The sequence below is a fragment of the Nicotiana tomentosiformis genome, unplaced genomic scaffold, assembly GCF_000390325.3.
Source record: "Nicotiana tomentosiformis unplaced genomic scaffold, ASM39032v3 Un00003, whole genome shotgun sequence".
Taxonomy (NCBI): domain Eukaryota; kingdom Viridiplantae; phylum Streptophyta; class Magnoliopsida; order Solanales; family Solanaceae; genus Nicotiana; species Nicotiana tomentosiformis.
In genome coordinates, this window is record NW_027174562.1 from 132,200 (window position 1) to 276,378 (window position 144,179).

At 39.6% G+C, this 144,179-nt stretch overlaps 6 protein-coding genes across 7 annotated transcripts; 3 read left to right on the forward strand and 3 right to left on the reverse strand.

Annotated features, from left to right (window-relative positions):
• Nucleotides 1-14,876: 14,876 nt before the first annotated feature.
• LOC104099747 (uncharacterized) lies at nucleotides 14,877-49,253 on the forward strand. Of its 2 annotated transcripts, XM_009606835.4 has the most exons (16): nucleotides 14,877-15,102; nucleotides 15,187-15,236; nucleotides 15,334-15,394; nucleotides 18,455-18,550; nucleotides 18,652-18,801; nucleotides 22,810-22,941; nucleotides 28,817-28,944; nucleotides 44,429-44,471; nucleotides 44,858-44,941; nucleotides 45,612-45,653; nucleotides 46,111-46,181; nucleotides 47,418-47,471; nucleotides 47,573-47,678; nucleotides 47,781-47,849; nucleotides 48,532-48,675; nucleotides 48,826-49,253. In XM_009606835.4, exons 1-16 carry the CDS (start codon nucleotides 14,956-14,958, stop codon nucleotides 48,955-48,957), a joined length of 1,509 nt encoding a protein of 502 aa, XP_009605130.1. In that variant the 5' UTR covers nucleotides 14,877-14,955; the 3' UTR covers nucleotides 48,958-49,253. The 2 variants fall into 2 exon arrangements, with proteins under 2 accessions (XP_009605130.1, XP_009605131.1); XM_009606836.4 differs by lacking the exons at nucleotides 14,877-15,102; nucleotides 15,187-15,236; nucleotides 15,334-15,394 and adding an exon at nucleotides 16,589-17,635.
• A 1,780-nt stretch (nucleotides 49,254-51,033) lies between these two features.
• On the forward strand, nucleotides 51,034-55,172 carry LOC104099748 (probable protein arginine N-methyltransferase 1). Its single transcript, XM_009606837.4, has 9 exons — nucleotides 51,034-51,364; nucleotides 51,630-51,640; nucleotides 51,744-51,899; nucleotides 52,140-52,203; nucleotides 52,298-52,440; nucleotides 53,635-53,722; nucleotides 53,872-53,987; nucleotides 54,092-54,242; nucleotides 54,658-55,172. The coding sequence occupies exons 1-9, from the start codon at nucleotides 51,181-51,183 to the stop codon at nucleotides 54,861-54,863; spliced, it is 1,119 nt and encodes a 372-aa protein (XP_009605132.1). The 5' UTR covers nucleotides 51,034-51,180; the 3' UTR covers nucleotides 54,864-55,172.
• A 956-nt stretch (nucleotides 55,173-56,128) lies between these two features.
• LOC104099749 (uncharacterized) lies at nucleotides 56,129-59,871 on the reverse strand. The gene is made up of 7 exons (XM_009606838.4): nucleotides 59,551-59,871; nucleotides 59,233-59,343; nucleotides 58,972-59,040; nucleotides 58,319-58,450; nucleotides 56,945-57,022; nucleotides 56,727-56,846; nucleotides 56,129-56,647 (listed from the first exon to the last, which is right to left on the reverse strand). Exons 1-7 carry the CDS (start codon nucleotides 59,749-59,751, stop codon nucleotides 56,459-56,461), a joined length of 900 nt encoding a protein of 299 aa, XP_009605133.1. The 5' UTR covers nucleotides 59,752-59,871; the 3' UTR covers nucleotides 56,129-56,458.
• Nucleotides 59,872-64,150: 4,279 nt separating this feature from the next.
• Nucleotides 64,151-65,993, forward strand: LOC117277610 (uncharacterized). Its single transcript, XM_070192360.1, has 4 exons — nucleotides 64,151-64,495; nucleotides 64,745-65,254; nucleotides 65,365-65,431; nucleotides 65,986-65,993. The coding sequence occupies exons 1-4, from the start codon at nucleotides 64,151-64,153 to the stop codon at nucleotides 65,991-65,993; spliced, it is 930 nt and encodes a 309-aa protein (XP_070048461.1).
• A 2,949-nt stretch (nucleotides 65,994-68,942) lies between these two features.
• LOC138903794 (uncharacterized mitochondrial protein AtMg00810-like) lies at nucleotides 68,943-69,812 on the reverse strand. The gene is made up of 3 exons (XM_070192361.1): nucleotides 69,718-69,812; nucleotides 69,396-69,639; nucleotides 68,943-69,233 (listed from the first exon to the last, which is right to left on the reverse strand). Exons 1-3 carry the CDS (start codon nucleotides 69,810-69,812, stop codon nucleotides 68,943-68,945), a joined length of 630 nt encoding a protein of 209 aa, XP_070048462.1.
• Nucleotides 69,813-74,354: 4,542 nt separating this feature from the next.
• LOC138903795 (uncharacterized) lies at nucleotides 74,355-74,804 on the reverse strand. The gene has a single exon (XM_070192362.1). It carries the CDS (start codon nucleotides 74,802-74,804, stop codon nucleotides 74,355-74,357), a length of 450 nt encoding a protein of 149 aa, XP_070048463.1.
• Between the last annotated feature and the right edge of the window lie 69,375 nt (nucleotides 74,805-144,179).

The window sequence follows — 144,179 nt, forward strand, 5'->3', positions numbered from 1 at the left end:
TAATTCCATAATTTCTATCAAATTTCCATGTTAAAATCCATATATAGCCCATGTATTTAACACAAAATAAGTAGGAATAACTTACCTTATGATATATGGCGAAAATGATCTTCAAGAATCACCCAAAATCGCCCCACATGAGCTCCAAGAACTTAAAAGTGATGAAATGAGCTCAAAATCCCGAAATTAGATATTTAATACACCTTCCAGGCCTTCTTCTTCCTGATCGCGGCTATTATCTATGTGATCATGATTAACAAAAGTTATAACATTGTTTTCCTTCATCGCGATCGCGGCCAAAACCTCACGATCGTGATGTCCAAATTTTATTTCCTCGTCAGAGACACCCTTTGGTATAATGGGCATAACATTTCATATAGAATTTCAAATAACAAATGGTTTGATTTTATAAAAACTAGATTCAAAGAGATACAACTTTCATTTTTGGATCATCCCTAAATTCCTTATAGATTACAAGATATAAGCTCTCGAAGTCAAACCACTAACAGTAGAAAGTACTTCTATGCGATCGCGAATTTCCTTCCGCGATCGCGATTCAAAAGGCATGGAACAACACTTTTCTCTTCGCAATCGCAGCCCTTTATTCACGATCGCGAAGAAGAATGCACCAGATCTCAACAATAGCAGCTAAAACATGGCAAAATGACCCGTATCCCATCCAAATTACACCCGAGGCCTCTGGGACCCCATCCAATCATACCAACTATTCCCAAAACATGATGCAAACTTGATCGAGGCCTCAAATTACATCAAAAAATATCCAAACCACGAATCGACGATCAAAAATCCTCTTTCAACTTTCAAACTTTTAAACTTCACCTAACGCGTCCGAAATACACTTAAACATTCCGGAATGACGCCAAATTTTACGTGCAAGTCACAAAAATCACGATACGAACCTATTCTAAGGCTCGGAATCCCAAACAGACATCAATAAAATCAAAGTTCACTTCAAATCAATCTTAGAAAATTCTAACCTTCAAAATGCCAACTTTCCACAATAAGTGCCGAAATACTTCCGGACCACCTGATACTTAACCCGAACAAACGCCCAAGTCCGAAATTATAATACGAACCTATTGGAACCTTCAAATACCGATTCCGAGATCGTATACTTAAAAGTCAAACCTTGGTCAACTCTTCCAAACTTAAAGCTTCCTAATTGAGAATTTTTCATCCGAATCAACTCTGAACTTCCCGAAACTCGATTCCGACTATGCGTACAAGTCATAAAATATGAAGTAAAGTTATTCAAGGCCTCAAACTGCAGAACGACATGCTAGAGCTTAAAACAACAAATCGGGTCGTTACATAAAAGATAAAAGTTTTATCCCTTATGTAGTAGAAAGAGGGTGTCCTATTATTACTCAGGTGAGTTATGCAGATGACACTATATTGTTCTCTTCTGGTGATCTATTATCTCTCGTGTCAATGGTGGAAAAACTCTCAGAGTACGAGAAATGCTCAGGTCAGTTGGTAAACAAAAGAAAATCATGCATTTTACTCGCATCTAACACTCCTCATGAAGTCATTGCTGACATTATTCACCTCACAGGATTTACTCATTCTAAATTTCCATTCTCTTATCTGAGTGTCCTATTTATTCAGGTACAAATAAAGTGTCGTACTTTGGGAGAATGGTGGCCAAAATCTCAGCAAGAATGCAAGGGTGGTAAGGAAATATGCTTTATGTTGGGGGTAGAGCAGTCTTGATCAGAAATGTTCTTCAGTCAATACCATTACATACCTTATTAGTTGTGCAATTGCCTAAGACCACGATCTCCCAAATAGAAAAATTATTTGCTAACTTTTTCTGGAGTGAGCTAGAAGGCAAAAAGAAATTTCATTGGATTTCCTGAAAAGAACTGTGCTACCCTACAGATGAAAGAGGGATGGGTATAAGGTCTATCCAGGATTTTAGCAATGCTCTTCGTACTAAGTTATGGTGGAGCTTTAAAGTAAAGAGAACTCTATGAAAAATATTCATGGAAGCCAAATATTGTCCAAGAGCACATCCTGTTAAAGAAAAATGGGTTGGTGGACAATCACACACTTGGAAAAGATTACTTGATGCTAGGAAAGATTGTGAAAAGTTTATTATTTGGAAAGTAGCCACTAGAAATCTCTCTTTCTGGTGGGACAATTGGGTTGGCATTGGACCTTTAGCAAAGTTTTTTCGGCACAACTACAAATCAAAAAAGGTTCTTGAAATCAGATTTTCTGGATATTAAATTTTATGGATGATGGTTCTTGGAATCAAGTCAAACTTCTAGAAGTCCTTCCAATGGCATTGGTATCTCAAGTCCTTGATGTTGAAATCTTTGATGAGGTTAATGATTTTCCTGTTTGGACATCAGATCAGCATGGCCTTTTACTTGCAAGTCAGCTTGAAAATCCTTAAGGAAGACCAAGAATGTCACATCGACTACTTCTAAAGTATGGCATCCTAAAATTCCATTTAAAGTCTTTTTTTTATGATAAGGCTTCTTGCAAAGAAGCTCTCTACAGATGAAGTATTACAGAGATTTAATATCTATGGACCTTCCAAATGTTATTGTTGTACATAAGGAGCAATGGAGAGCATTGATCATTTATTTAGAGAAAGTGAACTAGCCTCAACGGTCTCGGATGTTTTTCTCTGGAACATGTGGAGTGGAAGTCAAGCAAGGAGGAATTAGATACACTCTGATGCATTGGTGTCTAACCAAACACAACAATAAAGTGCATTATTTCATTCTACCGTGCTTGCCATCCATTATTTGCTAGGAAGTATGAAAAGCAAGATGCAACTACAAGTATGAAAGAGTAAAGAACACACTTGGTAGGATAATAAATCATGTTTCTCTGATGAGAATGTTGATTTCCTATTAATTTTCTTCGCCCATTTTAGATAATCAATGGCATGTGGCTTATCAGCAAATTGAAAAGCTCAAACCTAAAGTTAATATTCAATGCATCAGATGGAAGAATCAACACCCTATGACTGTTAAACTAAATACAGACGGATGTAATAAAGGAAATCCAGGTAGCGCGGGTGAAGGAGGTATTCTTAGAAGTGAAAGTGATCAATTGATTATGGCATATGTAGATTTTTTTGGAACATGTTCTAATAATATTATCGAGGCAAAGGCTATTCTGGTCGGAATGCAATGGTGTACTTGCAATGGATGTTTCAATGTCTTGGTGGAAAATGATTCTATTATTATTATTGGTATGATCAACAGATCATATAAATCATCTTGGAAAATTAAGTATATTATTAAGAAGATAATAGAGTTGAAGGCTCAGGAAAACTTTTTGTTTCAGCACTGCTATAGAGAGGCTAATTGTAGAGCTGACTTTCTTGCTAACATTGGCGAGCACTCAAAGCAGAATCTTTTCTTCACATACGATTTAGCTCTTCCTTAGATAGTAAAAAACTTTTTGAAGAATGACATTGATGATCTTCCCAACTTTCGAATTAGAGCACAAACAAGGAATTTCACTTTTGATTATGGATAGTTATAACATAGTAGTTGTACAATGCTTAGTTTACTTTTGTCAAATTGTAAAGAAGGAGGAGTCCTCAACAAATTTTCTTTTGGTACAACTATCCTCTAGAAAGTTTTTTGTCTACCATCATCTTGTATTGGAAGCTAAGGTTTATGTCCTCTTTTACATACTCTTCTTATGTGATATATACAGGTTGGGGTCAGGCCTAACCCCGCACCGATAAGGTGATTCTGAATAAAAAAATCCAAAACACTAATTAAATAATAAAAACAACGATGGGCTCATGTATAATAGCCAAATCCGAGTTAGAATCACTTACCCCGATCAATTCCTTGAAAATCTCTCTCAAACCACAAAACGAGCTCTCTAAGTCAAAAGATGGAGAATGAAATAAAATCCTCATTTTGGAAATTAAAAACTGCTGCCCACTTATCCTTTTACGCGATCGCGGACAAACACTCGCGATCGCGGAGAACAAATCTTCCTCAACTCATAAAACCTCCTTCGCGACCACGTGAGCTCAGTCCCAAATGCGATAACCAGCTTCCTCAGCTTACGCAATTGCGTTCCAAGCCACGCGAATGCCAAGAACATCGCGTGCCCCCCTACGGCCTCACCATCCTTATATGCGAACGTCATCCACCATACGCGTTCGCGATGCCCAAGTTCATCAACCTTCACGATCGCACCCCTGACTTCGCGAACGCGAAGAGTAAAATCGCGACAGTCCCTAAGGACTCTACGTGATCGCAGGAGAATATTTGTGATCGCATAGAAGGAAACCAGAACAGGAAAAACCAGCAGTCCTATTTCAAGAACAAAAGGTCCGAACTCAATCCGAAATATGCCCGGAGCCCCCGGGACCCCGTCTGAACATACCAACAAGTCCTAAAATATGATACGGACTTACTCGAAGTCTCAAATCACATCAAACAACACTAAAACCATGAATCAAATATCGATTCAAGCCTAACAAACTTATAAACTTCTAACTTCTAAACTAATGCCGAAACATACCAAACCAACTCCAATTGACCTGAAATTTTGAACACAAGTCATAATTGACACAACGGAGCTATTCCAACTTCCGAAACCAAAATCCGAACCCGATATCAATAAAGTCAACTCTCGGTCAAACTTCTCAACCTTCCAAACCTTCAAGCCGATTCAAGCCGAAATGACCTACGGACCTAACTTTCGCCGATTCAAGCCGATTTTCTAACTTTCGTCAATTCAAGCCGAAACGATTTACGGGCCTTCAAATCAATATTCGGGCACGCTTCTAAGTCCAAAATTACCATACTGAGCTATCAGAACCGTCAAAACTCCATTCCGAAGTCGTCTACATAAAAGTCAAACTTCGATCAACTCTTTCAACTTAAGCTTCCAATTTTAGGACTAAGTATCCCATTTCTCTCCGAAACTCATCTGAACCAAAATCAAACACTCTGTCAAGCCACATACCCACAATATAACATAGAAGATGAAATAAATAGGATAACAGGACTAAAATACTCAAAACGGTTGACTGGGTCGTTACAAATATACAAGCAACAGACTGGAGACCCGTTAATCTGACTCGAAAAAGTACGATGAAACTGATTTTACAAAACACCATTGATTCTAGAGACATAGGATGTTTTACAAAACACCTTTGATTCTAGAGATGTAGGATTGCCAATGAAGTACTTTTTATAAGGATAATCTACGCACTATGCCCATTGAAAATATCATTTAACATTATATACAATTAAAATATTTATTTTACTTTGTATACCTACTTTATAAATATATTTTACCATGTATACCTACTGTATTCTAAAATATAATATTGTATATTTCAAATTAGAATATTGTGATATATTTGATTAGGATATTATATTCCAAATTAGAATATTGTATCATGTTTAGTTTGAATATCATATTTCAAATTAAAAAATTATCGTATGTTTGGTTTGGATACTGTATTCCAAATTAGAATGTTGTAGTATATTTGGTTTGAATTCCAAATTAGAATATTGCAGTATGTTTTGTTATAATATTTTATTCCATATTAGAATGTTATGGTATGTTTGGTTTAAATACTATATTACAGATTAGAATAGTATTGTATGTTTCGTTTGGATACTGTATTCCAAATTAGATTATTGTGGATATTTAATTTGAATAATGTATTCTAAGTTAGAATATTATGGTATATTTTATTTAAATATTAAATTCTTTATTAGAATAATGTGGTATGTTTGGTTTGGATATTGTACTCTTTATTAGAATATTAATTGTGCTAAGCTAGGTTCGGATTTTCTAAATTAGAATATTGTGGTATATTTAGTTTGAATATTATAGTCCAAATTAGAATATGGCCTCTTTAGTTAGAATGTTGTACTCTAAATTAGAATATTGTAATAAGTTAGGTTTGAGTTTTATTCCAAAGTAGAATAGTGTGACATGTTTTAGAATATATGGAGGTATATTGTATACTATTTTTGGGATAATCGATGTTCAAAACTTAGGTATATCATGAAAGTGAGTTTTACAAATAGGTATAACATGTAACTTCCTTTTCCTTCCCAGTTCTCTGGTGTCTCCTACGCCCGCTTTCTTCTTTTTGGCTAGTCTATATTCTTTTCTTCCTTTTCTGTGGCATTGATCTTGGTGGCCTTAATTTGCTATTATATTTCATTCTTTAGAATGCGTGATCTTCATTATTTTCTTTTTCACATGTAATTTAGTGAAATAGTGATTCCACAACCAAATCCCGATGGTGAACCTACTCTAGGGGTTGAAAAGGTTAGTATGCACTCTTGGGCACTATTTTGCACCAATATTCTTAGGATGCATTCCAACATGTGAGATTTTGCTACATACCTTATTTTTCTCTTCAGCAACATATAATGATATTTTATCAGCGTAAACACTCACGTTGATAGTTTTAATTGGGTTATTGATTTGTGTATGTTCGTTGCTCACTTTTAGGTCTTTTTGGAGTATGCTGATGTGGAGAGTGCTTCAAGAGCTCAACCAGGGTTGAATGGCAGAAAATTTAGTGGAAATCAAGTTATCACTGTCTTTTATCCAGAGAACAAGTTTTTTTAGGAGGACTATGACAGCCAGTCGTGTGCTTTGGACTGACATTAGCGAACATGCAAACGATGTACTAAATGACAGATACATTTAGTTCTTGCTTGTGATCTAGTTTCAGCCATTATCCATGAGAGTAATTCTTGTAATATGGCCATTAATTTGGCTTCTTCTCAAATGGGGCCAAAATTTCATGACATTTGCCAATGACATAATATCCACTATAATAAATTTGTGGATCATGACATTTTTCATGATATAATATCCACCATTAGGCCAAGGATTTTTTGATATAAATAGAGGAGTTTCTCCTCATTTGTAAACATATCAATTCAAGAACTTTTCACTCTTGTCTTTCTTTCTCCTCCTTTATTTCATTATAGAGTATTTTGTAAGAGAGTGAGTGTTGGGAAACACTTGTGTGAACCCTTTCTTTGGAGTGATCTTGTGAGGTTATTCTCTTGGGGTATTTGGAACTAATTAGAATATTTACTCTAATTTTGTACTCTTGTTAGTATAGTGAAATTGATCCTCTTCGCTTGTGGACGTAGGTCACATTGACCGAACCACGTTAAATTTGTGTCTTCTTTATCTTCTTTAATTACTGTTATTATCAACTTGCATTATCTTTGTTATTGTCATTATAATATTGTTTGGCTAAATTTCGCACTACCCGGTTTACCGATCCTAATAAATTGGTATCAGAGCCAGATCTAACCGGGTTAGTTTAAATAGCCAAAATGACTCTAACAAAGTCTTATATTGAGAAATTTGACTGAAGTGCAAACTTCGGAATGTGGCAATTAAAGATGAAAGCTATCCTAATTCAGGATGGCTTAGATTTGGCACTGCAAAGAAAAGAGAAGATGTCAAATAAAATGACGGACGAGGAATTTGCCGTCATAGACAAAAAGGCAAAAGCAGGTATTATTTTAAATTTTTCAAATGAGGTTTTGCGTGAAGTTGCAGCAGAAAGCTCATTCAAAGGCATATGGGAAAAACTTAAAACCTTATATATGAAATGAGCAGTAGAAAATAGACTTTACCTAAAATAAAAACTCTACACTTTTCGTATGGCTGAAGGTACCTCTATACTTACACATCTTGATACTTTTGATTCTCTTCTTATGGATTTAAGTAACATAGATGTTGAAATCAAATATGAGGGTCAAGATGTGTTATTGCTTGTTTCTTTACCCAATCGTTTAAACATATAAGAGGTATTATGCTTTATGTAAAGGATAATATCTCTTATAAAGATATCAAATCTATTTTGAAATAAAAAGAACAAATAAATAGAGATATTACTGGGGAAACTAGTGGGAACCAAAGGGAAGTCTTATTAATAAGAGGTAGATCCAATAAGAAAGATTCAAGTAGTGAGAAACCTAAATCAAGGTCAAAATCCAGATACATAAATGTCATGTGCAAATATTGTCATAATAAATGTCACATTATTTCTGAATGCTTTAAATTAAAAAACAAAGAAAAGCATACAGAAAAGAAAAATGAGCACAAAAATACTGACACTGCCGAAGCAAGTGTAGTTGCTGATGAGACTGAGGGAACTATTTTTTTAGCAACTAATAATAGTTTCAAATCTAACAATAAGTGGATTTTAGATTCAGGTTGTTCTTATCATATATGTCCCAATCGGGATTTATTTACCACATATGAATCTATTGGAGGTAGAGTTGTCTTGATGGGCAACAATACTACCTACAAAGTTATTGAAAAAGGTACAGTCTGAATCAAAATGCACGATGGTGTGGTGAGAACTCTCACCGATGTTAGACATGTTCCTGACTTGAAGAAAAATCTCATCTCTTTGGGCACTCTAGAATCTCTTGGGTGCAAGTGCACAAGTGAAGGTGGAGTTCTGAAAATTTCTCATGGTGCTATTGTGATCATGAAAGCACACAGATCTGGTACGTTGTATACTCTTTTGGGATCTACTGTTACAGGTGTTGCTGCAGTTTTAATATAATATAAATCATATTCTGACATCACCAAATTGTGGCATATGCGATTGGGGCATATGAGTGAAAAAAGTCTTTCCATCCTCAGCAAAAGAGGTCTTTTATGTGGCCAAAGTACCGAAAATATGGAGTTCTGTGAACATTGTGTGTTCGGGAAGCAGAAAAGAGTCAGCTTTAAATCTCCAGCGATTCATAGAACAAAAGGTACTTTGGATTACATTCATTCAAATCTTTGGGGTCCTTCACGTACCCCATCAAAAGATGGTGCCAGGTATATGTTAACTTCCATTGATGATTATTTAAGGAAAGTTTGGGTTTATTTCCTGAAAAATAAAAGTGATGTTTTCTTAAATTTCAAACAATGAAAAGTTTTGGTAGAGAAGCAAACAAGAAAACAGGTTAAGTGGCTTAGAATAGATAAAGGCTTGGAATTTTGTAATGATGAATTCAACAAATTTTGCAAGAATGAAATCGTATTGTTGTGAGAATGACACCTCAGGAAAATGGTGTGGCAGAAAAGATGAATAGAACTCTTTTGGAAAGGGTTCGTTGCATGATTTCAAATGCTGGGTTGATAAACGCCTTTTGGGAAGAAGCTATCGCTACAGCTTGTTATATTGTCAACCGAGCTCCTTCTGCACCTTTGAACTTTAAGACTCCAGAGAAAATGTGGTCAGGTACTCCTGCTAATTATTCTGATTTAAAGATATTTGGTTGCCCTGCATACATGCATGTAAATGATGGAAAATTAGAGTCAAGGGCTAAAAAGTGCATTTTCCTTGGGTATGCATCTGGGGTGAAAGGATACCGACTATGGTATCCTGATCCCACGGCACCAAAATTTATAATTAACAGAGATGTAACCTTTAATGAATCCTCTATGTTACATTCTAGAAAAGAGACTTCTAGTTCTTATAATACAGATAAAGGAAAGAGTACACAAAACCGGGTGGAGATTGAGATTGGCATTGCTTCTGAGCCAAGCTCATCAACTTTGGAGCAAAATACATTGGAAACTCCTGAAGTTGAGCCAGAAGCTGAAATTCCTGAAGTTGAGACTCCTGAAGTCGAACCAGAAGAAGAGGAGTATTCTATAGCCAAACATAGACCAAAAAGAGAAGGTAAATAACTATTAAGGTTTGGAGATTATGTTGCATTTGCTTTGTCAGTTGCACAGGAAACTGAAGAAATTGGAGAACCATCAAAATATTCAGAAGCAGTTTCTGGTGCTGACTCAGCCAAGTACTGATTGCAATAAATGAAGAAATTTAGTCTCTCCACAAGAATGGTACTTGGTCTCTTGTGAAGCCGCCATCAGGAAAAAGAATTGTTGGTTGCAAATAGGTCTTCAAGAAAAAGGATGGCATTCCAAGGGTTGAAGATGCGAGGTATAAGGCATGATTAGTTGCAAAGGGCTATAGTCAGGTACAAGGAGTTGATTTTAATGAAATTTTCTCACCTGTTGTTAAACATAGCTCTATTCGTGTCTTGCTTGCCTTCGTTGCCATGCATGATTTAGAATTAGAACAACTTGATGTTAAGACAGCTTTCTTACATGGCGAACTTGAGGAACAAATATACATGCATCAACCCGAAGGATTTGAAATTGAAGGAAAAGAAGATCATGTTTGCTTGTTGAAGAAATCCTTGTACGGATTAAAGTAGTCTCCAAGACAATGGTATAAAAGGTTTGATTCCTTTATGTTGGGTCATGGTTATTCGAGGAGCATGTATGATAGTTGTGTTTACTTCCGGAAGTTAAATGGTAGTTCATTTGTGTACCTATTATTATATGTTGATGACATACTCATTGCTGGTAAGGATTTAATAGAAATTCACAATTTGAAAGGTCAGCTGAAAAGTGAATTTAAGATGAAAGATTTGGGAGCAGCTAAGAAAATCCTTGGCATGGAGATCAAAAGAGATCGAAAAGCCAACAGGCTATTTCTGACCCAGAAGAAGTACTTGTAGAGGTTTGGCATGAAAGATGCTAAACAGTTAGTACCCCTCTTGCTGCTCATTTTAAGTTATCAGTTGCTCAATCCCCGCAGTCATAGGAAGAAGAGAGGTACATGGCACATGTTCCTTATTCCAGTGCAGTCGACAGTATTATGTATGCAATGGTTTGTACACGTCCAAACATTTTACAAGCAGTGAGTGTGGTAAGCCAGTATACGGCCTACCCTGGTAAAGCATATTGGCAGGCTGTGAAATGGATTCTCAGATACTTGCGATGTACTTCAAACACACGTTTGGAGTTTGGGAGAAATACTAACACTTTGGTTGCTTTTGTACTCAGATTATGCAGGTGATCTTGACAAAAGAAGATCACTGACATGTTATGTATTTTGCATTTGTGGTTACGCTATTAGTTGGAAAGCTACATTACAATATGTAGTGGCTTTATCTACTGCCGAAGCAGAATATATGGTAGTGACCGAGGCAATCAAAGAAGCCTTATGGTTGAAGGGTCTATTTGCGGAACTCAGTTCATACCAAGGTGGTCTTACCATTTTCTGTGATAGTCAAAGTGCCATTAACTTGACTAAAGATCAAATGTATCATGAGAGGACGAAGCACATTGATATAAAGTATCATTTCATCCGAGAAACCATTGCTGAAGGAAAAGTTTCTGTTCAGAAGATCAACACCAGAGACAATCCTGCTGATATGTTCACAAAACCTCTTCCAGTGTCCAAGTTCAAGCTTTACCTGAACTTTATTGGCATTTATGAAGAATGATTTTGCCCATTGGGGTTTTTGCGGATAAGGTGGAGAAAATTTACTATATTTAAGATGAAATTAGGATGAGAATAATTCTTGTAATATGGCCATTAATTTGGCTTCTTCTCAAGTGGGGGCCAAATTTTCATGACATTTGCCATGACACAATATCCACTATAACAAATTTGTGGATCATGACATTTGCCATGACATAATATCCACAATTAGGCCAAGGATTTCTTGCTATAAATAGAGGAGCTTCTCCTTATTTGTAAACACATCAATTCGAGAGCTTTTCACTCTTGTCTTTCTTTCTCCTCCTTTATTTCATTATAGAGTATTTTGTAAGAGAGTGAGTGTTGAGAAACACTTGTGTGAACCCTTTCTTTGGAGTGATCTTGTGAGTTTATTCTCTTGGGGTATTTGGGACTAATTAGAGTATTTACTCTCATTTTGTACTCTCTTTTGTACTCTTGTTGGTATAGTGAAATTGATCCTCTCCGCTTGTGGACGTAGGTCATATTGACCGAACCACGTTAATTTGTGTCTTCTTTATCTTCTTTAATTGCCGTTATTATCAACTTGCATTGTCTTTGTTATTTTCATTATAACATTGTTTGGCTAAATTCCGCACTACCTAGTTTACCGATCCTAACAATTCTGAATATAAATTTTCTGTGAAGATTTAATGTGACTGATTATATTGGATGCCAACTATTCTAATAGAATAGACATGGAGTTAGCAAGTGTTACCATGCTTTTTCAAAATACTCTCGGATATTTTGGTTGTGCATATCTTGATGTTGGATTTTTGTTTTATAGTTAGCTCAGTAATTGTGTCAATACGACAGTTAATAGGATCTGTTGTCCTGCAAGTACACTTTGGAGCGGTTATGAACCATTTGAATAATCTTCATGAGTCAAGAAATTTACTCTCTCTTCCAAATAGGTTGTTGTGTTTAGCTTTCACAGATCAAATAATGAAATTTGACCATCAGATTATGATCTAAATCGGAAGCAATTTAATTCAATGGATCTCTCAAATTAGTCCATTTGATGTTTAAAGTCATCTTAGTACATCTAAAAAGGTACAAAATGACATCAAAGTTAGGTCTGCCCTCACAAATACATCTATAAGCATTTTTGGGGGAAACTATTATGTGACGCGAGAAATCTTTGCAAAATTAGGCCGTATTCATGTAAGATTCGACCTACTAATTGAGGAAAAATTCTTACGTTATGTGGAACTTATCCCAGAAAATATCATAATTGACGGGGCTGAGTACGGGGCCATGATGTACGGGGATGAGTGTTGGGTTGTTAAGAACTCACATATCCAGAAGATGAAAGTAGCAGAAATGAGGATGTTGAGGTGGATGTGCGGGCATACTAGGATGGATAAGATTAGGAATGGTGATATTCGGGAGAAGGTGCGTGTGGCTCCCATTGATGACAAGATGCGGGAAACGAGGCTCAGATGGTTCGGGCATGTATAGAGGAGGAGCCCAGATGTCCCGGTAAGGAGGTGTGAGCGGCTAGTTGTGGAGGGCACGAGAAGAGGTAGTGGGCGGCCAAAGAAGTATTGGGGAGAGGTGATGAGGCAGGACATGGCAAGACTTCAGATTTTCGAGGATATGGCATTTAACAGGAAGATGTGGAGGTCGAGTATTAGGGTTTTAGGTTAGGAGGTAGTTGAGTCTTGCCTTACTTCGTACCGTTGTGAGACTAGTCTGGTAGGGTTTTTGTCTAAGCTAGCTAGTGGCAATGTCGTGTCTTACTATTTTGCATTTCAGTGTCGGACCTATTTACTAGCTATCGTTTTTGTTTTGCATCTTTCTTCTGGATTTCATGTTGTTCATATTTTTCCTATGATTTCTGCGGTGATACTGATATTGTCTCCTTTTGTCTTTTTGTCCTCTTGAGTCGAGGGTCTTTCGGAAACAACCTCTCTACCTCTCTACACACTACCCTCCTCAGACCCATTAGTGAAATTTCACTGGATTGTTGTTGTTTGTTTGTTGAGTACCGATAAAGAAAAACTAGATAAGTTTCATAGTGAAGTGTAATGTATTGATAATAATATGAAGAAGATTCCAACTAATCGAATTTGTAAGACTCTTCTAAAACGTATCATTTTAGTCATTTTAACACGAGAAAGATTGCAACTTGTAAATTTTTCAGTTAGTTTTGAGATACCAAAATTTATTGGAAGTTAATTTATTTTAATTTAATTCGGAGTATGCATCATGTTCCGACCGAATCATTATCTGTATTAGGAGTAAAAATTAGAGAAAGTTTATTCCCATGTTTACACCAAACTATATATATAAGATAATTAATTTTTAATGACCCATTTATCACTTCATTAAGATTAACTGGTGAAGCATGTAATTTCAATTTATAGTAGCTGTTAAATTAAATTTTGATTTAGGTAGTGTATAGTATCACAAAAGCGATTTTTCCTGTAATAAGTAAACTTGTTGATTATTTTGTGTAAAACACTTGTTGTAAGTATTCTCGGGTTGGGAAAAACTTCGAGGCTCACGGCTAGGGGTGCTTATCGGGCCGATCAGGCAGATAATTACTCTTAGTGGTTCGCCTTATCGGTTATCGGATTATAAATATAGTAATCTGCTAGCTATCTAATATGTGGATTGGTATCAGATTAACGATTATCGGACGGTTATCGAGCGATTTATCGGCTAAACCAAATAGAATTGTTTTGAATAATCATTCAATCAATACCAAATGGTTTCAAATCAATACCAAAATTTTAATACAATCTAAGATCTAACATTTTTTTTTGAATTGAAGAGTCTTCTTCCAAGTTCCAATCTAGTTCATATTCAAGACTACTCATACACGTATGAATCAATCAAACTTTAGTAACATTCGTTCTTCACAAGAATACAACAACAACAATCCAGTAAAATTCCATTAATGGGCTATGGGGAGGGTAGTGTGTACGCAGACCTTACCCCTACCCCAAAGGAGTAGAGAAGCCGTTTCCGAAAGACGTTCGGCTCGAGAAAACAAAAAGACAAAAGGACAAAAGAAGACAATATTAGTATCACCACAACAATCATAGAAAAAATAAGAACACCATGAAATCCAGAAGAAAGATGCAAAGCGAAAGCGATAGCTAGTAAATAGGTCATGCACTAAAAAACGAATTAGTAAGACACAATTCTTCACAAGAATCCAGACGGTAAAACCAAAAATTTAATTTGGTAGATGCATGCATAAAAGGACATAGACAATCTAGCTATTAAGGATAAAACCAGCGGATATTTCAACAAGTACTTTCAATAATATTTTATATACATAGAGGTAAAAATATAAATATAAAAATTATTAACGGGTTAACGGTTTGCCCGATAAGTAAATTGAGTAATTCGCCCAAACTGTTAAGCCGTTAATCATAAAATTTCAATTCGTTCACTATCTATTATCTCGATAATTCGATACCAATAAGTTAATAACCATAAGTTCGATTATCCGATACCAATAAGCTAATAACTTAATAAAAGTTCGGTTGGATTAAACCTTTCCTTCAGTTTTGAACAGGCGTGAAGTCACGGCCATCTTATAAACAGCCGTGAAGTGTAATCTGCTGTTTTTCCCACTCCTCGATTAGGGCCGCGGCCTGATCGCTCTAATGGATTCTTCTTCTTCTTCATCATCTCTGTCTCCTCCGATGATTCCCATGGAACTCCACTTACTCAATCGTGAGAAGCTCCTCAACTCTCTACGCGAACACCTATCTTCTTCCTCTCGTCCTCTCCAAGGATTTGTTCTCCTTCAGGTTCTCATTACTTGCCTTTTGCCTTTACCTTCACTCACTTCAGCTCTCTCTTCTGACTTATCTCGATTTTAAAATTTGAATTAGGGTGGCGAGGAGCAAACTCGTCATTGCACCGATCACCTCGAATTGTTCAGGTATAAATAGCCATCTATCTAAGTGTTGTATTATAGCAATTATCTGCTCATTGAGGATGATGATTGGACTAGTTACTAACTTCTGGCTTGTTTATAGGCAGGAGAGCTATTTCGCTTACTTGTTTGGAGTACAAGAGCCTGGATTTTATGGAGCTATTGTAAGATATGATATCAATAAATGTTGAATTTTTCTTTCTTTCTTAAGATTCTTGGGTGCTTAAATGAGTAATTCCATGTCGAGAAGTAGCTTATGATGTGGTAACTGATGTCACAGAGCTATGAAAATGTCTTATCAACCTTTTCTTGACAGATTGGCGCTTTCCCTAAATTTAATTGTATGTTTGGTTGAAGTGATGGGGAGACCCATATTCTCCCCTTCCAGAGTGATCAATTGCGAAGTTTCCTCTTTGTTTTGTGGTGAAAGTGATTACTTTTTCTGTTGGACTCTTTAAGTCAATGAAGGAGCGGAGATAAGAAATATTCTTAAATTTGTCAACTTTGTGGTAGCTCCTTGGTACTTTTTATTTTAGGAAAGTACTTTAACTTATCCCCAAAAAAAGGGGGAAGAAGGGAGAGATGAACTTCCTAAAGATTCAATAGCTGGGCTTCTCTAGTATCAGATTTTCTTTTACAAAGAGGTTTAAGGCACATAGATAACCCCATTCTACTTATTGTTTAATTCTAGTTATCCTCAATTAACCTTTTTATGCAATCTTTCTTTTCTTTTTGAGGTTTCATCATGTATTACATATCTTTCTTTTAATTTTGTGTAACAAAAGCTACACTTAATCTACATGCAGATAGATTTGCCGTTATGCTTTCTCATATTTTTTATTAAAACTATTTTATGTTTACTGATTATAGACCATAAGATTGGTGATAGGAATTTTTACGATCATATCCAAAGCATTGGCAGAAAGGCTAAAAATGTTCATTAAATTGATTTCTAAGTCACAGATGATTTGTTACTGGCAGACAGATAACATATGCTGCTTTAGTGGCAAATGAGTGCTTAGATATGAGAATAAAACAAAAGAAATTAGGCTCCTCCACAAGCTAGACATGGACAAGGTGTATGACCATGTAAACTAGACATTTCTAGTTGCCGTTTGAGGAAGATGTAATTTGGAGAGAAATAGTTGTGAGTGAAGTACTCTTCCCTAGTAAATGGTGAACCAACAGATTTCTTAAGCTCCCAAAGAGGGTTTTTGTCAAGGTGATACCTTTCACCTTTCTATTCATTTTGGTAATGAAGGTATGCAGTAGAATGCTGGAACTTGGCAGGTGGCTGGATCAAGGAGTTCTGATTTGGAAGTAAGAACAACTTTAATATGTCACATATTTTATAGTAGATTATATTGTCTATGTTGATGATGTGTAGCTTTTTGTGGTGCGGAGGAAAGTAAGTTGATGCATCTTAAAGGGGTTTATTAGCTTTTGATGCCGTCTCAGGCTTGCAAAAGCTGCATATGGAGATAATAAGGTTGAGAACTTGCTACTGGTGTAACATTTTGGGTTGCAAAGTTGCTTCTTTCAACATATTTTTGTCTCCCTTTTGGTTCCAAGCATAAATCATTAGCACTATAGTAGGGAATAGTAGAGAAGCTTGAGAAAGACTTTCCACATGGAAACAACAATATTTGTCTTTTGGAGGTGCCTTGTACAATCTTCCCACCTATATTGTGTCCTTATCTCCGTTGCAGAGAAAGTTGGAGAGGCAACTTAATGGATTGAAAGAAACTTATTATGGGCAGGAAATAGTTAACAGAAGAAATTTCACCTAATTAGTGAGCATGATTTGGATCATGTAACAAACAACAACAACCCAGTTGAATCCCACAAGTGGGGTATGGGGAGGGTAGTGTATGTGCAAACCTTACCCCTACCTTCAAAATTGGGAAGCAATGGAACAGTACCCCAAGAAAAAAATGTCAAGACTTGGAAAGAAACAGCCTTTTTGAATATGTTAAAAAACTGAAAGAGAAGAAATGGCTGTCTGGAGGAAAAGATTCTCTATAATGGCTGCAAGAGGTAGAATTCTGTAAGGCCAGAGTACAAAACTTTATCTGCGAAAAACAATGAAGAACATCCTGGAAGCTGATTTAGAAAGTTAAGTATCTGCTACAGAGGCGTGTTTTGGATTTATCGCTGTTAACACTGCCTATTTAACACTAGCAAATTTGCTATTAAAGCGTTCTGTGCTGCAGAGTAGATGCTATTTACATGAAAAAGAAGAGGAAAGGGGCTGCCACTTATTCACTGTCCAGTCGTTTCAAAATAAGATGAGTTATCCTGGCAATATGTAGAAGCTTTATGCAGTTAGAGAAGACTGAGGTGCAGAGATGTAGCATGAAGCTGTGGAATTCAATCCCCTTATGCATCATTTGGGTCCTATGGAAGTAAGGAAATGAGATGCTTCGAATAGCGCAAAGTTGCTATTTCACATATTAAAGAAAAATGTTTATATTTATTATTTCTCGTCTACTTGGTGTAAATTTGCCTTTGTAAATAATAAAGAGAAGATGATAAGACTTTTTAGATCCCCAATATAGCTTATCATGGAAACTTTTGCACTTGTACATATTTTTTTAATCAGCAGTCTCTGAGTGCCAACTAAAAAAAAAGAAAAAAAGAATCTAATCTTACTATCCTCCAATCAACTGTTCAAATTATTATCACGCACATAAGCAGATAATATTTTTTTTTGAGAAGTAAAAGCAGATAAAAAAGTAAAAATGCTTATAAATCTAAAGAAGAATGAACAAATTAAAAAAGACGAGCTTAAAAGTGAGTAGAAATTTTTATTTATGTAGTTTTTCAGTCTTTTAATAAGGATATAATTTAAACATGTGGAATGTGATTCATCCATTAATTTTTAACAAAAGGTTCAAATATTATAAGTTAATTTTCTTACACAAATAGAAGGAAGAAAGTTAAAATCTCAGAACATACGGGGTCAAAACTTTTCCATGTAATAGGATATAGTTTTGTTACACAAATCATGAGTAAAAGGAGCTTCATGTAATATTTGAATCCACAATAGAGATGTGTTATAAGTCGAAACTTCAAGGGAGTATGCATTATTTTTCCTTTCTTAAGTGAGTTAATGTTTTAATGTAAGGAAATTTAATGGAGAGAGTGGCCGATGAACCTTATTATCTAAATTTTCTAGTGCTCACAAATTTGAAGCATCCTTGAATATTGCTTTCTTGATGAAGGATATAGCAAGTGGGAAATCTATGCTCTTTGCTCCTAGGTTACCGGCTGACTATGCTGTTTGGATGGGAGAAATAAAATCACTTACTCACTTCCAGGTAACTATTCATTTTCCGAACTTGTATTTCGTGGGTGATCCTGTTCATCAAGTGGAAGGCAATGCAAGGATTTGATTTACTCTTACATTGGTCTTTTTCAGGCAAAGTACAAGGTTACCCAGGTCTTCTATATTGATGAGATTAAGGAAGTTTTGTCTAATCAGTACCAAGCGATGGGAACACCGTTGCTATTTCTCTTGCATGGGCTTAATACAGATAGCAACAAGTACTCTAAACCAGCAGAATTTCAGGTTTATGTCTCATCCCACGAACACCATTACTATATCTCTTGCATGGGTTGGTACTGATAGCAACAAGGACTCTAAACTGGCAGTATTTCAAATCTATTGTTTGCGAGGGCTTGAAAGGAATGATATAAAATTTACCATGTTTTTCCCCATTAAATTCACAATAGGTCAGCCAGAGATGATAGTGCTGAGTAATTACCACACCTTTTAGGAATGAGGGCTACATTGACTTGCCAAGGGTTCTAAAAAATGTGAGATCGACATTTATAGTTTATCAAAAACAATTGCTTAAGGTCACTCCTTCCACCCCAAAGTCACAAAAATTTCCGTATTTTAGGGCATCCCATAGTGCGCGACAATCGTGTTGGCATTGCTATCTTCGGTATTAGGTAAGCTTTCAGTTGAACTAGCATCACTTGCTCTACTTTCATCTGCCATCTATGAAAGTTTAAAAGATATACAAACACAAATTGAGACTAGGGTACTAGAGTCGAATATAAAATTTTAGCAGTATGATAGATACATCATTTGCAGACTGATCCTATACGCAACAAAAAACTAATTGTGAAATGACAAAATGACAAATAGTTCAAAGAAATAAACCATCAACACATAAGCAAAAGCAGAGTCTGTTGAATTAATTTTCTCTTTAGGGATTAAAGATGATGTTTTTTCTAAGGCAATCGAGGATTGAGGTCCAGTTGTCTCTAGGCCAAAAAAAGAGGGAGAGAAGATAACTTATGGTCATGAGTTATTGACTGTCGACAATTTATAGGATGCTTTATCTCTGTCTCTCTCCACGAATCAAGTTAGAAAATACGGCAAAGGGCTAAATATGCCCCTCTACTTTCGAAAATGGTCTAAGAATACCCCTCGTTATACTATTGGGTTATCTATACCCCGGCAGTCATACTTTGGGTTCAAATATACCCCTCATTTAAACAGAGGGACACATGTCATCGTCCTGTCGGTCAATTCTAAATATCTCCTAATTAATTAAAAAGACCCATTACCCATACCCGATTTTTTTTTTTTTTTTTTGTAAAAACTGGAAAAAACTAAAAAATATTTTTTACTAAAAACTGAAAAAAATAAAATATTTCTTTTCCAGTTTTTACAAAAAAATTGCTTTAAAAAAAACTGAAAAATATTTTCTAAAACAATATTTTTGTAAAAACTGAAAAAAAAAGAAAATATTTGTTTTTTCAGTTTTTACAAAAACATTGCTTTAGAAAATTGCTTTTTAGTTTTTTTCAGTTTTTACAAAAATATTGTTTAGAAAATATTTTTCAGCTTTTTTTAAAGCAGTATTTTTGTAAAAACTGAAAAAAAAAATATTTTCGTTTTTTTCAGTTTTTAGTAAAAAAAAGAATCAGTTTTTTTCCAGTTTTTACAAAAAAAAATTGCTTTAGAAAATTGATTTTCAGCTTTTTTTTCCAGTTTTTACAAAAACATTGTTTTAGAAAATATTTTTCAGTTTTTTCTAAAGCAGTTTTTTTGTAAAAACTGAAAAAGAAATATTTTTGTTTTTTCAGTTTTTAGTAAAAATAATTTCAGTTTTTTTCTAGTTTTTACAAAAAAAAATTATTTTTCGGGTATGGGTAATGGGTCTTTCTAATTAATTAGGAGATATTTAGAATTGACCAACAGAACGATGACACGTGTCCCTCCGTTTAAATGAGGGGTATATTTGAACCCAAAGTATGATTGCAGGGGTATAGATAACCCAATAGTATAACGAGGGGTATTCTTAGACCATTTTCAAAAGTAGAGGGGTATATTTGGCCCTTTGCCGTAGAAAATAACCATTGCTTCAAGTCTAGACTAGTTAGAGGCAACTATATAAATCATTCATATACAGAAAGTTTCTATTAAATTCTTTACGTCATAGGGAAATTCCCTTGTCGTTGGTAAAATACATTCTCTTACTTTTTACCTAATGGTCGTGCTAGTAGCTGATGGGGCGATTAGTTATTAATAAATTACAGATATTAACGCCAACAATCGACGCCGCCATACCAATGCTGCCCACCAGAAAGAAATAGTAATATGGAGTTGAGCAATCATTAAGGGAAGGAAGTTAGGAATATCAACTGCCACAAATAATCGACTAACTATAACTGGAGAATTACAAACAAAAGTTTGAACAACATTGAAATAACAAGAAGTTAACAAAAATTAGAGGCTGATAACTTAAAAATTAAACATCAAAACAAAATAAAAAATGAAGGAAGCTCTATAAAGACTGAAGTTGAAGAATGAAGAAGTTGTGAACCTGTTGAAGACTTGAAGATTGAAGAATGAAGGTCAATGATGAGCACTGAGCAGTCGCCGAGGAGAGGAGTCCCCGTCGCCGTTGCCGAGGTCTCTGTCGCACAGTTGAGCGTCGGTAGTCATAGGCTCAAAGTCGCAGCAGGCAACATCTGTTCTTTGAGATTTGAGAGAAACTGATAAACCTAGGGTGAAGGGTATCCTATTGTTATAAACAAAGGAAATAATGAAGGTCAGTTGGGTTGGACTTGGCTTAGTTTACTGGCTAGGGCCTACGGGTTGGACTTGGGCTTAGTTTTACCACCTAGGCTTACTTAAAGTTTTTGGTATTTATACCGAAGTATCAAAAATTCAATACCGAGTACTGTACCGAACAACCGAACATTTCGTACCGAATTAATTTGTTCCGGTCCGGTTTTTCGGTTTTTTTGGATTTTATGGCCCCCCTCCTCACCCCCTCACCCCCCCCCCCCCCCAAGTCAAAAGTGGGTTCAGAACCATGAGGTTTCTAGCTCAAATCCCAGTTGTGGCAACTGGCAAAAAATACTAGGTGATTTCTTCCCATCTTTTCACGCCTTAACGGCGTAGATAGATTTAGTGAACTGATGAGGGTAGACTTCCCATTTATTCCTCCTAGGAATTACTGAAATTAGTAGAGGGTAAAGGTCAGAAACTCAGAAGGAAGATGGGGGACCATTGGGGATAAATACATCTACTAGACAGTTTGTTGGCATGCTTATTGAGAATTCAGTGTCTTGTGAGAAACTTTTATGGAAGGTAATTTCGTTGATAGAACCCAACAGCAAGAAGGTGTTAGGAGATTATACAGGCAAAAAGATGAGCTGAGTAAAACTATCATACCGTTAACATCTTTATTTACACCATTCAACAGACATGTTACAACAAAAGGCAAGCAAAAAAATACTTTTGTACTTGAGACTAGTAACTTTTTTTTTCCCCTCGAAGATTCTGCGGTTATATTCTTTCCAAATTATCCACCGCATGACTGTGGGTTTGGTGTTCCATACTGGGATCATTTTTGTTGTTGATGCCTTTCCTGCACCAGCAGTGAAGCAGTTCCAGTCGTGACCGAGGCAGACCATTTAATATCCAGAGTGTTAGAGGAACTTATCTCTACTTGGTGAAGTGACTTCGCAATGGAGAAATAAATGACTTACACCTTCATATTGCTCCTGAAACAACGAACACCTGCTGCAATTGTGAAAACCCCTTTTCTGAAGGTTGTGTTAAGTCAGACACCCCCCTTCTGAACCAGCCAAGAAAGCACCCACTTTATAAGGAGCCTTGTTCTTTCTTTAGAAAACTTCATTAGAGAGCACAATCTTTGCTTGGCAGAGATGACAATCGGGTCACAAACACAGTTTTACTTATCATGAACACTAGAATCTTGATAAATTCCTCATATTTAATATATCTTATTGGAGCTTTTGTCGGTTGATTATTTCAGTTGTCAATCATCGTATTCACCACTATAATGCGTACCATATTTTTATAGCATGTCCGTATGCTATCAGTTATTTAGTGAATCATGATGGTTTTTGGAAGCTATCCTTGTGTTTAGCTATCTTGTCATTTTCCCCGCCCTATTTTATCTTTTTATCTATTGCTTTCTCAAAATCAGAATGATGAAATTCAGCTGATATATATGCCTGAAGCAAGTAGTAGCTGGAGTTCCAATTCATACAATGGTTGTTGACTCATTATGCCTGTGGTCTGTAGGGTATTAAGAAGTTCCAGACAGATTTAAACACATTGCATCCGATCGTGACTGAATGCCGTGTTATAAAGTCCAACTTAGAACTTGCTCTCATTCAATTTGCCAATGACATAAGCACTGAAGCTCATGTTGAGGTAAGCATTGTTCTACCTTTTTCATGGGAAATTTCACTTACCGTACTTCAATTTATTCTAGTGTCCTGCATTTTTGCTAGTAGATCCTGTACTTTTCTTTTGATAAAGTAGATCCGGTACTTTTCTTATTGGCTACCTGCAACATAGTGTAGAATATTTTTGTCAAGACATACCCCAGGCTTTGGTTCAACAGAGCATAAACAACAACAACAATAACATAACCAGTATTATCCCACACCGTGGGGTCTGGAGAGGGTAGTGTGTACGTAAACCTTACCCCTACCTTGTGAGAATAGAGAAGCTGTTTTCAATAGATCCTCGACTCAGGAAAGCATAAGCACCACATTAATGAAAATATAGACAAGAAGGGACAGTACCAAAAAACCATATAAAAGCAGAATAAAAACAACAAGACAGTAAGGTGATCAACAATGAAAGAAAACAACAGTTAGACATAAAAACCTACTACCAACAGAAAGTGAGACTGCGTGCCAATACTACTGTTATGAACACTCTAGATTACCTACTCTACTACCCTAATCCTCGACTTCCATACCTTCCTATCAAGGGTCGTGTCCTTGGTCAGCTGAAGTTATGCCATGTCTTGCCTAATCACCTCTCCCCACCTCTTCTTTGGCCTACCTCTACCTCTCCGTAGGCCCTCCAATGTCAACCTCTCACACCTCCTCACCGAGGTGTCTGTGCCCCTCCTCCTCACATGACCAAACCACCTAAGCCGCACTTCCCGTATCTTGTCCTCAATAGGGGCCACACCCACCTTGTCGCGAATAACCTCATTTCTGATCCTATCTAATCTGGTGTGCCCGTACATCCATCTCAACATCCTCATCTCTGCTACCTTCATCTTCTGGACATGAGCGATCTTGATTGGCCAACATTCAACCCCATACAACATCGTTGGTCTGACCACCACTCTGTAGAACTTACTCTTAAGTTTAGGTGGCACCTTCTTGTCACACAAAACACCGGAAGCGAGTCTCCATTTCATCCATCCCAACCCGATGCGATGTGTGACATCTTCATCAGTCTCCCCACCCCCCTGAATAATAGACCCAAGATACTTAAAACTCCCTCTCCTAGGGATGACCTGTGAGTCCAGCCTCACCTCCCCTTTCCCTCCTTGATTCAACAAAGCGTAGCGCGTGCTATTTTGATTATGTGCATACCACGAGTTCGTATCTTCCTATGGACCAAAAGTCACCTGGTATTTAAGTGTAGTGGTTCGAATCTGCAGGCCCATTATCCACAGAGTTTCGAACCATGCGCTACCTAGCCCTCAGATACTTTGCCTAGACACAATGGAAGTTGAGACATGTTTCACAGAAAAGCTTACAAAGTTTTTGGCTAAGGCCTTTATGTTTTCTTATACATTTTTAAGCTTTTGAGAGTCAAATGTTGAGATATATTAACTTGCAAGGTTGCTGGCATTGGTTCTTTCTGGAGAGCAAAACATTCATCAAAATTATAATCTCTTGTCCCCCCTCCCCACCCCCCACCCCCCAAAAAAAGAAAGAAAGAAAAAGAACCCCTAAATTGCAAACATATTTATGTTGGTAATTAGGGGTAAATAAACAGAAGTGTAATTATGGCCAATATTTTGGCTAGTATAGGCCATCTCACATCAGCATAAGCTTGTTTGCAAAGTAGACTTTGTTGGCAATATTCTTTGGGATCCAAAAATATTGCATTGTGTGATGGATATCATTTGCACAAGTTGTATCTTTTCTTTTACAACTAAGAGAGTAAGAGGCCAAGGCCTTTTAGCCTATAAAAGCAAAAGGCCATTAGTTCATTTTAAACGCACCAACAAGACTTGAGTCTTCATTTCTTGTTTCTTCTTCCCCCTTTATTAAGAGTGTTTTGTATGAGAGTTAAGTGTTGAGAAACACTTGTGTGAACCCTTTCTTTGGAGTGATCTTGTGAGGTTATTCTCTTAGGGTATTTGAGATTAATTAGAATATTTACTCTAATTTTGTACTCTTATTGGTATAGTGAAATTACTCCTCTCCGCTTGTGGACGTAGGTTACACTGACCGAACCACGTTAAATTAGTGTCTTCTGTATATGCTTTAGAGTGTCGCTATTGTCATAAGAAAGGTCACATTATCTCTGAATGCTATAAACTGAAAAATAAAGAAAAGCATAAAGAAAGAAAAAATGAGCACAAAAATACTGACACCGCCGAGGCTAGTGTAGCAACTGATGAGATTGAGGGATCTATATTTTTAGTAATTGAAACTAGTTTCACAATGAGTGGATTTTAGATTCCGGTTGTTCATATCATATGTGTCCTAACAGGGACTTGTTTTCTACATATGATTCAGTTGAAGGTGAAGTTGTCCAACTGGTTAACAATGTTACTTGTAACGTTATTGGCAAAGGTACAATTCGGATCAGAATGCACGATGGTGTGGTGAGAACTCTCACCGATGTTAGATATGTTCATGAGTTCGAAGAAAAATCTCATCTCTTTGGGCACTTTAGAATCCCTTGGGTGCAAATTCACCGGTGAAGGTGGAGTTCTAAAAAATTTTCAAGTTGCTCTTGTGATCATGAAAGCACACAAATCTGGTTCGTTGTATACTTTATTGGGATCCACTGTTATAGGTCCTACTACAGTTTCAGTATCAGACAAGTTGTTTGATTTTGATGGCATTAAATTTTGACATATGCCCATTGGGGCTTTTGCGGAGAAGGTGAAGCAAATTTACTATATCAGCCAAAATTAGGCCAAAGTGGAGATTTGTAATTATGACCAATATTTTGGCTAGTGGAGTCCATCTCACATAAACATAAGCTTATTTGCAAAGTAGACTTTGTTGGCAATATTCTTTGGGACCCAAAAATATTGCATTGTGTGGTGGATATCATTTGCGCAAGTTGTATCTTTTCTTTTACAACTAAGAGCTCAATGCTTTTTTGCCTATAAAAGGAAAGGCCATTAGTTCATTTTAAACACACCAACAAAACTTGAGTCTTCATTTCTTGTTTTTTCTTCTCCTCCTTTATTAAGAGTGTTTTGTATGAGAGTTAAGTGTTAGGAAACACTTATGTGAACCCTCTCTTTGGAGTGATCTTGTGAGGTTATTCTCTTAGGGTATTTGGGATTAGTTAGAGTATTTACTCTAATTTTGTACTCTTATTGATATAGTGAAATTGCTCCTCTCCGCTTGTTGACGTAGGTCACACTGACCGAACCACGTTAAATTAGTGTCTTCTTTATATGCTTTAATTGTCGTTGTTATCAACTTGCATTGTCTTTGTTATTGTCACTATAACATTGTTTGGCTAAATTACGCACTACCCGAGTTACCGATCCTAACAAAATTGGTATCAGAGCCGGATCTAATCGGGTTAGTTTCAGTAGTCAATATGACTTTAACAAAGACTTATGTTGAGAAATTTGATCGAAGTGCAAACTTCGGAATATGGCAATTAAAGATGGAAGCTATCCTAATTCAGGATGGCTTAGATTAGGCGTTGCAAGGAAAGGAGAAGAAGCCGAATAAAATGATGTGCGCGGAGTTTGCCGTCATAGACAAAAAGGCAAAAGCATGTATCATTATAAATATCTCAAATGAGGTTTTACATGAAGTTTCTTTAGAAACCACAATTGCATGTGGGAAAAATTGAAAATCTTATATATGAAGAGGACGTTGAAAAATAGACTTTACCTGAAGCAGAAGTTTTATACAATTAGTATGGGTGAAGGTACCTCTATTCTCTCTCATCTTGACACCTTTGATTCGATTCGTATGAATTTGAGTAATATAGATTTTGAAATTAAAGATGAGGATCAAGCCGTGTTACTGCTTTGTTCTCTACCCCATTTTTTAAGCATATAAGAGATACTATGCTTTATGCAAAGGATAATCTCTTATAAGGATATTAAATCTATCTTAAAATTGAAAGAACAGATAGATAGTGATATTACTCGGGAAGCTAGTGGAACTCAAGCGGAAGTTGGCTTGTTTGTTAGAGGGCAAATCTGACTCCATATCCAGATACAATAATTTAGAGTGTCGCTATTGTCATAAGAAAGGTCACATTATCTCTGAATGCTATAAACTGAAAAATAAAGAAAAACATAAAGAAAGAAAAAATGAGCACAAAAATACTGACACCGCCGAGGCTAGTGTAGCAACTGATTAGATTGAGGGATCTATATTTTTAGTAACTGAAACTAGTTTCACAATGAGTGGATTTTAGATTCCGGTTGTTCATATCATATGTGTCCTAACAAGGACTTGTTTTCTACATATGATTCAGTTGAAGGTGGAGTTGTCCAACTGGGTAACAATGTTACTTGTAACGTTATTGGCAAAGGTACAATTCGGATCAGAATGCACGATGGTGTGGTGAGAACTCTCACCGATGTTAGATATGTTCATGAGTTCGAAGAAAAATCTCATCTCTTTGGGCACTTTAGAATCTCTTGGGTGCAAATTCACTGGTGAAGGTGGAGTTCGAAAAAATTTTCAAGGTGCTCTTGTGATCATGAAAGCACACAAATCTGGTTCGTTGTATACTTTATTGGGATCCACTGTTATAGGCCCTACTACAGTTTCAGTATCAGACAAGTTGTCTGATTTTGATGGCATTAAATTTTAACATATGCCCATTGGGGCTTTGCGGAGAAGGTGAAGCAAATTTACTATATCAGCCAAAATTAGGCAAGGTGGAGATTTGTAATTATGACCAATATTTTGGCTAGTGGAGTCCATCTCACATAAGCATAAGTTTATTTGCAAAGTAGACTTTGTTGGCAATATTCTTTTGGACCCAAAAATATTGCATTGTGTGGTGGATATCATTTGCACAAGTTGTATCTTTTCTTTTACAACTAAGAGGCCAATGCTTTTTTGCCTATAAAAGGAAAGGCCATTAGTTCATTTTAAACACACCAACAAAACTTGAGTCTTCATTTCTTGTTTTTTCTTCTCCTCCTTTATTAAGAGTGTTTTGTATAAGAGTTAAGTGTTAGGAAACACTTGTGTGAACCCTCTCTTTGGAGTGATCTTGTGAGGTTAATCTCTTAGGGTATTTGGGATTAGTTAGAGTATTTACTCTAATTTTGTACTCTTATTGGTATAGTGAAATTGCTCCTCTCCGCTTGTGGACGTAGGTTACACTGACCGAACCACGTTAATTTGGTGTCTTCTTTATATGCTTTAATTGTCATCGTTATCAACTTGCACTGTCTTTGTTATTGTCATTATAACATTGTTTGGCTAAATTACGCACTACCCGAATTACCGATCCTAACAAGAAGCATGCCCTAATCTTTTGAGGAATGAGCAAATCTTTGCTTTTTCACATTACTTATCTGGGGAAAAAACGTAAATGTTTTTGTATTCTATGGGTGTTTTTCTTTGATTCTTATTTTGAGTCGTCGAGTCAGTAGGCTCTTTAGTAACTAGTAAGAGAGTGATGCTTCAATTGGTTGAGATTAGGTTGACCTTGATTGGTGGCAGTCAAGCACTAATGTGTTGGAATAATGATCAAATAAGAAACAAATCTCCAAGTGTTAGAAGGCTCTCAGTTTTTCTCTTTCCCTATAATGGAAAGACTTAATAGTTAATACTATATAATAGTGGGAAAGCATTTGAATGATCTAGTATCCTTGCTTTAGTAGTGCTTTCCACACTCCAGTTATAGTTAATCTGGCTATTGTAGACATAGCTCATTCCTAGTGTATCACTTACTCTTTCCATCATTTTTTGTGGATCATCTTTAATGTAATTCTCTTTTAATGTCTTCCCTATTGTGTTTCTTAGCTATGGGGTGTCGTAGTATAATATCTGCTCTCCAACTCTTCTTAGCTTTTTATTACCAGTTGCATTCTTTTGTGTAGGTTATGAGGAAAACAAAAGTGGGGATGAAAGAATATCAGTTAGAAAGCATGTTTCTTCATCACACTTACATGTATGGCGGTTGTAGGCATTGTTCATACACATGCATATGTGCTACTGGCGACAATAGGTAAGTTTGCTTTTCCTTGCGTCTTCCATTTCAAGCGGTGATGCACTGTAAATATAAAAATTGTAAACCATCGAGTGGATTTTTCAGAATATTGACTGTTTAATGGGTGGTATACCTAGTAGCTGGCACACTAACCTCTATGTAACTGCGGCATGAGCTAGTCTTTGGTGTCTATGCTATATATATATATATATATATATATATATATATATATATATATATATATGTGTGTGTGTGTGTGCGTGTGTGTGTGTGTGTGTTCTACATTTACTCAAAAGACGTGCTCTAGGCTGCATTGTTGTGGAGGAGAGCTGGAAGTACATTATCTAGTATATGTAGGCTTTTAAGGAAGCTGAGTGGCTTCTTTCAGAACACCTCCTTCCACGCGACCAATGAGACTGACGCTATGGATCAAATTTTCAGCCGATTGTAATTCCGTAGATGAAGTACTTTCAACTTTTTTTATTTATAAAAAATGATGTAAGTACCTTCTTATAAGCATTTTGATAGACTTTCTAATGAGCTTAATACATTATGTGTGCTTTAGGCTGTTGCCATCATAGACCTAGGAGTTTGTAGAAGGAGAAAGTAGAAAGGAAAAATTGAAGTACGGATATTGGGATGAGACTAAAGGAATCAACCAATAATTGAAGATGCAACCTCACCCAAATAACAATTACATCCCAGTTCGAGACAAAGTTGGGGTCAGTGATGTGAATCCTCACTTCTTTCTTTAAGCTCAACTCATACCATCATCTTGCCAAAATAAAATAATAGTAGTGAAAATACCATCTCTGTGTGACCCATAAGTCACGTGTTCGAGCCGTGGAAGCAGCCACTAGTGCTTGCATTAGGGTAGACTGTCTACATCACACCCTTTGGGGTGCGACCCTTCTCCGGACCCTACTAGTGCTTGCATTAGGATATTTTTCTTCCATTGTGCCTATCTTTTGCTAAGTCTACATCGATTCCAAGGATTTGTATGTATTTCGAGACAACTTCTTTTCATGTGATTTTAGGTCTACCTCATCCCCATAGTTCCACACCTATGGAACGTGCCTCTGTTGGGCGACGCAAGACATGACCAAATCATCTCAAGCGACTTTCTCTTATTTTATCCACAATGCGTTCTACTTGCGCCTTCTAACAAATGTGGTCATTTTTAATCTTATCTAATCTTGTATGACCGCACATCCATCTTAGTATCCGCATCTCTACAACACTCATCTTGTGGATATGTTGGAGACAACTTCCTTCCATGTGATTTTAGGTCTATCTCATCCCCATAGTTTCACACCTATGGACCGTGCCTCTGTAGGGTGACGCAAGACATGACCAAATCATCTCAAGCGACTTTCTCTTATTTTATCCTCAATGCGTGCTACTTGCGCTTTCTAACAAATGTGGTCATTTTTAATCTTATCTAATCTTGTATGACCGCACATCCATCTTAGCATTCGCATCTCTGCAACACTCATCTTGTGGATATGTTGGACTTTAGTAACCTAACGTTCACTACCAATATAACATTGCCGGTCTTATAACTGTTCTATAAAACTTACCAAAAAAAGCAACCTCACCCACTTATCCAAAAAGATATAAATAACTACCTCATCCATCCTTTTAATCCAAAGTTCTGGGTAAGTTTTCACCATTGGTGGGAATGGACTCATTATATAATTAAAAGTAGAAAAGTTCCCATGTTTTTAGTTTTTACCATTTCTTCATTGTCTAATTTAAGGACTTTGCATTAGTAATAAAAAGTCTGTCACTCTCTTAAAGAGGTTGTAAGATACTTAATGTTTCTACAGAGATGTCGATATGCCTACTCCTTTCTAAAATATGGTTGGTGGAACAGTACAGAGATAGGGAGAAGGACCTGCACATGGTTTTTATTAGCCTAGAGAAAGCATATGACAAGGTTCATAGAGAAGTTCTCTGGAGATGCTTGGAGGCAAAAGGTGTGTCGGTTCCTTACATTATGGCGATTAAGGACATGTATGATGGGGCTAAGACCCGGGTAAGGATAGTAGGAGGCGACTCGGAGCATTTTCCTGTTGTTATGAGGCTACACCAAGGCTCTGCGCTCAGTCCGTTCCTATTCGCCCTGGTGTTGGACGCGTTAACACACCATATTCAAGGGGAGGTGTCATGGTGCATGCTATTCGCCGATGACATAGTTCTAACGAGAGGCTGGAGGTTTGGAGACAGGCTCTTGAGTCTAAGGGTTTCAAGCTGAGCAGGACGAAGACGAAATACCTGGAGTGTAAGTTCAGCGCTGAGCCGGGGGAAGTGGGCATGGATGTGAGGCTTGACTCACAGGTCATCCCAAGTAGAGGCAGCTTCAAGTACCTTGGGTCGGTTATCCAGGGGGGATGGGAGATCGACGAGGATGTCACACACCGTATTGGGGTAGGATGGATGAAGTGGAGGTTAGCATTTGAGTCCTGTGTGACAAGAGAGTGCCACCGATACTCAAAGGTAAGTTCTATAAAGCGGTGGTTAGACCGGCAATGATGTACGGGGCTGAGTGTTGGGCTGTTAAGAACTCACATATCCAGAAGATGAAAGTAGCAGAGATGACGATGTTGAGGTGGATGTGCGGACACACTAGGATGGATAAGATCAGGAATGATGATATTCGGGAAAAGGTGCGTGTGGCTCCCATTGATGACAAGATTCGGGAAGCAAGGCTCAGATTGTTCAGGCATGTACAGAGGAGGAGCCCAGATGCCCCAGTAAGGAGGTGTGAGCGGCTGGTTGTGGAGGGCACGAGAAGAGGTAGAGGGCGGCCGAAGAAGTATTGGGGAGAGGTGATCAGGCAGGACATGGCGAGACTTCAGATTTTCGAGGACATGACACTCGATAGGAAGACTTCGTACCGTTGTGAGACTAGTCTGGTAAGGTTTTTGTCTAAGCTAGCTAGTGGCAACGTCGTGTCTTACTATTTTGCGTTTCAGTGCCGGACATATTTACTGGCTATTGTTTTTGTTTTACATCTTTCTTCTTGATTTAATGTTGTTCTTGTTTTTCCTATAATTTCTGTGGTGATACTGATATTGTCTCCTTTTGTCTTTTTGTCCTCTTAAGCCAAGGGTCTTTCGTAAACAACCTCTCTACCTCTTCGGGGTAGGGGTAAGGTCTGCGTACACACTACCCTCCCCAGACCCCAATAGTGAGATTTCACTAGGTGGTTGTTGTTGTTGTTAGGGCCTCTTATCCTAATTATCTTCCTACACCATGACTAATGTTCGTGTAATTTAATGGTAAAAGCTGATGATTTCTATTCATGAATATGAAAGGAATTTATACAGTTACAAGAGATCTAAGGAAAGAAATCAAAACAAATGAAAGAGAATATTACAAGATCTGGTAAATGTATCTGAACTGATCTGGTAAATGTATCTGAACTGATCTGGTAAATGTATCTAGACTATATTTACGACTAATATTCTATAATACTCCCCCTCAAGCTGGAGCATAGATGTTGATCATGCCCAACTTTTTCCAAAGATTATTAACTCGAGTTCTATTCAGCGCCTTTGTGAACAAATTAGCTGGTTGCTCTCCCGTCTTCACATAACTAGTAGAAATCAAGTTCTCCTAAATCTTCTCACGAATAAAGTGATAATCAACCTCGATATGTTTAGTTCTTTCATGATATACTGGATTCGAGGCGATATGCAAAGCAACTTTATTATCACACCAGAATTTTGCTGGTATAGGGTGCTTCAACCCAATTTCTGTCAGAAGGTGATGTATCCACATAATCTCACTCGTGGTCTGTGCCATAGCTCAGTACTCAGATTCTGCACTTGACCGGGATACAACATTTTGTTTCTTGCTTCTCCGTGATATCAAATTACCACGAACAAAGACACAATAACCGGTAGTAGACCTTCTATCAGTTTTGGATCCAACCCAATCAGCATCTGCAAAACACTCGATCTGAGTATGTCCGTGGTTGCTATATAATATGCCAAGTCCAGGAGCTCCTTTTAAGTAGCATAAAATCTGTTCTAAAGCTGCCCAATGATTGACCGTAGGTGCAACCATGAATTGGCTAACAACACTTACTGTAAAGGCGATATCTGGACGAGTTACAATGAGATAGTTTAGTTTCCCAACTAACCTCCTGTATCTTTCTGGATCGTCAAAGGGATCACCATCATCTTTTGTAAGATGCACATTGGGAACCATTGGAGTACTACAAGGCTTGGCCGCCAACTTTCCAGTTTTCACAAGTCAAGGATATACTTTCTCTGAGACATGAAAATTCCTTTCTTGCTTCTAGTTACTTCTACTTCCGAGAAGTATTTCAGCTACCCCAAGTCTTTCGTGTGAAACCTAGTATGCAAGAATGATTTGAGAGAAGATATTCTTGCAAAATCACTTCTTGTGATGACAATGTCATCAACATATACAACAAGAAGGATAGTGCCAACCGCTGATTGTCTATAGAAGACCGAGTGATCACATTTGCTCTTTAAAAGCCCAAATTCTTGAACCACCTCGCTAAATTTTCCAAACTAGGCACGGGGACTCTACTGCAGACCATACAAGGATTTCTTCAAGTGACAGACTTTCCCATACTCCCCCGAGCAACAAAACCAGGTGGTTGCTCCATGTATACTTCCTCTTGGAGATCACCATGAAGGAATACATTCTTAATATCTAGCTGATGTAAAGGCCAATGCTCGGAGGCAGCTAAGGAAATAAATAATCTAACAAAAGTGAGTTTGGCCTGTCTGAATAATCCACTCCATAAGTTTGAGCATACCCTTTAGCCACTAGTCTAGCCTTAAGCCTAGCCACAGAACCATCTGGATTTACCTCGACTGCAAAGACCCATTTGCATCCCACTGCCTTCTTCCCCTTTGGTAAGTGTGTGATTTTCATCTAGCGCATGGATCTCCTCAAGTATTGCATTATACCACCCAGGGTGATTCAAAGCCTCTTTAACTGTCTTTGGCACAGAGATAGAGTCTAGAGAGGCAATCAAAGAGCTAGATGCAGGAGATAAATGGTCATAGGAGATAAAGTTAGCAATGGAATATGTTGATTGACACTGACGCTTACCTTTGCGAAGAGCAATTGGAATGTCAAGGCTTTCTAAAGAGGGATTGAGTGGAGGAGGATCTGATGACGAAGGAGTTGGTGCAGGACATGTATCATTGGTCTTTTGTCTCCTCGAGTAGACTTGAACAATCGGCGGCTTTGCTGGAGCAGAGGGAACATCAAAAGAAACACCATCATCTGATCACTGTACAGGAGAGGCACTAGTAGAAGGAACATCATGAGCCGCTGGTTGTTCTTTGCTTGGTGAAGTGATCTTATAAATCAGCCATTCTTCTTCCTCCCCCTGACTTGGACAAGTGCGGGAGGAGGAAAAGAATGGTGTGTTCTCAGAGAACACCACATCTGTCGAGACCATATATCGGTGAAGATCTGGAGAGTAGAACCGATACCCCTCCTGGAGGCGAGAATATCCCAAAAAGACACACCTTAACGCCTTTGGATCCAATTTAGTGACATTAGGCCTCACATCGCGAACATAGCATGTGCTACCAAACACCTTTGGCTCTAATGGAAATGATTGCTTATTAGGAAAAAGAACACTGTAGATGGCATGCGGTTAATCAAAACATTGGCTGTCGAAACCGCATCAGCCCAGAATGGCTCAGGAACTTTCACTTGGAATAGCAACGCACGGGCGGTCTCAAGCAGGTGTCTGTTTTTTCTCTTAGCCACTCCATTTTGAGAGTGTATCAACACAAGAGGATTGGTGGAGAATACCATGTTGATTCATATAGTTCTGAAATGATGCTGACATGTATTCTTTAGCATTATCACTCCTTAATGTACGTACAAAAACATTAAACTGTGTCTTAATCTCAACACAAAATGTAGAGATATGAGAACACACCTCAGAGCGATTCTTCATAAAATAGATCCACGTCATTCGGGAAAAATCATCCACAAAGATAACGAAATATCTGAAACCAACTTTAGACACAACTGGACACAGTCCCCAAATATTTGAATGGACTAATTCAAAAGCAAAATCAACTCGTTTATTAGTTCTAGGACATAACGAGCTTCGATGATGTTTTGCAAAGTGACAAGACACATTCTACCACAGCTACATCATGAAACTAGGGGCATAACTTCTTCAAGACAGGTAGAGAAGGATGTCCCAACCGACAATGTGCTTCAAATGGCGAGACAACACTTGAGCAAGCAACAGTCCGAGGCACCCATGTATCAAGAATGTAGATACCATCAGATACATGTCCTTTACCAATAATCTGTTTCGTCATAAGATCCTGAAAACAACAGTGATCAGGAAAGAATGAGATAAAGCAATTTAGGTCTTTGGTAAAGGCAAGACTTGGTAAACTTAGAACATAGGACGGGGTAATAGATGAAGTGGATTTAACAGTCCCAGATCCCTCAATGTTATAGGTTGAACCATCAGCTATAGTTACAGGAGGCACTGCCTTATGTGACTGAAAACTGGAGAAGAGTTTAGAATTACCTGTCATATGAGATGTGACACCAGAATCAATGACCCATTTGTTTGAAGAGGAAATAAGACATTTGTTACCTGACTCAAGAGATGTAACTGGAGTAGATCCTTTCACTAATTCCTGATATTGAGAAAGTTTGGCATACTCATCGGCTGAGATTGTAACAGTTTTCTTTGAGGATGAGTTAGAAGCAACAGCAACATTGGCCGTCTGGGTTCTTTGATTATGAATCTGTAATTTCTTACAGTTTCGTTTCATGTGTCCAGGTTCCTTACAGTAGTGACAAGTAATGTCGTTGTCTCTTCCTTTGTTACTGTTCCACCGCCCATCATCATTGTTATTGCTCCACTTTCCAGCATCATTGTTATTGTTCCACCTCTTAGCATCATTTCTTCCTTCCCCTTTCGCAACAAGTACATTGGTCTGCTGGGTGGATGGAGTACTCTCTGTGCGCAGCACCCGACTGAAAATATCTTTCAGAGAAGTGATGTCAGAATTGGAGAGAATATGTGATTTAGCAGTCTCAAACTCAGAGGGAAGTCCAGGTAAGAAACTCATTATTGCCATTTGTTCCCTGTGAGCTTTTTGAACCTTGATATCTGTACTGAATGGCAAAAGCGTTCAATTCCTCATAAGTTTTCTTGAACTCCATGAAATATGTGGTGAGTGACTTAGCTTCCTTCTCAGGACGATAGAAAGCCTTACAAACTTCATAAGTTCGAGATACATTACCTTTGCCGGAATATAGATACTCCAGATAATCCATTAACTCCTTAACGAACTCACAGTGATTAACCAAACCAACTACTTCATTATCAATAGAGTTTATTATTGCAGGAGTAATCTAGTGTCATCTCTCATCCAAGCCTTTTTAGTTCCATCAGTTGGAGGGTCCTGAACAATGTTCTTGAGAGCGAGAAGCGCAAAAAAGCGACAGGGGCTCGCCTTGCTTCAAAAGCGAAGCGCACACTTTATTAAAGTGAAGCGCAATTCTTAAAAAACATAATGTAAAGCTTGCAAAGACACAATATAAATAATCAAAATACATATATATAATAATTAATTTTATAAACTGAAATACACATTAAAAAAATCAAATAAACTAAAATATAACATATATATATATATATAATAATTAATTTTCTAAAATGAAATACATATAAAATTAATCAAATAAACTGAAAATATAACATATATATAATAATTAATTTTATATACTGAAATATACATTAAAAAAATCAAATAAACTGAAAAATATAACATATATATATAATAATTAATTCTATAACTAAAATACATATTAAAATTAATAAATAAGAAGAATGGAAGGGGGGGGGGGAAGAAAACCAGCGCCTGCCCTAGCTGTGCAGACGCTGGACGATAAAAAGTAAAAAAAAAAGAAGAGAAGAAGAAGGAAAAAGAAAGAAAAAAAGAGCAGAAGCTGGACGGGAACAAGAAGAAGAAAGAAAGAAGAAAGGAAAAAATGAGAAGAAGAAAGTAGAAGAAGAAAAATTACCTGGACTGGATGGAGGAAGTTGAAACCCTAGGTTTTGGCAGCAATGTTGATCGAAGAAGAGAGAAGAGAGAAATGGTCAATTTTGGTCTTAGGGGTCTGTTTTGTATAATAAAAAAACAAACCCAAACTTTTTTTTTTGAAAAAAAGGCCCCTCTTAACAGAAGCGAGCGCTTCTGCGCTTCTGTCGCTTCGTCGCTTCTTCAACTGAAGCGCGCGCTTCACCTGGTCAAGTCGCCTCAGGCTGGAAAAGCGACCAGCCATCGCCTCGCGCTTAAAGCGACGAAGTGATCGCTTTTTCAAACACTGGTCTTGAATACGATGGTCATCTTTTTCAACGCTACGTAAATAGACCCTGGTTTTCCTACTCCAATCTAAATAATTAGACCCATTTAATTTATACTCTGTAATTTTGGATAATGCTGGAACTATTTCGGTCACGGTCAGACATTTTAATTGATGTTCAGTCAAGAAACTGATGAATAGATGCAAAAGTAAACAATCTGACATCCAAAACTTGTTGACAAGAGCAAGATGTGTGTTAGTTTACATCATGTATATAGTGTAGTATTGTCCCACATTGGTAGAGGAGTAGTATGCTCTTGTATAGTATAGCTATAAATAAGGACCTCTTGTATTGTATTGTTCATCTAATATCAATAACATATTTTCTCCCGTGCTTTCTCACATGGTATCAGAGCAATTGTGAGAGACTTATCGCTGTGCATAAATTCCAGCGATTCCGGGAAAGAGAAATTTTTTAAGGATGTTTTCTATCTGCTTCATTTCTGTCAGTGTTGTGCAAAATTCAACACTACCACAAGAGTCGTCACTGTCCGGCGACCAAACCCCAGTGAAAAGCTCCGGCAAAAGCCTCCTCACGCGCCACCAGAAGCTCACGCGCCGGCGCGTACGACCACTTCCGGCCATTTTTTGAAAATCTTCCTTCAGAACAGTTGGGTCGCCTGGTAAATCCGATCCTACCCCTACTGTTTTCATTTCATTTCGACAACTTTGAGTTTTTTCCGGCAGTTATAGTACTATTCCGACAGCTACAGTAGATTCCGGCAGCTACAGTATTTCAGTATTCTGTTTCTGTGTTTCCGTACTCTGTTTTCAGTGGATTACAGTTGATTCTTTCTCTTATTTGGTAATAATTTGCAACAATGTCTTTGAGATTTGATGCTTTTGGGTCTAGAAACATGAGTTCTGGAAGCTCTAGTGCTATTATTACCTCGGAACCTTTAATGGGAGGTTCAAACTACTTAGCTTGGGCTTCATCTGTCGAGTTGTGGTGTAGAGGTCAAGGTGTTCAAGATCATCTAATCAAACAGTCTAGCGATGGAGATGAAAAGGCAATAGCATTTTGGGCAAAAATCGATGCTCAGTTATGTAGCATCATGTGGCGATCTATTGATTCCAAGTTGATGCCTTGTTTCGTCCATTCCAGACATGTTATTTGGATATGTAGCATATCGCGGATGACAAACTTAAAGAAACAGGAATTGGATATGTCTATTTACTTGGGTCAAGTACAGGCAGTCATGGAGGAATTTGAGAAGTTGATGCCAGTTTCTGCTAGTGTGGAAAAACAACAAGAGCAGCGACAAAGATGTTTCTCGTTCTTACCCTCGCTGGACTTCCTAATGATCTTGATTCAGTACGCGACCAGATTTTGGCTAGTCCCACTGTCCCGACAGTTCATGAATTATTCTCTCGATTACTCCGCCTTGCTGCAGCACCAAGTCCACCAGTGATCTCATCACAGATACTTGATTCCTCTGTTCTTGCATCCCAGACAATGGATGCTCGGGCATCTCAAACTATGGAGCATAGACGAGGGGGAGGTCGTTTTGGAAGATCTAGACCCAAGTGTTCTTATTGTCACAAATTTGGACACACTCGTGAAATGTGTTATTCCTTAGATGGTCGCCCACCCAAAAATGCTTACATTGCTCAGACCGAGACTCCAGGTAACCAGGGATTTTCTTTATCTAAAGAAGAATATAATGAGCTCCTTCAGTATCGAGCAAGTAAACAGACATCTCCACAAGTAGCCTCAGTTGCTCAGACTGATACTTCTGTTACTGGTAATTCTTTTGCTTGTGTTTCCCAGTCTAGCACTCTTGGCCCATGGGTCATGGACTCAGGCGCTTCTGATCACATCTCTAGTAATATATCACTTTTGTCAAATATTGTATATTCACAGTCTCTTCCCACTGTTACTTTAGCCAATAGATGTCAAACTAAGGCAAAAGGAGTTGGACAAGCTAATCCCTTGTCTTCTGTCACCCTAGATTCCGTTCTTTATGTCCCTGGCTGTCCTTTTAGTCTTGCATCTGTTAGTCGTTTGACTCGTGCCCTCCATTGTGGTATATATTTTATTGACGATTCTTTTATTATGCAGGACCGCAGTACGGGACAGACAATTGGTACAGGACGTGAATCAGAAGGCCTTTACTACCTTAACTCACTCAGTCCTTCCACAACATGTCTAGTTACAGATCCTCCAGATCTAATCCACAGACGTTTAGGACATCCGAGTTTATCCAAACTTCAGAAGATGGTGTCTAGTTTGTCTACATTAGATTGTGAGTCGTGTCAACTTGGGAAACATACCCGAGCCTCATTTTCGCGTAGTGTTGAGAGTCATGCAGAGTCTGTCTTCTCCTTAGTTTATTCTGATATATGGGGTCCTAGTAGAGTCAATTCATCCTTGGGATTTTGTTATTTTGTTAGTTTCATTGATGATTATTCAAGATGTACTTGGCTTTTCTTAATGAAAGATCGTTCTGAGTTATTTTCTATATTCCAGAGTTTTTGTGCTGAAATCAAAAACCAATTTGGTATTTTTGTTCACATTTTTCGCTGTGATAATGCCTTAGAATATTTATCTTCTCAATTTCAGCAGTTTATGAATTCTCAAGGAATTATTCATCAGACATCTTGACCTTATACCCCTCAGCAAAATGGGGTCGCTGAGAGAAAGAATAGGCACCTTATTGAGACTGTTCGCACACTTTTAATTGAATTTCGTGTTCCGTTGCGTTTTTGGGGCGATGCAATTCTCACAGCTTGTTATTTGATTAATCGGATGCCTTAATCTCCCATCAAGAATCAGATTCCGCATTCAGTATTGTTTCCCCAGTCACCCTTATACTCTCTTCCACCTCGTGTTTTTGGGAGCACGTGTTTTGTTCATAACTTAGCCCCTGGGAAAGATAAGTTAGCTACTCGTGCTCTCAAGTGTGTCTTCCTTGGTTATTCTCGTGTTCAGAAGGGATATCATTGTTATTCTCCAGATTTTCGTAGGTACCTTATGTCAGCTGACGTCACATTTTTGAGTCTAAACTTTTCTTTACTTCCGCTGACCACCATGATATATCTGAGGTCTTACCTATACCGACCTTTGAGGAGTTTACTATAGCTCCTCCTCCTCCACCTTCGACCACAGAGGTTTCATCCATACCAACCGTTGAGGAGTCTAGTGTTGTTCCCCCTAGTTCCCCAGCTACAGGAACACCACTCTTGACTTATCATCGTCGTTTGCGTCCTCCATCAGGCCCAACTGGTTCTCGTCCTGACCCTGCTCCTGCTGCGGACCCTGCTCCTAGTACACCGATTGCACTTCGGAAAGGTATACGGACCACACTTAACCCTAATCCTCATTATGTCGGTTTGAGCTATCATCGTCTGTCATCTACCCATTATGCTTTTATATCTTCTTTGTCCTCGGTTTCCATCCCTAAGTCTACATGTGAAGCGTTGTCTCATCCAGGATGGCGACAGGCTATGAGTGACGAGATGTTTGCTTTACATACAAGTGGTACTTGGGAGCTTGTTCCTCTTCCCTCAGGTAAATCTACTGTTGGTTGTTGTTGGGTTTATGCAGTCAAAGTTGGTCCCGATGGACAAATTGATCGACTTAAGGCCCGTCTTGTTGCCAAAGGATATACTCGGATATTTGGGCTCGATTACAATGATACCTTCTCTCCCGTGGCTAAAGTGGCTTCAGTCCGCCTTTTTCTATCCATGGCTGCGGTTCGTCATTGGCCCCTCTATCAGCTGGACATTAAAAATGCTTTTCTTCACGGTGATCTTGAGAATGAGGTTTATATGGAGCAACCGCCTGGTTTTGTTGCTTAGGGGGAGTCTCGTGGCCTTGTATGTCGCTTGCGTCGGTCACTTTATGGTCTAAAGCAGTCTCCTCGAGCCTGGTTTGGTAAGTTCAGCACGGTTATCTAGGAGTTTGGCATGATTCGTAGTGAAGCTGATCACTCTGTGTTTTATCGGCACTCTGCTTCAAGTCTCTGTATTTATCTAGTAGTTTATGTTGATGATATTGTTATTACTGGCAATGATCAGGATGATATTACCAATCTGAAGCAGCATCTCTTCCAGCACTTCCAAACTAAGGATCTAGGCAGATTGAAGTACTTTCTAGGTATTGAGGTTGCCAGTCTAGCTCAGGTATTGTTATTTCTCAAAGAAAATATGCTTTAGACATTCTTGAGGAGACAAGGATGATAGATTGCAGACCTGTTGACACTTCGATGAATCCGAATTCTAAACTTATGTCAGGACAGGGGGAGCCGCTTAGCGATCCTGCAAGCTATAGGCGGCTGGTTGGAAAATTAAATTATCTCACAGTGACTAGACCTGATATTTCTTATCCCGTGAGTGTTGTAAGTCAGTTTATGAATTCTCCCTGTGATAGTCATTGGGATGCAGTTGTCCGCATTATTCGATATGTAAAATCGGCTCTAGGCAAAGGGTTACTCTTTGAGGATCGAGGTCATGATCATTGGAAACTCAGATGCTGATTGGGCAGGATCACCTTTTGATAGACGTTCTACGTCTGGATATTGTGTTTTAGTAGGAGGAAATTTGATGTCCTGGAAGAGCAAGAAACAGAATGTAGTTGCTCGGTCTAGTGCAGAAGCAGAATATCGAGCAATGACTATGGCAACATGTGAGCTAGTCTGGACCAAACAGTTGCTCAAGGAGTTGAAATTTGGTGAAATCAGTCGGATGGAACTTGTATGCGATAATCAAGCTGCCCTTCATATTGCATCAAATCCGGTGTTCCATGAAAGAACTAAACACATTGAGATTGATTGTCACTTCGTCAGAGAAAAGATACTTTCAGGAGAGATTGCTACAAAGTTTGTGAGGTTGAATGATCAACTTGCAGATATTTTCACCAAGTCTCTCACTGGTCCTCGTATTGGTTATATATGTAACAAGCTCGGTACATATGATTTGTATGCACCGGCTTGAGGGGGAGTGTTAGTTTACAACATGTATATAGTGTAGTATTGTCCCACATTGGTAGATGAGTAGTATGCCCTTGTATAGTATAGCTATAAATAAGGACCTCTTGTATTGTATTGTTCATCTAATATCAATAACATATTTTCTCCCGTGCCTTCTCACAATGTGAATGATGCCAAATGAATCAGCAGTGACACCCACAAAACAACAGCAATCTGACACCCGAACAGAGTCCAGCAGTCGCAAAAGCACAAAACAAACTACCAAATTGACTATCTTAGAAGTATAAAGGTAAAAAAGGCCAACCTAGACGTGAAGTATAAACTCCAAACAGTGTTTTAACACCAGAAAGAAAAGAACACCCGGAATATGCCGGAATTGACAAGACAATGTCGGAACTTGAGAGATAGTCGCGAGGTGGAGGTGGCGCGTGTGACTCACTCGCTGCCCACCCTGACGCCGGAGAAAGTTCTGAGAATAAATTGAGCCCTAGCGGCTCTGATACCATGTAATTTAATGGTGGAAGCTGATGATTTCTATTCATGAATATGAAAAGACTTTATAAAGTTACAAGAAATCTATCTAAGGAAAGAAATCAAAACAAATGAAAGAGAATATTACAGGATCTGGTAAATATATCTGGACTGATCTGGTAAATGTATCTAGACTATATTTACAATTAATATTCTATAACAATTTGATTGGCATGACTTTGATGTGGTTAGATTTAAATCGAAGATGAAGGGTGATTAATTTAGGAATGAAGACCGGAACTCCGGTTCTGATTTTTTGCTCTTTGTTTGGTATACAATGATAGGGGAAATGTCGCAGACCTAAATACAATAAAAAATAGTCATCTCTTGATAGCTTACACGTTTAGATGAGATGGTTCGCATAATTCAACACAGTTATCAGAACAGACAGAGAGAAAGCGCTACTAGATTCGGGTTTCGAGTCTTATCTCCGCCCGTCATTCTACGAAGATATTTCCTTGTACAAGAAATAGAACACACTCGAGGGATGAATAACTCAGTAAAATTTTCCCGTCCTCTAAAATTTATGCTTTTAGGTGGGGTGGTTCTCGCATCTCACCTTATTTGAGAAGCGAAGTAACTTGTAAAGTAGGGTAGTGGGTCATTTGAAAAGAAAGAAAAGTAGAAGCATTTTTTAAGTCTCTTTATATTCTCTCTCCCGATTCTAGACAATGTCTCAAGATCAGTGGCGGACCCAAACTTTTATGCAAGCGGGTTCAGACATATACTGAAGTCTATAAAAATAATTGACAGTAAAAGTGACACTAAGTTAACAAGCAAACATGGTTCACCTAGTGCTTTTTATTTTGGTTCTTAATAAAACCTTAGAAAATTTACCCGCCGCTCTTTATTTTGTTTTCAAAAAAAAAAAAAAAACTCTCTCTCTCTCTCTCTATATATATATAAAACAAAACTATTTACCTTTACAATTTATTGAAGAAATTTTATGATAACAAACATCAGTTTGGTCCATTTAAAATACTAATTCAACTTGCACTAACACTAAACAAAAAACAACTGAAGAGAGCTAAGCTAAATTAATTTTATATAGAAAGTTCCAAAACAATGGAAAGATACTAAATTAAAGTAAACAAGAAGATAAAAAGAACTGCAGGCCGAATGAGTACCTGTCAGCATTTTGAAAATGAGAGAGAAATAAAAAGTGCTTAAGTTCGTATTCGAACGCACGACCAATTACAGAAATTGAACCCGCTTGAACCATCATACCAAGGCACATCTTTGTTTAAGGGTATTCAACCGCTTTAATTTTATACAGTTTGTTTCTTTCAGAAATAATTTCCATATAAAAACAGTAAAAAATATTTATGTAGCGGGTTCAACTCAACCCGCTTGAACCAATATGGGTCCGCCCCTGCTCAGGATCAGGGATGTCGCTTAGATTTAATCTTGTTGCTGTCCAAATATTACCAGTAGAAATACAAGTAACCATCGTTAAACTATGGGTACTAGGTTTTATCGACCAAATTAGAAATTAATTTATCTTATATGTGAATGGTTAAGAGTCAACACCAACTAGCTTTGTGGTTGAGGTACTGTTGTTTCTGTAAAGAGCTAAAACTAGATTTGAGATCAATTTTCAAATTATCAGCTAATGCTACCATATTCTATTGCAGTGCTGTACTCCATTATGGTCATGCAGCAGCTCCAAATGACAAGGTATGTTATTTGTGTTCGTCTGTTTAATTTGTTGTATCCCTCTTTTACTGCTGGTCTTCCGATCTGCATGGAAGTTGTAAAAAAACTTGTCTCTTTTCGGGGACAAACATAAATCAAGTGCTTCATTGTTATCTATATCAACTATGGTTGCATATTGGTGTTGTGTCCATCTTTGCCTTTTGGTGTGGTATAGATGATTACCTTGAATGTCTGTGGAAAGGTCGTCAACCTGGAACCCAGTTATCTGTCTGTTGCTGTATGCTGATAGTCAGACATTGCGTCAATATGGTCTCCTATAGCAGGCTTCCACTATTCTGAGTTATATAAGGATTCAACTAATTGGTATACACTATCCACACTAACATTACACTTTCGCTTTTCTGCAGACATTGCGAGAGGGAGATATGGCTCTTCTTGATATGGGAGCTGAATACCACTTTTATGGGTCCGACATAACTTGTTCCTTTCCAGTGAGTGCATGTGTCCTTAACTTTTTGTGGGCACATTGAAGTATACTGTCATGTTGCAACTTGCATGTTAAAGTTCTTATATCGAGTGCCACATAGAAATGTAATAACAATAAACATTCACATGAAAATTATATGCACTTCACTCTCCTGGAGGAAATGTGGATCACATATCCCCTGAACATAATAAGCACACTGTAATATTGTTAACCATTCAACATTAATTATCTTGTGATAATTTGCTTGTTCACTATTCTGCTTTGTATTTGTTTGGATGTCTTTCAGTCTGCTCGTGTTTCTTTTGCTTATTGCTTATCCAAAGTTTAGATAGTGAGGATCTTTCATGTTAAGCACTAAGCTTTTATTCCAATTTTAGCTGTTATTTGAGTAGCCATTGCACGACCGGCTCTTGCATTTTAGGTGGATGTGCCAGTAAGTACTTATTGGTAGCAGACAGTATTGGTTTAGACTTTAGAATTGGAAATTGATGCTTAAATGAAATATTGTGGTCTTTTATATTTAAAAGCTCTTACTCAGCATTGAATCTGTGTGCTTGGATACCCTCTCCGCATCACTGCCCCTCTTCTTGTGATCACTTAAAAATTGCTCAAATATCAATGTGCAGCTTATAATTGCAGCTTATTTTCCTTATGATCCAATTATGGATTTGCAGGTAAATGGGAAATTTACTCGTGACCAGTCACTTGTATATACTGTGAGTATCCTCTCCTGCGCAGAATAGGATAATGCTTTCATACCTCCTTGAGATGGGAATATAATGTGCATCTCATTTGTATTACCTCCAGTTGATGTTTTGCATTGTGCAGTTTCTGAGTAAATGTAATTAGTGCACAAGATATGCTTGTGAACTTTAGATTTTCCTTCTATTAAGAAAATGCATTATTTGGTTTAGGATCAAACTACAGATTTTAGTCTCTAGAGTTCCCCTAACTTGACTGAAACCCCGCCTTGGAACGTTCCTGAACTCCTGATGCAAACCATGTACCTCTATGAGCCTTCTACCTTCATTTGTTTCATTGGTAAGGCCTGTATTATGACAGAATATGAAGCTTATAGGACCTCTGAATGTGATTTTCCAATGTTCATGTGCTTTGAGTTCATCGTGAAATATAACAATTGTTTCATTATTATAAAATCACTATTATTTGCAGGCTGTCCTCGACGCTCACGATGCTGTCATTTCTGCCATGAGCCCTGGAGTGAGCTGGGTCGATATGCATAAGTATGACTTTGCAGTCAAATTTTGAGTTTGGCATTAAATTGTTGAGATCATCTTTTCGTTTTCCCCTTTCTGACGTCAAAATCAATACCTAGAATTACGAGAAAAGCTAATGGCAGAACTTGGATCACTTAGTAAACAGACATGAATCATGATATGCTCTCCCTAATCCCTTCACAAAATCAGTTGATTCTATATTTATTAGGTCACTAAACTAACAATTTAGAGTTTGTCCCATCAACTTCAAATTGAATGTTGTTTCTTTTTGAGGATGTCAAAACGATGCTCACTTTTATAAGGTGGAATATCTCATTACTTATTACACGCAAATCAGAAGATCGTTTGTCCCACCTTCGCAATAGCTCCATATGTGGAAAAAAACTTTTGTCAATGAAAAGAAATAGATAAATATCCAGATAAACAAAGAGTAACCTATGTACACACATTTGGCTTCGCTTATCATAAAGTGTTCCACGATTAACAAATTGTTGATGTAATGTTTTTATCTTTTAGAGTCATGTAAAATTTGCTAGACATCAAAATCATAATGGAGGGTGTAATAATACACATCCCTAACCATAAACCTCAGAAAATTAGTTTTCTTTCTTCCGATGTAAAGCAAACAAACTACATCACACATTTCCATGCACGTTTGTTTCACTTTAAAGAGTAAAAGGTGCCTGCTTGGCCTGAAGAATGAATATTTACAATTTGTAGCTCTGTAAACAAGTGTAAACTCTATATATTTCTCTTGCCCCACCCACCCCAAAGAAAAACAACCTTTTGGATCAATGTCTAATATTAAGGAAAAGCTAACTTTGAAAATTGCTGAAGTTTCTCCTAGTTGTTTTGTTTAAATATTTTGCAATATTCTTCACTATTTTGAATGTGACAGCTGCAACCTTACAGCTTTTCTTTTTCCATGAAATTTCTAGGTGTTGAACTTTTTCTTGAAAGATGAATTAATATGTGTCCTACTTTACCGTGAAACTGTCCCCTGAATGATCAATTTGAAGTTACCTTTTGTTGGAAACAATGAGATACTATGACAAGTTCAAACATGTCGTAGTTTAAGCTATAATTGGAAGTCACAGAGGAAAATCTCTGTAGAAACATGAAGGCGTATCTGCATCTATTGGTGTTTATTACTGCCACAAATTAGGTGACATGGGGTCTAACTGTAGGTTACCACATGTTACTTTAGCTTGTTTCTCACTTGTATTTCACCATGGATTGCAGATTAGCTGAAAAGATCATTTTGGAATCACTGAAGAAAGGGCACCTACTTGTTGGGTATCTTCTATTCCCTTGTTGACTTATTCTCTCTCACGAGCCTTTCCTGCAGAGTCTGGAATAACTAATATGGAAAAGGGCTTTCTTTACTTTGATTTAAGGGATGTTGATAAAATGATGACCGAGCGACTTGGTGCTGTTTTCATGCCTCATGGGTTGGGGCACCTTCTTGGAATTGATACTCATGATCCTGGGGGTTACTTGAAGGTTCATTTTTTCTTAGATAAATGTCTTCCATTGATAAGTAGCATGCAGTTCATATATTCTCTGGATATAATTGAGAAGTGAATAACTGGCTTACAATTTCAGGGAGCTGAAAGACCAAAAGAACCTGGATTGAGCTCTCTACGTACTAGCAGAAAGCTCTTAGAGGGAATGGTCAGTAGTCTATATTTGAGTGACATTACATATTAGATTTAAACTTCTAGGTAAAAATTACTATTTCGTAAATTCTCACTGAATAACCACTAATGTGGTTCTTGATAATTCACCCATCTTGGAAGCAATCAATGAATTATCTCTGAATAAAGGCAGCATGCTCATGCTTTTTCGAAGACTTGTTTTTTAGTAGATCTGAATCAAGGAGCAATGTTTTTTCAGTTAAAGTTGAATTGAACTATGCTTTAGTGTATCTTTTGTACTTCTTGAAGCGTACACTTGTCTTTTCAGGTGTGGTTTATCTAAGGAAATGACCTCTTCAACAGCATCCACATTAGTTGTTGGTCTTAAAATTTACTTGGCAAGTCTAAGCTTATTGCTGCAATTAAAAATGATAAATTTAAGTGATTATTGACCTAGTGGACTTTCTATGTTTTTTGTGAAATAACATGAAGAAATATTAAAAAACATGCTTGGGAACTGAAATAGTCAATATCAAAGTAATTCATGGAATCTAGACGTTGATGGGCCACTTTTAGTGTATCTTCAAGACCTCAACCTGCTAAAGTTTCTTATCCTCACTGACACTAGAAAATCTACTTACGCTCTTTAGATTGTTGCCTTACATTTTGTATGATTATATTGGTTAATTTATTATGCTAATCTTGTGGATTATTCTTAGGTGATCACTGTAGAGCCTGGTTGTTACTTCATTGATGCCTTACTACTTCCTGCATTGGAGAGTCCGTCGGTGTCTGAGTTTTTCAATCATGGAGAGATCAACAGATTTAGAGCTTTTGGTGGAGTCAGAATTGAAAGTGATGTGGTGTGTTTTCTGAACTTTATTTAATTTCTTTGGTGTTGTCGGAATAAATTCTACATAATGTGCATATTAACTTGGATTTGGTCCTTTTATTATTTCTTCACCTTTGTCAAGTTATACCTATTTGTTAAAAGTTTATTTTTGTCCTTGAAGTGTGTTACTGCCAATGGATGCATTAACATGACCAAATGTCCCCGGAAGATTGAAGAGATCGAGGCAGTGATGGCAGGAGTTCCTTGGCCAATCAAAAAGACGACCTTTCCTTCCGGAAATGGACAAGTGTAATTCTTTCAATTACCATCGGCCTTGTTTTCCTCCGTGTGTGGACCTCTGAAGAAAATTGCTTCCTTTTATGGACTAGTGTTCTCGATGAGCTAATTGGTGTTATGTTAGCTTCCTCTGTATCCATGAAATATTCTCTACAGATTGCTTTTTCTACATTAAGTTTTGCATTTCCCTACACTTGTATGCCACATCTGCATAATTGACTTGATCATTATGCACTGACAAGTAATCTAGCAAGTGTAATGACCATGGCGGATGGACAGTCGAGTGTCAAAAAAGCTGCAATTAGAACTGAAGTGCCCAAGTCCAAATCCTAGTTGGGCCTTTTCTACGCGCGCCCCTCCTGTGCACGGTTGGTTGGCACTAGAATTTTGTTCTCATCAAGTCCTTAGTGCCTTAAAGCATTTAGATTTACGTACGATTGCAGCGTTAAACACATCATTTAACTAGGGCAAATAGGGTGTGTTTGGTATGAAGCAAAATATTTTCTAATTTTTCATGTTTGGTTGGCTTAAATGCTTTGGATAATATTTTCCTCTTGAACTCATTTTCTTTCAATTTGAGGTAAATATTTTCCCTATCAAGTGAGGAAAATATTTTTCGAATTTGTTTTTACTCATCAATTAAACAAGGGAAAATAAATGCTAAAACTACTCATTTTCTAGAAAAATATTTTCATTCATACCAAACACACCCCTAGTCTTTGAAATAATAGTTGAGCTTGCTTAAAAATTTTTCCATAATTAACGAGGACTCGTATTACTAATTAAGGACGTTTATCCTTGGTAATGACTAATGTATGAGATATCTGCCTCACTGGAACTAATAGCACATCAGTCGACTACTATGTGAAGATCTTTAACTCTTGCAGAAGAAATAATTGAAGTTTATCACAACCATACAACTGCTAATTTTAACTGTAGAACACTATACCCTCTAGTTCTTTATTTTTTAATGTCCAAATAAAACCGTCCCAAAAATAAAAATGGCAGTATTCTTCTCCTACACACCTATGTTTTTGCTTAACTTACTACGACAATGGTAGTAGGTTACCGTTGTTCCATTTATTATTTTTCCTAAACGCTCGAACAGTGTATTATAACTTTAAAATGTGAGGCTTTTTAGTCTTTTCAGAAAAATTAAACTCAACATAATTTGGTACCGTCAAACCTCGTCCCTCTCTCGGCTTTTCAATCCTGCAATGTGACCACAGGGATTTCAGCATCTGTGCAAGTGAAGTAACACTTCACAATTTGCTAACTCAGAGCAAAAAGAGAATCCAAAACACAAACCATTGTGGAGTAGGGCGGTCATACATACGATATTTCAAATTGTAGTGAAAACCTCTTGAAGAAATTTTTCATTAAAGCGAGAAATTCTAGATTGTACAATCTTTGTCATGGAACACCGTGACTTTGCATTTTAGACAGTACCTTATCATTCTAATTTAAGTTTTTAACGGTCCCGCAAATGATGATAAGATAACGAGAGAAGGTTCTTAATAACCATGTCAAAAAGTCAGAAGCAAACAATTAAAATTAGGACTCGAGACTATTATCTTAAGCAGTCTATCATGTGTCGGTGAAGTTTGTAAACATAGATTTATTTAACTTTTGTATGAACATATGATGCTATTACACGTTTTCTTCTTTTAACAATTAAGCTATGTCACACTTATTTTTATTAAGACTGGTGGTACATTGTTTTTACATTTATTAATATATTGTGGTCATCATAATCATCGTTTTACATAATGTTATTTTTAATTGATTTAGCTAAGCGGAGGTAGAATTTTAATAAGAAAAAGATATTACTATATCACTAGTGGTACAAAATCTTTCGGGAGATCTCCTTTTATGGTTTATTACGGATGTTATTTTAGTCATAAAGTAACACAAAAACATTCGAGAGATTTTTGTTCCGTTTTTTAATTCAAATTCAAATTTTGAAGGCAGAAGAGTTCGGGAAAAGATAAAATTGGAAAAGCTGGCCCACATATATGATTTAAGATGAGCACGGCGCCGTATACCGGAACACGACGCCGTATAGTCACTCTCTGAATTCTGATTATGTCAGTGTAAACAGGGGAACAGTAGGCCAAGTTGCTCCCCCAGTGAAACTGCTTCGCTATAAAACCCCAAATAGAGCTGACCGCTCCCCTTCCATAAACCCTAAATAGGAGCCACCATTTGCTTCTTAAACCCCTACACTTGGAAGCGAAAAATGGATTGTCGAAGCAACAATGAGAATGAGAGCTCGGGAAGCAAGATGAAATGTGAGTATGAAGAGCAAGATGAAACTATAACGGAAAGCTCCAACGTTGAGGTGGAGGAAGACACCGCCATGTGTGAGGTTGGGGGCGACAAGACTAGCGCTGACTATTATTTTGACTCATATTCTCACTTCGGTACGTTATCTCTTTAAGCTTTTCAGTGTCCCCATTTCTGTTCCGTGATTCCTCAATTCTATGTGCGTGTCTTCGTTTATCTGTTCTATAATGTGAAGGGTAGCCTCTTGATACATTATCAATCATCGGGTTGCTTCGTTTATCTGTTCTATAATGTACTTGTGTGCATGTTTCATTTTCCTGGAATGTGAAGGGATGTAGCTTGATATCTTTTAGTTGGTAATCACTTATAGAAGCTAATTTTCCCTCCTTCCTTCTAATGCAGGTATTCATGAAGTAAGTACCCATATTTCATCATTAAGTGATGGTGCTCTGCCCTCAGGTTTTGCTTAAATAGTTTTTAATTCGTGGTTCTAATAGTAATTCTTACTCCCAACAGGAGATGTTAAAGGATGTGGTGAGAACTAAGACTTACCAAAATGTTATTTACAAAAACTCCTTCTTAATCAAGGATAAAGTGGTCCTTGATGTGGGTGCTGGCACAGGAATCCTGTCCCTCTTTTGTGCAAAAGTTGGTGCCAAACATGTTTATGCGGTATGAACTCCATCTCTTGTTCTTCGGCCATACTATCACTTCTATATTATGCTTATTCCTTGTTCTTTCTTGATCATAACATGGTGGCTGTCTTGGTCCACGTGCACTGTATAAATTTTTTTTGTCTTCTGTGTTCTACATTATATAGATGTTGCAGTATTAGTTCATAAATTGATGTCGAACAAAATTGTAAAGTTGAAGAAGCTAATGCTAACTTATCTTTGCCATTTTGGTTTTCAGATTGAGTGCTCCAGCATGGCTGATATGGCCAAAGAAATTGTAAAACTCAATGGGTTCTCAGACGGTGAGCTAAATTTTTCACCAAGTCATAAACTTTGTGACACGTTTTCTGCTGTTTTTACATATGATCTTATTATTGAGTCTGTTTGCTTTCTCAGTTATAACTGTTATCAAGGGAAAGGTAGAAGAGATTGACCTTCCAGTTCCACAAGTGGACATTATTATTTCTGAGTGGATGGGATATTTTCTACTCTATGAGAACATGTTAAATACTGTCTTGTATGCTCGCGACAAATGGCTGGTAAGTTGTGTTTAGTTGTGACTATCAAAACGTTGCTTTCACTCGTGATGGTTTACTGTTGTTGCTTTTGGTTAATACAACATTCAGTTCTTGAATTTCAGGTTCCCTGCTGATATCTTATTGCTTTTATCTAGTTATCTTTGTGTGCATACTTTTATTCATTTTTTGATTCATAACAAAGTTTCCCATGGAATTTGTTACTACCTATGCCTTTGCTACTTATTACAGTAAATGCCATGATTTCTACAGGTATTAATTCCCGTTTCTGAAGATGTCTATCTTCAAATTCATCTTCTGGGCTTTTGGCTGACATCACTTACATAAAATAGCTTTTTTCTTGAATTATTATTTATGTTGGACCTTTGTGGTGTTTTTTCTTGTTTATGCAATAAGCAAATAAAAAGCTTTTGACATACTGTGTGGGAACCTGGACACGTGCAGTCCAGGATGCTTTTTAAGGGAAAATGGAAATGATGGAAGAAAGTAAAAGGTATGAGCAGGAAGAAGTGTTGGTAGTAATGAAATATAAGTGGGGAGTAAGGAAGAGGGCCCCTGTCCTTTTCCAAGTCATGATACTGTGACATTTGCAACCTCTTCTATATTAATTGGACCAAGCTTATTAATTAAAGCTTGGCAATGGGTTCAAAGAAAAAGGCGTGGGTTGCATTCTACCATTGAATGCTAATCTAGACTTTGCCCAACATGTCGTCCCCACCAATCAAACATATTTCAGCTATCATCACATTTCCTGCATTGATCAATCCTTCATGCTGATCCTTCTTCCTTTCACAAAGCACCAAGTCAAACCCCCAGTCACCCAAAAAAAGGAAAAAGAAAAATTTAAGACACTCAATATCCACTTCAACTTACTTTTGAATTCTCAAACCTCGATGAAGGAAGTAAATTGAGTGTACTATGAGAATTAGTATTTAAGTAGTTCATCGCTGGCTTATTAAAGACCTAGCGTCACCAAAAATTGGTGACCGGGACAATGTGTCTCAGTTTCCGCAGAAAAACATTTATCCCTGTTTAATGAACTTTTTCTGATTATTGCTTTTAGTAGAGTTCCCCAGGTTAGCTGATTTAATTTGCTAACCAATTTTCTGGAGTTTCCCTTGTGCTCCTCTTTTTGGTTGGTGAATTCTACTCAAAAGGCTTCTTTTTAATTGTATGCATTTTCTTCTTCCTTTACAGGTAAAAGATGGCCTTGTGCTGCCAGATAAAGCTTCTCTCTATTTAACAGCAATTGAAGATGCTGACTACAAGGATGAGAAAATCGAATGTGAGATTGAACACGTCTTCTCCTTGATGGATATTGACTTGCTTCTGTATTTAGCATGCACTTCTCATGGGCTTTTCTGGTTACATCGGTCTTCTTCGTTAATGGGCTAAACTGTCACACTGATTCCAATCATTTATATGCTATTGCAGTTTGGAATAGTGTGTATGGTTTTGATATGAGCTGCATTCGGAAGCAAGCTATAATGGAGCCACTTGTTGATACAGTAGATCAGAAGCAGATTGTTACAAACTGCCAATTACTCAAGGTAATTAGATTAGTTGTCCTCAAATGTTCCACATTGAGTAGCCCTACAATGTGTTGTGGAGTTCTTTTACTTTACTTACATCTGGATCCCTTTTTCTTTTACAGACAATGGACATTTCTAAGATGGCTTCTGGTGATGCTTCATTCACAGTTCCATTTAAGTTAGTCGCTGAACGTGATGATTACATTCATGCCCTTGTAGCATACTTTGATGTCTCTTTCACGAAGTGTCACAAATTGATGGGCTTCTCCACAGGTTCATAATTTTGTGCTTGCTCGTGTTACTTGTATCAACTTTTGTGCAATTTCTTTTTGGGTTGTGTTTTGGGGGAGGGGAGGAGGTTTGCTGGGGGAGGGTAGGAGGAGAAGGGGGTGTGCACTAATGGACCATCTGTTGACGAAATTGAAGGGAACCATATTATATGTTGTGCAGCTCCTTGACTTACTGCTGCACATTTTTTTGGTGATGGGCGTTTGGGCTTTATGTAGTACTAAGTCTTAAAATTACATGTACTAGATCTCATTTTCTGAGTCGGTGGATTGGAATTTATAACTCATTTATAAGGTCCACCCAACTTTACTCATCCCAAATAAAATAAAAAGGAGAGGGAAAGGGGGCAATATAGTATAAGATGATCGTAATTCTGACCATGAGAGCAAATGATATGCAGGACCAAGGTCTCGTGGCACACACTGGAAGCAAACGGTACTCTACCTGGAAGAGGGGCTTACCCTTTGCCAAGGGGAAGCTGTAGTTGGGAGCATGACTGTGGCCCCCAACAAGAAAAATCCTCGAGATGTTGATATAATGCTCAAGTACTCTGTAAATGGTCGGCGTTGTTTTGTTTCAACAACTCAGCACTATCGGATGCGATAATGCATAGTGTTTAAGAGCATATGATTCTGCTATGTTTTCTGATTGTCCCTCTTTGGAGTAAAGCTGGCATAGTGTTGAAGAGCATATGATTCTGCTATGTTCTGATTGTCCCTCTTTGCAGTAAAGCAGAACGAGTCTTTCTTCACCGGATATCTATATTCAGAGCGAATATCATTTTATATCCAGCTCACCCTTTCCAAGAGGCAAATGCGAATTTATGTCTATTGTTTCTGCTGATTGTTTCTCCCACAAAGTGGGTTATTTTCCTTTCTATTTGTTATGATATGCAACTACATCTTTTTGGCTGCATTTTATGAGGCCAGAAAGGAAGGGGAGCCTTGGCGTAGCTAGTAAAGTTTGATGCCATGTGACATGGAGGTTACGGGTTTAAGCTGTGGAAGCATCCTCTTGCAGAAATGCAGGGTTAGGCTGCATATAATAGACCCTTGTGGTCTGGCCCTTCCTCGGACCTCGCGCATAGCGGGAGCTTAGTGCATCAGAATGCCCTTTTTTATGAGGCCAAAAAGGACTATTACGAAAAAGGTGCTCAAGAAACGATGATGCTTTTACTAGTTTTATACTGATAACTTGTTAATGTACTGAATGAAAAGGGAAAGTGAAATGGGGGAGATGGGGAGCAGAGATAATTAGGGGAAAGAATATAGCGGGAGCTTAGTGTACTGGACTACCTTTTTTACGAGGCCAGAAAGGACAATGAAAAAGGTGCTTAAGAAACGATGATGCTTTTACTAGTTTTATACCGATAACTTGTTACTGTATTGAATGAAAAGGGAAAGTGAAATGGGGGAGATCGGGAGCAGAGATAATTAGGGGAGAGAACAGCTGCAAATTAAGGGCAGCTTTCTCTTACTCCAAGTTTTGAGAGAAGATAGGATCTGAGATTTGGAAATATCTTTTCCTGCATTGCTCTTCTACATTTTGACAATGAACTCTTCGAAATAGGAACTGAACTGTGCTAATACCGGGTGGATGTTTTATGACGTTATTGACTGCGAAGTGACAAATTGTGTCGTATTCCAAATAAGCATACAATCAGACAACTAGAACGAATACCCTCCTTTACTCCACCGTAGACAACCTTAATTCCCCCTCTTTAGATTTATCTCCTGCTAGGATTACATAATTGGGTCTCCGATAGGCAGTGAATGCATTCAAACTATGAGTGGATAAAATTGATATATTTCATACAAATAAAGAAGACTACTTATACTGAAAATGTTGGCAACAACAACAAATGCCCCTCATTCCCAAGCAAATTGAAGACTCGCGTTCATTCACTTTAGTCCAGTAAAATAAAATTAGCAATACAAATAAAAAAGTATAAGAAGTTCTTTACATTTTCTACATCTCTAATAAGACTTAGAAATATTGTACCTAAAACAAACGTACCAACATGATAATAATGTTGGCAGAGAAACAAAATCTCGTGAGCAGAGCATAAGACGAGAATTACAAATTTCCAGTCTCTTTTGTGCGTAGTTCTTTTTTACTTTTCTAGTCAATATCAGACTACATTGGAAGGGGAGAAAAAAAGAGGACAAATCCTTCGCCACATTGCAGAGCATTGCACATCATTATAGCTCCCCCTTACTGGTTTTGGAATTCTTCTTCCATTGTGCTTTCTTTGCTCCCCACCAATTTCTCATCCTGTGGGACACTCTGTTAGCGTGAGTCTTCAGAGCCTCACTTGTATCCTGAATCCCTTTAGTGATCCATTGCTTCCAATCATTCTTCTTCCTTTCTTTTCCTTTAAGAACCTTCCCCTGCAGAAAATTTCCATATCAATTGAACACTTTTGACTGATTTGAAAGCAGTCTATCAAAAGAGGCAACTTGTCTATACCAGCTTTGAGGGAAAGCCGCCTTCATCATCGTCATCGTCATCAGCATCTTCATCACCAAAATTTTGGTTCATCAAATCTTCCCTGGAATACATTTGCATGCCAGGGGCTCCAGGCATACCCTGAAGCAAAAAATGTTGTAGAGTCCGAATTTTCAATCACGGGCATAATATAGAAAGAAATCAATCAGTTGACACTAGGGATAAGCTAGAAAAATTACCTGCATGGATCTCAGTAGCTTTTCCATTTCAGCCTCTTTTGAGGACTTAGAAACAAAAGGTTCTCCTGGGGCTCTATTCTGAAGTAAAAGAAGAAAGAATACCAACCTATGAATGTGGAAGCTAATTGTATTGCTTATTTAACAGCTAAATCAGCATGTAGCACCTAGGTAATCAAGAATTTATCAGAGAACATGCTATACTATGGAAGCTAATTGCATGGAAGCTAATTGTATTGCTTATTTAACAGCTAAATCAGATGTAGCACCTAGGTAATCAAGAATTTATCAGAGAACATGCTATACTATGCTTAGAAGAATAAGAAGCCTTCAATCAAATAACAATGAATTGGTGTGACAAAAGCAGATTTCAGATGGCTTCTGTTTCCAAGGGAAGGATCTAGTATTTAACAAACTTTTCATAATAATGTATGCTTCTGGCCCAGAGGCGGATCTAGGATTTCTAGTACATGGATGAACTACTGAAACAAAGACAGAAAAATGTATAATTCCTCTGGGTAAATAACTCAACCTTCAACCAAGTGCACCATTCAACTTTCTTCGAGTATGAGTGCCAACAATTAATATTATATCAAATTTAGAAAATATGTACATAAAATATCTAATTTTACGGAGAGACCATGGGTTCACGTGCCCCATAAGTTTGCCTATAAATCCGTCCCTGTCTGGCCCAACACTTCCAAAGGTTTTAGTCCATAAACATTTTGGTTCCAGCAGACAAATGCATATATGCATTATTCGATGCATCTTTAAATCAGCACCTTGCCATACAAAAACAACAATCTGGGGAGGGTAGTGTGTACGCAAACCTTACCCCTACTTTGAAGGTAGAGAGGCGGTTTCCAACAGACCCTCGGCTCAAAATCAGCACCTTGGCATATTGTCCAGAATATTACAAGTGGTCATTTTCTATCATTTTGAGTTGAGTCTCTCAGTATAGCTAGCAACCAATTTCATTTCTTCCCAAAAAGGAACTGAAATAATACATGTATAATTTGTCACCAATCATTCACAGATATCTCTGTGTTTTTCAATAACCAAATATTTCGAAACAGTACCTTCTCAAGCAGAGCTCACTCTTCCTACAGCTAAATTACTGGCACAAACCAACTATATGTCTGATAAAATACACAGTTTAGCATTACAACAAAAGATGAAAACATTTTGGGATGTGGCCCATCTCTCATGTCTAAAGAACAGGGACTAATTTTTTCTGATAAAGCTAAAGAACAAGGACTACTTGCTATATTTTTTACAAAACAAGCTAATAGTGGGGCAGAAGGCAGCTAGAAGGAGAAGAAGGCACAGAAATTCGGATATTGGATGAATTAACAGGTGAAGCCTCAGTGACATTACCTTAGGAACTGGAGGTGGTGCCTTACTACAAGCTTTAGTCAAATCCTTGCAAAGGAAACTTTTCAAAGAATCAAGATCTGGATTGTGTTTGTACAGATATTCTGCCACATCCGTATCAGAATAGTCCATGACCTGCAAAAATATGAAGAGAGATAATTGCTGCAAGAAAATTGTTTGCTTGTCCTACTTCAGACAGCACCATATAGAATCTGCTCACTAAACAAGTTATACTTTGCAAACGTTTGCAGATGAATCAACTTCCCCAATCTAACACTACTAGCAGAAGCGGAAAGGATAGAAAGGAAGGTTTAAGGTTTGAATCAACAAAATCAATGCACAGTCTTTTTCCATTGGCACTGAAGCAACAAAGGATTTTCAAGAGCAACATACTATATGTGCTCTCGCTCGTTTGACTTAGGAAGCCAATGAGTATGGATATCATTATTAACGTGATCAAATCATAATTGCACAAGGAGAGTAAATTGGTACGCACATGAGCTTTTTATTTGAGAAAAGTTAAAAACATTTTTGTAGCTGGAGATTCAAACGTAAGCATCTATCATGTCATTATGAACCCTTTAAGCATTCATGAACTCAGTGCTAGTATGCATCATTACTAAAACCAAATGCACATAATAAGTAGGAAAACTTACATCTTGACAAGCACGCTCTATTGTTTTACATTCTGAATTACATTGTCCCTCAGAGTCTTGTTCAACCAGCTGAACATAGGTAAATATCAAGTGAAAAACCTTTCAGAAATATGTAAAAAAGATGAACTTGGTGCCCATCATCAGCACTTCAAAATTGTATACCATCAGTCGAATTCACCAAAAAGAAGTTATATAAGGTAAAGAAGATGCACTAAGCCACAATATCAGAAGTAAAGAAAAGAAGACGGGCATAATTCTTACCTCCAACCTATCTCCTTGTTCAACTATATCAATTTTAAGGATCCAATCAGCTTCCTGCTTCTTTAAATTACATACATTCTCTGAAATCTCTATTATCTGATATTCCGAGATCTGACATCATCAAACCACATCCATTGCATCAGACATTAAAGAAAAAAAAACACTGAGGAAACAATAGTTAAACGCAAATATCATCCAAAAACCATTAACAAACCTCCATGTTTAATCAGTATTCTCAATTCTGATCAATTGAACTTTCCAGAATACTAAATATACGTAAGTGAGCTAGAAAAAGGGAACCACAGATGAGAAAGTTACCTTCCTTAGGGAGATCTCAGCTCGTTTGTTCTGAACTTGATTGTATAGCTGATAAGCCAGCTTCTCACACACCTGACATTTTATATAGGGAATGTCCTCTTTTCTTGCCAACCCTACTGGTTTCTTTGAGCAGCGAGTAATAGGCAACCATGTTGTTATCACCATCAATGATAACAACAATAACAATGCCACCTTCGCCATTGCTTCTGTCAACAAACTTTCGTTGTATTCGAAATTACCCACTTCTGTCTTGGTGTCACTGTAGAAGAGTTATGTTAATACTCCATTTAAGAAGGAGATTTCTACCTTTATTTATTTTTTCATTTAAGGAGGAGATTTCTACCTTTATTTATTTTTTATTTCATCTTACGTGTCTAGCTGTTTCTTATTGGCTATTGTTATCCTGCGTGTCATGGACCCCACGTGACAGGCGCATCCTTTTGCTTGCCCACAATAAGGAACTACACACTCGATGCATAGGAAATTTCCCACTCTTCTAAAACCCTAAATCTATATCTATACTAATACAAGAACCCGCGAGATGCGCGAATAATTTAATAGAATATTAATCTTATAAAATTATGATTTAATATATTATATTAACTTAATAAATATTAGTTATATTTTATTATTTAATATAGTGTGAAGAAATATAACACAATCTATATAAAATTAAAGAATACATATCATATAGTAATCAAATAAATTGTTGAATCCTTTTTATTTTTATTATTGAATTAGCAAGTACTTAGTACTATTGATAATTTTCTTAAGTGTTATTTATTTATCTTTTATTTTTTAACTAATTTAAAATATAAATATCATAAAATTATCTATATCCCTCTCTCTTTGTATATTCCTTTATACTGTAATACTTATTTGATTAGTTTTTAAATTTTGTAGTTTATTAAAAATTTAGATAATGTAATATTATTTTGCTAAATTATAATTTTGAATTCATCAAAAGTATAAAGAATAATTATGTATAATATCCTAATTATGTATTATATCCTAATAGTATCTTTATATTTTTGTATTTTTCATTTGAATTGAAAGTTTCTTTATTTATTTATTTTGTTTTATTATTTTAAAATAATTTTAAAACTCCAACTTGAAACTACTCCACAATTTGAATGGATAATTTTTATTATATACTTTTATTTTTTATTATAGCTAATTATATATATATATATATATATATATATATATATATATTTTAAAAATATTTATAAAACTCCAACTTGAAATTACTCCCCAATTTGAATGGGTAATTTTTTTTCCTTTTTTTATTATAGCTATTTTTTTTTTTTTTTAAATTTTAAAATTCTGTAAAACTCCAACTTGAAACTACTCCCCAATTTGAATGACTAATTTTTTTTCTTTTTTTTATTATAGCTAATTATAAGATATCTTTATTTATTAATTTAAATAGAGTACCAATTTATCCAAAATTTAAAATTCAAAGGCTTTTTAGTTTGAAAGGGAGTAACTAAAACTACTCGGAAACTTGAATAGGTAGTTGTTTTTTTTTTTTTTTTTTTAAATATTTTCAATTTTTACTGTAGCTAATTTAAGTTTTGCTTATTTTTTGTTTTTAAATTTTAAAATAATTTTAAAACTCCAACTTGAAACTACTCCCCAGTTTGAATGCCACTTGAAACATATTTTGTCTTAACAATGCCACTTGACTTTTTGTATTTTTCATTTGAATTAAAAGTTTTTGTATTTCTTTATTTTCGTTTTTCTATTTTAAAATAATTTTAAAACTCCAACTTGGAACTACTCCCCAATTTGAATAGATATTTTTTTTATTTATATATTTCCATTTTTTATTATAGCTAATTTTATTTTTTCATTTGTTTTTTTATTTTAATATATTTTTAAAACTCCAACTTGAAACTACTCCCCAATTTGAATGGGTAACTCTTTTTCGATTTTTATTATTGCTAATTATAAGATATCTATATTTATTAATTCAAATAGAGTAACTAATTAATTCAAAATTTAAAATTCAAAAGATATTTTAGTTAGAAAGATAGTTTATTTTGTCTTAAAACTCCAACTTGAAATTACTCCCAAATTTGAATTGGCAATTTTTCTATTTATTTTTATTTCGTTTTCTATTTAAAATAATTTTAAAACACCAAATTTGTTGGAACTTTGTCCTAAAAATCTATACTTGGCGTCTCATGGTTATATAACTTGGCATCATATAATTATTTACTTTCTCTTATTTTTTGTGTGTGTGAATATATAAACTACTCCCCAATTTAAATTGGTAATTTTTTATTTCTTTATTTACGTTTTTTATTTTAAAATAATTTTAAAACTCCAAATTGAAAGCACACCCCAATTTGTATTGGCAATTATTTATTTATTTATTTTCGCTTTTTATTTTAAAATATTTTTAAAACTCCAACTTGAAACTATTCCCCAACGTGAATAGGTATTTTTTTTATTATTACTATTTTCGTTTTTTTATTGTAGCTAATTTTATTTTTCTTTTTTTCGTTTTTTAATTTAAAATAACTTTAAAACTCCAACTTGAAACTAATCCCCAATTTGAATGAATAGTTATATTTTCGTTTTTTAATATAGCTAATTATATGATATTTATATTTATTAATTCAAATAGAGTAACCAATTAATTCAAAATTTAAAAAGGGTTTTCTAGTTAAAAAGGTAATTTATTTTGTCTTAATAATGCCATTTGGCTTTTTATGGTTATGCCACTTGTCTTAATAATGTGCCTTTGCCTCTCCTTTTATTATATATAGATATTATTAAAAGGAGAGGAAAAAATCCTCTCCTTAAGCCAAGTGACAGCCACATATAACTTATTTCTTAATTAATTATAAATAACTAAATCAAAATATTAAAAATTTTACTGTATAATATTTAAAAATATTATTAATAAATTTAAATAATTTAATAATTTAGAGTATTAATTTAAAATAATATAAATATTTATATCAAGATTAAAAAATCAGACATTGATCTATATTATATTAAAGGATATAAATGGATAATGATATTAAAAAAAGGAGGAAAGTTAATGAAGGTCACATGGAAACATGAAATACTATATATTAGGTAATATAATAGCAATAATAAAAAATTTAAAAATATTTAATATTAGAAATAGAAGAAAAAGATGATTTGAACTTGAGATTAAATGAAAATTATGGTAAAAACACTCAAACTATGAATAGGATCGCAAAATTAAAGTTTTACTAGATATCTTAAATAACAATTGGACAACAAATTAAAATTTTAAGAATACAAATAAATGTCTCATGTAGGTAATTTAGTAACAAAAATAAAAGTTAAATTTGTATCCTAATACTAAAAGAGAAAGAAAATTTAATTGCACGTGATCAAGGAGTTAGGTTGTTGCAGATATAAATAAAAGAACATGATTTCGGTTGGGTTGTTACATATATAAAAAAGTACTAAGATCAAGGATATGATAAGTAATACAATATTGTTTTTAATTAGTGTAAAGAAAAAATAATTAACATCTATTTTTATCACAATATTTATAACCTAAGATCCAATTGAAAGCTATAATATTTCATCAAATAAGTAAATCAATATTTTTTTTTAATTAAAGTAAAGAAAAAATAATAGGAGATAACCAATTAAAAAGATAGCCAAAATTTAGGGAGAATGTTTTTTGCATATGTACCAGTTACAAAATTTTTGAAGATATAATTAATTTTTGATTTTTCTTGCATTAAAATGCAGGAGATTTATTTTTCCAAATAGCTTCCGAATTTCGAACTCTTGGAGCATTGTCTTGAGCAATGCTAAGTGACTTATTATTAGGCTAACATGTGGCTTAGTGTGAATACATTTTTAACTAATTTTAAAAAAAATAAAGTAAAGTAATTAATATTATTGTTAAATTTACACAATTGAAAATTGAGTCAATAGAATAAAATTTAAATTCAATTTTTTTTAAAGAGTAACAAAATATATATCTTCTATATTATATTAAACAAGGAGTAGCGGAAAAGAAATTAAAGAAAATAATATACTAATACAAATTTCTATTAACAATGTAATGATACTAAACATTGAATTATAGAATAAAAAAATACAAAACAAAAAAGTTATTCCATAACTATATTAGTCTCTTTTTTAATTTAATAGATATTTTGTAATTGAGTATATTGTATTAACAAATGAGATGAAAATTAAAATTTATTAAAGCAATACGATCTAATATGTTCAAACAATCTCGATCATAATTTAATTTAACTAAATTTTTTTAATGTTGACCACGCATCGCACGAATACGACTACTAGTATATATAAATGCAGACCTTAAGGACAGTGACGTGGCTATCTCTTAGGTCAAGAAACCATCTCATCCTTTTTCTCTTTTTTTGCCATTTTCCCCGTATTTATCTACCAACTCTTAATTACGCTTGTGTTGTTTCCTCTTTCTCGGATTTTCAACGGTTTCGCCTTTTCCGTTAAAAAAAGGAGTTACATCTGGTATCAAGCTGCTTAGTCATACGATGAAAGTGTGGGAGAGGGTGGTGGAAGCGAGGGTGAGAGGTCGGTGTCTATATCTGAGAATCAATTCGGATTCATGCCGGGTCGTTCAACTACGGAAGCTATTCATCTTATCCGGAGGTTGGTGGAACAGTACAGGGATAGGAGGAAGGATTTGCACATAGTGTTTATTAACCTAGAGAAAGCATACGACAAGGTCCCAAGGGAGGTTCTTTGGAGATACTTGGAGGTAAAAGATATCCCGGTAGCATACATTAGTGTGATTAAGGACATGTATGATGGAGCCAGGACTCTGGTTAAGACAGTAGGAGAAGACTCAGGGCATTTTTCAGTGGTTATGGGGTTACACCAAGGATCTGCGCTCAGCCCTTTCTTATTTGCTCTGGCGATGGATGCACTGACGCATCATATTCAAGGGGAGGTGCCATGGTGTATATTATTGCTGATGATATAGTTATAATTGATGAGACGTGAGGAGGTGTTGACGAGAGGCTGGAGGTTTGGAGACAGACCCTTGAGTCTAAAGGTTTCAAGTTGATCAGGACTAAGACTGAGTACTTGGAGTGCAAGTTCAGACGATGTTACGAAGGAAGTGGACAGCGACGTGAGGCTTGATTCATAAGTCATCCCCAAGAAATGAAGTTTTAAGTACCTTGGGTTGATTATCCAGGGGAACGGGGAGATCGACGAGGATGTCACGCACCGTATAGGGGCAGGTTGGATGAAATGGAGGTTAGCATCTAGTGTTTTGTGTGACAAGAAGGTGCCCCCGAAATTTAAAGACAGGTTCTACAGAGCGGTGGTTAGACCGGCCATGTTGTATGGATCAGAATGTTGGCCAGTTAAGATTGCCCATATCCAGAAGATGAAAGTAACAGAAATGAGGATGTTGAGATGGATGTGCGGGCACACGATTCAAGCAAGGGTGGGCGTGGCTCCCATGGAAGACAAAATGCGGGAAGTGAGGCTTAGATGTTTCGGGCATGTGCAGAGGAGAAGCCTAGATGCCTCGGTTAGGAGGTGCGAGCGGTTGGCTCTGACGGGTATGAGGAGAGGTAGAGGGCGGCCAAAGAAGTATTGGGGAGAGGTGATCAGGCAGGACATGACGCGGTTTCAGCATATCGAGGACATGACCCTTGATAGGAAGGTATGGAGGGATCAGAGAGCATTAGGGTTGAAGGTTAGTAGCTAGTTGAGTATTTTTCTACTCCGTTCTGTGTGTAAGTCTAGTCGGTCAGTGTCGTGTTTTAGTATGCCAGTGGTACATGTTGTGCTCGTACTATTTTCTAGGACCTTGTCACTGCACTGGTTATTGATATTGCTTTTCTAGGTATATTTTCCGACTCTTGGCTCGCTGGTACTATCTTTCTGGTTATGTTGTTGTTACTATTCTATTGTTGCATTTCATCTTCTTATGTTGAGGATCTATTTGGAAACAACCTCTCTGCTCCTAGGCTACACACTATCCTCCTAGACCCCACTTGTAAGATTATACTGGGTTGTTGTTGTTATAGCCATCAAGTGACAAAGTATGGCAACTCTCCAAATTCGATTTTATTTTAACAATATTTTCGACTTTTTGACATTATCTTTCATGACTGTAAGGTGAAAAGAGAAGATTTTTGTTTTTTACTTCTTCAATTTGGTCATCAAGGGAAAAAGATCTCTCTAGGTTACATCAATTTTTTACAAATAAATATTTTCTCATTTAATTTTGCATGTCTTACTCAATTTTACGATAGCCTCCTTCCTTTTCTAGTTTCCCTATAATGCTTTTATGTATTTGAACATCATTAGAAATTTCAAGAAATATCAGGTACCAAAGTAATGGCTTTAGTCATTATTAAGAGTAGGATATTCATTTCTTCTTATAGTTTGCGTTTAGTTTTTCCTTTTTGTTGTTGTTAACAGGAAAGTGATTTCATTCTGTAACATTTTGTGATTTTGATGACCTCCTTTATTTTTGTTACAGGTCCATAAGCTAACAAACACGCAATATATTTTTTTGCTTTGTTTTGCCTTTCCAAATCAAGGCGCTCATAGAATATTTTCCCTTACGTTTTATTCAATGCCTTTACATGTTTAAATTCATAAGAATTTTCAAGAAACTTTAATGTATAGGATTTAAAATCATTGGTTTAGTCATTAGTGAGAGTAGGACTATTTTTATAGTTTGACTTTACTTTTTCCTTTATGTTTTGTTAATTAACATGTAATTTTTATTAATTTTCTTAAATTTCGTTACTGCCTTTTGGGTTTGTAACTTTTTTGAGATATTGATTTTCTTTATTATTGTATCAAGCCGCTACTCTTAGAGAGAGGTTGGAGTCAAATAAACATGTTTTATGCTTTTATTTCCCTTTTTTCTCAAATAACTATGACTTTTTTTCACTAAAATCATATATCTATGTTTTCTCACACAAAAATCATAAAATTTTCACTAACTCACTCAAAAATTATAGTGACTAGAAAAACACAATTTTCCGGCAGTATTTTCTTATTCCACATTTTTTAGTTTTTTATTTTCAGTTTAATAAATAATAAGCCAATTAAAATAGGAAATATATATATATATATTAGCCGTCCCAAAAATAATACCTTGATAAACATATATATAAAATAACTATGTGTGTATATATTATATACATATAATATACACATTCTATATATTTTTTGGCTAGTGAATACAATTAGTTTTAGCCAACCGATAATTTTTATAATTTTTTTATTAAAATAGGAATAACCCAATTCAACCTGCCCAATACCTATATACATATATTAAAGTAATACTAAAAGTGATACCCCCCCCCCTCTCCACGAAAGTTTAGTTGGGAATGCATGAGATTCTGACAAAAAAATAAAAAAAATAAATATAAAAGGTATAATTAGAGAGCACTTGAAACAAAAATGCTATAAATTTGAATGAAAATCTTGAAAAGAAAAATAAAAGATACAAGTATCATGTTTGAAGGATTCACTTTTAGTATTATTTGAATTATAAATAATATGGGTATTAGGTCGGGTGGGTCGGGTTGGTTTGGATCTTTCCTATTTTAATTCGATTACTATTTATTAGACAGAAAATAGAAAACAAAAAATCGTGGAATAAAAAAATACTATTGAAAAATTATATTTTTAGGCCACTATGATTTTTGTGTGAATTAATAAAAGTATTATGATTTTTGTGTAAGAAAATATTGTTATATGACTTTGATGAAAAAAAGTCATAGTTATATGATAATTTGTGAAATTTATCCTTCCTTTTTCTCCATATTTCTTTCTTACTCTACAGCAAATCTATAACATTTATGCTTATTAGCATGATAGTTCTGCTTTTTGTGTATTGTGGAATTCATTTCCTTGGTAGGAACAAATATTGTAAACTAAATGTTGGTCCTAATGTCTTTATGTGTAATTTACTTATGTACGTCAATTGTTTTTGTGTTTTTCATTTTTCTTCCAATAAATGCATGATTGTTAAATTTGTAAGGAAATTTTTTTATGTCGGCGCGATGCGCAAGCAATTACACTAGTTCCCTTATACTTCTGGGTTTTCTGATTAATTAAGGTTTTAGATTTTCATTCAAAGGCTTTGAATTATGGTTTCAGTTCATATGGAATCCATAAAGCCTAGAGTTTGCAGTAATATCCTTGGCCAAAACTATGAAGTTGCACTAAGTAATCTAATTCAAGCGGTAGTGGACTCGCCAAACTCTGAAAAGTTGTCATCTTTGAGTTCAAATTTCGACGAATTACTACAATGTAGAGCCAACCCACCTTTTGAAACCATTTGGTTTTACTCAGCTCTACTTTTTCGTGGCTTCAGCTCACCAGAAAATCACCCTTTTAAAAGAGTTGCAGCCATAAAAGATTTGTTTCAGCTTATAGTTTCTTGTTCTGCTTCATGTAATCCTTTTAAAAGCATTTTCTTAATTGCACCCGTTATATATAATGTGTTTAGGTTGGCAATGGGTTTGAAAGCTAAGAAAGAGAAGGAATTTGAGAGAGAGGTAAAGGGTTTAGTTGATTCAGTTCTTGGGTATGTTAATGTATGCTGTGAGCGTATAGAGGAGAGTAGTTGTGATGTTCCAGAAGGATTGGTTAGGCCAGTGAGGGAGCTAGAGGATGTTTGGATGTGGGATAATAAAGGATGTGTGAGATTTTTTCCCACTTTTGACTGATGAGGTTGTTGACAAAATAGGAAGAAGATTGACTAATTTTCTGTATTGAATGATTGTGCACTGTACAAATTATGTTTATATACAACAAGAATGGAATCTAAAAATAACGGCATATGCTGCGTGTGCCTAAACTATTAGCTAAGCTATAACAAACTAGAAGATAAATACATATAAGCAAACAATAATATTTACAACCTAAATTTTGAATCTTCTTTCCACAGACTTCTCGTAGGCCCAAGACGAAAGGCCCAAAACGAAATAAAATAGCTGGAGCCCAAAACTTTCCAACCCATATGTTATATGGTTCAAACATAACATCCTTCAGACATACTTTGGTCCAAATCTAACCTAACCCTTTTTCTTCCTTAGAACCTTTGAGATTAATTTGAGAACCTCCATTGTTACCATTTTCATCACCAACACCCCTTCTCAAGTTGGAGAGAGATGAAAGTACTCCCAACTCCCAACAATCGGTGATGAAATGGGCCAGTAAGAGATTTTGTGATCAAATCGGCGAGCCGAGAAGAGGAGCGAACAAATGAGAAAGAAATCAAACCCGCCATGAACTGCTGACGAACAAAATGACAATCAAGCCCCACGTACTTCGTTCTTTCATGAAAGACGAGGTTTTTAGCTATGTGAATCGCTTCTTGGCTGTTAGAGTGAAGAGGCACTGGAAGAGTCTGACTAACCGGTGAGTTCGGCGACTACACGCCGCATGGAGCGATACTCAGCTTCTGCAGAGCTTAGAGAAATTGAAGTTTTTTTCTTGGTTTTCCAAGAAATAGGAGAAGATCCAAGCGATATGTAGAAACCACTGACAAATTTACGTGATTCTGGGCACGTTCCCCAATCGGTGTCACATAAAGCCAACAACTGATACGAAGAAGAAGAAGACATAAACAAGCCAAGACCAGGATCCTTTGATAAATATCGAAGAACACGAAGTGCTGCTTGCATGTGAGGAACCCATGGATCCTACATACATTGGCTCAGATGTTGCAAAGTGAAAGAAAGGTCCGACCTTGTATGAGTTAAATAGTTCAACTTGCCCAATAAATGTCAATACAAGGTCGGGTCTTTGATGGGAGCACCTGATTTAGCCAACAATTTGATGGTGGGATCAAGTGGGCAAGAGACAGATGGTTTGTGAAGGCAATCAAATTCCAACAACAAATCAAGGGTGAATTTTCGCTGAGTCAAAATTAGTCCCTCAGGTTCACGCAGTACTTCCATTCCAAGAAAATAATGTAAGTTCCCTAAATCCTTTATTCTGAATTCCTGATGTAGAAATACTTTCAAAGCATTTATCTCCTCTAAATTATTTCCTGTTAAGAGTATGTCATCGACATAGACAACTACAATAGAGATAGAGGAGTCAGACCTTTTAAAAAATTGAAAATAATCATTTAGAGAATGGGGAAAACCTTTAAAATTAAGGGTTGCTGTTAGATTAGCATACCACTGTCGGGATGCTTGACGAAGCCCATAAAGTGACTTCTTTAACTTGCAAACACGTGTAGAAGAGGGAGGTGTGAACCCAAATGAAAATTTCATGTACACCTACCTCTTCATTTAAATCCCCATGCAGAAATGCATTATTCACATCCAATTGAAAAATTCCTCAACCTTTGTAGCTAGAATACATCTGATGGTAGTCATTTTCACCACTGGAAAAATATTTTATTGAAGTCTATCCCTTTCTTTTGAATATCCCCTCTAACTACAAGCCTAGCTTTGAGCCTTTCCAGACTCTCATCAGAGTTATGCTTCACTTTATATACCCATTTGCAGGGTAATGCCTTTCTAACAGGGGGTAACTCCATGACCTCCCAGGTGTGATTAAGCTCAAGTGCCTCTATCTCCCTTTCCATTGCTTCCTGCCAACCTAGGTGATGGGTTGCTTGGGTATAACTAGTTTGTTCTTGTATAGTAAAAAGGGAATTGAGGAGATGTTGGTTGGATGTAGACAGGTCGTTGAAAGAAAAACTAGCAGGTGTGACAGGTGAAAGGAAACAAGAACCACTTACATCAGTCAATTGAATAACATTGCAAATGTAGTCCTTGAGGTAAGGAGGGGGATTATGTGGCCTTAAGGATTTTCTAAATAGAATATCCAAAATAGGTTCACTAGCTGAAAGTGAGGCAGTAGGAATAGGGGAGTGAGTGACATAAGAAGGAGATGGTGTAGGACTGGAAGATGGAAAATCATAAAAATATGGCACAAGTGCATCTACATAAGGCATGTCTGAATGTTCAGATATAGTTTGAGGTAAATCAGGGGAGAAACTAGGAGAACTAGACATAAGTGCAGTATGTAAAAAAGAGTCAACTGACTCCTTGAATTTGATGGAGGAAAAAGGGAAGAATTCTTCATGAAAGACAACATCTCTAGAAACAAAAGGCTTTAGAGTCCTAAGGTTGAGAACTTTGTACCCCTTCTTTCCATGTAGATAACCTAAGAAAACACAAGGTATATCCCTTAGTTGAAACTTTGTTCTGTGATTTGATAGTGTGGAAACAAAACATAGATAGCCAAAATACCTCAAATTAGAGTAACTAGGTTTGGATTTGAAAAGGATCTCATAGGGTATTTTGTAAGAAAGAACCTTGGAAGGAAATCTATTTATCAGTTATGTAGCAGTTAGAACACAATCTCTCCAATAAGCAATAGGCAGATGTGACTGGAAAAGCAGGGCTCGAGATGTCTCTAAAAGATGCTTGTGTTTTCTCTCCACAACCCCATTCTATTGTGGAGAAGCTACACAAGTAGTCTAATGCACTATTTCTTGTGAAGAAAAGAAATTAGACTTGCAAACTACCACTCCCTAATTCAAAACATTGTCTGATCTTATTATCTTAACCTATTGAGGACTAGAAATGCATTTGATTTTGTACTTAGTAGATAAGTCCATGTTTCTATACTGTAGTCATCAACAATTATAAGAAAGTATTTGTAACCATCATAAGTTTGGTTGATATAGCCCCCCCCCCCATGTGTCTATGTGAATTAGCTCAAAAACTTTCTTTGTGGAAATAGAATTAGTGGGAAAAATGAATTTAGACTATCTAGCCACAGGACAAACAGCACAAGGCACATAAACTTTTGAATAAGAAGAAACAGGAATAGTAGATATATTTCTCATATTACTCAAAGGAATGTGGCCTAGTCTATAGTGCCACCACTTTTCTTTTTCATAGGGATCTGAAGAATTAAAACAAGAATGTAAAACTAGAACAAATTGTCTTTCATTTAATTTCTTTCTAGATACAAAACTACTATTGGAATGTAACAAAAACTTGGGAATGGCTGATGTTGGCCTTGATTGAAGAATGCAAAGTCCACTTCTCTCCCTACCAATCTTCAGAGGGCTTTTCAGTGAAGGGCCCTGCAGAAAACAAGAAGTAGAAGTAAAAAAGAGTGGGTTACCAAGCTGCTTATACAATTTGTGCACAGACAGTAGATTGTACTTAAAGGAAGGTATATACAACACATTGTGTAATACCATATTAGAGAAACGAGATACTGATCCATAATGAATAACTAATACTTTCTAAGAATTAGGAAGATTGACTATTCCAGGCTTGATTAAAAGTTTGAGATTAGAAAAGAATTTCTTGTTATAAGACATATGTTCTGAAGCACCACTATCCAGCATCTATGAATGACTATTGATTTGAAAAAAAAACATGCAGGCGATTTAAAGAATTTGGGTATACCAGCACAGTTGGCATTTGCAGCACCATCAGAAGTACTGGCTCCCTGCTGTCCCATCTGCAACTGTTGAAGAAGCTGAAGTAGGTGAGTTACATTCTTCTGGGTAAGTAATTTTCCTTCTAAGATTCCAGTTCCCTGTTCTCCTTCTTCATTTGAGGTTAGAACATTGTTTACCTGAATTGGTCCCTGAAATTTCTTTGGATTTGTGAATTTGAAGTCTGCAAGGAATCCATGGATTTTATAGCACTTATCAATGCTATGTACTGGCTTCTTAAAATAAGCACAAATGACCATACTTCTTTCCACCTGCTTGGTTAACAACCATGAAGGAACCCGACTCTCCTGGGTAAGCAGGTACAACATGAACTTCTCTTTATTTTTCATCCTGTATGAACAAAGAGCATGCCTGCCCAATGAAAGGTAAAGGAGAGGACAACAATATGTTGCTCCTAACTCCTATAAAGGTTTCATTCAAACCCATAAGGAGTTGCAAAAGTCTTTCATCTTGATGAGCCTTCATACTCTTTGCCGTAGCTTCATAATCGCACTCACACACACAAGCAAAAAATGTATTGAGTGCATCTAGCTCATCCCACAATCCTTTCATCTTAGTGAAATAGGTTGGAAAACTAGAGTTACCTTCCACCACATCACTTAATGTAAAAGTAACGGCTTATGCTACGTGTACCTAAACTATTAGCTAAGCTATAACAAATTAGAAGATAAATACAAATAAGCAAAAAATAATAATTACAACCTAAATTCTGAATCTTCTTTCCACAGCCTTCTCGTAGGCCCAAGACGAAAAGCCCAAAATGAAATGAAATAGATGGAGCCCAAAACTTTCCAACCCATATGTTATATGGTTCAGACATAACATCCTTCAGACATACTTTGGTCCAAATCTAACCTAACCTCTTTCCTTCCTTAGAACCTTCGAGATTAATTTGAGAACCTCCATTGTTGCCATTTTCATCACCAACACCCCTTGTCAAGTTGGAGAGGGATGAAAGTACTACCAACTTTCCCAACAATTGGTGATGAAATGGGCCAGTAAGAGATTTTGTGAACAAATCGGCGAGTTGAGAAGAGGAGCGAACAAATGAGAGAGAAATCAAAATCGCTATGAACTGCTGATCAATAAAATGACAATCAAGCTCCACATGCTTCGTTCTTTCGTGAAAGATGAGGGTTTTAGCTATGTGAATCGCAGCTTGGCTATCAGAGTGAAGAGGTACTGGAAGAGATATAGGAATAGACAAATCATCAAAGAGTCTGACTAACCGGTGAGATCGGCGACTACACGCCGCATGGAGCGATACTCAGCTTCTGCAGAGCTGAGAGGAATTGAGGTTTTTTTCTTGGATTTCCAGGAAATAGGAGAAGATCCAAGCGATATGTAGAAACCACTGATAGATTTATGCGATTTTGGGCACGTTCCCCAATCGGAGTCATAGAGAGCCAACAACTGATATGAAGGAGAAGAAGACATAAACAAGCCATAACCAGGATCCTTTGATAAATATCGAAGAACACGAAGGGCTTCTTGCATGTGAGGAACCCGTGGATCCTGTATATATTGGCTTAGATGTTGCACAGTGAAGGAAAGGTCTGGCCTTGTATGAGTTAAATAGTTCAACTTTCCCAATAAATATCGATACAAGGTCGACTCTTTGATGGGATCACCAGATTTAGCTAACCATTTGATGGTGGGATCAAGTGGGCAAGAGACATATGGTTTGTGAAGGCAATCAAATTCCAACAACAAATCAAGGGTGAATTTTTGCTAAGTCAAAATTAGTCCCTCAGGTTCACGCAGTACTTCTATTACAAGAAAATAATGTAAGTTCCCTAAATCCTTTATTCTGAATTCCTGATGTAGAAATAATTTCAAAGCATTTATCTCCTATAAATTATTCCTGTCAAGAGTATGTCATCGACATAGACGGCTACTATAGAGATAGAGAAGTCAGACCTTTTAAAAAATAGGGAATAATTATTTAGAAAATGGAAAAAACCTTTAAAATTAAGGGCTGCTGTTAGTTTAGCATACCACTGTTGGGATGCTTGACGAAGCCCATAAAGTGATTTCCTTAACTTGCAAACACGTGTAGGAGAGGGAGGTGTGAACCCAATTGAAAATTTCACGTACACCTCTTCATTTAAATCCCCATGCAGAAATGCATTATTCACATCCAACTGAAAAATTTCCCAACCTTTCTTAGCTGATGTAGCTAGAATACATCTGATGGTAGTCATTTTCACCAGTGAAAAAATGTTTCATTGAAGTATATCCCTTCCTTTTGAATATCCCCTCTAACTACAAGCCTAACTTTGAGCCTTTCCACACTATCATTAGAGTTATGCTTCACTTTATACATTCACTTGCAGGGTAATGCCTTTCTAACTGGGGGTAGCTCCATGACCTCCCAGGTGTGATTGAGCTCAAGTGCCTCTATCTCCCTTTCCATTGCTTCCTGCCAACCTGGGTGATGGGTTGCTTGGGTATAGCTAGTTGGTTCCTGGATAGTGAAAAAGGAATTGAGGAGATGTTGGTTGGATGTAGACAGGTCATTGAAAGAAAAACTAGAAGGTGTGACAAGTGAAAGGAAACAAGAACCACTTACATCAGTTAATTGAATAATATTGCAAATGTAGTCCTTGAGGTAGGCAGGGGGATTATGTGGCCTTGAGGATTTTATAAAAAGATTATCCAAAATAGGTTCACTAGATGAAGATGAGGAAGTAGGAATAGGGGAGTGAGTGACATAAGAAGGAGATGGTGTAGGACTGGAAGGTGGAAAAATCAGAAAAACATGGCACAAGTGCATCTACATAAGGCAGGTCTGAATGTTCAGTTGCAGGTTGAGGTAAATCAGGGGAGAAGCTAGGAGAACTAGACATTAGTGCAGTAGGTAAAAAGGAGTTAACTAACTCCTTGGATCTGATGGAGGAAAAAGGGAAGAATTCTTCATGAAAGACAACGTCCCTAGAAATAAAAGGCTTTAGAGTCCTAAGGTTGAGAACTTTGTACCCCTTCTTTCCATGCAGATAACCCAAGAAAACACAAGGTATAGCCCTTGGTTGGAACTTTGTTATGTGATTTGAGAGAGTGGAAACAAAACATAGATAGCCAAAACACCTCAAATTAGAGTAACTAGGTTTGGATTTGAAAAGGATCTCACAGGGTATTTTGTAAGAAAGAACCTTGGAAGGAAATCTATTTATCAGGTATGTAGCAGTTAGAACACAATCCCCTCAATAAGAAATAGGCAGGTGTGACTGGAAAAGTAGGGTTCGAGATGTCTCTAAAAGATGCTTGTGTTTCCTCTCCACAACCCCATTTTGTTGTGGAGAAGCTAAACAAGTAGTTTGATGCACTATTCCTTTTGAAGAAAAGAAATTAGACTGCAAACTACCACTCCCCAATTCAAAACATTGTGATAACTATTGTTCTTTAGGTCATTTTTGATGGGCCAACATTTTTTTAGGTGATACGGGTCCGGTCGCCCAGACCCATGCAGATGGAGCGGGCTATAACACACAAAAATTTGAGAATCAAGTGGAATTCCAGTTTTATGGCCCTAAAATACTAAAAAATGAGGAACGATCATGGCGAGGTGATGACTATTGTTCTCTAGGTGGTTTTTGATCGTCCGGAAAAGTTTTAGGCGATCCGGGTCCTGTCACCCGGACCCATGCAGATGCGTGAGCTATAACACATGAAAATCTGGGAGTAGGACGAATTTCCGGTTTTATGGCCCTAAAATACCAAAAAATGAGAAATGGTAATGGTGAGATGATGACTATTGATCCTTAGGTTGTTTTTGATGGGCTGACAATATTTTAGGCGATACGGGTCCGGTCGCCCAGACCCATGCAGATGGCATGGGCTATAGCACACGTAAATCTGGGAATCAGGCAAAATTCTAGTTTTACGGCCCTAAAATGCCAAAGAACGAGGAATGGTCATAGCAAGGTTATAACTAATGTTTCTTAGGTCATTTTTGATGGGCCGAAATATTTTTAAGTGATTCGGGTCCGATCGCCCGGACCCATGGAGATGGTGTGGGCTATAATACACAAAAATCTGGGAATCAGGCAGAGTTCCAGTTTTTGGGCCCAAAAACGCTAAAAAATAAGGAACGGTCATGGCGAGGCAATCTATTATTTCCTTACATCATTTTTGTTGGCCCGACAAAATTTTAGGCGATTCCGGTCTAGTTTCCCGGACCCATGCAGATGGCATGGGCTATATAGCACAAGAAAATCTAGGAATCTGGTGGAATTCTAGTTTTAAGCGATTATGGTACAGTCGACCATACCCATACAGATGGCGTGGGCTATATCACATGAAAATCTGCAAATTGGGCAAAATTCTAGTTTTATGGCCCTAAAATGCCAAAAAATGAGGAACAATCATGGCGAGGTGGTGGTTATTGTTCCTTAGGTCATTTTTGATGGGCCGACAAAATTTAAGGCAGTTCGGGTCCGATCGACCTGACCCATGTAGATGACATGGGTTATAGCACACGAAAATCTGAAAATCAAGTAGAATTCTAGTTTTATGGTCCTAAATCGCTCAAAAACGAGAAATGGTCATGGCAAGGCAATGATTATTGTTACTTATGTCATTTTTGATGGGCTGGGAGAAGGTTTAGGCAATTCGGATCTGGATCCATGTAGATGGCGCGAGTTATAGCACATGAAAATCTGGGCATCGGGCGGAATTCCAGTTTTATAGCACTAAAACGCCAAAACATAAGGAAATGTCATGGTAGGCGATGACTATTTCTCCTTAGGACGTTCTTGATGGGCCGGCAAAAATTTAGGCGATCCGGGTCCGGTCGCCCGGACACATATAGATGGCATGGTCTATAGCACACGAAAATATGAGAATCGGGCGGAATTCTAGTTTTATGGCCTTAAAATGCTAAAAAATGAGGTTTGGTTATGGCGAGGCGATGACTATTGTTTCTTAGGTTATTTTTGATGGGTCAACAAAATTTTAGGCGATTCGGGTCCGGTTGCCCGGACCCATGCAGATGACGCGGGTGATAACACACGAAAATCTAGGAATCAGATGGAATTCAAGTTTTATGCCCTAAAACACAAAAACATGAGGAACGGTCATGGCGAGACGATTACTATTGTTCCTTTGGTCATTTTTGACGGGCCGACAATATTTTAGGATATTCGGGTCTGGTCACCCGAACCCAAGCAGATGGCGTGGGCTCGCATACACAAATCTGGGAATCAGGCGAAATTTCAGTTTTAGGGCCCAAAAATGCCAAAAATGAGAAACGGTCATGGCGAGGCAATTACTATTGTTTTCTTAGGTCATTTTTGTAGTCTTGATAAAATTTTAGGCGATTCAGGTCCGGTCGCCCGGACCCATGTAGATGGCATGGGCTATTGCACACGAAAATCTAGGAATCAGGTGGAATTATAGTTTTAAACGATTATGGTTCAGTCGCCCGGACCCATGCAGATGGCGTGGGCTATATCACACGAAAATATGTGAATTTGGCAGAATTCTAGTTTTATTGCTCTAAAACGCCACGAGGAACTGTCATGGCGAGGCGATGACTATTGTTACTAGGTTATTTTTTATGGGTCGGCAAAATTTAAGGCAGTTCGGGTCCGGTCGCCCCGACCTATGTAGATGACATGGGTTATAGCGCACGCAAATCTGAAAATCAAGTAGAATTCCAGTTTTATGGTCCTAAAACGCTCAAAAATGAGGAACGGTCATGGCTAGGTGATGATTATTGTTCCTTATGTCATTGTTGATGGGCAAGGATAATTTTTAGGTGATTCGAGTCTGGTTGCCCGGATCCATGCAGATGGCGCGGGTTATAGCACACAAAAAACTAGATATCGGGCGTAATTCCAGTTTTATGGCACTAAATCGCCAAAAACGAGGAAAGGTCATGCGAGGCGATGACTATTGCTCCTTAGGTCATTCTTGATGGGCCGACAAAATTTTAGGCGATCCGGGTCCGGTCGCCCGGACCCATGTAGATGGCGCGGTCTATAGCACACAAAAATTTGGGAATCGGGCAGAATTCCAGTTTTATGGCCCTAAAATACTAAAAAATGAGGATTACTTATGGCGAGGCGATGACTATTGTTCCTTAGGTTATTTTTGATGGGCCGACCAAATTTTAGGCGATTCGGGTCCGGTTTCCCGGACCCATGCAGATGACGCGGGTCATAGCACACAAAAATCTAGGAATCAGATGGAATTCAAGTTTTATGCCCTAAAACACACAAAAAAAAAAGGAACGGTCATGGCGAGACGATTATTATTGTTCCTTAGGTCATTTTTGATGGGCCGATAATATTTTAGGTGATTCGGGTCCGATCGCTCGGACCCAAGCAGATGGTGTGGGCTATAGCACACAAAAATCTGGGAATCGGGCGGAATTACAGTTTTAGGGCCCAAAAATGCCAAAAATGAGAAACGGTCATGGCGAGGCGATTACTATTATTTTCTTAGGTCGTTTTTGTTGGCCCGACAAAATTTTAGGCGATTCAGGTCCGGCCGCCCAGACCCATGCAAATGACGTGGGCTATAACACACGAAAATCTAGGAATCAGGCGAAATTACAGTTTTAAGCGATTATGGTCCAGTTGCCCGGACCCATGCAGATGACGTGGGCTATATCACACGAACATATGCGAATTGGGTAGAATTCTAGTTTTATGGCCCTAAAACGCAAAATAACGAGGAACTATCTTGGCGAGGTGATGACTATTGTTCCTTAGGTCATTTTTGATGGGTCGACAAAATTTAAGGCGGTTCTGGTTTGGTCGCCCGGACCCATGTAGATGACATGGGTTATAACATACGAAAATCTGGAAATCAAGTAGAATTCTAGTTTTATGGCCCTAAAACGCTCATAAACGAGGAACGACCATGGCGAGGTGATGACGATTGCTCCTTATGTCATTTTTGATGGGCCTGGAAAAAGTTTAGGTGATTCACGTCCGGTATCCCGGACCCACGCAGATGGCACGGGATATAACACACCAAAATCTGGGTATCGGGCGGAATTCCAATTTTATGGCACTAAAACGCCAAAAATATGGAAGGGTCATGGAGAAGCGATGACTATTGCTCCTTAGGTCGTTCTTGATGGGCCGACAAAATTTTAGGTAATCTGGGTCGTGTCCCCCGGACCCATGCAGATGGTGTGGTCTATAGCACACGAAAATTTGGGAATCGAGCGGAATTATTATTTTATGGCCCTAAAATGCTAAAAAATGAGGAACGATTATGGCGAGGTGATAACGTCCAAATCCACTACTAAACAATAAATGGATACGGTCGCATGCAATATAATTTACCCAACTATGAGTCGGGGTCGAATCCCACAGAGAACAATATGTAGGCGATTAGGCGTGTAAGATAATTATCACTTATTATGCTAAGCCAAATACTTAGAAATGGTTGAGAAAATATTTATAACTAATTGCAAAAATATAAACTAACCTAGAAAGCAAGTAAAATGATCAATGATGACAAGCATGGATGCTATGGGATTTACACTCAAGTAACGATCCAATATATTTCACGATTTTATAAATAAGAACGAGTTTATTATTAATTAGCCTCGGGTAATAATTCTATATTAGCTTCTCTCTGAGACTAATAAGACTTCCTAATTGAATTATCCCTAAAATAATTAAGAGATTAAGCACACCCAAATATGGCTACAAGTGGTTCATTCCTATCCCTAGGTAGACTCTATAAAACGAGGGTTAACGCCTTAAGTTCTTGTCAATTAATCTTTCTCAACCCCGAATTATTTTTCCCAAAATTAATTCGAAGTGAATGGGCGAGTCCTAGGGTTAGCTAATCCCTTTGGAAACATTTAATAACAAGAATAATTAAAGAAACAATAACTCACTTCATAATAAGCAAAAATTGTTCAATACATAAGCACAACAAGGTATTTAATCCACACTTTAATTATGAATATTCCCATAAAAAAAATTTAAATGCTGGAAAAAATACTACACACTTAGATATTCAATACAAAGAAAGGAAATGAATAATTGAATATAAATGGGTAAGAAATTATCAACCAAAAGCTCCAAATCTTCAAGACCCAAGTGTGTGTGCAAGATCCCTAGCTCCAAAAAATGCCAAAAGATGTCCAAAGACTGCCAAGGATATGCCAAAGATATTTTACAAATGAGCTAGGTCGTGTATTAAATAGTCTGGGGATCAAAACGTGAAATTCCATTTCTGCCCTGAACTGCCCAGAAAACGTGCTATGCGATCGCATAGAGATTAACGCGATCACGTTTCACAACTTCAATAAAGCGTTGCGATCGCGTATAGTACATTGCATTTGCGTATAACGTTTAACCAGGCTGACCCTTTTCCTTCTTCGCGATCACGTATTGTCAACCGCGTTTGCACTGCTTCGCCATCCTGGACTTATGCGATCGCACATAACCTTCCGTGATCGCACATCACAGTTGACCAGCCACTGACCAGTCTTTCTTATTTGCGTTCACACAGGTTCAACCGCATTCACAATGCTTTGCCATCCTGGACTTCTGCGATCGCCTATAACCTTCCGCGATCGCATAGAGTAATCACTGGCAGTAGTCCTTTTTTTCCTTTTTTAACACCCTTTGACTTGTTTTCTTCCATATCTTCTCTAAATCACTTGATACCTGAAATATGCTAATAAACCTCAATAAATGACTTAGTTTCTCTACAAAATAATACCAAAGCCTAAGTATCAAGACAAGATAAATTGGTAAAATACCAACTTATCAAACCCCCAAACTTAAACTATTGCTTGTCCTCAAGTAATACAACAACTAAGAATCATTCTTCAGTAAAATCAACAATTAAACCCAATGGCATACCAAACATCATTTCAAGTCAAAAGGGTTCACATTAAACACAATCTAGTGACTTCGGTTGGTACCAACAATTAACCCAAATCATATGAATTGTCAACTGTGATGACCCAAAAGGCCAGCTTATGTTTTAGAACTCGAATCTGTGCTCTTAAGCCTTAAAAATATCATTTTTACCCTCCTCGATTTGCGTGCACAGTCCGGGCAAGTTTTCGGAAAGCTTTTATGTTGAAAACTAATAAAAATAAGAATTTTTACCTTAAAAGTTGATTTTAGTTGACTTCGATCAATATTTTTGGTAAACATGCCCGGATCCATGTTTTGATGGTCCCGGTAGGTCCGTATTAAATAATGGGACCTGGGCGTATGCCCGAAATTGAATTCGGAGGTCACTAGCTTGAGTTATGAATTTTTGATGAAAATAAAAAGTCTGGAAATTATTTGTTTTTAAGAATTGATTGATATTTGAAATTGTTAGTATCAGATCCGTATTTTTGTTCTGGAGCCCGGTACAAGTTCATTATGATATTTAAGACTTGTCTGTGAAATTTGGTGAGAAACGGAGTTGATTTGACGTGATTCGGATGTCCAGTTGAGTAAATAGAAATTTTAAAGGGTTCTTGAGAATTTCATTTGATTTGGTACTAAATTCATAGTTCTAGGTGTTATTTTGGCGATTTGATCGTGCGAGTAAGTTCGTATGATGTTTTTAGACTTGTGTGCATGTTTGGTTTGGAGCCCCGAGGGCTTGGGTGAGTTTCGGATAGGCTACGGAGTGAGATTTGGCTTGGAAAACACTGCTGGGCATCTGATATTATTGCAGGCCTTTGATCTCGCATTTACTAGATCAGGCATCGCAATTTCGACCTCTGAGAGGTTTGCATTTGCGATCTTCTCATCGCAAATGCAAAGAGAAGCTGGGCCAATAGTTTTCGCATTTGCGAGTTTTCGTTCGCATTTGCGAAGGGAGTCGGGGAAGGGCAGTGATCGCAAATGCGATCATTTAGTCGCATTTGCGAAGATATAGTGGTCGCAAATGAGACACTTTCCTCACATTTGCGAAGGCAGCGGGACTGTGAAGGGAATTGCAATTGCGAGTCTTCCTTCGCATTTTCGAAGCTTAGGTCGCAATTGCGATACCTGCAGCTGAGTAAAAGGGACTTAGACGGGATTTTCCAACCATTTTTCATATTTTCAAAACCCTAAACCTTAAGAGGCGATTTTCCAAAGACCAAATCTTTCCCAAATCATAGGTAAGTGATTCCTAACTCTTTTCTTTCAATCTTTTACATCTTATAACAAGATTTCAACCTAGATTCTAGATTTTTTATAGTGAAATTAGGATTTTTGGGTAGAACTTAGAAATTTTGAAATTTGAGGATTTAGACCTCAATTTGAGGTCGGATTCCAAAACTAATTACATATTCGGGCTCGGGGGTGAATGGGTAAAAAGATTTTGGTCCGAACCTCGGGTTTTGACCAAGCGGGCCCGGGGTCGATTTTTCGACTTCTTGGAGGAAAATTTGGGAAAATTTAATTTATGTAATATAATTGATTTCTTAAGCAATATTTGATATTATTGAGTCATTTTGAATAGATAAGAGTGGTTTGGAGGTGAATTCCAAAGGAAAAGCTGTGATCGAGAATTAAGTGGCCTTCAGAGCAAGGTAAGTGTTGTGTCTAACCCTGACTTGAGGGAATTAGGAACCTTAGATTACTCGCTAAGTGAAATTGATGTAAGCGGCGTATATGTGAGGTGACGAGTACTTATGCGCCGCCAATTTACCTGTTTTTCCATGTTTCTCAGTTTTTTCTTATATTGTCTCATTCCTATGCCTAATTGCTATGTGTTATACTAGTGTTGTTAAATTGATCGTCATTATCATGTTTACGGATTTTCTGGTGATAATTGCATTTTTATTTCTAAGTTGAGATTGATGTTATGGAACCAAATGTTGAAGTAAGGTTTGTACTTGTTATTCTATTTCCCTGTTGTTATTTATGAATTGCATTATGGTAAGGGAGAGTGTTAATGCACGAAGGGTGATGCCGTGCCATATTGTGAGTGTTAATGCACGAAGGGTAATTTCGTGCCATATTGTGAGTGTTAATGCATGAAGGGTGATGTCGTGCCATATTGTGAGTATTAATACACGAAGGGTGATGCCGTGCCATATTGTGAGTGTTAATGCACGAAAGGTGATGCCGTGCCATGATATGAGAGTTAATGCACGAAGGGTGATGTCGTGCCGTTTCTATTAATTTTGTGGTGAGATTGAGAGTAAAAGCACGAAGGGTGATGTCGTGCATTTTTCCTTACTGTATTCACTATTCCTGTTGATTCATGGCATATTGTCTGCTCCGGTGATCATTCTGTTGTAGTTTTTTATCTTGTATTCCCCTCAGTATGTTCCTCTCCCGACATTTCCTGTTTAGTTCTTCATTTCTGTTATGTGTATATACACTGTTAAATTGTACAGGTTGATTTGTAGGTGCCTTGCCTTAGCCTCGTCACTACTTCGTTGAGGTTAGGCTCGACACTTAACAGTACATGGGGTCGGTTGTACTGATACTATACTCTGCACTTTCTGTGTAGATTTTGATACCGGCTCAGGTTGATCGAGATTTTACTATTGGTCCACTGTCCGGAGACTTAAGGTAGATTTGTCCGCTGTCCCCGTCTATCTTTTCTGTTCTACTGTTTCTTTCATTCAGACAGTTGTATTTCTTTCAGACTATTACTTGTAGTAAATTCTAGAATGCTCGTGAATTATGACTCCAGATTAGGGTGGTAGTAGTTAATACCGTTTTTATGATATTTCGCACTTATTATATTTCATCTTAGTTAAGTATTGTTAATTACTGAATAGAAATAAGGAATTGGTTTAATAATTCTCTAACGTTGGCTTGCCGAGAAAGTTAAATGTTAGGCGCCATCACGGTCCCGTCGGTGGGAAATTCCGGGTCGTGACATCAACACTACATTAATTAAAGTATCAACCAAGTCATGACACTAAAGCTTCAAAATTTGCCTCATTATCACAACAATTTTCTTTTGTTCATTCCTCCCAATTGGAGATTGGATTAAGTTCACAACCCAAAATTTCATGTGCCCTCACATTTAAGAGAGAATCCCAACTTATAAATTACAATTTTAGCACAAATGGGATATCAAATGGAAAGAATTAACTCTCTCTTACAAAGATATTCAAATGCACAAAAGTAGTGCCATAAGCTTGCCCTTCATGTATTTTTCCACTAATGTAGACACACTTGGTTCAAAATCAAGTAGGACTTAAAGGATTGTAATGTAGGTTTTTGGCTAAGGTAGGGCACAAAACCTCTCTAAGCACTACAATTTGCAACAACTAAAGCACACTTCCTTCAAAAACTTTTTCCATCCTTTCTTCACTTTTCATTCCACACCTAATCTTCCCTTTATTCACAACTCCATATTTTTCCTTCCTTTTTCTTCTTTCTTACTCTTTTTATTTTTTTTACCTTTCACCTTTTAAGCACCTTCCACATAACAATACTTTCAACCTTCACCCCCAAACTTAGGCTTTTAGCCTATGTTTACACTTTCAAAGTACTTAGGGAGGTAGGGTGCCAAAAGATAGATCAATAAAGAACGAAGGGTTAAAGCTTGTAACATGGTTGCCAAAGAAAAGGTTTAAAGGCTCATAAGGAGTTGACTAGGGGAAATATTCAAGGGTAGGAAATTTAAGGCACAATAACGGTCCAAGGAAGGCCTAACATCATTTTTCAAACCAAGTTAGTCTAGGATTTCGCCTTGAAGCACATTCCGGGCAAGTTCTAGACTACAAATAATGCAAGAGAACTCACAATAAATCTCACCACACATGGCACATGCAAACTTGAGTGACATATAAATCCAAAATCTAAAATTCAATTAAAACCAATGAACCCAACGAAAATCCATATTGCCTAAAAGACTATTTAATGAATCAAAGAGCCAAAACTAGAACCTAAAAGTCACAATACGGATTATCACTTCAGTCATTTTTCAAGTTTAAATATCAAGATTTCATATGCCAAAGTTTAAATCATGTTGGTACCAAACAAGCCACATGTTGGTTTATGGACAAAAAGATCACACCCAATAACCATTTTATTCGCTACTAGCTACTAAAATAAAAATATTTACCTAAAATTTTTTAAAAAACTAGACAAGACTAATCCCTTAAGAAAGTTGTCATGCCATCCATCATAGGAAAAAGTCACCCGATTCGACACAAATTATCTCCTTGGAAAAGAAGTACGGCATAAAGAAAAACCAGGGAGTTTAATTAATATTACTACAAGTAAATAAAGTAACAAAATAAGAAAATAAAAACTAATGCTAACATGCTAGAAATAAACTACAAATATCACCAATAAACTATAAATGTTAACCAATCAACACAAGTTCCCAAAAAATAATAGTCATGCTCCAAATACATCATCACATATAAATGCGTCACCCCAACCTAAATTGTTTCACTGTCCTCAATGCAGCTAAATAAAACAAGATAAAATGAAAGAGGTGCTCCCTGAAACTGCATCACTCGGAGATGGAGGTGGTGGAAAATTTGAGCTCCAAATCCTCATCATCATCGTCCTCCTATTCATGTGAGCCACAGAATGAACTCAATTTGTGCATAATTTTGGACAGGATTTTGCTTTTCTTTTTCTCATGCTCCTTAAACTTTAGCTGTCGCCTCTCCATATTTCCTTGTCTTCGGCTCATGTCTTCCAACCTGTTTTTGATTGATTTTTGTTCCTGAACTACATAATCCAGAGATGACTTCTTACCAGTCCCAGTAGAAGTGCTCTCCTCAGATGGACCAGAAGGAAGGCCAGCTACAAGTTGGCGAATGTGAGCATCGACGCCATAGATTTGACTGGAAAAGTGGCGCATAGTGGGAGGTCCATAGGGAAGTGGAGCAATGGGGTCATGTAGTCTTGCTGCAACTGTGGAGGAACCACCGGACCCATCGACAGTCTCAGTAAACTGCCCAAATGAAGGAGATGATACATCAAATTTCCTCTTCTTCTTTCGGCTAGTTGGCCTTTTTCTGAGCAATGGATAAATTGCGTGCCTGGTTCCTTCTCAGAATCATGCGGGTCCTTTAGTACCCCATCATCACAGAACAACTGAGTGATCAATGAGGGAAATAATAGATTCTTAGACCTCCCGTTACATGCTTTCTCAATTTCACTCATTATGTGCTAGCCCACGTTTAATGGCAAGTCATCCATAATAGCAGCAATCATCAATGCCTTTTAGGCGTTACCTCAGACTTATGTTTAGATGGCATGATTCTGGCACAAATAATGGACAACCATATCTTGGCTTAAGCTGTAAATTCAGAAGAATTAACCCCTTTGTGCAATCTTTCCCAAGTCGGTGTTACCCTGTCATGAAGCTTCTCCACCAACCATTGGCTTCCTCTCTCCCTTGCTCTAGCTCTGTATACCTCATTGTCAGCATTGGGAAGAATATAGTTTGCATTTATTACCTCGGGACCAAAGTTGACCCGCTTGCCCCTAACAAAGGTAAATACTTCCCCTTGGAAATCGGTCTTCAAGGCATTTGCATAGAATTCACGCACTACTGTGTAGTTGGATTTGATTGGTTCAGGAGCAAAGCTCATCCATCCACTGTCAGTCAATCTTCGGAAAAAATCCGGCATCTTAGCCTCAAGTTTGTCCAAATGGATTCCCCTTTCTTTGACGATGCTCTTTGCCATGAGTTTGTCATAGTTTCTTTCACATTCAGCAACTGTGAATCTGGCATGGTCAAAATATTCCTCGTCCACAGCTTGGGGAGTGGGCTCTTGTACAATTTCAACATTTTTTGAGGCCATTTTATGCTCAAAGTACCTACAAAAGTAGACCACATGTTAAATGCTTGGAAGGGTACTTAATACACTGTATTATAATGTATTTAGGCCAAGGGAAAAAAGTCAGAAAGCATCAGGATAAAAATGTGCAAAGCTACTGTTTTCCTACCTGAAGATAAGCTACGTAATCGCGGAAGTAAACACGCGATTGCGAAGAGTAGTTCTGTTTTCATCAGCTTTAAAGCTTCGCGATCGCGGAATAGATAACGCGATCGCAAAGGGAAATTTGGTTCTGCAGCAAAAATAGTTTTATGCGATCGCAAAATGGCACGTCGTGATCGCGATGGTTGTCTTCCTCGCCTAGTAATAGTTCGTTTAGGCATTTCCACAAACACGTTATGGGCATCAGGTTTTCATAGCAATTTCAGAAAATTTCAGCATGAATCTAAGCTATTCTAAAAATGAAAATTTCAAAAACGACTAAAAGTTTTGAAAACGATGGGTTGCCTCCCACCAAGTGCCGCATTTAACGTCATGGCACGACGCGAATCAGCTTTACCACTTTTCTCTCCATTTGGAAGATATATATTGGGCAACTAACTTGGAATCAAGTTTGTGACCACGAGCGGTGGAGGTGGTAAGTAGATGATCAAGCCAAACGCCAATTTCTTTATTTTTCAATTCTTGGCTTTCATGCGAGGAATGCCATTTTGCCTTCTTGAATATACAAATTGCAAAATTTATGGCTCTTGTTCTTCTTCTTTACACTTCCATATGGGTTCTCACAACTCAATTCCCATATCACCATGCTATTCCAAAGTTGAAAAATACTTGGAATGCGACCTCAATCCTTTAAATTTCAGTTCTTCCCGGATTTTGACATTCTCTTTTTCCCCCCCGGACTAGAGTCAATCTCAACCATAATTTCAATTACACCGGTTGAATCTAATTCGATATTTTTCTTGGCATCACTAACAATCATGGTGTCAATTGGCGGATGTTCAATTCTTGGTTCCTCAAAATAAAGCTCACTTTCTTCCTCGAAGTTGGACTCTTCTTCACTTCTTTCCACACTCTCAAGTTGGTGGGCATAATGAGCCTCAACCAATATTTTCATTTGATCTTTCAAAGTGCGGATATTCTCATCATTTTGAGTCAAAACTTGTTTCAAGTCCTCGAGTGCCAAGTTGTGCTTCTCCTCATTTTCAAGAATGGCCTCCAACATGAGCATCATTTTCTCATTTTGAGCATTTGAGAGTTCTTCTTGATTTTGATCAAGTGCGAAAGAAGGAATCTCGGCTTCACCATCTAAGGAAGGTTCTTGGCTATCATTCACTTTCGAGGCTTTTCGACCTCTAAAGCTTCAAGCATTTCTCCCATTTGCAAGTTCAACGTTTCAAGCGCCAAATCATTTTTGAGGCTATTTTTCAAAAGCTCTTCCAAGGCATTTTGCTCTTTGTTTCCTCCTTCAAGTAGGAATTCTATCATGAGCTTGAACTCTCCATTTTGACCATGCTCAACTTATTCAACTTCCATATACTTATAATTGTCATCACAAAAAGTAGAATCATCATAGTGGGGGATCGGGAAAGGGAAGGACAAATAGCACAATTATCCCAATGGCCATTTTGACTACCACACTTATCACAAATACTCCACTCATGGGTTTGAGATTGTGCTCACAATCCGCCCCCGGGAGAATTTAAACAATTTTTTCACGAGTGTGGTCCTCCATAATAAGGACAATGGTCATCAAAGTATGAACAACTACCATTCGACCAATTTTTATTATATGATGCAATTTTTCAAAACTAAGAAAATAAATAGGTAAACAAATAAGAAGATAAACAAAGATAAGAAAATAATTACACAAATATTCACAAGTTTAGACCAAAAACTTACGCTTATTTCTCAAACAACCTAAATACACTAAATTGTTCCCCGGAAACGACGCCATTTTTGATAATGTCCAAATCCACTACTAAAAAGTAAATGGATACGGTCGCATGTAATATAATTTACCCAACAATGAGTCGGGATCGAATCCCACATAGAATAATATGTAGGCGATTAGGCGTGTAAGAGAATTATCACTTATTATGCTAAGCCAAACACTTAGAAATGTATGAGAAAATATTTATAACTAATTGCAAAAATATAAACTAACCTAGAAATCAAGTAAAATGATCAATGGCGACAAGCATGGATGTTATGGGATTTACACTCAAGTAACGATCCAATATATTTTATGATTTTATAAATAAGAACGAGATTATTATTAAGTAGCCTCGGGTAATAATTCTATATTAGCTTCTCTCGAAGACTAACAAGACTTCCTATTTGAATTATCCCTAAAACAATTAAGAGATTAAGCACACCCAAATATGGCTACAAGTAGTTCATTCCTATCTCTAGGTAGAATCTATAAAACGAGGGTTAACGCCTTAAGTTCTTGTCAATTAATCTTTCCCAACCCCGAAATAATTTTTTCCAAAATTAATCCGAAGTGAATGGGCGAGTCCTAGGGTTAGCTAATCCCTTTGGAAGCATTTAATAACAAGAATAATTAAATAAACAATAGCTCACTTCATAATAAGTAAAAATTGTTCAATACATAATCACAACAAGGTATTTAATCCACACTCTAATTATGAATATTCCCATAAACAATATTTAAATGCTGGAAAAAATACTACATACTTAGATATTCAATACAAAGCAAGGAAATGAAGAATTGAACATAAATGGTAAGAAATTCTCAACCAAAAGCTCCAAATCTTTAAGATCCAAGTGTGTGTGCAAGACCCCTAGCTCCAAAAAATGCCAAAAGATGTCCAAAGACTGCCAAGGATATACCAAAGATATTTTACAATTGATCTAGGTCGTGTATTACATGGTTTGGGCATCAAAACGTGAAATTCCATATCTGCCCAGAAAACGTGCTATGCGATCGCATAGAGATAAACGCGATCACGTTTTACAACTTCAATAAAGCATTGCGATCGCATACAGCACACTGCGTTCATGTAGAACGTTTGACCAGGCTGACCCTTTTCCTTCTTCGCGATCGCGTATTGTCAACCACATTCGCACTGCTTCGCCATCCTGGACTTCAGCGATCGCACATCATAGTTGATAGTTGACCAGCCGCTGACCAGTCTTTATTCTTTGTGTTCGCACAGGTTCAACCTCGTTCGTAATGCTTTGCTATCATTGACTTCTGCGATCGCCTATAACCTTCCGCGATCGCACAGAGTAATCACTGGCATTAGTCCCTTTTCCCCTTTTTAGCACCTTTTGACTTATTTTCTTCCATATCTTCTCTAAATCACTTGATACCTAAAATATGCTAATAAACCTCAATAAATGGCTTAGTTTCTCAACAAAATCATACCAAAGCCTAAGTATCAAGACTATTGTTACTTATGTTATTTTTTATGGACATGCCATATTTTAGGCGATTCGGGTCCTGGACCCATGCAGATGACGCGGGCTATCGCACATGAAAATCTGGGAATGATATGGAATTCAAGTTTTATGCCCTAAAATGCAACAGAATGAGGAACGGTCATGGCGAGGCGATTACTATTGTTCCTTAAGTCGGTTTTGATGGACCGACAATATTTTAGGAGATTCGGGTCCGGTTGCCCGGACCCATGTAGATGGCACGGGCTATAACACACGAAAATCTGGAAAACTGGCAGGATTAAATTTTTATGTCCTAAAATGCAAAAAACTAAGAAATGGTCATGGTGAGGTGATGACTATTATTCCTTAGGTCATTTTTGATGGGCCGGCAAAATTTTAGGCGATTCATGGTCGGTCGCCCGGACTCATGCAGATGGCGCAACCTATAGCACAGGAAAATCTGGGAATTGGATGGAGTTCCAATTTTTGTAACACCTCGTACCTTAGTGTTTGGATGCATCATAGTAAAACCATGTTAGTTGGAAGAGATTAAGGTCGTACATGAAGCTATATATGTAAGACCCCGTACGTTTATTGAATTTCGAAAACGCTATATATTGCCTTGATATGGTACTTTCTTTTAAGAGAAACATTATTTTTAAAAAAATGTTGGATAAATATGATTATCAAAAGTTATTAGTATAATATTGTTTTGATAAGTTTTAGTTAAACACATGATATGAGGAAACTTTTAAAGAATATTTTATGTATTATAAAAAAATAAATTACTTTTTCATAAGAAACATTATGTTTATATCCTTTTCTAGAAATTATTTTCTAATAATAGAAGTTATATTTTTACCCATTTTAGAATTAATAGTACAAAACAATTGTGCTCTTGATATTAGGTTGACAAAAACGGGATTTGATAAAATTACATAGGTGTCAATAAGTATTCATGCATTATTCTTAGTTTTTTGCATTTTAGTTACACCGGATTCTGTACGCTATTATCTTTGGGAAAGAAATAGATTGTTTAATATGCTTGTGATGTGTATAACTTGTTGTAGTAGACACGTGCCCAACTTTCTTAAAAAGTGCATCTTGATTTAACTAGTCATGTTCCACCGCCAAAGACAACTAATGTTGCATCATATCCTTTCCTTACCTTCTTTATAAATCAGTAAGCATCAATTTACATTCCTCTTATTTTCAATTCAATGAAGTACAAACAAAAGTTTGGTTCCTTCTTTCTATTTTAACAAAGAAGAACAATAGTCTTAATCGGAGGTTCCTTTTATCAAATTATCTCAATTGAAGTAAGGTGTAAGGAAGCTTTAAAGAAGGCGATCTTCTACGAGCTCGTATAAGTAATTAAGGTATGTTAAGGCTAATCCTTCTTTCTTTTGGCATGATCCAAGTAACGATATGTAAGCATAATGTGATTTCATAAATGGTTATACTCTTAGTAGATAAGAATGTCTACGTTATTCATTTCTATAAAATGATATTCAAAGTATGCCTAAGTATGTTCTTAACTCTCTATTAAGGCATTCAATAAAGATGTAAATATTCATAATGTAGTATTATATGCATCTCCATTAACCACCGAGCTACAGCCGGTTGGGAAGTCATGCATCATCATCATCATTTACCACCGAGATATGGCCGATCGAGCAGTCATGCATTTACCACCGAGCTACGACCAGTTGGGCAGTTACACATTTACCATCGAGCTATGACCGGTCTGGCAGTCATGCATTTACCATCGCGCTATGGCCGGTCGGGCAGTTACCACTGATCAGTCGGGTAGTTAACGTCACGAGAATGATGTAATCAGAACTATTAAATTATAGTTTTATTTATATATACGAGATTGGACTTATTCTATATGTTATGGCCCTCAGTGGCAAGTCAGAGGTTATAGGTTGACTCTTATCCCTCCCAGTGATAGTATCTTATTATTATGTTTCATTTCTGCCTTACATACTCGATATATTCTTCATACTGATGTCCCTTTGCCTGGGGGTGCTGTGCTTCATGCCACGCAGGTGTAAATAGACCAGGTGAGGACCCTCCACTATAGGCTGCCTCCAGATATCAGCTTTGGTTGGTGAGCTTCACTTCTTCCTGGAGTATTGCCGAGTCACGTTCTGTATATGTTATTTTGTTTTATGAGGATGTCGGGATCCCTATCCCGACTTATATATTATGGTCATGTTTTCTTATAGGTTTTGCAGACAATGTCCTGTGTATAGTTTTAGGTGTGACATGTCAACGGCCTTGTCGGCCCTTATGTATCTATATAAATCTTTTTGAATTAGTTATGTGAGTTAAGTTCTAATATTGTTTCTTATATATATAGATGTGGCCTATGATGGCCCGTGATGAGTCTTATAGTAAATAAGGATAAGGTACATGGTGCTCAGTCGAGTAGGCACCGGGTTCCAGTCGTGGCCCTCCGGTTTGGGCCGTGACAGTTTTATGGCCCTAAAATGCCAAAACAAAGTGGAACAGTAATGGCGAGGTGATGACTATTGTTCCTTAGGTCGTTTTTGATGGTTTTGCAAAATTTAAGGCGATTCGAGTCCGTTCGCCTGGACCCATGTAAATGGAGTGCGCTATAGCACATAAAAATCTGGGAATTAAGCGGAATTCCAGTTTTATGGCACTAAAATTCCAAAAAAGATGAACGGTCATGACCAAGTGATGACTAATTTTTCCTTAGGTCATTTTTGATGGGCCGGCAAAATTTTAGGCGAATCGGGTCCAGTCGCCCGGACCCATGCAGATGGCTTGGGTTATAACACACGAAAATCAGGGAATCAAGCAAAATTCTAGTTTTATTGCCCTAAAACGCCAAAAACCAAGGAACGGTCATGGAGAGGCGATGACTAATGTTCCTTAGGTCATTTTTAATGGGCCAAAATATTTTTAGGCGATTCGATTTCGGGCGCCTGAACCCATGCAAATGGCATGGGGGATAACACACAAAAATTTGCGAATCGGGTGGAATTCTAGTTTTATGTCCCTAAAATGCAAAAAATGAGGAACGATCATGGTGAGGAAATGACTATTGGTCCTTTGATCATTTTTGATGGGCCGATAATTTTTTATGCGATTTGGGTCCGATCGCCCAGACCCATGCAGACGGCGTCTGCTATAACACATAAAAATCTAGGAATCATGCAAAATTCTAGTTTTAAGGCCCTAAAATGACAAAAATGAGGAACGGTCATGGCGAGACGATGACTATTATTCCTTAGGTCATTTTTTATGGCCATACAAAGTTTTAGGTGATTCGGATATGGGCACCCGGACCCATGCAGATAGCGTGGCACATGAAAATCTAGGAATCGGGCGGAATTCTATTTTTATGGCCCTAAAAAGCCAAAAATGAGGAACGGTCAAGGAAAGGCTATGACTAATGTTCCTTAATTCGTTATTGACGGTCCGATAAAATATTAGGTGATTCGGGTCTGGCGATCGGACCCATGAAGATGGAATCGGGCAAAATTCCAGTTTTATGGCCTTAAAATGCCAAAACACGAGGAACGGTCATGGCGAGGCAATGACTAATATTTCTTAGGTCATTTTTGATGGTCCGGAAAATTTTTATGCAGCCCGGGTCCGGACGCCCAGGCCCACGTAATAGGCGTGGGCTATAGCACACAAAAATATGGAAATCAGGCGTAATTTCAGTTTTATGGCCCTAAAACGGCAAAAAACGAGGAACGGACATGGAGGGGTAGTGATTAATGTTCCTTAGGTCATTATTGTTGGCCCGGAAAATTTTTAGGCGGTCCGGGTCCTGGCGCCCGGGCCCATGCGGAAGGCGTGGGCTATATAGCACACGAAAATCTAGGAATTAGGCATAATTCCAGTTTTATGGCCCTAATACACAAACAAACGAGGAACGGTCATGGAGGGACAATGACTATTGTTCCTTATATCATTTTCGATGGTCCGAAAAACTTTTAGGGCATCTGTGTCTGGCGTACGGGCCCACGCGAAAGGCGTGGGCTATACGAAAATATGAGATTCGGGCTGAATTCTAGTTTTATGTCCCAAAAATGCCGAAACACGAGGAACAGTCATGGCGGTGACTATTATTCCATAGGTCATTCTTATGGTCCGAAATAATTTTATACAGTTCGGATCCGGGCGTCTGAGCCCACGCGGAAGGCGTGGGGAATAGAACACGAAAATATGGGAATCAGGCAGAATTCTCGTTTCATGGCCCTAAAACGCCAAAAATAAGGAACAATCATGATAGACGGTGACTATTATTCGTTAGGTCTATTTTGATGGTCCGATAAAATTTAAGGCGGTCAGGTTCCGGGCGCCCAGGCCCCTCGCGGAAGGCGTGGGCTAGCCCACGAAAATATGGGAATTGGGTCGAATTCCAGTTTTATGACCCTAAAATGCCAAAACATGAGGAACGGTCATGGCATGGCGGTGACTATTGTTCCTTACGATATTTTTGATGGTCCGATAAAATTTTAGGCCGTCCGGTTCTGGTGGCCCGGACCCACGCGGAAGGCGAGGTCATTAGCGCACTAAAATATGGGAATCATGCCAAATTCCATTTTTATGGCCCTAAAACGCCAAAAAATGAGGAACGGTCATGGTGGGGCAGTGACTATTGTTCCGTAAGTCATATTTGATGGTTCGAAACAATTTTAGGCAATTCAAGTCCGGGCGCCTACGCCCACGCAGAAGGCGTAGACTATAGCATACGAAAATATAGGAATCAGACCGAATTCTCCTTTTATAGCCCTAAAATGCCAAAAAGCAAGGAACAATCATGGTAGGACGGTGACTATTGTTCCTTACGTCATTTTTGAAGGTCCGATAAAATTTTAGGTGATCCAGTTCCGGTGGCCCGAGCCCACGTGGAAGGCATGGGCTATAGCACACGAAAATATGGTAATCAGGTCGAATTCCAGTTTTATGGTCCTAAAACGCCAACAAACGAGGAATAATCTAGGTGGGATGCTGAATAATGTTACTTAGGTATTTTTTGATGGTCCGAAAGCTTTTTAGGCTTTTTGGGTCCGAGCGCCCGGGACCACCTGAAAGGCGTTGGTTATAGCACACTAAAATATTGGAATTAGGTCGAATTCTAGTTTTATGGCCCTAAAACGCCAAATAACGAGGAATAGTCATGGCGGAGCAGTGATAAATGTTCCTTAGGTTGTTTTTGATGGTCCGGAAAATTTTTAGAGGGTGCTGGTCCGAGCGATCGGGCCCACGCGGAAGGCATGGGCTATAGCAAACAAAAATCTAGGAATCAGGCGTAATTCCAGTTTTATGGCCCTAAAGTGCCAAAATACGAGGAACGATCGTGACAGAGCGGTGACTATTGTTTCTTTGGTCATTTTTTGTGGTCCAAATTTTTTTAGGTGGTCTGGGATCGGATGCTCGGGCCCACGCAGAAGGCATGAGTTATAGCACACGACAATCTGGGAATCATGCATACTTCTAGTTTTATGGCCCTGAAACACCAAAAAATGAGGAACGGTCATGGAAGGGCGGTGACTATTGTTCCTTAAATCGTTTATGATGGTGCGGCAAAACTTTAGGCAGTACATGTACAGTTGCCCAGGCCCACGCGGAAGGCGTGGGCTATAGCACACGAAAATATGAGAATCGGGCCGAATTCACGTTGTATGGCCCTAAAACGCCAAAAAAATAAGAAACGGTCATGGAAGAAGGGGAAGGTGACTATTGTTCCGTAGGTCATTTTTGATGGTTCAAAAAAATTTAGGCGGTCTGAGTCCAGTGCCCGGGCCCACGCGGAAGGTGTGGGCTAGCACACGAAAATATGGGAATCGCGCCGAATTCTCGTTTTATGGTCCTAAAATGCCAAAAAATAATGAACTATCATGGTAGGATGATGAGTATTGTTCCTTATGTAATTTCTGATGGTCTAGAAAAATTTTTGGCAGTCCGGCTCCGGGCGTGCGGGCCCACGCAGAAGGCGTGTGCTATAGCACACGAATATGAGGGAATTAGGCCGAATTCTAGATTCATGGCTCTAAAACGCTAAAACCGGGAACAGACAAGGCGGGGTGGTGACTAATGTTCCTTAGATCCTTTTTGATTGTCCAAAATATTTTTAGGCGTTCCGTTTCCACGTGGAAGGTGGGGGCTATAGCACACGAAAATATAGAAATTATTCTGAATTCCAGTTTTATGGATCTAAAATGCCAAAACATGAGGAACGGTCATGGTGGGGCGGTGACTATTGTTTCTTAGGTCATTTTTTATGGTCTAAAATTTTTTTAGGCGGTCCGGGTCTGGGCTATAGCACACAAAAATAAGGGAATCAGGTCGAATTCTCATTTTATGGCGTTAAAATGCCAAACAACGAGGAATGGTCATGCCGGGGCGGTGACTATTGTTTCTTAGGTCATTTTTGATAGTTCGGAAAATTTTTAGGCAATCCAGGTCCGATCGCCCGGGCCAAGGCATAAGGTGTGGGATAGCACACGAAAATATGGGAGTCGGACCGATTTTTCATTTTATGGCCCTAAAATGCCAAAAAATGAGAAACGGTCATGGACGGGCAGTGATTATGGTTCCTTAGGTCGTTTATGATGGACCAAAAAAGTTTTAGGCGATCCGAGTCTTGGGGCCCGGGCCTACACGGACGGCGTGGGCTATAGCACACGGAAATCAAGGAATCTCGTCGAATTCCAGTTTTATTGCCGTAAAATACCAAAACACGAGGAACGATCATGGAGGGGTGGTGACTATTGTTCCTTAGGTCATTGCTTACGGTCCAAAAAAAATTAGGCGGTCCAATTTTGGAGGCTCGAACCCACGCAGAAGGCGCGGCTATAGTACATGAACATATGGGAATCGGGTTGATATTCAGTATTTTGGCCCTAAAACGCCAAATAACAAGGAGCAGTAATGGACGAGCGGTGAAAAAGTTCCTTAGATCATTTTTGATTATCCAAAAATAATTTAAATGGTCCTGGTCCGGGCAATCGGGCCCACGCGGAAGGCATAGGCTATGGCTAAGGAAAATCTAGGAATCTGGAATAATTCTAGTTTTATGGCCCTAAAATGCCAAAAAATGAGGAACGGTCATGGAGAGGTGGTGACTATTGTTTCTTAGGTTATTTTTTATGGTCTGAAAAAAATTTTAGGCGGTCCGGGCCCACGCAGAAGCCGTGTGCTAAGCACACGCAAATCTGGGAATCAGGCGTACTTCCAGTTTAGTGGTCGTGAAACGCCAAAAAACGAGGAACGATCATGGTGGGGCAGTGTCTATTGTTCCTTAAGTCATTTCTGATGGTCCAAAAAAGATTTAGGCGGTCCGGGTACAGTGGCCCGGGCCCGCGCGGAAGGCGTTGGCTATATCATATGAAAATCTGGGAGTCGGGCGTAATTCTAGTTTTATGGCCCTAAAATGCCAAAATAATGAAGAACGGTCTTGACGGAGCGGTGAATATTGTTTATTAGGTCATTTTTGATGGTAGAAAAAACTTTTTGGCGGCCCGGGTCCGGTGCCCGGGAGCAAAAGGCATGGGCTATAGCACACAAAAATATGAAAATCGAGCGTACTTCCAGTTTTATGGCCCTAAAACGCCAACAAATGAGGAACAGTCATGGCGGGGTAGTGACTAATGTTCCTTAGGTTATTTTTGTTAGTCAGAATTATTTTTAGGTGATCCAGGTCTGGGCGCCCTAGCCCACGCGGAAGGCGTGGGCTATATAGCACACGAAAATATGGGAATCTAACCAAATTCATGTTTTATGGTCCTAAAATGCCAAACAAAAGGAACAGACAAGGTGGGGCGGTGACTAATATTTCTTAGGTCATTATTGATTGTCTGGAGAAAAGTTAGGTGGTCTGTGTCCGGGTGCTCGGGCCCACGTGGAAGGCGTGGGGAGTAGCATATGAAAATATGGGAATCGGGACGAATTCTTGTTTTATGGTCCAAAAACGTCAAAACATGATGAACAGTCATGGCGGGGCGGTGACTAATGTTCCTTAGGTCGGTTTTTATGATCCATAAAATTTTTAGGCAATCTGGGTCTGGGCTCCCGGGCGCACGCAGAAGGCGTGGGTTATAGCACACGAAAACATGGGAACGAGACGAATTCTCATTTTATGCCCCTAAAACACCAAAAAAGAAGAATGGTCTTGGCGGGGCAGTGACTATTGTTCCTTAGGTCTTTTTTAATTGTCCGGAAAATTTTTAGGCGGTCCGGGTCCGGACGCCTTGGCCCACGCGGAACAAAAATATGGGAATCGAGCGTAATTTCACTTTTTTGGCCCTAAAAGGCCAAAAATCGAGCAACGGTCATGGCAGTGCGGTGACTATTGTTCCTTTTGTCATTTTTGATGGTCTAAAAAAATTTAGGGGGGGGGGGGCAGGTCTGGGCGCCCGGACCCACGCAAAAGGCGTGGGCTATAACACTCGAAACTATGGGAATTAGGCATAATTTCAGTTTTATGGCCCTAAAATGTCAAAAACGAGAAACGATCATGGCGAGGCGGTGACTAATGTTCCATAGGTCATTTTTGATGGTCCAGAAATATTTTAGCGATCCGGGTGCCTGGGCCCATGCGAAAAGCGTGGCTATAACACGCAATAATATGGGAATCGGGCCGAATTCTTGTTTTATGGCCCTAAAACGCCAAAACGAGGAACGATCATGGAGGGGAGGTGACTAATGTTCCTTAGGTCATTTTTTATGGTCCGAAAAATTTTAGGCAGTAAGGGTTTGGGCGCCCGAGCCCATGTAGAAGGTGTGATGTATAACACACAAACATATGGGAATCGGTCGTAATTCTAGTTTTGTGGTCGTGAAACACTAAAAAAACAAGGAACATTCATGGAGGGGCGGTGATGGTTCTTATGTCGTTTATGATGGCCCGAAATAGTTGTATATGATCTGGGTCCGGGGGCCCGGGCCCATGCGGAAGGCGTGGGCTATGGCATACAAAAATCAGGATCAGGCAAAATTCCAATTTTATAGCCGTAAAACGCTAGAAAATGAGGAAAAATCATGGCATCGCAGTTACTATGGTTCCTTAGGTCGTTTATGATGGCGTAGAAAAATATTAGGCAATCAGGGTCCGGGGTCTTGGGCCCATACATAAGGCGTGGGCTATAACACACACATATCTAGGAATCGAGCAAAATTCTAGTCTTATGGACGTAAAATGCTAAAAACCGAGGAAAAGTCATGGAGGGAGGTAACTATGGTTACTTAGGCAATCCATATCCAAGGGCCCGGGCCCATACGAAAGGTGCGGGCTATGGCACACAAAAATCTGGAAATCGGGCGGAATCCCAGTTTTATGGCCGTAAAATGCCAAAGAACGAGGAACGGTCATGGAGAGGCGGTGACTATGGTTCCATAGGCAGTCATTGATGTCCCGAAATGTTTTTGGGTGATCCGGGTCAGGAGGCCCGGGCCCAGGGTGGAAGGCGTGGGCTATAGCACATGAAAATATGGGAATAGGGCGAAATTCCAATTTTATAGCCGTAAAATGTCAAAAAATGAGGAATGGTCATGGAAGGGTGGTGAATATAGTTTCTTAGGTAGTATTTTATGTCTCAAAAAAATTCTAGGCGATCCGGGTCCAATGGCCCGAGCCCACGGCGGAAGGCGTGGACTATAACACACGAAAATATGGGAATCGGGCGGAATTCCAATTGTATGGCCGTAAAATGCCAAAAAACGAGGAACGGTCATGGATGGACGGTGACTATGGTTCCTTAGGTATTATTTTATGTCTCGGAAAAGTTTTAAGCGATCCGGGTCTGGGGCGGAAGGTGTGGGATATAGCACATGAAAATATGGGAAACAAGCGGATTTCCCGTTTTATGGCAGTTAAATGCCAAAAAACGAGGAACGGTCATGGATGTGTGGTGACTATGGTTCCTTAGGTAGTATTTGATGTCCTAGAAACTTTTTAGGTGATTCGGGTCCGGGGGCCCGGGCCAACGACGGAAGGCGTGGGTAGCACACAAAAATGTGGGAATCAGACGAAATTCATGTTTTAATGCCGTAAGACGCCAAACAATGAGGAACGGTCATGGATGGGCGGTGACTATGGTTCCTTAGATAGTATTTTATATCCCGAAAATATTTTAGGCGATCCGGGTCCGGAGGCCCCGAGCCCACGGCGGAAGGCGTGGGCTATAGGACATGAAAATATGCGAATTAGGTGGAATTCTAGTTTTTTGGCCATAAAACGCCAAAGAACGAAGAACGGTCATGGAGGGGTGGTGACTATGGTTCCTTAGGTAGTATTTGATGTCCCTAAAAACTTTTAGCTGACCCGAGTTCGGGGGCCCGGGCCCACGGCGGAGGCGTGGGCTATACGAAAATATGGGAATCGGGCAGAATTCACATTTTATGGCCGTAAAATGCCAAATAACGTGGAACAGTCATGGAGGGGCTGTTACTATGGTTCCTTAGGTAGTATTTTATGTCCCGGAAATGTTTTAGGTGATTCGGGTATATGGCGGAAGGCGTGGGCTATAACACATGAAAATATGGGAATCGGGCAAAATTCCAATTTTATGGCATTAAAATGCCAACAAACAAGGAACACTAATAGATGGGCGGTGACTATGGTTCTTTAGGTAGTATTTGATGTCCCAGAAAAGTTTTAGGTTATTCGGGTCGGGGGCCCCGGGCCAACGTCGGAAGGTGGAGGCTATAGCACACGAAAATATGGGAATCAGGCGGAATTCACGTTTTATGGCCGTAAGACACCAAACAATGAGGAACAGTTGTGGATAGGTGGTGACTATGATTTCTTAGGTAGTATTTGATGTCCTGAAAAATTTTTAGGCGATCCGGATCCAGGGGCACGGGGCCCACGGCCGAAGGCATGGGCTATAGGACACAAAAATATGGGAATCGGGCGAATTTCTAGTGTTTTGGACGTAAAACGCCAAAGAATGAGGAACGGTCATGAAGGGGTAGTGAATATGGTTCCCTAGAGAGTATTTGATGTCCCGGAAAAGTTTTAGGCAATTTGGGTCTGGGGGACCGGGCCCACGGCGGAAGGCGTTGGCTATAGTACACGAAAATATGGGAATCGGGTGGAGTTCCAGTTTTATGGCCATAAAACGCTAAAACATGAGGAATGGTCATGGAGGGGTGGTGACTATGGTTACTTAGGTAGTATGTGATATCCTGAATAATGTTAGGCGATCCGGGTCCGGGGATTTGGGCCCACGGCGGAAGGCGTGGGCTATAGCACACGAAAATATGGGAATTAGGTGGAATTCCAGTTTTATGGCCGTAAAACGCCAAAAAATGAGGAACGGTCATGGCGGGGTGGTGACTATGGTTCCTTAGGTAGTATTTGATGTCTGGAAAAAGGTTTTGGCGATCTGGGTCTGGGGCCCCGGGCCCACGGCGGAAGGCGTGGGCTATAGCACACGAAAATATGGGAATCGGGCAGAATTCCAGTTTTATGGCCGTAAAGCGCCAATAAATGAGGAACGGTTATGGAGGGGAGGTGACTATGGTTCATTAGGTTGTATTTGATATCTCGAAAATATTTTAGGCGATACGAGTCCGGGGGCCATGGCTCACGGCGGAAGACGTGGGCTATATAGGACACGAAAATATGGATATCGGGTGAAATTCCATTTTATGGTAGTAAAACATCACAAAACGAGGGAAAGTCATGGCGGGCAGTGAATATGGTTCCTTAAGTAGTATTGCATGTCCCGGAAAAATTATAGGCGATTCGAGTCAGGGGCCCCGGGCCTACGACGGAAGGCGTGGGCTATATATAGCACATGAAAATATGGGAATCAGGCAGATTCCAGTTTTATAGCCATAAAATGCCACTAAATGAGTAACGGTCATGGCGGGGAGGTGACTATGGTTCCTTAGGTAGTATTTGAGGTCCCGAAAAAATGTTAGGCAATCCGGGTCCAGGGTCCCGGGCCCACGGCGAAAATCGTGGGCTTTAGCACACGAAAATATAAGAATGAGGCAGAATTCTAGTTTTATGACCGTAAAACGCCAATAAACGAAGAACGATCATGGTGGGGCGGTGAATATGGTTCATTAGGTTGTATTTGATGTCAAAAAAATATTTTAGGCGATCCGGATCGGGAGGTATGGGCCCACGGCGGAAGGTGTGGGCTATAGCACACGAAAATATGAGAATCGGTCGGAATTCCAGTGTTATGGCCGAAAAATGCCAAAGAATGAGGAAAGGTCATGGAGGGGCGGTGAATATGGTTCCTTAGGTAGTATTTGATATCCGAAAATATTTTTAGGTGATCTTGGTCTGGAGGCACGGGCCCACGGCAGAAGGCGTGTGCTTGAGCACACGAAAATATAGGAATCGAGCGGAATTCAAGTTTTATGGCCGTAAATTGCTAAACAACAAGGAACGGTCATGGAGGGGCGGTGACTATGGTTTGTTAGGTATTATTTCATGTCCCAAAGTTTGTTTAGGCGATCCGGGTCGGGGGGCCTAGGCCAATGGCGGAGCTATAGCACACGAAAATATGAGAATCTGGTGGAATTCCAGTTTTATGGCCATAAAACACTAAAAAACGAGGAACGGCCGTGGCAGAGTGGTGAATATGGTTCCTTAGATAGTGTTCGATGTCCCAAAATAATTTTAGGTGATCCGAGTACCGGGGGTCGAGCCCACAGCGGAAGGCGTGGGTTATAGCACATGAAAATATTGGAATCGAACGGAATTCTAGTTTTATAGTCGTAAAACGCCAAAGATCGAGGAACGGTCATGGCGAGGCTGTGACTCTGGTTCCTTAGGTAGTATTTTATGTCCCAAAATATTTTTAGGCGATCCGGGTCGTGGGGCCTGGGCCCACGGCGGAAGGCGTGGGCTATAGTACACGAAAATATGAGAATCGGGCGGAATTCCAGTTATATGGCGTAAAGCGCCAATAAATGAGGAGCGGTAATGGAGGGGCGATGACTAAGGCTCCTTAAGTAGTATTTGATGTCCCGGAGAAATTTAAGGCGATCCGGATTCGGGGGTCGGCCCACGGCGGAAGACGTGGGCTATAGGACACGCAAATATGGAAATTAGGCGAAATTTCATTTTTATGGCTGTAAAACGCCAAAAACAAGAAACGGTCATGGCGGGGTGGTGAATATGATTCCTTAAGTAGTATTGGATGTCCCAGAAATACTATAGGCGATTCGGGTCCCAGGGACCGGGCTCACGGCGGAAGGCGTGGGCTATATATAGCACACGAAAATATGGGAATCCGGCGGATTCCAGTTTTATGGCCGTAAACTGCCACAAAATGTGGAACGGTCATGGAGGGGTGGTGACTATGGTTCCTTAGGAAATATTGGATGTCCCATATAAATTCTAGGCGATCCGAGTCCATGGGCCTGGGCCCACGGTGGAAGGCGTGGGCTATAGCACACTAAAATACGGGAATCAGGCGGAATTCAAGTTTTATGGTCGTAAAAAGCCATAAAGCGAGGAACGGTCATGGTGGGGCGGTGACTATGGTTCCTTAGGTAGTATTTGATGTCCCTAAAAAGGTTTTGCGATCCGTGTCCGAGGGCCGGGGCTCATGGCCGAAGGCCTGGGCTATAGCACACAAAAATATAGGAATCATGCGCAATTGAAATTTTATGGCCGTAAAACGCCAAAACATGAGTAACAGTCATGGTGGGGTGCTCACTATGGTTCCTTAGGATGTATGTGATGACTCTAAAATATATTAGGCCATCCAGGTTAAGGGGCCCGGGCCCACGACAGAAGGCATGGGCTATTGCATACGAAAATATGGGAATCAGGCGAAATTCCAGTTTTATTGACGAAAAATGCCAAAGAACGAGGAACGGTCATGGTGGGGTGGTGACTTTGGTTCCTTAGATAGTATTTGATATCATGAAAACTTTGTAGTAGATCCCGATCCGGGGGCTAGGGCCCACGGCGGAAGGCGTGGGCTATAGAACACGAAAATATGGGAATCGGGCAGAATTCTAGTTTGATGGCTGTAAAATACCAATGAATGAGGAACGATCATGGCGGGGTGGTGAATATGGTTCCTTAGGTAGTATTTGATGTGCAGTAAAATAATTTTGCAATCCGGGTTCGGGGGTCCGGGCCCATGGTTGAAGGCGTGGGCTATAGCACATGAAAATATGGGAATCGGGCAGAATTCCAATTTTATGGCCGTAAAATGCCAAAGAACGAGGAATGGTCATGGAGGGGCGGTGATTATGGTTCCTTAGGTAGTATTTGATATCCACAAAACTTTTAATCGATCCGGGTCCGGGGACTCGGACCCACGGCGGAAGGCGTCTGCTATAGCACATAAAAATATGGGAATCAAGAAGAATTCCAGTTTGATGGACGTAAATCGCCAAAGAACGAGGAACGACCATGGTGGGGCTGTGACTATGGTGCCTAGTAGTATTTGATGTCCCTAAAAATTTTTAGGCGATACGGATTCGGGTGCCAGCCCCCACGGCGGAAGGGGTGGGCTATAACACAGTAAATATGGGAATCCGGCAAAATTCCAATTTTATGGCCATAAAATGCCAGAAAACGAGGAACGGTCATGGCATGGTGGTGACTCTGGTTCCTTAGGAATTATTTGATGTCCTCAAATATTTTAGGCGATCGGGGTCGGGGGCCCAGTCTCACGGCGGAAGGCGTGGGCTATAGGACCTGAAAATATGAGAATCAGGCGGAATTCCAGTTTTATTGCCATAAAATGCCAAAACATAAGGAACAATCATGGAGGGGCGGTGACTATGGTTCCCTAGGTAGTATTTGATGTCCCGAAGTAGGTTTTGGCGATCCGGGTCCGGGATCCTGGACCCACGACAGAAGGCGTGGGCTATAGCAGACGAAATTGTGGGAATCAGGCGGAATTCAAATTTTATGGGCGTAAAATGCCAAAATATGAGGAAAGGTCATAGCTGTGTGGTGACTATGGTTCCTTAGGAAGTATATGATGATCCAGAAATATATTGGGTGATCCAGGTCCAGGGGGTCGGGCCCACGACGGATGGCGTGGATGATAGCACACGAAAATATGGGAATCACGTGAAATTCTAGTTTTATGCCCGTAAAACGCCAAAGAACGAATAAAGGTCATGGTGGGATGGTGAATATGGTTCCTTAGGTAGTGTTTGATGTCTCAAAATGGTTTTAGGCAATTCTGGTCGGGGGGCCTGGGTCCATGGCAGAAGGTGTGGGCTATAACACACGAAATAATGGGAATCGGTCGGAATTCTAGTTTTATGGACGAAAACTACCAAAGAACGAGGAACGGTCATGGCGGGGCGGTGAATATGGTTTCTTAGGTAGTATTTGATGTCCCGAAAATTTTTAGTCGATCCGGGTCAGGGGGCCCGGGCCCACGGCAGAAGGCGTGGTCTATAGCCACCGAAAATATGGGAATCAGGCAAAATTCCAATTTGATGGTCGTATAATGCCAAAGAATGAGGAACGGTCATGGAGAGGCGATGAATATGGTTCCTTAGGTAGTATTTCATGTCCCAGAATCTTTTTTGGCGATCTGGGTTTGGGGGTCCGGGCCCATGGCGGAAGGCGTGGGCTATAGCACACGAAATTATAGGAATCAGGTAGAATTCCAATTTTATGGCTGTAAAATGCCAAAGAATGAGGAACGGTCATAGAGGGGCAGTGAAAATGGTTCCTTAGGTAGTATTTGATGTCCCGAAAATTTTTTAGTCTATCCGGGTCCGGGGGCCCGGGCCCCCGACGGAAGGCATGGGCTAAAGCACACGAAAATATGGGAATCGTGCAGAATTCCAGCTTGATGGCCATAAAATTCCAAAGAATTAGGAACGGTCATGGTGGGGTGGTGAATATGGTACCTTAGTTAGTATTTGATATCTTGGAAATTTTTTAGGCTATCCGGGTCTGGGTGCCCGGGCCCACAACGAAAGGTGTGGTCTATAACACACATAAATATAGGAATCGGGTAAAATTACATTTTATGACCGTAAAATGCCAAAAATGGGGAACAGTCATGGCGGGGTGGTGACTATGGTTCCTTATTAAGTATTTTATGTCTCAGAAATATTTTAGGCGATCCGAGGCAGGGAGCTCGGGCCCACGGCGGAAGGCGTGGGCTATAGGATACGAAAATATGGGAATCAGGCGGAATTCCAGTTTTATGGCCGAAAAATGCTAAAGAATGAGGAATGGTCATGGGAAGGCGGTGACTATGGTTATTTAGGTAGTATTTGATATCCCGAAATATTTTTAGGCGAATCGGGTCTGCGGGCCTGGGCCCACGGCGGAAGGCGTGGGGTACAACACACGAAAATATGGGAATCGTGTGGATTTCCCGTTTTATTGCCATAAAATGCTAAAACATGAGGAACGATCATGGCGGGGCGGAGCCTATGGTTCCCTATGTAGTATTTGATGTCACGGAAACAATTTTAGGCGATCCGGCGGAAGGCGTGGGCTATAGTACATGAAAATATGGGAATCAGGCGGAATTCAAGTTTTATGACCGTAAAACGCCAACAAATGAGGAACGATCATGGATGGACGGTGACTATGGTTCCTTACGTAGTATTCGATGTCCCGGGTAGGTTATTCGGGTCCGGGGGGGTTCGGGCCCACGGTGAAAGGCATGGGCTATATAGCACATGAAAATATGGGAATCGGGCGGAATTCCAGTTTTATGGCCGTAAAATGCCAAATAACGAGGAAAGGTAATGGAGGGGTGATGACTATGGTTCCTTAGGTAGTCGTTGATGTCCTGAAATTGTTTTAGGCGATCCTGGTTCGGGGGCCAAGGCCCACGGCGAAAGTTCGGGCTATAACACTCGAAAATATGGGAATCAGGTGGAATTCCAGTTTAATGGTCGTAAAACATCACAAAAAGCGGAACGGTCATTGCGGGGTGGTGACTATGGTTCCTTATGGCCGCAAAATGCCAAATAACGAGGAACGGTCATGGATTGGTGGTGAAAATGATTACTTAGGTAGTATTTAATTTCCCGGAAAGGTTTTAGGTGATTTAGGTCAGGGGGCCCGAGCCCAAGGCGGAAGGCGTGGACTATAGCACACAAAAATATGAAAATCGAGCGGAATTCTATTTTTATGGCCGTAAAACGCCAAAGAACGAGGAACGGTCATTGCCAGGAAAAATGGATCCTTAAGTAGTATTTAATGTGCCAGAAATATTATAGGCGATGCGGATCCGGGGGCACGGGCCCACAGCGGAAGACGTGGGCTATATTTAGCACACGAAAATATGGAAATAAGGCGGATTCCAATATTTTGGCCGTAAAATGAGGAACGATCATGGCGGGGCGGTGACTATGGTTGCATAGGTAGTATTTGATGTCCCGAAAATATATTAGGCGATCTAGGTCCGGGGGCACGGGCCCACAGCGGAAGGCTTGGGCTATATTTAGCACACGAAAATATGAAAATCAGGCGGATTCCAATTTTTTAACCGTAAAATGAGGAACAATCATGGCGGGGCGGTGACTATGGTTCCATAGGTAGTATTTGATGTCCCGAAAATATATTAGGTGATCTAGGCCCGGGGGCACGGGCCCACAGCGGTAGGCGTGGTATATATTTAGCACACAAAAATATAGAAATCAGGCAGATTCTAATTTTTTGGCTATAAAATGAGGAACGATCATGGAGGAGCGGTGACTATGGTTCCATATGTAGTATTTGATGTCCCGGAAATATATTAGGCGATTCAGGCCCGGGGGCCCGAGCCCATAGCGGAAGGCGTGGGTTATAGCACACGAAAATATGGGAATCAGGCAGAATTCTAGTTTTATGACCGTAAAATGCCAAAAAATGAATAACTGTCATGGTGGGGTAGTGACTATGGTTCCTTAGGTAGTCTTTGATGTCCCGAAAAGTTTTTAGGCGAACCGGGTCGGGGAGCCAGGCCCACGGCGGAAGGCGTGGGCTATAGCACACGAAAGTATGGGAATCAGATGGAATTCCAGTTTTATGGCCAAAAAATGCCATAGAACGAGGAACGGTCATGGTGGGGCAGTGACTATGGTTCCTTAGGTAGTATTTGATGTCCCGAAAATTTTTTAGGTGATCCGAATCAGGGGGCACGGGCCCACGGCGGAATGTGTGGGATATAGCACATGAAAATATGGGAATCGGGCAGAATTCGAGTCTTATGGCTGAAAAACGCCAAAGAACGAGGAACTGTCATTTCCAGGATGTGGCTATGGTTCTTTAGATAGTATTTGATGTACCAAAAAATTTATAGTTGATCCGGGTTCGGGGGCCTGGGCCCAAGGCGGAAGGCGTGGGCTATAGCACATGAAAATTTGGGAATCGGGCAGAATTCCAGTATGATGGCCGTAAAATATAAAAAAATGATGAACGGTCATGGAGGGGTGGTGAATATGGTTCCTTAAGTAGTATTTGTTGTCCCGGAAAATTGTTAGGCAATTTGGGTCAGGGGGCCGGGCCCACAGCGGAAGGCGTGAGCTATAGCACACGAAAATATGGGAATCAGGCGAAATTCCAATTTTATGATTGTAAAATGCCAAATAACAAAGAACGGTAATAGAGGGGTGGTGACTATGGTTCCTTAGGAAGTATTTGGTGTCTCGGACAAATTTTAGGCGATCCGGGTCCGGGTGCCCGGGCCCACGGTGGAAGGTGTGGGCTATATCACACGAAAATATAGGAATCGGGCAAATTTCTAATTTTATGGTCGTAAAATGCCAATGAACGAGGATCAATCATGGTTTGGCGGTGACTATGGTTCCTTAGGAATTATTTAATGACCCGAAAATATATTAGGTGATCTAGATCCGGGGACCCGGGCCCACGACGGAAGACGTGGGTTATGGCACACGAAGATATGGAAATCAGGCTAAATTCTAATTTTATGACCATAAAACGCCAAACAACAAAGAACGAACATGGTGGGGAGGTGACTATTGTTCCTTAGGTAGTCTTTGATGTCCCAAAAACTTTTCAGGCGATCCAGGTCGGTGAATCCGGCTATTATAGCACACGAAAATATGGGAATCGGGCGGAATTCCTGTTTTATGGCCGAAATATGACAGAGAACGAGGAATGGTCATGGAGGGGGAGTGACGATGGTTCCTATGGTAGTATTTGATGTCCGGAAAGTTTTTAGGCAATTCGAATCCAGGGGCCCGGGCCCACGGCGGAAGGCGTGGGCTATAACACACGAAAATATAGGAATCGGGCAGAATTCCAGTTTTATGGCCGCAAAATGCCAAAACATGAGGAACGGTTATGGCGGGGCAGTGACTATGGTTCATTAAGTAGTATTTGATGTCCCAGAAATTTTTTAGTCAATCTGGGTCCGGAAGGCGTGGATTATAGCACACGAAAATATGGGAATCGTGCGAAATTCCAATTTTATGGCCGTGGAACACCAAAATATGAGGAAAGGTCATGGAAGGGTGGTGACTATGGTTACCTAGGAAGTATGTGATGTCCCGGAAAATTTTTAGGCGATCCGGGTGTAGGGGTTCGGGCCCACGACGGAAGGCGTAGCACACAAAAATATGGGAATGGGGCGAAATTTCAGTTTTATGGCCGAAAATGCCAAAATACGAGGAACGGTAATAGAGGGGCGGTGACTATGGTTACTTAGGTAGTATTTGATTTCCCGAAAATTTTTAGTCGATCCGGATCGTGGGGCTCGGGCCCACAGCGGAAGGCGTGGGCTATAACACACGAAAATATGGGAATGAGGCAGAATTCTAGTTTGATGGCCGTAAAATGCCAAAGAATGAGGAACAGTCATGGTGGGGTGGTGACTTTGATACCTTAGGTAGTATTTGATGTCTAAGAAAACTTTTAGGCAATCCGAGTCCTGGTGCACGGGCTCACGGTAGAAGGCGTGGGTTATAGCACACGGAAATATGAGAATCGTGCGAAATTCCAATTTTATGGTTGTAAAACACCAAAATAACGAGGAATGGTCATGGAGGGGTGGTGAGTCTGGTTCCTTAGGAAGTATTGGATGTCCCGGAAATATTTTAGGCGATCCGGGTCTAGAGGCCCGGGCTCACGGTGGAAGGAGTGGGCTATAGGACACAAAAATATGGGAATCAGGCGGAATTCCAGTTATATGGCCGTAAAACACCAAAGACAAAGGAACGATCATGGTGGGGTGGTGACTATGGTTCCTTAGGTAGTATTCGATGCCCCGGTAATGTTTTAGGCGATTTGGGTTATAGCACATAAAAATATGGGGATCGCGCGGAATTCCAGTTTTATGGCCGTAAAATCAAAAATGAGGAACGGTCATGGACGAGTGGTGACTATGGTTCCTTAGGTAGTATTAGATGTCCCGGAAAAGTTTTAGGCAATCCGGGTCTGGGGCGAAAGGCGTGGGCTATCGCATACGAAAATATGGGAATCGGGCAAAATTCTAGTTTGATCACCGTAAATGCCAAAGAATGATAAACGGTCATTGTGGGGAGGTGACTATTGTACCTTAGGTAGTATTTGATGTCCCGGAAATATTTTAGGCGATTCGGGTCTGGGGCAGAAGGCGTGGGCTATTGGACATGAAAATATGGGAATAGGGCGAAATTGCAGTTTTATGGACGTAAAACGCCAAATATGAGGAACAATCATGGAAGGGCGTTGACTATGGTTCCTTAGGTAGTATTTTATGTCCCGGAAAATATTTAGGCAATTTGCGTCCGGGGGGCCAGGCCCATGGCGGAAGGCGTGGGCTATAGCACACGAAAATATGGGAATCATGCGGAATTCCAGTTTTATGGCCGTAAAATGCCAAAACACGAGGAATGGTCATGGAAGGGCGGTGACTATGGTTCCTTAGGAAGTATTTGATATCTCAAACATATTTTAGTCGATTCGGGCCCACGGCGGAAAGCGTCGGCTATATAGCACATGAAAATATGGGATTGAGGAAGAATTCCAATTTGATCGCCGTAAAACGCCAAAGAAGGAGGAACAGTTATGCAAGGGCGGTGACTATAGACCTCGCTTTGGGAACATATATAGAACTATGACAAGTTGTTCCTCCCGGTATATATAGGTGTAGTTAAGTTCTTTGTTCGGTACTTTGTCAAACTTACGACTGTTGCGATATCTTGTTTCGTAGCCTTATAAATATATCCTTATGGCTTTACTACATCTAGGTAGGTTATACTACACCATCACACTTACTTCATTTTATTATTGTCGAGGTTTGCTACCCAACTCCAGGTTACCCTCTCGCTGCTTATTCTATATGTATAAATCTAAGTCCTTTAGTTCTTCCTCATTACTGTTCATCTTAAGAATGACGGCCTAATATCATCTCATAATTTGGAACTTTTATCTGCCTATTGTTGATTCATCTTAATGTTGATCTATAATCTACCACTGATAAATTGAAACCTCTTAGGTAATACATTGTCCTTAGGGGTCACGTCTCATCAGAGAACATCTGAAGTTATTTGTTCGATCCACCTAGGGGCGATACTATACTTCAATAACCGTATTTCATTGCATCCCAACGTGATTCATCTTATGAGGGGTATTCTAATCTCATGCAATTCATGAAATCCCTTCTTTTTGAATCATTAACCAATCAATGGCCTTAACGTAATCCTCTTATCTATCACAATTACACCCTTATTCTACTACCAGGGCAACATTTCATCTCTTCAAATTGCTCATAGTCTTAGACTCCTCTAAGTTCATTCAGGCTATACTGAGTTTTTTTTTATAACTTACGGAAACCATCGGCTCTCTTGTTTTGATGGGCTTAATTCTGAGGCCTTACCTATTCTCGTCAGCTTCTCAATCACCTCTGCTTATCCTTACTCATGTCCGCCTAAAACCCTGTTGCTCTACCATACTTTATCTTGCGACCTACACATATTTATTTATAGTACTCACAACCTTCCTTTAACTTTCTAGCACCATACATTTCATTATGTTATTCTGGAACTTCAAGCGAGACATCAAACCGTCTCTAACTCTTCTTTAATCTCGTAACCAGACCTCTCGGTACTTGGAAACTATAGGCTAGAAGATATGCCACTGACAACACCACTATCATTTGTGGATACTGAATCACGGTGCTTTTAGCCCTCTATCTGATGTATGGACTATTCACAACCTCCTACACTTGTGCATCTCGTACCGTCTTAACCTTTACCTTACTTAGCTTTTAATCTCGCATTGTATCTTCTGTCTCTTTCATAACCTCTCTTCCACATAGGTAGAATTCACATCCACAACTTGAAGCTCTACTATAAACTTGCAGCTCTAGTGCGTACACAATCTGGTGGGAGCTTCATATTTACTCCTTATGAGACTGGTACTTTTTTTTAATCTGGCTTTATAGATACGACATGGAATTTCCTATGCTGGGTTTCACTTCGTTTATCTTGCATAATCTACTGATTTATCTGAACCTTTTGTCTAGCCATGACTAGGCTCTTCCTGAATTCCTGAATGAACTACTAACTACTCGTCAGTCCATGCTCATATTTACCTTCTCGGTAACCACTCTTGGGTTATGTCTTCCACCTTAACTTAACTTTTGCACTGGCTCCTAATGCATCAAGTGTTCATTCTCTCTTATTTATCAATAACATCTAGTGTGGGAACCCTTACTGCCTCCCCTCGATGTCGTGCTTGCATAATGTTCTGGACTCGTATCATGTCTGTAGGATCTGAATAAATGCAATATCATTCCTTTCACCATTTACTGCATTCTTCCTTTACTATTCCATAGTTACCTGAACCACTTAACTCTGACTTAATACCATATTACACCATCTTCCCCCCTTTAGGGGAGTATTAACATGTAATGCTATGAAAACTTACTTATAAATATTTTACCTCTTCATCTTCGACGTCTTTTCACGTCTTTATTGACTCTTACTTGCCTTGCAGTAACCCTTATGTAACAAGGATAATTAAATATCTTACACACGACGGTATAAGATACCTAGTGTAACTGGAACACTTAGTCCCTTAAGATTAACTTTGCTCAAAGTTCTTGCTTTAGGGAAGCGTCTTCCTGAGTGACCTTTAAAGGTTATTCTTCTGTTGTCTATTGTATTATTGCCGGAATGCGATCTTTGAAATTCACTTGATGTCGACTATCATCACCTCATTCGATCCCTAATTGATATTCAGTTTATCTTGTTCACTAGCCCATGCTAATTTCTATTACTCCGGGGGTCTAAATTGTTTTGTCTTGGTAATCACGTTGGACGCACCAACTCATTTCTCGAAATTAGAATATGACTTTTGGCATATACTCTTTTATTGTCTTAAGACCTCCTGTCATCTCTTTTTTTTTTCACTTGACTATAGACTCTATCATCATATCATATTTTGATTTACCATTATCACCCATTTATCACATCTTACTCATAATACTTCATTTCTCTCTTCTTATTCTCTTGCTAATACTTCTGTTTATCGCATTATTTTGAAAACTTCAACAAAACATTGTTTCACTTTTAGCTCCCCTGGCTCAATCCACCATTTCGGGTTACTCTAACCCAAGCTGGATCTTGATATCCCATCCTTCTCTTAAATTATATATGTTAGCTCCCATAGGGCATAACTGAGATGTGTGTGGCCAATTGTACATACCTCTATTTCTGTTGAAGGTAACTTAGAATTCTTTTATTTCTCTGCCTGACGTGGAAATTCGGACAGTCTTAATTAACTAGGTACCTCGTACCCTTCTTCACCATGCTTCTGTTACATGTTGAAACTTATAGTTTTACCTTATGATACTCCTATGGCCTGCTATTCATGGGGTATGTTAGATATTCCTGTCTTAGGGTAAATGGGAAATTCGCACATATGGTAAGCACAATCTAATAGGGTCTCAAACAGGGCCACGTAGTCAAGAATTCTCTCTCTACTAATGGTTTTACCTGTTGTTGTATTAGACCTTTAGCTAGCTATAATTATTCTAATTGAAAGCATCGCTATATCATTAGCAAACATAAGCTTTGGCTCGAACTCTTATGACTCAGTTCTATAGCACGATTTGGATTTGAATGAAGGGTAACAGACTCCTAAATGCCTTGTAGCCTCCTGCTTATAAGTGTGGTGCACAACACACCGATAAACAAGACTCTACTAGACACAACTTGTAGACTCCCTAGGATAGAACTGCTCTGATCCCAAGTTTGTCACGCCCCAAATCTGAAGAGACGTGGCCGGCACCCGGTACCATACTCGACCCGAGCGTACCACTCTGTAACTATGAACTCTAGAGGGGTAACCCTCAACCTAGGTCGATGAGGCCATATTCTGAATCATCTAAAAATATCGTCTCTCTCATCTGAGGGGTAAACATACCCAAAAACTCATATATATTTAAATATATATCTATATATAAATGTGCAGGATCACGAGGCCGCCATGAATATCTACTGATATACAAACTATGCAGGACTTGTCTACAAGCTCTAGAGATAGTTGAACTGTATCATGGTCGGGACAGGGCCTCGACCTACCCATCAAACCTGTATATATAAAACAGACTCCAAGGTCTAGACCTGGTAACTCCGGGGAAGTGGAGCTTACCAACCAAGCTGTCATTTAGCTTTGTCTACTGGGAAGGTCTATCCAGCTATCTATCAGGACCTGCAGGCATGAAATGCAGAGTCCCCATCAAAGGGACATCAGTACAAATAATGTACTGAGTATGTAAGGCAACAGAATAACTGAAAGCTAAAACTGAACTGATGATATAATAACTGAATGTAACTGGGAGTCAAAAATAATATGAAGATATGCTTACCTGTTGATACTGACTCAACTCTCTCCATATAGTATGTAAAATAGTTGTCCGGCCCTATAAGGCTCGGTATGTGTAACTGCCCTGCCGTAGTAGGCTCGCTCATAGGCGCTCGGCCATACTAGGCTCTGTATCTCGGCCATTCTAGGCTCGCTCATAGGCGCTCGGCCACAGTAGGCTCTGTATATAACTTACCATCTGATCAGAGGTTGCCCAATAGGGGCCTGCCCCACCGATTATAGCTCGATGGTGGTAAAAATACTGTAACACTGTATATATATACACTCTATGCTCTATTGGCTGAAATAAGCCAATACTAAAATGAATATGAAGTCCCGATAAGGGAGAATACTATAACTTCTGAGACTAGGATAATGTGAATAAATTCAGGAATACAAACTTCTCTTTATGCTTCGTTATCAAACTCATGTAGTTACGAGATCAGGCCAAAATGAAGAAAGGTTTAGCCTTAACATACCTTATCACAATCTTTCCAATCACCAAGTTGAACTCACCTCTTTGCACCTTAATCTACAAGAATAATAATAATGCTATCGTTAAGTTATGAAAGGTACAACTATCGCACAACGAAAGACAAGCTTATTTTGTATTAAAACGGGCAGCATCTCCCCTATAATCCTTACTTCCTCCAAATTCAAGATAACACCAACAATACAAGAACAGAACAATAAAAACATATATACATAATTTTCCAGCTCTATATACGCCATCAAATACTACAAAACAGCCCAACACACCCCAATCTCTTCATACACAAAACGACCACCGTAGTAGTGTCAAACGACCCGGAAATATTATGACGAACGAACAGCCTAACACCCTACATTTATATGGTGTTTCTACACCCCCTTACTCCTCCAAAACTCCACAAAATAGTAGTAAAACATGCAGCCCAACAGCAACACAAAATAGTTCACAAAACAGTCCGCTACAAGTGAATAACTCGAACTCACGGCTTCCGATCACCGTCCCGTGAGTTCTTACAAGTATAGAACGACTTACCATGAATTTACAGCAGAAAAAATGGATGAAATAGAGCAGTAAACTCACCTTATTTGTTGGATAACTCAGCTCCTATCTTGGTTCTTCAAACTCTAGGTTTTACCTCCAATTAGAACTTGAAATGGAGAGAAAATCAATTAGGGTTTGTGGGAAAGTTTTGGGAGGAATTTTTCAGATCTTATGTCTGGTTATTATGATCTATTTTAAGTCTAATATATGAATAAAATAGGCCTTTAAAAGGCCTCTTTGGACGACCCGAAATGGCCCATTTTTGGGCTCTCATTTAAGCAAGTAGGTGACACACCTACTTGTCACCTAGCAGCTTGCGTAGTATCGCAACAATGACCATATCTCTCTACGCCGATGTCGTATTGACAAACGGTTTAATGCGTTGGAAAATAGACTCATATATATTTAATTTGATGGGTAGAACACCCCATAACTCTAAGTATATTGGGAGAAAATTGCAGTTACATTGGACCCAAAGTTTCAGTAAAACTTATGAATGTAACTTGTGATGACTTTCATCGACTTTTGTTCCACAACTGGCTTGACTTCAAAACATAACACACGGATGTCATACGACTAATATAAATCATAATATAATCTCCTTATCATGTTAAGCACCCTAGTCTCACCCCAAAGGTACATGTTATAACATTCCCAACTTGTCGACTTTCGACGAAACATTATTTTCTTCAATTGCTTTAGCTTCTGAACCATCCAACCCTCTTTGTACTTGTTGTTCATGATCTTAAATATTTGTAACCTCAGAGGTAACATGATTATATTACTTTATATACTTTTAAAATATGATTTCATTTCTGAGCTTACATCAATTGACTTACGACGTACTCGTACGTACGAAAACATGGGTTGTAACAGACGGAGAATATGGTTCCTTAGGTAGTATTTGATATCCCGAAAAATCTTTAGGCGATCCGGGTCGGGGGGCCTAGGCCCAAGGCGGAAGTCGGGGCTATAGCACACGAAAATAAGGGAATCAGGCGGAATTTCAATTTTATAGCCGTAAAACATCACAAAAAGAGGAATGGTCATGGAGGGATGGTGAATATAGTTCCTTAGGTAGTATTGGATATCCCTAAAAACTTTTAGGTGATCAGGGTCCAGGGGCCAGGCCCACGGCGAAAGGCGTGGTCTATATAGCACACGAAAATATGGAAATCGGGCGGAATTAATGTTTTATGGTTGTAAAATGCCAAACAAATAGGAACTGTCATTGCTGAGTAGTGACTATGGTTCCTTAGGTAGTATTTGATGTCCTGAAATTTTTTTAGGTTACCCGGGTATGGGGCGGAAGGCGTGGGCTAAAGCACATGAAAATATGGGAATCGGGCAGAATTCCGGTGTTTTGGCCGTGAAACACTAAAAAATGAGGAACAGTCATGGATGAGTGGTAACTATGGTTCCTTAGGTGGTATTTGATGTCCCGTAAAATATTTAGACGATTCGGGACCGGCAGCCCGGGCCCAGGGCGGAAGGGGTGGGCTATAACACACGAAAATATGGGAATCGGGCGGAATTCAAGTTTTATGGCCGTAAAACGAAAAATAACGAGGAACGGTCATGGAGGGGAAGAAAATATAGTTCCTTATGTAGTCATTGATGTCCTGAATGTTTTTTAGGCGATCCGTGTACCAAGACGGAAGTTGGGGCTATAGCACACGAAAATATGGGAATCAAGTGGAATTCCAGTTTTATGGCCGTAAAACATAACAAAAAGAGGAACGGCCATGGATGGATGGTGACTATAGTTCCTTATGCAATACGGGTCCGGGGACCTGGGCCCACGACAGAAGGCGTGGGCTATATAGCTCACGAAAATATGGGAATCAGGCGGAATTAACTTTTTATGGTCGTAAAACGCCAAACAACGAGGAACGGTCATGGCTGGGCGTTGATAATGGTTCCTTAGGTAGTATTTTATGTCCTGGAAATATTTTAGGCGATTCGGGTCTGGGGCGGAAGGCGTGGGCTATAGCACATGAAAATATGAGAATTGGGCGGAATTCCAGTATTAAGGTCGTAAAATGCCAAACAATGAGGAAAGGTCATGGATGGGTGATGAATATGGTTCCTTAGGTAGTATTTGATGTCTCAAAAATATTTTAGGCGATCCGGGTCTATGGGTCTGGGCCCACGGCGTAAGGCGTGGGCTATAGCACACGGAAATATGAGAATCAGGCAGAATTCCAGTTTGATCACTGTAAAACGCCAAAAAACATGGAACGGTCATGGAGGGGAAGTGAATATGATACCGTAGGTAGTATTTGATATCCCGGAAAACTTTTAGATGATTCGGGTCGGGGGTGCCCGGGCCCACGGCGGAAGGCGTGGGCTATAGCACACAAATATATGGGAATCAGGCAAAATTCCAATTTTATGGCCGTAAAACGCCCAAAAACAAGGAAATATCACGACGGGGGTGTGAAAATGGTTTCTTAGGAAGTATTTGATGTCCTGGAAATATTTTAGGTGATCCGGTTGGTGGGGACGGGCCTACGGCGGAAGGCGTGGGCTATATGACACGAAAATATAGGAATCGAGTGGAATTCCAGTTTTATGGCCGTAAAGCGCCAAACAATGAGGGATGATCAGGGCAGGGCAGAGCGGTGACTAAGGTTCCTTAGGTAGTATTTGATGTCCCAAACAAATTTGGCAATTTGCGTCTGGGGGCCCGAGCCTACAACCGAAGGGGTGGGTAATAACACACGAAAATAAGGGAATAGGGAGAAATTCCAGTTTTATGACAATAAAATGCTAATAAATGAGTAACAATCATGGAGGGGCGGTGCCTATGGTTCCTTAGGTAGTATTTGATGTCCCGAAAAAATTAAATGCGATCCGGGTCTAGGGCGGAAGGCGTGGGCTATAGCACATAAAAATATGGGAATCGGGCAGAATTCTAGTTTAAAGGCCGTAAAACGCCAAACACGAGGAACGGTCATGGACGGGAGGTGACTTTGGTTCCTTAGGTAGTATTTGATGTCCCGAAAATATTTTAGGCGATCTGGGTCTAGGGCGAAAGGCGTGGGCTATAGCAAACGAAAATATGAAAATCGGGCAAAATTCTAGTTTGATCGCCGTAAAATGCCAAAGAACGATAAATGGTCATTGTTGGGCGGTGACTATTGTACCTTAGGTAGTATTTGATGTCCCGAAAATATTTTAGGCGAAGACGAGGGCTATTGGACATGAAAATATGGGAATAGGGAGGAATTCTAGTTTTATGGCCGAAAAATGCCAAATCTGAGGAACGGTCATGGAGGGGCGGTGACTATGATTCCTTAGGTAGTATTTTATGTCCTGGAAAATATTTAGGCGATTCGGGTCCGGGGGGCCGGGTCCACGACGGAAGGCTATAGCACACAAAAATATGGGAATGAGGCGGAATTCTAGTTTTATGATCGTAAAATTCCAAAACACGAGGAACGGTCATGGAAGGGCGGTGACTATGGTTCCTTAGGAAGTATTTGATGTCTCAAAAATATTTTAGGTGATCCGGGCCCACGGCGGAAAGCGTGGGCTGTATAGCACATGAAAATATGAGATTGAGGAAGAATTCCAGTTTGATCGTCGTAAAACGCCAAAGAACGAGGAACGGTTATGGCAGGGCGGTGAATGTGGTACCTTAGATAGTATTGGATGTCCTGAAAAGTTTTTAGGCGATTCGGGTCCGGGTGCCCGGGCCCACGGCGGAAAGCATTGGCTATAGCACACGAAAATATAGAAATCGGGGGAAATTCTAATTTTATGGCCGTAAAACACCAAACAATGAGAAACGGTCATGGAAGGGTGGTGAATATGGTTCCATAGTAAGTATTAGATGTCCCAAAAATATTTTAGGTGATCCGGGTCCGAGGGCCCGAGCCCACGGTGGAAGGCATGGGCTATAGGACACGAAAATATGGGAATCGGGTGGAATTCCAGTTTATGGCAGTAAAACGCCAAAGAACGAGGAACGGTCAGGGCAAGGCGATGATTATGGTTCCTTAGGTAGTTATTGATGTCCCGAAAAAATTTGGCGATTTGGGACTGGGGGCCCGGGCCCACATAGCACACGAAAATATGAGAATCGGGCGGGATTCCAATTTTATGGCCATAAAACACCAAAAAATGAGGAACTATCATAGCGGGGAGGTGCCTATGGTTCTGTAGGTAGTTTTTGATGTCCCGAAAAAGTTTTAGGAGATCTGGGTCTGGGGCGGAAGGCGTGGGCTATAGCACATGAAATTGTGGGAATCAGGCGAAATTCTAGTTTTATGGATGAAAAACGCCAAAATATGTGGAACGGTCATGGACGGGCGGTGAATATGGTTCCTTAGGTAGTATTCTATGTCCCGGAAATGTTTTAGGCGATTCGGGCCCAGGTTCCCGGGCCACGACGGAAGGCGTGGGCTATAGCACACGAAAATATGGGAATCGAGCGGAATTCCAGTTTTATGGCCGTAAAATGCCAAAACAAAAAAAATGGTCATGGCATGGCGGTGACTATGGTTCCTTATGAAGTATTTTCTGTCTCGAAAATATTTTAAGCGATCCGGGCTCGGGCCCACGACGGAAGGCGTGGGCTATATATCACACGAATAAATGGGAATCAGGTAGAATTCCAGTTTGATCGCCGTAAAATGCCAAAGAATGAGGAACGATCATGGAGGGGCGGTGACTATGGTACCTTAGCTAATATATGATGTCCCGGAAAACTTTTAGGCGATCCGGGTGCCCAGGCCCACGGCGGAAGGCATGGGCTGTAGCACACAAAAATATGGGAATCGGGCGAAATTCTAATTTTATGGCTGCAAAATGCCAAAACACGAGGAACAGTAATGGAGGGGTGGTGACTATGGTTCCTTAGGTAGTATTTGATGTCCCAGAAAATTTTTAGGCGATCCGGGTTCGGGAGTCCGGGCCCACAACAGAAGGCGTGGGCTAGCATACGAAAATATTGGAATCAGGCAGAATTCACGGTTTATGGCCGTAAAATGCCAAAACACAATGAATGGTAATAACGGGGTGGTGACTATGGTTCCTTACGTAGTATTTGATGTACCGGAAAAACTTTAGGCGATACGGGTCTGGGGTGGAAGGTGTGAGCTATAGCACATGAAAATATAGGCATCGGGCACAATTCCAATTTTATGGCCGTAAAACGTCAAAAAAAAGAGGAACGGTCATGGCGGGTTGGTGACTGTGGTTTCTTAGGTATTATTTAATGTCCCAGAAAAATTATAGGTGATCCTGGTTGGGGGATCCCGGCCCAAGGCAGAAGTTGGGCTATAACATACGAAAGTATGAGAATCAGGTGGAATTCCAGTTTTATGGCCGTAAAACGTCGCAAATATAGTAACGGCCATTGCGGGGTGGTGACTATGGTTCCTTAGATAGTATTTGATGTCTCGGAAATATTTTAGGGAATTTGGGTCTGGGGGCCTGGGCCCATGATGGAAGGGGTGGGCTATAGCACACGAAAATTTAAGAATCAGGCGGAATTCCAGTTTTATGGCCATAAAATGCCTAAGAATGAGGAACGGTCATGGATGGGTGGTGACTATGGTTCCTTAGGTAGTATTTGATGTCCAGGAAAATTTTTAGGTGATCCGGGTCCGGGTCTTGGGGCCCGGGCCCACGGCGGAAGGCATGGGCTATACGGCATGAGAATATATGAATCGTGAGGATTTCCAGTTTTATAGCTGTAAAATGCCAACAAACGAGGAACGGTCATGGAAGGGCGGTGAATATGGTTCCATAATCAGTATTTGATATCCCAGAAAATTTTTATGCGATCCGGGTCTGGGGCCCGGGCGCACGGCGTAAGGCGTGGGCATAGCACATGAAAATATTGGAATCTGGCAGAATTCCAGTTTATGGTCGTAAAACGCCAATAAAGGAGGAACGGTCATGGCAGGATGGTGACTATGGTTCCTTAGGAAGTATTGGATGTCCCAGAATAATTTTAGGCGATCCTGGTAAGGGGACCCAGGCCCACGGTAGAAGGCGTGGGCTATATCACTCGAAAAAATGGGAATCAAGCAGAATTCCAGTTTTATGGTCGTAAAATGCCAAAAAATGAGGAATGGTCATGGAAGGGCGATCACTATGGTTCCTTAGGTAGTATTTAATGTCCCAAAATTTTTTTAGGCGATCTGGGTCCGGGGACCCGATCCTACGGCGGAAGGTGTGGGCTATAGCACACGAAAATATGGGAACCAGGCAGAATTCCAATTTTATGGCCGTAAAACACCAAAGAACAAGGAACGGTCATGGAAGGGTGCTGACTATGGTTCCTTAGGTAGTCTTTAATGTCCCAAAAAAGTTTTCGGCGATTCGTGTCCGGGGGCCCGGGCCCACGGTAGAAGGCGTGGGCTATAGCACACGAAAATATGAGAATCAGGCGGAATTCCTGTTTTATGGTCGTAAAACGCCAAAACACGAGAAACGGTCATGGATGGGCAGTGACTATGGTTCCTTAGGAAGTATATGATGTCCCAAAAATATTTTAGGTGATCTGGGTCCGCGTGCCCAGGCCCATGGCGGAAGGCGTGGGCTATAGCACACGGAAATATGGGAATCAGGCGAAATTCCAGTTTTATGGCCGTAAAACGCCAATAAACAAGGAACAGTTATGGAGGGGTGGTGACTATGGTTCCTTAGTCAAGTATTGGATGTCCCCAAAATATTTTAGGTGATTCGGGACAAAGGACTCGGGCCCACGGCGTAAGGCGGGGGCTATAGCACACGAAAATATGGGGATCGGGCAGAATTTCAGTTTTATGGCCGAAAAATGCCAAAGAATGAGGAACGGTCTTAGAGGGGTAGTGACTATGGTTCCTTAGGTAGTATTTATTGTCCCAAAAAGTTTTTAGCCGATCCGGTTACGGGGGCCCGGGCCCACGGAGGAAGGCGTGGGCTATAACACACGAAAATATAGAAATCGGGCTGAATTCCAGTTTTATGGCCGTAAAACGCCAAAGAACGAGGAACGGTCATATAGGGGAAGTGACTATTATTCCTTAGGGTGTATTGGATGTCCCCAAAATATTTTAGGTGATCCGGGTACGGTGGCCTGGGCCCACGTAGGAATGCGTGGGTTATAGCACAATAAAATATGGGAATCTAGCGGAATTCTAGTTTTATGGCCGTAAAATACCAAAAACCGAGGAACGGTCATGTTGGGACGGTGACTATGGTTCCTTAGGTAGTATTTGATGTCCCAAAAAATTTTAAGCGGTCCGGATCAGGGGGCCTGATCCCACGGCGGAAGGCGTGCACACGAAAATATTGGAATCAGGCGAAATTCCAGTTTTATGGCCATAAAACGCCGAAAAATGAGGAACGGTCATGGAGAAGTGGTGAATATCGTTCCTTAGGTAGTATTTGATGTCCCAAAATATTTTTAGGGAATCTGGGTGCGGGGGCCTGGGCCCACGGCAGAAGGCGTGGGCTATAGCACACGAAAATATGGGAATTGGGCAGAATTCCAGTTTTATGGCCGTAAAACGCCATTAAATGAGGAACGGTCATGGCGGGGTTGTGACTATAGTTCCTTAGGAAATATTGGATTCCCCCAAAATATTTTAGGCGATTCGGATAAGGGGTCCTAGGCCCACGACGGAAGGCGTGGGCTATAACACACACTAATATGGGAATCGGGCGGAATTCCAATTTTATGGCCGTAAAATGCCAAAGAACGAGGAACGATGCACATGAAAATATGAAAATCATGCGGAATTCTAGTTTTATTGTCGTAAAACACCAAAAAATGAGGAACGGTCATGGCGGGGCAGTGACTATGGTTCCTTAGGCGTGGGCTATAGCACACAAAAATAAGGGAATTCAAGTTTGCTAGACGTACAATGCCAAAACACGAGGAAAAGTCATAGAATGGCGGTGATTATGGTTCATGTGGTTTTATTTGATGTCCCATAAATTTTTTAGCTGATCCGGGTCGGGGGGCTCAGGCCCACGACTGAAGGTGTGGGCTATAACACATGAAATTAAGGGAATCAGGTGGAATTCCAGTTTTATGGCCGTAAAATGCCAAACAATGAGAAACTGTTATGGCGGGGTAGTGGCTATGGTTCCTTAGGTAGTATTGGGTGTCCCGTAAAAAAATTAGGTGATCCAGGTCCGGGGATCCGGGCCCATGGCGGAAGCCGCAGGCTATAGCACACGAAAATATGGGAATCGGGCAGAATTCCAATTTTATGACTGTAAAACGCCAAACAATGAGGAACGGTCATGGCGGGGCAGTGACTATGGTTCCTTAGGTAGTATTGGATGTTCCGGATTAATTTTTGGCGAATTGGGTCTGGGGGCTCGGGCGCACTGCGAAAGGCGGGGGCTGTAGCACAGGACAATATGGGAATCGGGAGAAATTCCACATTTATGGCAGTAAAACGTCAAAATACGAGGAATGGTCATGATGGGATGGTGACTATGGTTCCTTAGGAAGTATTAGATATCCCGTAAAAAAATATTAGACGATCCGGGTCCGGAGGACCGGGTCTACGGCGGAAGACGCAGGCTATAGCACACGAAAATATGGGAATCGCGTGGAATTCCACTTTTATGGTCGTAAAACGACAAACATGGCGGGGTAGTGACTATGTTTTCTTAGGTAGTATTTGATGTTCCAGAATAATTTTTGTTGATCTGGGTTTGGGGGCTCGGGCTCACAGCGGAAGGAGTCGGCTATAGCACACGAAAATATGGGAATCAGGCGGAATTCCCGTTTTATAGCCGTAAAATGCGAAAAAATGAGGAATGGTCATGGAGGGGCGGTGACTATGGTTCCTTAGGTCATATGTGATGTCCCTGAAAAACGTTTAGATGATCCAGCTCTGAGGGCCGGGCCCACGACAGAAGGAGTGGGCTATAACACACGAAAAAATGGGAATCAGGCGGAATTCCAGTTTGATGGCCGTAAAATACCAAAAATCAAGGAACGATCATGGATGGGAAGTGACTATGGTTCATTAGGTAGTATTTAATGTCCCGAAAAAATTTAGGTGATCCGGCCCGGAGGCCTTGGCCCACGGCAGAAGGCGTGGGCTAAAGGACACGAAAATATGGGAATCGGGAAGAAATCCTATTTGATGGGCGTAAAACACCAAATGAACGAGAAACAGTCATGGCGGGGATGTGACAGTGGTTCCTTAGGTAGTATTTGATGTCCTGAAATTTTTTAGGTGATCCGAGTCCAGGGTCCTGGGCCCATGGCTAAAGGCGTGGGCTATAGCACATGAAAATATATGAATCAGGCGGAATTCCAATTTTATGGCCGTAAAACACCAAAACACGAGGAATAGGCATGGTGGGGAAGTGACTATGGTTCCTTAGGTAGTATTTGATGTCCCAAATTTTTTTTTGGTGATCCAGGTCAGGGGGCCCGGGCCCATGGCCGAAGGCGTGGTCTATAGCACATGAAAATATGAGAATCGTGCGGAATTCCAGTTTTATGGTCGTAAAACACCAAACAATGAGGAACAGTCATGGAAGAGAGGTGACTATGGTTCCTTAGGTAGTATGTGATGTCCCAGAAAAATGTTAGGCGATCTGGGTCGGGGGGTTGGACCCACGTCGGAAGGCGTGGGCTAAAGCACACATAGATTTGGGAATCGGGCGGAATTCCAATTATTTGTCTATAAAACGCCAAATATTGAGGAACAGTCATGGAGGAGTGGTGACTATGGTTCCTTAGGTAGTATTTTATGTCCCGAACAATTTTTAGGCGATTCGGGTCCGGGGTCCCAGGCCCACAACGGAAGGCGTGGGCGCACATGAAAATAAGGGAATCGGGCGGAATTCCAGTTTTATTGCCGTACAACACCAAAAAATGAGGAACGGTCATGGAAGGGCGGTGACTATGGTTCCTTAGGTAGTATTTGATGTCCCGAAAAATTTTTAGGCGATCTGGTCGGGGGGGCCAGGCCCACGACGGAGACGTGGGCTAAAGCAGACGAAGATATAGGAATCGGGCGGAATTCCCCATTTATGTCTATAAAACGCCACAAAACGAGAAAAGGTCATGGAGGGGAGGTGACTATGGTTCCTAAGTTTGTATTTGATGTCCCAAATTTTTTTTAGGTGTTCCGGGTCGGGGGGCTCGGTCCCACGGCGGAAGGCGTGGGCTATAACAGTCGAAAATATGGGAATCGGGCGGAATTTCAGTTTTATGGTCGTAAAACGCCAACCAACGAGGAACGGTCATGGAGGGGCGGTGACTATAGTTCCTTAGGTAGTATTTTATGTCTCAAATTGTTTTTAGGTGATCCCGATCTGGGGGCCCGGGCCCACGGCGGAAGGCGCGGGCTATAACACACAAACATATGGGAATCGGGTGGCGGAATTCCAGTATTATGGCCGTAAAATGCCAAACAATGAAGAACCATCATGGAGGGGTTGTAACTATGGTTCCTTAGGTAGTATGTGATGTTCCGGAATACTTTTTGGCTATCTGAGTCCGGGAGCTCAGGCCCACAGTGGAAGGTGTGGGCTATAGAACATGAAAATATGGGAATCGGGCGGAATTCCAATTTTATAGCCGTAAAATGCCAAACAACGAGGAATGGTCATGGAGGGATGGTGACAATGGTTCTGTAGGAAGTAGTTTATGTCCCATAAAAAATATTAGGTGATCCGGATCCGGGGGACCGGACCCACGGCGGAGGGCGTGGGCTATGCACACGAAAATATGGGAATCAGGCGGAATTCCAGCTTTATGGACGTAAAATGCCAAACATTGAGTAACGGTCATAGATGAGAGGTGAATATGGTTCCTTAGGTAGTATTTGATGTCCCGTAAAATTTTTAGGCGATCCGGGTCCGGGGGCCTGGGCCCACGGCGGAAGGCGTGGGCTATATAGCACACAAAAATATGAGAATCGGGCGAAATTCCAGTTTTATGGCCGTAAAATGGGAAAACACGAGGAACGGTCATGGAGGGGTGGTTACTATGGTTCCTTAGGAATTATTTGATGTCCTATTATTTTTTTAGGAGATCCGGGTCGAGGGGGCCGGACCCACGGTTGAAAGCGTGGGCTATAGCAAACGAACATATGGGAATCGAGCGGAATTCCAATTTTATTACAGTTAAACGCCAATGAATGAGGAATAGTAATGGTGGGGAAATGACTATAGTACTTTAGGTAGTATTTCAATGTCCCAGGAAAATTTTTAGTCGATCCGGGTCTGGGGCTCAAGCCCACGAAAATATGGGAATCGGACGGAATTCTAGTTTTATGGCCGTAAAATGTCAAAGAACGTGGAACAGTCATGGAGGGGCGGTGTCTATGGTTCCTTAGGTAGTATTTGATGTCTCAAAAACTTTTTAGGCTATCCGGGTCGGGTGGCCCGGGCCCACGACGGAAGGCGAGGGCTATTGCATACGAAAATATGGGAATCGGGCAGAATTCCAGTTTTATGGCCGTTAAGTGCCAAAAAATGAGGAATGGTCATGGTGGGGTGATGAATATGATTCCTTAGGTAGAACAGGATGTCCAAGAAAATTTTTAGATGATCCGGGTCCGGGGGCTCGGGCCCACGACAGAAGGCGTGGGCTATAACACACGAAAATATGAGAATCAGGCGGAATTTCAGTTTGATGGCCGTAAAATACCAAACAATGAGGAACGAGCATGGAGGGGCAGTGATAGTGGTTCCTTAGGTACTATTTGATGTCCCGAATTATTTTTAGGCGATCCAGGTCTGGGGCCCGGGCCCACGGCGGAAGGCATGGGCTATAGCACACGAAAATATGGGAATCGGGCGAAATTCCAGTTTATGGCCGTAAAACGCTAGAGAACGAGGAAAGACCATGGAGGGGCGGTGAATATGATTCCTTAGGTAGTATTTGATGTCCTAAAAAATGTTTAGGCAATTCGGGTTGGGGTGCCCGGGCCCAAGGCTGAAGGTAGCACACGAAAATATGGGAATCAGGCAAAATTCCTGTTTTATGGCTATAAAACACCAAAGAACAAGGAACGGTTATGGAGGGGAGATGACTATGGTTCCTTAGGTAGTATTTTATGTACTGGAAATTTTTTAGATGATCCAGGTCGGGGGGCTCTGGCCCACGGCGGAAGGCGAGGGCTATAGCACATGACAATATGGGAATCAGGCGAAATTCCAGTTTTATGGCCGTAAAATTCCAAACAATGAGGAACAGTCATGGTAAGGTGGTGACTATGGTTCTTTAGGTAGATTTTGATGTCCCAAAAAGTTTTAGGTGATTCGGGTCCATGGGCCCGGGCCCAATTGCAGAAGACGTGGGCTATAGCACATGAAGAATTGAGAATTAGGTGGAATTCCAGTTTTATGGCCGTAAAACACCAAAACACAAGGAATAGCCATGGTGGGGAAGTGAGTATGGTTCCTTAGGTAGTATTTGATGTCTCGGAAAATTTTTAGGTGGTCAAGGCCCGGGCCCACGATGGAAGGAGCACATGAAAATATGGGAATCAGGTGGAATTCCAGTTTTATTGCCGTAAAATACCAAAACCGAGGAATAGTCATGGCAGGAGCGGTGACTATTTTTCCTTAGGTAGTATTTGATGTCTTAGAAAATTTTTAGGCGATCTGGTAGGGGGGCCCGGGCCCACGGCGGTAGGCGTGGGCTATAGCACACAAAAATATGGGAATCGGCCGGAATTCCAATATTCTGGTCGTACAACGCCAAAAAACGAGGAATGGTCATAGCAGTGCAGTGACTATGGTTCCTTAGGTTGTATTTGATGTCCCAAAATTTTTAGGTGATCAGGGTCGGGGTGGTCAGGCCCACGGCGGAAGGTGTGAGCTATAACACATGAAAATATGGGAATCAGACAGAATTCTAGTTTTATGGCCGTAAAATGACAAAAAGCGAGGAACTGTCATGGAGGGGCAGTGACTATGGTTCCTTAGGTTGTATTTTATGTCCCGGAAAAGCGTTTAGATGATCCAGCTCCGAGGGCCTGGGCCCACGACAGAAGGCGTGAGCTATAGCAAACGAAAATATGGGAATCAGGCGGAATTCCAGTTTGCTGGCCGTAAAGTACCAAAAATCAAGGAACGATCATGGTTGGGAAGTGACTATGGTTCCTTAGGTAGTATTTAATGTCCTGAAAAAAATTTAGGTGATCCGGTTCCGGAGGCCTTGGCCCAGGGCAGAAGGCGTGGGCTAAAGGACACGAAAATATGGGAATCGGGCGAAAATCCTGTTTGATGGCCGTAAAACACCAAAACAACAAGGAACGGTCATGGAGGGGATGTGACAGTGGTTCCTTAGGTAGTATTTGATGTCCTAAAATTTTTTTAGGTGATTCGGGTCCAGGGTCTTGAACCCATGGCTGAAGGCGTGGGCTATAGCACATGAAAATATACGAATCAGGCGGAATTCGAATTTTATGGCCATAAAACACCAAAACACGAGGAATAGGCATGGAGGGGAAGTGAATATGGTTCCTTAGGTAGTATTTGATGTCTCGAAATTTTTTTTGGCGATCCTGGTCAGGGGGCCCGGACCCACGGCGGAAGGCGTGGTCTATAGCACATGAAAATATGAGAATCGGGCAGAATTCCAGTTTTATGGTCGTAAAACACCAAACAATGAGGAACAATCATAGCAGGGAGGTGACTATGGTTCCTTAGGTAGTATGTGATGTCACAAAATTTTTTTAGGCGATCCGGTTTGGGGGGTCGGGCCCACGTCGGAAGGCGTGGGCTAAAGCACACGTAGATTTGGGAATCGGGCGAAATTACAGTCTTTTGTCTATAAAATGCCAAATATTGAGGAACAGTCATGGAGGGGTGGTGACTATGGTTCCTTAGATAGTATTTTATGTCCCGAACAATTTTTAGGCGATTCGGGTCTGGGGGCCCAGGCCCACAACGGAAGGCGTGGGCGCACATGAAAATAAGGGAATCGGGCAGAATTCCAGTTTTATTGCCGTACAACACAAAAAACCGATGAAAGGTCATGGAGGGGTGGTGACTATGGTTCCTTAGGTAGTATTTGATATCCCGGAAAATTTTTAGGCGATCTGGTCGGGGGGCCCGGGCCCACGACGGAGATGTGGGCAGCACACGAAGATATAGGAATCGGGCGGAATTCCCCATTTATGTCTATAAAATGCCACAAAATGAGGAAAAGTCATGGAGGGGAGGTGACTATGTTTCCTAAGGTTGTATTTTATGTCCCAAATTTTTTTTAGGTGATCCGGGTTGGGGGGCGCGGTCCCATGGCGGAAGGCGTGGGCTATAACAGTCGAAAATATGGGAATTGGGAGGAAATTCCAGTTTTATGGTCGTAAAACGCCAACCAACGAGGAACGGTCATGGAGGGGTGGTGACTACAGTTCCTTAGGTAGTATTTTATGTCTTGAATTTTCTTTAGGTGATCCCGATCTAGGGGCCGGGCCCACGGCGGAAGGCGCGGGCTATAACACACAAACATATGGGAATCGGGTGGCGGAATTCCAGTATTATGGCCAAAAAATGCCAAAGCATGAGGAACCGTCATGGAGGGGCGGTAACTATGGTTCCTTAGGTAGTATGTGATGTTCCGGAATACTTTTTGGCGATCTGAGTCCGGGAGCTCAGACCCACAACGGAAGGTGTGGGCTATAGAATATGAAAATATGGGATTCGGGCGGAATTCCAATTTTATGGCCGTAAAATGCCAAACAACGAGGAATGGTCATGGAGGGGCGATGACTATGGTTCCTTAGGTTGGATTCGATTGGAAATTAATATGTTTTAACTTGTAAATTGGATATCATTGATTGTTGATTGTTGTTTCCATGATTTTTCCTTTTATGTTGGCATTCTATTTTGAAAGAGGACAATTAGTTTTACATACTAGTACTATTCCATATGTACTAACGTCCCTTTTTTCGGGGGCGCTGCATATTCAATGGATTCACGTGGTTCATTAGCGGGCAGCTTTGGTCCTTGTTAGAAGTCACTCTCTATTTAGCAGGTTTTGGTGAGCCCTACTCTATTCCAGGCATGATGTCATTTGAGTTGTACATTGTCCTTTAAGGTATAACCGCGGCCTTATTGCTGGCACTTCCATACTACTTGTGTGTTGTACTTAGAGGCTCCGTAGACAGGTTGTGGGTTGTGTTTGATATGGGGAGTTGAACTAGAAATGTTGGTATTTGGCAAACATGTTTTTCATTATATCTATAAACTTGTAATAATTTGGAAATTTTGAATGAAGTTGCTAATGGAAATGAAATGGGAGTTGTTAATGAAATCTTTTTAGTGCTTGATTAATGGAGTGCATCCCCTCTTTATTCATGGATGAGTTTGGGTAGAAGGAAATCTAACAAGCATGCTCGGCCGGGTTCACTCGGTTGAGCGCCGGTCGCGCTCCCCGAGTTTGGGTTGTGACAGTCAACTCCTCGATCAAACTTCCAAACTTAAATTTCCTATTTTCGACATTTCAAGGGAAATTTGACAACGGACCTCTGAATAAATATCTGGACACACTCCTAAGTCCGAATTAACCATACAGAGCTATTGGAACCATCAAAATTCCATTCCGGTGTCGTTTACACATAATTCATCTTTTCGTCAATTATTTTAACTTAACCTTTAAATATTGGTACTAAGTGTTCCAATTCATTCTGAAACCTCCCCGACAAGTCACATGATTATAATTGAACACAGAATAAGCTATAAATGGGGAAACAGGGCTGCAATAATCAAAACGACCGGTCAGGTAGTTATAGACACCCCACGCCGCCTAGACACATTCAATGCAATCCGTACAGAACCATCACAACTCGAATACAACTAAAGATGGAAAGAGATACACATGTGAGATCTACCCAACAAATCTAACAGGCACAACTCCCTATCAGTACAATACTATAAATCCATTCCACAAGGGAGAAACAAAACATACGAACTAATCACAAAAGAACTTCATCCTAACATAACTCCACCGCGATAGTTATCCCAGTCCAAACATACATACCCACACAAATGCACGAGAATCCCATCCTTAGCTCTGCATCACAAGTAGAATACACATCACACTAGCTGAAACCTTTCACCCTAAATGTCACACTCCAAAATCGAGGAGCGCGACCGGCGCTCAACTGAGTGAACCCGACTGAGCAAGCCTATTAGATATCCTTCTACCCAAACTCATTCATGAATAAGAGAATATATATTTTCGGTAATCAAATAATAAAAGGATTATGTCTGCAGTTCCAATTTCTCACCATTAGTTACTTCATTTTAAAGTCTCAATTTCATACACATTTTTCATAATCTGAAGTGGAAATAGTAATTCAAACACAACATAATGAGTTTGACTTCCGCCACACCAATATACAACCCACACTATGTCTATGGAGACTCTATAGTTAAATAAGAGTACAATGATAATGCCGACAACAAGTCTCCGGCTATACCTCAAACAGAATACACAAAGAACAAAAGGTACATGATCCCGGGATGAAGTGGGGCTCACCAAGTTAGCTGGGAAGAAGGTGTACTACTATCACTGATCAATATCTCCTGTTGTGGAACCACCTGCATCCATTTAAAGATGTAACACCCCCGGCAAAAGGGACGTTAGTACTGTCGAATAGTACTAGTATGAAAACCAAACACCAATATAAGAATTCAGTAATACAATATGAATATGATGAACCAGAGAAGAAATAGAATAATATAGATAACCGTTTAAACCAGAGAAATCTTATTAAGAGCTATCAATAACATTTATAGGATTTAAGATGAGATCCTCTGTAACCTTCTTTACACAAAGTGGCCCCGCCGCCTCACCCAATGTATGCAAGTGGAGGTGTAAGCACAATACCACAACTCTACTCAAGCGGCCCTGCTGCCTCACTCCAATGTATGCGGGTGGAGGTATAACCACAGTACCAAGAACCTACACAAAGCGGCTATGCCGCCTCACCCCAATGTATGTGGGTGGAAATGCATCAACGATACCAATACCTACACAAAGCGGCTATGCCGCCTCACCCCAATATATATATATGTGGGTGGTGGTGAAACATCAATACCAAAACTATACACAGAGCGGTCATACCGCCTCACCCCAATGTATACGGGTGAAGGTGTAATCCCACAATACCATAATCCCTACACAAAGCGGTCATGCCACCTCACCCCAATATATGCGGGTGGAGGTGTATTATAAATTCACAATCACAATCTCTCCACAACTTTGCATAATAACTTCCACATCAATTACGTCTTGAAATTACAACATGTGGATACACAAATCCATTGTTTGGGACACCTCCTCAATTTATAATGCAATATGATAAGAGCATTTGAAACACGAATTGAACATATATCTTTATCACAAAAACTTATCGGAATACTTGATTTGAAATCAACATCTTGGAACTTACAAGGATAATGGGGGTTCCAATTCTTAAAGAAGAGTTTAGCCAACATACCTCACTTGAGCTTCCTTACACTCTAAATTGTTACGGAATTCTTAGCAACTTCAATCTATTTTAGACATATAACAAGTTGAACCAAAATTAAGAGGATTCCATCATCCCACAACCCATTCTTAGCTCAACAATCTTCTTCCACCCTTTGATAACACATGCATGCAAGATTAACAACTCCCATGCCCAAAAACTATCTTACCAATTACCCAATTCTAGAAAAAATTCGAAATTGAGCGTTAAGGTGTAGAATCTTACCTCTAGGGTGAAGACCTAGTAAGCTTCCCTTCTTAATCTTCCAAGATTTGAGCAAGAATTGAAGAACAATTGTTGAGGAACACCTTCTCACTCTCGGGCACTCTCTCTCACTCTAAAATGTTAGATATTTGGTCAAAAATGGTACAAATCGCTTATTTAACGAAGTTGGGTCGGGTTGTAAAAACCTATAAATGAAGCTCCGGAACAAGGTCTGCGATCACATAATTGATATGCAGTCCGCATATTAGTCTCATAATTTGGCCTCCAAAACTGGGCATGACTGACCTGGTCGCGGTCATTAATCGGCCCGCAGACTTGTTCTGCGGTCGCATAATGCACCACAGAATTGGTCTGCGGTCGCATAATGCCCTGCAAACCTGGTCTCCAAAACTGCCCTTTCCTTCCTTACTCTGCGACCATTATGTGGGCCGCAGAAGTGTATTTTTTCTGCCCAAATGTTTCCTTTAATTTCCAGTGCATTATTCAAACCAAAAAGTCCGAGCCGCGAAGAATTTCTATAATCATCAACATGTAAAACCAATTCGGCACCACGAAACATTATATTTCTTTTTGCAAAAAATTTATGGGGGCTTACATTCTCCCCCACTTAGGATCATTCGTCCTCGAATGAGGGTCAAGGTTCACTATTAACATCTTATGCAACTCAGTTTTCATACCACACACCATCAACCCCAAATTTGACTAACTCTTTAAAATCCCAAATATTTCGCCAAAGTTTCTCGTGTAACTAGGCCTATCCACCTATTAGAGAGCCCCATAAACACATCCTTAAAACATCTACATAAACCAATGACGTAACATAAGTAATAACAACACCAAACGTGGCCTCAAATACTATATATTTAGAAAAAAGCACCTTTACAATAACTGAACAAGTGATACAAGAATCTATAGGCGACAGTTTTATAAAAAGGTCACATAGATTATACAAACAAGTAAGGATACTTCATTTTCATTTCTTCCTCGGTCTCCCAAGTAGCCTCTTCAATCTGCTGGTTTGGCCATAACACTTTCACGAAGGCGATTTCCTTATTTCTCAACTTTAGGACTTGCCTATAAAGAATGGCAACTGGAATTTCTTCATATGACAGTTCTTCATTAACCTCAGTGGTCTCAATCGGCACAATGACTGTCGGGGCTCCAACTACTTTCTTCAACATAGACACGTGAAACACCAGGTGCACTAATGACATTTCAGGTGGTAGCTCAAGCTTGTACGCCACCTCACCGATCCTCTGAATGATTCAGTACGGTCCGATATACCTCGGACTCAATTTTCCTTTATTACCAAATAGAATTACACCTTTCATGGGGGAAACCTTCAAGAATACCCAATCATCTTATTTGAACTCTAGATCCCTATGATGAACATCTGAATAGGAGTTCTGACGACTCTGAGCAGTCTTCAACTGCTGCTTAATGATTTTAACTTTTTCCATGGCTTGATGCACGAGGTCTAGCCCTATCACCTCTGCTTCACTAATTTTGAACCACCCAATGGGAGATTTACATCTCCTACCATATAAAGCCTCGAACAGTGTCATTTGAATGCTAGCATGATAGCAATTGTTGTAGGCAAATTCTGTGAGTAGTAAATGATCATCCCAAATAACTTTGAAGTCTAGAACACAAGCGCGCAACATATCCTCAAGCATCTGAATAGTCCGCTCTGCCTGCCCGTCAGTCTGCGGGTGAAAGGCTATACTAAGATTCACCTGATTACCCAAACCTTGCTAAAATTTCTTCCAAATATTAGTAGTGAATTGTGCCCCCGATTAGAAATGATAAAAACTGGAGTGCCATGCAGCCTGACTATTTCTTTGATATACAATTGAGCATACTGTTCCACCATATCAGTAGCCTTAACCGGCAAAAAGTGTGATGATTTCATGAGTCAATCTACAATTACCCAAATCGAGTCAAGCTTACGAGGAGTATGAGGTAATCCTACCACAAAGTCCATATTAATCATTTCCTACTTCCACATTGGAATTTCTATGTTCTAGGCCAACCCACCGGGCCTTTGGTGTTCGGCCTTCACTTGCTCACAATTTGGACACTTTGCCACAAAGTCCGCTACATTCCTATTCATGTCATTCCACCAGTAGACTTCCTTAAGAGCATGATACATTTTTGTAGAACCCGGGAGCACGGAATACCTAGAAGTGCGAGCTTCAATCATAATTCTTTCACGGAGACTATCCACGTCTGGAACACATAGTCGTCCTTGGTACCTTAGTGTACCATCATCCATGACAATAGAAAAGGCCATGGTCTTATGTTTATGAATCCCCCCTTTTAGTTGTGCCAACAATGGATCATTGTACTGTTTCTCCTTGATTTTCACAACAAGTGATGATTCAGCCCTATTTTGTACAATCACCCCTCCTCCACTAGAGTTTGCAAGATGAACTCCCAAACTAGCCAATCAGTGAAATTCCTTGGCCAATGGCTTTTGATATGCCTCCAAGTGTGCTAAACTACCCATAGATTTTCGATAAGAGTATACGCTACAACATTAGCCTTCCCCGGATGATATAGAATATCAATGTCGTAGTCCTTGAGTAACTCAAGGCATCTTCTGTGCCTCATATTCAATTCATTCTGCTTAAAAGTATATTGAAGGCTCTTATGGTCAGTGAATATATCCACATGGACCCCATATAGATAATGACGCCAAATTTTCAATGCAAATACCACCGCCACAAGTTCTAAATCATGTGTTGGATAGTTCTTTTCATGATTCTTTAGTTGCCTAGAAGCATAAGCTATCACCTTCCCATGTTGCATTAATAAACACCCAAGCCCAATTCTTTAAGTATCACAATATACTACAAATCCATCTATACCCTCTGGTAGAGTCAACACCGGTGCCGTAGTCAATCTTGCTTTCAACTCCTAGAAATTCTTTTCACAAGCATCTGACCATTGGAATTTAATTGCCTTCTTTGGCAATTTAGTCAATACAGAGGCAAGAGTAGAAAACCCCTCCATAAACTTTCTGTAATATCTAGCTAAGCCTAAGAAACTGGGAATCTCTGTTAGAGTTGTAGGCCTGGGCCAATTCTTCAGTGCTGCAATTTTCTGAGGATCAATCTTAATACCCTCACTAGAGACAACGTGACCTAAGAATGTGACCGATTCAAGCCAAAATTCACACTTTGAAAACTTTGCATATAACTTGTGCTGATATAGGGTTTGAAGAACTACCCTTAGATGATAGGCATGGTCTTCTCGACTTTATGAATATACAAGAATATCGTCAATGAACACTATCGCAAAAGAATCGAGGAACGACTTGAAAACTAGGTTCATAAGATCCATGAAAGTTACTGGGGCATTTGTTAGCCCAAAAGACATCACCAAAAATTCAAAGTGTCCATATCGGATTCTAAAAGCTATTTTCAGAATATATCGCTCGTTGATCTTCAATTGGTGATACCTGGATCTTAAATCAATCTTGGAGAAGTACCTGGCACCTTACAATTTATCAAACAAGTCATCTATCATTGGCAATGGGTACTTATTCTTGATTGTGACCTTACTAAGTTGTCGATAGTCAATACACATTCTTAGTGACCCATCTTTCTTCCTTACAAAAAGAACCGGTGCGCCCCAAGGTGACACACTCCGCCGGATAAAACCCTTTTCTAACAAGTCTCTTAATTGTTCCTTTAGCTCCTTCAATTCTACCAGTGCCATTCTATAGGGTGGAATAGATATAGGATGCGTTTCTGGCATCACATCAATTCCAAAATCAATCTCCCTGTCTGGTGGGATCCCAGGGATTTCATCCGGACAGACTCCCGAAAATTTATTCACAGCAAGCATAGACTCAAGTGTAGGTGCCTCAGCATCAGTGTCCGTAACCCGGACCAAATGGTAAGTACACACCTTGTTGATCATCTATGTGGCCTTAAGGTAGGAAATAGACTAACCCTTTGGCACCACATCATCACCCTTCCACTCAATAACTGGCTCAGATGGAAATTCAAACCTAACAGTTCTGGTTTGGCAATCAAGCTTGGCAAAACATGAATAAAGCCAATATATCCCCATTATCACATCAAAATTGACCATTCTCAATTCAATAAGATCATCCACGGTGTCCCGACTACGCAACGTGACAACACATTCCCTATAAACCCGCGTGACCAAAATAGACTCACTAACCAGAGTAAATACAAAGAACAACTCATGAAGTTGTTTGGTTCTATCCCAAATTCCATAGCAACATAAGGAGTAACATATGAAAAGGTGGAATCGAGATCAATAAGGGCATATACATCATGGGATTGGACAGACAATATACCTGTGACAACATCTGGAGAAGCCTCTGAATCCCGACGTCTTCGCATAGCATAAATTCTGCTCGTTCTTCCTAAATTTTGTGCACCACCTTTAGCTACACTACGCCCTGCGGGTGCTAGGGTGCCTCGATCTGAAGGTGTTGTCGATGTAGTAGCTGCATAATTAGCTAGTTGCACGGCACCTCTGCCCAAGTTTTGGCGGGACGAGGGACAGTCCCTCTGAATGTGAACCCTCATACCGCACCCATAGCACATAGGTAGGTCCATAAAACAGGCCCCAAAATGCATCCTCCCACACTTAGGGCATGGGAGCCTCCGCTGCTAAAATATTCTGTCGGGATGACCCTACTGGTGGAGTCCCTGGTTGCCCTGACTTCGTCCAGATGACTGTGCACCCATCAAAGAATGGGTAAATTATTGGGATGGAATTGGGATGGTTCAACTCCACATCCTTTGTCTCTGTAGCATGCATAACCCGGAGAGTCTTGTACATCTCCTCAATGAAGTTTTGGGGGTCCTCCTCGGGATCAGTACCCGTAAACGTTGGAGGATCTAACTGAAGAAACTTGTTCAATCACGAATTAGAAGATTCCCCTGTATGAATGGATAAAGTAGGCCCAACACTCTATCTCTGGGCCTAAGAAGCCATTATCTATTTCAACATTTTTATGGCTCCCCTAAGATCAACAGCTGACACACCAGAATCGGAAGCTGGAGCTGGAGGTGCAACTAGAATATCAGTTGGAGGAACCGTTACACCTTCTATAGGTGTAGGTTATTGCATATGCTTCACGACAGTTGAAGGTTCACGAGAAGAATTACCCTGTCCATGATTTAGAGTTGGCAGCCATTGTTCATGCACTGAAGATTTGGAGGCACTATCTTTACGGCGTGTCATGTGAGGTTTTCATGGATCATCGGAGTTTGCAGTACTTATTCAAACAAAAGGAGCTCAATTTGAGGCAGAAGAGGTGGTTAGAGCTATTGAAAGATTATGATATCACCATCTTGTATCATCCCGGGAAGGCTAACGGGGTGGCCGATGCCATAAGTAGGAAGTCAGTGAGTATGGGCAGCCTTGCGTATATTCCAATTGGTGAGAGACTACTTGCATTGGATGTTCAGGCCTTGGCCAATCAGTTCGTGAGGTTGGATGTTTTTGAGCCCAGCCATGTTCTAGCTTGTACAGTTTCTCGGTCTTCTTTGTTTGAGCGCATCAGAGATCGGCGGTATGACGATCCTCATTTGCTTGTCCTTAGAGACACGGTGCGGCACGGTGATGCCAAGCAGGTTATAGTTGGAGATGATGGAGTTTTGAGGATGCAGGGTCGTGTTTGTGTGCCTAATGTGGATGGACTTCGTGAGATGATTCTTGAGGAGGCCCACAGTTCCTAATATTCTATTCATCCGGTCGCCGCCAAGATGTATCAGGATTTGCGGCAGCATTATTGGTGGAGGAGGATAAAGAAGTATATAGTTACATATGTAGCTCGGTGTCTAAATTGTCAACAAGTCAAGTACGAGCATCAAAGACCTAGTGGTTTGCTTCAGAAGATAGAGATTCCCGAGTGGAAGTGGGAGCGTATCACTATGGATTTCGTTGTTGGACTCCCACGGACTCAAAGGAAGTTCGATGCCATTTGGGTCATTGTGGATAGGCTAACTAAGTCAGAGCACTCCATTCCTATTGTAGTTTCATATATTTCAGAGTGGTTGGCCGAGATTTATATCCGCGAGATCGTCCGTCTTCACGATGTGCCCGTGTCTATCATATCTGACCGAGGTACGCACTTCACCTCGCACTTCTGGAGGGCAGTACAGCGTGAGTTGGGCACGCGGGTTGAGTTGAGCACACTGTTTCATCCTCAGATAGACGGACAGTCCGAGCGCACTATTCAGATCTTGGAGGATAAGCTCCGCGCATGAGTTATAGACTTCGAAGGATTGTGGGATCAGTTCTTGCCCCTTGCAGAGTTCACCTACAACAACAGCTACCAGTCGAGCATTCAGATGGCTCCCTATGAGGCAATATAAGGTAGACGGTCGGATGGTGTGAGCCGGGGGAGGCTCGGTTATTGGGTATAGACTTGGTACAAGATGCCTTGGACAAGGTCAGGATTATTCAGGATAAACTTCACATAGCTCAGTCCAAGCAGAAGAGTTATGCCGACCGTAGAGTTTGAGATGTTGCATTCATGGTCAGGGATAAAGTGTTGCTTCGGGTATCACCCATGAAAGGTGTAATGAGGTTCGGAAAGAAGGGCAAGTTGAGCCCTAGGTATATCAGACCTTTTGAGATTCTGGAGAGAGTGGGTCCGTATTGAATTATGGGACTTGCGTGTATGCCCGGAATCGAATTCGAAGGTCCCTAGCTCGAGTTATGAATTTTTTAAGGAAAATTAAAAGTCTGAAAATCTAAAGTCTTAAAGAATTGATTGAGGTTTGGCATTGTTAGTACCTGGTCCGTGTTTTGGTTACGAATCCCGATATAAGTCCAATATAATATTTATGACTTATCTGTGAAATTTGGTGATAAACGGAGTTGGTTTGACGTGATTCGGACGTCCGTTTGTGAAAATAAAATTTTTAAAGTGTTCTTGAGAATTTCATTTGATTTGGTGATAATTTCGTAGTTCTTGGTATTATTTGGGTGATTTGATCGTGCGAGCAAGTTCGTATGATGTTTTTAGACTTGTGTGCATGTTTGGTTTGGAGCCCCGAGGGCTCGGGTGAGTTTCGGATAGGCTACGGGATGTTTTGGACTTGGGAAAAATATAGTTTCTGCAGTTCCAGTGCTTTCTAGTTTCCTTCTTTGCGTTCGCGAAGGCACTCTCGCGAACACGTAGTAGAAACTAGGCTAGCTGAATTTTTCTTCTTCGCGAACATGAAGGTTGGGTCGTGAATGTGGAGTGATGGGGACGTTACTCTTCGCGAACACGACCAGCTAAACGCGAACGTGTAGTAATAGGGACCTGGGGGTGGGGGTCAGTCACTCTTCATCGCGAACGCGAGCAAGGACTCGCGAACGCGAAGGCCAGGGGGGCGTAACCTTCGTGAACATGATAGGAGTTTTGCGATCGCGTAAGCTTGGTAAGCTCTGCTCTTCCCGAACGCGACAGTGCCCTCGCAAACGCGATGAACATTGTCGCCCAGCTATTAAACAGTCCCATTACAGGACTTAAGCATCTCTTTCACATTTTCAAAAGCTAGATGGCCTAAAGGCGATTTTCAAAAGACATTTGCTTCCCCAAAGTGTTGGTAAGTGATTAAAAATAACATTCTTTCAATTACCCATTACATTTTATGAATTTTCAACCTAAAATCTAGAGTTTCATGGCAGAGTTGGGGGTTTTGGGTAGAAACTAGTGATTTGGAAAAAAATGGGGATTTAGACCTCAAATTGAGGACGAATTCCAAAACCAATTATATATCTGGGCTCGGGGGTGAATGGGTAAATATATTTTGGTCTGAACCTCGAGTTTTGACCAAGCGAGCCCTGGGTCGATTTTTGACTTTTTGGGGGAAAGGTTGGGAAATCTAAAATTATGCAATGTAATTGATTCCTTTAGCAATATTTGATATTATTGAGTCATTTTTGAATAGATACAAGTGGTTTGGAGGTGGATTCTAGAGGAAAAGCTGTGATTGAGTATTGAGTGTCCTTCGGAGCGAGGTAAGTGTCGTGGTTAACCTTGCCTTGAGAGAACTAGGAACCCTCGGACTATTTGCTATGTGAAATTCATGTGAGCGGCGTATATGTGAGGTGACGAGTACTTATGCGCCGCCAATTTAAATGTTTTCCATGTTTCTCCCATTTTTCTCATATTGTCTCTTTCCCATGCATAATTGCTACGTGTTTAGACTAGTGTTGTTAAATTTATCATCCTTATCATGCTTACGGATCTTCTGGTGATAATTGATTATTGATTCCGAAGTTGAGGTTGATATTGTTATACCAAATGTTGAATTAAGGCTTGTACTTGTTATTCTATCTCCCTGTTGTTATTTGTTCGTTGCGTTATAGTAGGGGAGAGTGTTAATGCACTAAGGGTGATGCCGTGCCATATTGTTAGTGTTAATGCACGAAGGGTGATGCCGTGCCATATTATGAGTGTTAATGTACGTAGGGTGATGTCGTGCCGTATTGTGAGTGTTAATGCACAAAGGGTGATATCGTGCCACAATATGAGAGTTAATGCACGAAGGGTGATGTCGTGCTGTTTCTATTGATGTTATGGTGAGGTTGAGAGTAAAAGCACGAAGGGTGATGCCGTGTATTTTTCCTTTACTGTATTCACTGTTCTTGTTTTTTCATAGTATATTGGCTGCTCCAGTCATCATTCTGCTGTAATTCTTTATCCCGTATTTCCCTCAGCATGTTTCCTCTTCCCGTTATTACTTGTCTAGCTTTTCATTGATGTTATTTATATATACACTGTTAAATTGTACAGGTTGATTTTTAGGTGTCTTGTCTTAGCCTCGTCACTACTTCATCGAGGTTAGGCTCGACACTTACCAGTACATGGGGTCGGTTGTACTGATACTGCACTCTGCACTTTCTCTATAGATTTTGGTACCGACTCGGGTTGATTGAGATTTTAGCTGTTGGGCCCCTATCTGGAGACTCAAGGTAGATCTGTCAGCGTTCACATACCTTAAAGTCCCAGCCTATCTTTTCTGTTTTACTGTTTCTTTCATTCAAATAGTTGTATTTCTCTCAGACTATTACTTATAGTGAATTCTAGAATGCTCGTGAATTGTGACTCCAGATCTGGGTGGTAGTAATTAATTTAGTTTTTATATTATTTCGCACTCACTATAATTCATCTTAGCTAATTTGTTGTTATTTACTGAATGGAATAAGGATTGGTTTAATGTTTCTCTAACGTTGGCTTGCCTATCAAGTGAAATGTTAGGCGCCATCACGGTCCCGACGGTGGGAATTCTGGGTCATGACACATTCTTGGGCCTTTGACTCCCTCACAAATTTGTGAAGATGAAAAGATTGGTAAAGAGAATGTGGAAAAATATGAGAGAAAAAAGAATGAGAGGAGTGAGGGAGTGCATGTTGACATTACAAGAGAGGAAAAAGGAGAGTTTGACTTGAGTGTAAAGAGTGGGATGTCAAGTGAGGTAAAGAGTGATTGGGTGACTAAAGAGAAAAACTCTTTAGTGAGGGAAAAGAGGCTATGGGTGAGGAAAACGTTAGTCTAGTGATAAAAGCCAAAGAGACTGTAAGCAAGAAAAAAGTTTCTTTACTTCCTAATCTATCAACTCTTTCTTGTATTAGTTCTTGTGATTTTATGAAACCACGTGTTGAAATACCTTTTGAAAGGGGTGGTGAGGTGCAAAAGATTGTGGCAAAAGATCCAATTGGATTACAACATGAATTTGGCGATATCAATTCTTATTGAATGGTGGAAGATAAAAGCTTGGTTAAATTCTTTATTATTGAACCTTTTGACTATTTTGATTCTTATATGCATGTTTATGACATGGAGTTGCCTAAAAGCATTGCTAAGTTGGAGCCATTTCATAAACAAATACAAGGTGGTGATGTTCCATTGGTAAATAAGTCCAAGTACGATATGTATAATTGGTTTATTTGCATTCTTGGCGTTTCTAGAACACCTAAGGTAATTTTGGAGGTAATGAATTATACTCTTATTTCTTATGTTGGTGACTTTATAATTTTTGTGGATGATGATATTTTGATGCACATCAAGTCATTATTTTTAATATCTAAGTTAAAGTACAAGCGTAATCTGCTTCCATTGGAAATTGTGTATGACATAGATGATTATGTATTCCAACTTGGTAGAAAGAGGCATGAATTTTATGAGAAGAGACTTGTGAATGAGTTAAATCTCCGTACTGATCTGCAAGTACAAAAATCTAAGTACAGAAATCTAAGGATCCTAATAGTTTCGAAGCCTCTCGGAGATAAGTACATAAATCTCCATACTGATCTGCAAGTCTCTACTAAGCTTTCGTATGACTCGTAGCACCTATGAACCTAGAGCTCTAACACCAACTCGCGACTCTAAATTCCCACCTTAGGATGTCGTGATGGCACCTGGTCTCTAAGACTAGGTAAGCCTAACATACAATGAGAGTTAATATAATTTACAGATTAGATATCAAATTAAACTATTAAGCTATCATAATAAAACCTAAACAGTACAATTGTCAAAAATTCCAAAAACCTGGTGGAAACGAGTCATAAGCTCTACAGAGAGAGTGCACTAA

Bases quoted from the DNA above. Each gene is read 5' to 3' on its own strand.
- LOC104099747 (XM_009606835.4), top strand. From the start codon at position 14,956: ATGGATTCTTCTTCTTCTTCATCATCTCTGTCTCCTCCGATGATTCCC. The intron at 44,472-44,857 runs GTATGTTATTTG...GCTTTTCTGCAG, and splicing joins CAGCAGCTCCAAATGACAAG to ACATTGCGAGAGGGAGATAT. The intron at 47,679-47,780 runs GTTCATTTTTTC...TTACAATTTCAG, and splicing joins ATCCTGGGGGTTACTTGAAG to GGAGCTGAAAGACCAAAAGA.
- LOC104099748 (XM_009606837.4), top strand. From the start codon at position 51,181: ATGGATTGTCGAAGCAACAATGAGAATGAGAGCTCGGGAAGCAAGATG. The intron at 53,723-53,871 runs GTGAGATTGAAC...ATGCTATTGCAG, and splicing joins CAAGGATGAGAAAATCGAAT to TTTGGAATAGTGTGTATGGT. The intron at 53,988-54,091 runs GTAATTAGATTA...TTTCTTTTACAG, and splicing joins CAAACTGCCAATTACTCAAG to ACAATGGACATTTCTAAGAT.
- LOC104099749 (XM_009606838.4), bottom strand. From the start codon at position 59,751: ATGGCGAAGGTGGCATTGTTATTGTTGTTATCATTGATGGTGATAACA. The intron at 57,023-58,318 runs GTAATGTCACTG...CTTTTACTTCAG, and splicing joins CACCACCTCCAGTTCCTAAG to AATAGAGCCCCAGGAGAACC. The intron at 56,648-56,726 runs GTATAGACAAGT...AATTTTCTGCAG, and splicing joins GCGGCTTTCCCTCAAAGCTG to GGGAAGGTTCTTAAAGGAAA.
- LOC117277610 (XM_070192360.1), top strand. From the start codon at position 64,151: ATGCCGGGTCGTTCAACTACGGAAGCTATTCATCTTATCCGGAGGTTG. The intron at 64,496-64,744 runs GTGCCATGGTGT...TTGATTATCCAG, and splicing joins CGCATCATATTCAAGGGGAG to GGGAACGGGGAGATCGACGA. The intron at 65,255-65,364 runs GTTAGTAGCTAG...ACTATTTTCTAG, and splicing joins AGAGAGCATTAGGGTTGAAG to GACCTTGTCACTGCACTGGT.
- LOC138903794 (XM_070192361.1), bottom strand. From the start codon at position 69,812: ATGAAATTTTCATTTGGGTTCACACCTCCCTCTTCTACACGTGTTTGC. The intron at 69,640-69,717 runs GTATGCTAATCT...ATTTTTTAAAAG, and splicing joins CGTCAAGCATCCCGACAGTG to GTCTGACTCCTCTATCTCTA. The intron at 69,234-69,395 runs GTCTCTTGCCCA...CAATGTATGTAG, and splicing joins ATTGCCTTCACAAACCATCT to GATCCATGGGTTCCTCACAT.
- LOC138903795 (XM_070192362.1), bottom strand. From the start codon at position 74,804: ATGCACTTGTGCCATGTTTTTCTGATTTTTCCACCTTCCAGTCCTACA.